The sequence below is a fragment of the Eptesicus fuscus genome, chromosome 3 (assembly GCF_027574615.1).
Source record: "Eptesicus fuscus isolate TK198812 chromosome 3, DD_ASM_mEF_20220401, whole genome shotgun sequence".
Taxonomy (NCBI): domain Eukaryota; kingdom Metazoa; phylum Chordata; class Mammalia; order Chiroptera; family Vespertilionidae; genus Eptesicus; species Eptesicus fuscus.
The window spans coordinates 65,694,071-65,816,677 of NC_072475.1; the positions used below are offsets into that span (position 1 = coordinate 65,694,071).

The 122,607-nt window shown below is 42.2% G+C and overlaps 4 protein-coding genes and 1 long non-coding RNA gene across 7 annotated transcripts; 2 read left to right on the plus strand and 3 right to left on the minus strand.

Annotated features, from left to right (window-relative positions):
• Positions 1-5,748: 5,748 nt before the first annotated feature.
• On the minus strand, positions 5,749-6,260 carry LOC103290696 (40S ribosomal protein S12-like). The gene has a single exon (XM_054711933.1). It carries the CDS (start codon positions 6,182-6,184, stop codon positions 5,786-5,788), a length of 399 nt encoding a protein of 132 aa, XP_054567908.1. The 5' UTR covers positions 6,185-6,260; the 3' UTR covers positions 5,749-5,785.
• Positions 6,261-7,722: 1,462 nt separating this feature from the next.
• On the minus strand, positions 7,723-16,824 carry ZDHHC23 (zinc finger DHHC-type palmitoyltransferase 23). 2 transcript variants are annotated; one of them, XM_054711942.1, is made up of 6 exons: positions 16,595-16,824; positions 15,828-16,015; positions 13,170-13,877; positions 11,309-11,476; positions 9,337-9,512; positions 7,723-8,633 (listed from the first exon to the last, which is right to left on the minus strand). In XM_054711942.1, exons 2-6 carry the CDS (start codon positions 15,989-15,991, stop codon positions 8,620-8,622), a joined length of 1,230 nt encoding a protein of 409 aa, XP_054567917.1. In that variant the 5' UTR covers positions 15,992-16,015; positions 16,595-16,824; the 3' UTR covers positions 7,723-8,619. The 2 variants fall into 2 exon arrangements, with proteins under 2 accessions (XP_054567917.1, XP_054567920.1); XM_054711945.1 differs by lacking the exon at positions 11,309-11,476 and having other exon boundaries at positions 7,723-9,512.
• A 177-nt stretch (positions 16,825-17,001) lies between these two features.
• On the plus strand, positions 17,002-18,998 carry LOC129148593 (uncharacterized). The gene is made up of 3 exons (XR_008555588.1): positions 17,002-17,170; positions 17,322-17,398; positions 18,209-18,998. It is a non-coding gene; the product is annotated as an uncharacterized LOC129148593 (long non-coding RNA).
• A 114-nt stretch (positions 18,999-19,112) lies between these two features.
• Positions 19,113-103,211, minus strand: GRAMD1C (GRAM domain containing 1C). 2 transcript variants are annotated; one of them, XM_008146609.3, is made up of 18 exons: positions 103,161-103,211; positions 100,731-100,880; positions 88,652-88,736; positions 82,936-83,039; positions 82,249-82,344; positions 80,399-80,479; positions 52,929-53,047; positions 50,153-50,285; positions 46,703-46,865; positions 40,138-40,275; positions 33,414-33,532; positions 31,449-31,591; positions 30,587-30,690; positions 29,051-29,227; positions 27,404-27,461; positions 25,158-25,268; positions 24,831-24,936; positions 19,113-19,196 (listed from the first exon to the last, which is right to left on the minus strand). In XM_008146609.3, the coding sequence occupies exons 1-18, from the start codon at positions 103,185-103,187 to the stop codon at positions 19,116-19,118; spliced, it is 1,995 nt and encodes a 664-aa protein (XP_008144831.2). In that variant the 5' UTR covers positions 103,188-103,211; the 3' UTR covers positions 19,113-19,115. The 2 variants fall into 2 exon arrangements, with proteins under 2 accessions (XP_008144831.2, XP_008144832.2); XM_008146610.3 differs by lacking the exons at positions 80,399-80,479; positions 82,249-82,344; positions 82,936-83,039; ... (1 more) ...; positions 100,731-100,880; positions 103,161-103,211 and adding an exon at positions 56,019-56,320.
• LOC129148592 (60S ribosomal protein L15) lies at positions 98,046-98,736 on the plus strand. The gene has a single exon (XM_054713961.1). It carries the CDS (start codon positions 98,075-98,077, stop codon positions 98,687-98,689), a length of 615 nt encoding a protein of 204 aa, XP_054569936.1. The 5' UTR covers positions 98,046-98,074; the 3' UTR covers positions 98,690-98,736.
• Positions 103,212-122,607: the final 19,396 nt, after the last annotated feature.

Below are 122,607 nucleotides of genomic sequence, written 5' to 3' on the forward strand. Positions count from 1 at the left end.
TCTAAAGAGACATAAGAAAAAAAAAAATTAGTAAATGACCTGTGTTTCTGGCTGGGCTATCTCTGTGTGTGTGTATGTAAAACCTAAAACCATGGGTATGTGCCCTGACTGGGAATTGAACCTATAGCCTTTGGTGTATGAGACAACGCTTCAACCAACTGAGCCACACCAGCCAGGCCTTGCTGGGCTCTTAAAGATATGATTTGAAATTTTACTGCTAACAAAATGCCCAATAAGCAGTATCCCTGGCCTACAAAACTGGAAGTAACCACCAGGAATATGATAGTTTTAGGTCCACAGGCTGGGGACATCATGTCACCAGAGAGACAGCCCAGCTACAATGCAGGCTTCTCTTCAAGCAAAGGAGTTCAGGAGGCACACCAAGAAACACCAACTAGTCTCCTTAAATAAAGCACTTTATTTTCCAGTTAAATAACTTGGTCACACACACAAAAATAACTTGGTCACAGTACATTATTTTACATAAATGGCAGTAATTTTTCAAATCTCCATTTGGAAGGCCTTGTGTCCGAGTCCAAGGTGATGGGATGAATACAAGTATAAAAACAATGTAAAATGTGTAGCCCACAGCTTCCAGAGCTGGCTTAAGAAATCCCCTTTAATGCTGCTGGGCGAGTTACATTAAATATTAAGTTTAATATTAAACAAACATACCTGGGTTTCCTTTAGTTGATAACATCAGACCCAGAAACCTAATCAACTGAAAAGGCTCAAAAGCCCTAACAACTGAAACCATCACATCACCCAAACCACAGGATCACAACGAGTTGAGCTCCACGCAAGTTCTATAGCCTGCATCTAGTCAGTGACACCACCTGAAGAAATGCGGGATTTTATTTGTATCAATAACTAGAATAGATCTGGTTTCCAAGCTGTGCCTTTAAAGCAGGGGTGGGGAACGTCTGGCCCGCGGGCCGCATAAGGCCTGAGAAATCATTTGGTCTGGCCCTGCCAAGGCAACCGCAGGCGGGACTCGAAATTCAATAAATCTAGGAGCTTTTTTCATAGCAACATAAACTTACATTGAGTGAATTCTATTAAGCGAATGATGTTATAAATATCCAAATGGCCCTTGGCAGAAAAAAGGTTCCCCACCCCTGCTTTAAAGCATGAATTTCCTAGAAGTGGAAGGTGCCATCAGGAAGGCTAGAGTAGTAATGAGTCCCAAGCCCAGCTCGGAAACAGCCACCACCTCTAGGAAATGTGTCTTCATTGAGCACTAGGTCTTTGGCCTGCTGCTGCTGCTACAGTGAGACACTTAGTGCCCACTGAAGTGGGATAATTGTCCATTAGCAACAGGATCACATTTAGCTGATTGTACAAAAAGTTGCTATTAGTCACAGCAAACATTTACAAGAGCACACTGGATTTTTCTCCAGTATTAAGCCAAGCACAGCTCTCTCCTCGCCCTGCGTCACCTCCGCAATATTTAATATAAAATGGCACGCTTGTCAAGCTGCTGATGTGAAAACCAGATTCCAAACAAGTGCCTGAAGCAAAAGTCTCTCTCATCCATTGCTTATTTGAGGAAATTCTCTTTTAAAATGCAGGGTACCAAAATACGGCTAAAATAAAGTCAAGTCATAAACCTGCTTGCCTAGGTTAAAGAGACCCTTAAAACTAATAAAACATTAATTTTTAAACATCCTAGTTAAAACTGTGCTCCTATGTCATATTTTTGCTTACATTAATTGAGTTTTATAATAAAAGTCTAGTTAGTGTCCTACCCAATGGAAATATACTCTATTAAGCAGATGGTCAGTATTACAAAGAACCTTGTATTTTCTGGCAGTGGAAGATTCTAGTATAGAAAATTTTCTCTTGCTAAAAATATTCAAAGTACCGAGAACTATTGCATAAGAGAAAGTTTGTAGCAGTCTTTCTGCTAGGCAGATGGTATAGTGGAAGACGACAATTACTTCATTCGCTGAAGGAAAACATCACTGGGATAGCACAGGTTTACCGTATGCTACACACAGACGGGGCTGAGGTGAGAAGCAGCACAGTGTCCCTGAAACACACTCATGGCTCAATGAGCAGCATCAGAGAAACCTACCCAAGAGGCGTTGTAACAGTCAGTTAACAACGTACTCTGGGGTGTCACAAGAAACATTTTACATATTGAAGGACTGCCCGACCAGCATGGCTCAGTGGTTGAGCATCGACCTATGAACCAAGAGTTCCTGACTCGATTCCCAGTCAGGGCACATGCCTGGGTTGCAGGTTCAATCCCCAGTAGGGGACATGAAAGAGGCAGCCAGTCAATGATTCTCTCTCATCATAGATGTTTCTATCTCTCTCTCCCTTCCTCTCTGAAATCAATAAAAATATTTTTTAAAGAAAAAAATATATTGAAGGATTTTTTTTCCTTTTATGCAATTCTGGCCCTTAAATCTTTCAAATGGGCCCATTTCTCTTCCCCAGGAATAGCACACCCAGCATGAAAATAATGCTGATTAGAATATAGATCATTTCCTAAGCTCCACATCCAGTGTGTTTATTAACAGAGGCTGAGGATGTGAGGGGGAGAGAAGGGGACCCACTTGTCTGGAATTACGTTGGGGGTGGCTTGCTCTATGGCCACAAGACTGCTGGTACATAGGTTTGCAGGCAGTATCCCATGGCCACCACCACCAAATGTTTCTCTGGGACTCATCTGTTCACAGAGGCTTTGTCCTTTAAAGGGCAAAATCCCTCCAATAGTTTCAGAGCATAAAAAGCATTAAAAATCCAGGAGTCCAGGCCAAGGATGTCCCAAAGCCCACAGAGCACTGCTCGTGGAGAGCCGTCGGTCTGCTCTCCTTCTGGCACAAATACTTCAGTAGACTTTCACCCCCACAGAACCACTGAGCTCTGCAAAGGTTTGGGCTTTCTTCTGTGAACTGCCACTCATGACGTTCTCAAGGAACTTAAAACAAGCCTTTTTTGTGTTTGTTAATCCTCTCCTTAGGATATTTTTTCCATTGATTTTTAGAGAGAGTGGAAGAGACAGAGAGAAACATCTATGTGAGAGAGAAACATCGATTGGTTGCCTCCTGCACAACCCTAACAGGATCGAGCCTGCAACCAGAGTGTGTGCCCTTGACAGGAATCAAACCTGGGACCCTTCAGTCTGTGGTCCAATGCTCTATCCACTGAGCCAAGCCAGCTAGGGAAAAACAAGCCTTTTAATTCCAATAAGCCAGAACAATACACAAGGAGTCCTTATCCTAGTGAGGGACACTGAGTTGCCCCATCCAGGTAACATGGGTATCTATACTAATAAAAGGGTAATATGCTAATTAGACCAGGAGACCTTACGGACGTCCTTCCAGACAAAGCCATGGTGGTGGGGCCGAGGCAGAGGCGGTTAAGGGCGATCAGGCCAGGAGGGGAGGGCAGTTGGGGGTAAGCAGGCCGGCATGGGGGGCAGCTGGGGCGAGCAGGCCGGCAGGCAGGTGAGCAGTTAGGAGCCAGCGGTCCTGGATTGGGAGAGGGATGTCCCCCAAGGGGTCCCAGATTGGAGAGGGTGCAGGCTGGGCTGAGGGACACACACCCCCGTGCACAAATTTCATGCACTGGGCCACTAGTGTGTGTATATATGTCTTACCTAATAATAGACAAACATGTAAATTGACCGTACCTCTGCTACGACACCAGCCAATCAAGAGTGATATACAAATTAACCCAACAAAGATGGTGGTTAATTTGCATACACAGGCACCGAGTGACGGGGGCAGGACACTTGCGTCGTTGCCATGGCCTCTGGGCCTCTGGGCAGTGTGGGAAGGCAGGGCCAGAGCAGAAAGAGGCAGCTCCGGGGCCTGAGTTGAAAGGGGCTGGGCCGGAGTAGAAAGGTGGTGCCGGCAGCCAGGGAAAGGAAAGCCCATTCTAGCATGAATCTTCGTGCATCGGGCTTCTAATCTATACTAATAAAAGCCTTGGGGGTGATCAGGCCAGCAGGGGAGAGTAGTTGGGGGCAATCAGGCTGGCAGAGGAGCAGTTAGGGGGAAATCAGGCAGGCAGGTGAGCGGTTAGAAGCCAGTGGTCCCGGATTGTGAGAGGGATGTCCGACTTCAGGTTTAGGCCCGATCCCACAGGGATCGGGCCTAAACCTGAAGTCGGACATCCCCTGAGGGGCCCCAGATTGGAGAGGGTGCAGGCTGGGCTGAGGGACACCCTCCCCAGTGCACGAATTTCATGCACCAGGCCTCTAGTATATATATAAAGGCCCAGCAACAGTTACACAGAATAACCGGTCACTATGACACACACTGACCACCAGGGGCAGACGCTCAATGCAGGGGCTGCCCCTGCTGGTCAGTGTGCTCCCACAGTGGGAGTGCCGCTCAGCCAGAAGCCAGGCTCACGGCTGGCGAGCACAGCGGTGGTGGCGGGAGCCTCTCCTGCTTCTGAGGCAGCACTAAGGAGCGAGCAGGCGGGCAGTACGGAGCAGCGAGCCAAGCAGTAAGGAGCGAGCAGGCAGGTGGTTAGGAGCAAGGGGTTCCAGATTGCAAGAGGATGCAGGCCAGGCCGAGGGATCCCTCCCCCATGCACAAATGTCGTGCACCGGGCCTCTAGTCTATATATGTAAAAGCCTAAGCAACCAAACGACCGAATGACTGGTCAACCAGTCGCAATGACGCGCACTGACCACCAGGGAGCAGACGCTCAACACAGGAGCTGCTCCCTGGTGGTCAGTGGGCTCCCACAGCAGGAGTGCCACTCAGTTGACTGCCAGGCACCAGATGCAGGGCTCACGGCTGGCGAGCTCCACTGTGATGGCACGAGCCTCTCCTGATCGGGACTGACTGGGCACAAGCCTGCGGCAGCAGCAGCAGGACCAGGATGAGCAGGAGCAGCAAGCAGGAACAACAGGAGGCGTTGGACTACCAGTTTTGGCCCGATCGCCACAGGACATGCCGAGGGACCACACTGGTGCACGAATCCATGCACCAGACCTCTAGTCTATATATATAAAAGCCTAAGTGACCATCTAACCATTGCCCGGTAGCTATGAAGCGCAATGACCACCAGGGGCCAGACATTCTGATCAGTAGAGAATGGAGCCCAATTCCTCATGAATCGGACGTGGGTTAGGTTGCTGCTGGGGCACTGTCGGCCTAGAATCTGCTTCACCTGCACCCTGGACCCAGAGAGGTCCCTCGGCCTGGCCAGAAATCGGCTCTCCAACATCCCTCGAGGGGTTCTGGATTGCAAGAGGGCGCAGGCCAGGCCAAGGGACCCCACTGATGCACAAATCCGTGCACCAAGCCCCTAGTCTTACCTAATAATAGACAAACATGTAAATTGACCGTACCTCCGCTTTGCCCACAGCCAATCAGAGTGAGTATGCAAATTAGAAGGCCAAAGATGGCAGCTGCCCAGCTGCTCCAGGCGCAGAGAAGCCAGGCAGGGCAGGACACCTGCTAGGAGAGGGAGGGCGGGGGGTGAAGGGATCTACAGGAGTGAAGTGCCACAGCGAAGACAAGACTGCAGACTTGAGTCTGCAGCAAAGATGGCAGACTCCAGTGGGAGTCTGCAGCAAAGACGAAAAAGGCAGACTCTGGCCGGAGCGAAGGCCTGGGTCCCGGGTGCCGGAGGAAGACTGGTGCTGGAAGCCAAGGGAAGGCCTATTGCACGAATTTCTTCGTGCAATGGGCCTCTAGTGTGGTTATAAAGATGGTGCTCATTCCTAATTCTCCCAAATGACTGGTCTTTTCGGTGGGACTCATCTTCATCATGTCATTTTTTTTTTTTTTAAACAAAAGCCAAGTTTATTTGTTCATTTCTTGCATTTGAAGTACTCCTCGATGACATCCTTTGCCTGAGACTCTTTGCCATAGTCCTTAACCACCACGCAACTGCAGCCAACCACTTTACGGGGTTTTTCCTCTCTGTCGATTTTACAGAGGCCTACCCATTCCCCTAGTTTCTTGTTGTCGTCAACCTTAATTAGGTTGATTTGGTGTTCAGCACAAAGAGCCTCCACCAACTTGACGTACATAGGCTCATCACAGTTGGATGCAAGTACACAAAGGTGGGCTTGGCGCTTGTCCAAGGCTTTGGCAGCTTCGCAAATTCCACGCGTGAGGCCATTGTGGATGAGGGCGGTCTTCAGCACCTCTTGTAAAGCAGTATTAATGTCCATTACACCTCCAGCATCAACGCCTTCCTCGGCCATGGTGGTGGGTTATGGGTAGAGCCGAATCTTGAACGCACCCAAGCCTCCACCTCCGCGCAACTCCGCGGCGGCAGGGAAAGAGGCATCATGTCATATTTTGATTGTTTTTAAAGATATGGCAAGAGGCTGAAGTTACTGACTATACTAACGTTTCTATGAATGTTATTATCAATTAGTGGCCCGGTGCACGAAATTCATGAACATTAAAAGGGAATTAATAAGAGGAAATACTTTAATATTGCTATTTGCCCTTTCTCTATAATAGAGGTGTCAGAGGTGAAAGAAAATTAGTAAAATGTATATGAAAATAATATATAACTTTATCGCCCATGGGGACACAGCGTCAAGTCCCGCCAGCACCGCGAGACCCAGAGTCAAGTCCTGGGTTTGGGTATCCGGCTTCCTCCTCCCTCCTGTCAGAGCCTGGGCTGGCACCCGCAGGGACAGCATCAAGTCCCACCGGCGCCACGAGACCCAGAGTCAAAACCCCACCCACCCGCGCGCGCCTCGCCGAGCACGCAGCCCCACCCACCTGCACACGTCTTGAAATCGTGCGAGACCCAGACCCGCCAGTGCCCGTGGGGTCTCAGCGTCAAGCCCCAGCTGGCGCCCACAAGGACACAGCATCAAGCCCCCGCCCACCCACACACACCTCACCGCACATGCAGCCCCGCCCACCCGCGTGCACCTGACGCGCACACAGCCTCCTGGTGATTGGTTGTTACAGCGTGAGGGCGTCACAACCCCAGGCTTTTTATAATACAGGATGGCTGGACAGTCAGAGTTGGCTATCCATCTGGCATTCAAGAGACTACAACTAGAGGTTTCTGACTACATGTGCTGTCCATGACATTATTACTGTCTCTCTTATCACAAATATACACCGAAGGAATTAGTTGTATCAGATCTAATGATAATTCCAAATGAATACTTGACTAGGCTGGGGAGAATGCATCACTGTAGAAACCACAGCCTCTGCTAACACCCCCGGATTTGCTGTTTGGCTCACCCCAGGGGAATATGGAGCCTATCATTTGTTAACCATCTCTGTGAAGAGCAACAACAAGCTGTCTTAGGGACAGCCTCGATCAATGGCGGGACCAGGGATGGTGCTAGCTGCAAAGGGTAGAGTTGCAGGAAGTTAGTCCCTTTTCCCCTTAACATTTATAAACCTCTTGTTACACAGCATGCACAAAAAGACTGAACAACCTGGCAATACCTTCCCTATATTAAGTTATAAATCAAGGTGAATTTAAGGACTAATGAATTACCTTTGAAAAAAATAAAACAACTTGACTTGGCTGGTGTGGCTCAGTAGTTGAGCATCGACCTATGAACCAGGAGTTCACTGTTCCATTCCCGGTCAGAGCACATACCTGGGTTTCAGACTATATCCCCAGTAGAGGGCAGGCAAGAGGCAGCCGATCAATGATTTCCCCTCATCATTGATGTTTCTATCCCTCTTTCTCTTTCCCTAACTCTCTGTGAAATCAATAAAAACATATTAAGGAAAAAAAACTTGACTTGGGGTAGTGAACACACAATATAATATACATTTGATGTATTATAGAATTGTGTAACCTGAAACCTATATAATTTTATTAACCAGTGTCACCCCAATAAATTCAATTTAAAAATTACAGGTACAAAACCAAATATTTTAAGATGATTTCTTCCCCATCTGAAACTGCCTCATCTTAATTCTGTGGCAGAATAGACCCATTATACATAAATATTTAATCCTTCATACATTTTCTGTTTTGAGATATGATTAAAGAAATAACTTGATATTTTAGGAAGAACTAGGGAACAACAGGAATCCATTAATTAGTGGAAACCACATATACCCTGTTTTATCTCTCCTGGTGAGATACTTTTATCTAGGGAAAGGTGAACGAGAATGTACAAGTTATGGGGGAAGATGTCAATCAACCCCTCACAGAGAGTCCATGCCAGGATAATGTGAATGCCGGAAGACGGATTATTGCAACGTACTGCTAGAGCTGACCGCATTCAAATCACCTACACAAACAAAACAAAAAAATCAAGCCCTTAATATTAACTGGCCACCGTACCCAGGAAAGGTAAAGTGTTCGCTGTAGGAAGGCCTGTTATCCTCTTCCAGCCATCGTCACAGTGTGGCTAGCACCTTACCACGTGAGACATGGAAAGAGGAAGAAACATTAATGCCTCGTGGAGTTATTTAGAGTAAATTTAAACAACAAATACCTAAGAAATAAGATGCATCACCCAAACTCAGGGCCGCTGTACATTACACCAGCAATAATTAGCTTCATAATTGGTATCAACTCTCCTTTTAAGACCAGGTAACTGTAAATCCATCCGGTCATCTGCTACCCTGAGTAGTCACTGTCTAATGCTTCCGAAAGAGAAACTCCCATAACGGTACAGCATAGTATTTGGGGATCGTTTTTTCACTCTGAAATGCCTAAAAAGAGATTAATAATAATGGCTTCAATATTCTGAACTACAAACATTTCTTTCAGTCTCGGATTTTCCTGATAATACTTCAGACCTCTCTGGTGCTTTATTTTCCAGTGCTTTTCACATATCTCATCCATCATGTGACCTCACAGCTGCTCTGGGGGGAAGCCAGGGCAGACGTCAGGACCCCACTTTACCAATGAACCTGAGATTCGGGGAAGTGACTCGAAGAAGGGTCACATGGCTATTAGGAATTAAAAGGAGTAGAAACTATCCTAATCCAAGACTCTTCCTCCCACACTGAGGGACGGAATTGCTTCGATCAATTTGTGCATCAGCAATCCACATCCTTTTCAGCTTCTGGTGACTGAGTTAGTTAACAAGGCGCCTGGAAAGGAACGGCTCTACTTTTACTGCTTCGATATAAAAATCTCTTAAGCTGTGAAGTCAGAAAGATTCGTTCCTCCAGTCCAGTCTCAACCTGAGCGTGACCCTATAATGCCTTTAAGAAACTAGGGATAAAGGCGAGCATCCCAAGTGCACACTGAAGTGTCGGATGGAGGGAAGCAGGGGGGTCCCTGCCCCCGCCCCGACCTGGAGCGCACAGAAGGCACGTCAGACAATGTCCTCGGCGGGGTGCTGGAACGGGGCAGTGCCCAGGGTGGAGAACTGGTGCCAGTTCCGCAGGAAGCCCCTGTTGTACTGGCCTGTGTCCACGATGAGCCCCCAGAGGAGCCGGCGCCCCGTCTTCTGTCGAAGGGCCTGCTGCACTTCCCTCTCGGTCACGTTGTAGCTGATGTTTATCAGCTGTATCAGGAAGATGTAGCCCATGCCCGCGGTGATGATCGCGGAGTACCACACGCAGGTGAAGGTCAGCGCCGAGCTGGGAAGGGGAATGGGCGGGTCAGGGCTGCCGATTTTTCACATTCAGAAAGCTGTCCCCGTCCTAACCCTTTATACATGTAATACTTCTTACCGAGGACTCTGGCACCTCCCCGAATCATCCCGCTGGCCAATAGTCTTCTATCCTCAAAATACCAATAACCTGCTTAAATTATGACCGTTAACGAACATGTTCTGTTTCAGTTTTTAGTTATTAGTGCCTCTTTTTCCAGTATTTTTTACTTAGAATAGCGGAGACTGTTTCCTGCACTTTGTGTCCCCCACACAACCAACACAGTGCCTGACGTGACAGGATTCAAAATCTGTTTGTTGAATGAATAATTCCCAACTTGTTCTTAACTCGGGAGAAAACGAAGGCACCACAAGATGGCTATAAACACCCTCAAGGAAGCTGTGGGTGGGAAGTTCCTTAATTTCCACGCTTTTTCCGTCCGAGGCTGCTGAATACAAATACAGAGACACCGCCCAACGCCAGAAGCCTCCACGTGTACGGTGTGTAGGAGCACCGCCATATTTCAAACTCTGCTTCCTACGGCCAAACACAGGGCAGGACAGCTCCTTTCCGCTCTGACACGACTGTGAGGAGAGGCTACTGATCAATGTCTGCCAACTGATTATTTTCATTCAAACATTTGCAAATGAATGAGTTACATGGAAATACATTCATTCAGAATCTAAGCCAAAAGGACCTGAGAAATGATTAAATCACTACAAAGGTGAGAAAAACCGAGGCCCAACTGGGAGATATGAATGGCTGTCCAGAGCAGGGAGGACCAATGGCAGGGCTATTTTGTTTAAGTGGCCCACAGAAAGCCTACAGAACTCATGCTTTGAAACAGAAATGATCTGTTTTAGGACATTTGTCACAACCCACTAAGAATAGTAGTTACTGAAGAATTTCACAACCTACAAAGACTCAACATGGAAAAAAGGAACTTATTATCCCTGAGGAGGAGGACCCATCTATTCTAATAAAGCCCATAAAAGTCTAGATCTGTAATGGCAATGGCGAGATCTGTCCAGGGACTAATACAAACAAACACCTGCACAGAGACACTATGCAGATAAAGCAGGGACTGACTGTTCTGGAAACAAAGAACAGGCTAGAGGGGCGAGCCTGTGGCTTTCAGGGGAGGGAGTGGCTCGGGCCATCGCTGAAAAATCCCAGCTTCTTCCAAAGCATGGAAATCTTTACAATCTAGAAATGTGCCCAAACGAACAAAGCTGAAGGAAATTTTGACCTAGATACCAGAGTAATCATGAGTGGTAATTCAAAAAAAAGTAGAACAGGAAAAAGCAATAGAGGTTAAATAGAAAAGGAAGGAAGGTCATACAGATTGTAAACACTTCACAAAAGGGTCAGAAGCAGTAAATTAATACGGGGCCAAAAAGCACCAGGAAATAGCAGTAAAGTGAGGAGTTCGCTGATTATGACAAAATGGCCCCCACACACCCTGGGGCTGCTAGTTTGTCTGTTCGAGTCTCACTGTCACTTGGTTGGGCATGTGAGTAGTCACCTGACCCTGGAAGTCCCTGATTGAGCTGGTTGGTCCTACTTCTGCAGTGCTAGTTCCTCCCTTTTGAAGGGTCAATGATCCTTTCAACTTCACCCTAGAAAACTGCACCTATCCACTACCCAATTTTGTTGGCAATTTCAGGGATACTCAAAAGCCCCATAACCTGTCCCTAACCTAGTAGCAAATCATAGCCCCTTACAGTGAATGGCAACACCCCCCCCTCCTCCAGGGCCTCTGTGCTGGGGTGTCCATATCTCACCTGTAATCTGCATAAACTCCAGGACAATAGAAGAGAGCTGTGAAGACACTTCTGTCTCTACAAATGGTGTCCAAGGTCAGTGTGATCCCATACACCGAGGTGAGCAAGAAGATCGAAAGGGCAAGTATAAACGCTTGATGATTGCATTCTCCAACACAGCCATTTATCCTCAAAACAGCACAGGGGGGAAAGCAAACGTGTTTTTAAAAGTTCTCTATATCACTCAGATAATAAACAAAGAAGTTTTAAAAGCAGGAATAGTGTGAATTCCAGTTATTAAAAAGCTATCTTACTTTTCAATTTTAGAGAATTAAAAACTTGTTCACTGAGAGATGCAGTCTTACAGTCTCTGCTCTTCACAAAGTGAAATCCTATCATTCGTGTTAAGTACAAGACCAAGTAAAAAGCAGAGCCTGGCTAATTAACCTTTCTAAATATTAGTAAGTGAAGTCTTTACCCAGCTATGAAGAGAGTTAATACTATAATTACCATGATAGGGAAAGGATGATAGCAAACTTTAAAAAGCTAAATCAGAAGTGTTACACAGGCCCCAGCGGGGTAGCTCCGTAGGTTGGAGCATCGTCCCTGATGTGCCAAGGTGGCGCGTTCCATCCCGTCAGGGCACATACAAGAGTCAGTCAATGAATGCAAGTGGAACAACAAATCAGTGTTTCTCTCTCTCCCTTCTTCTCTCTAAAAAAAAGTCAAGAAGTGTTACACAGCATCAGAAATTATATGTTAAAAATATATTAGTAAAAAGATCTGATTGGTGTGGGATGGAGAACTACTGGATGATATGCAGACTACTTGTCACATAAAAGAGAGTCCGGGTCACAGCCATCTGTAGGACACGTAGGACAGAATGTACAGGGACACCAGGATGCCCCAGTAGGTAGAAATCTTCTTTTGGGCGAGACTGTCAGGCCTTCTGCAAACCAGAACTCGTAAATGGGCCAGAGAGAGAGAGAGAAATGACAAAGAGAAGTGGAAAATCTAAAACTGAAAGTACCTATTTACGCCTAAAGACTATGCCCCAGGAAAGAGCTGTCCCTATACCTGAAGTCCACCCAAAGCCCTCTGACCTGCCTGCACCTCACCCTCTGGGACATGCCCTTCTGAAGGAGGTGTGCCAGGTAACCAGAATCCTAGTCCTAAAAGGGGTAATTCATTGACCTAGAATGCCTTAAGGGCAATAAAGTTGCAAACATGCTACTTATGGCAGTCACATCTGAATTAATTACACCCCCTTGGGGTTAAGATTTACTCAGTAGAGCTGCAACGCTAACTTTTAAGAGTTGCCCTTTGCATCTTATCTTATAGGCCTTATGTGTCCTCATTTGTCACTGGCCAGTGGGTAGGTACCCAAAAAGCCCATCTCCCCGCCAATAACCAAATAGGGAGTTATCTGGCAAGACCTCACCTCAATAATGTAGACCAGTAGCATCAGAATGATTAAGGATGTATGATGAGAGGAGAAAAAGGTCACCGGAAAATATGGGAACACTTGCTTGAACTCTGTGTTCAAGAGAAAATAAGCCTACACTGATTTTGATAAATTCCTTTTTAAAAAAATCATTCAACTGTAGATGCTTCTCTTTTAGAAAGAAGATAAATGAGGGGCAGCTCAAAAGAGAATGGCAAAAAAGAAAAAACACCTTCAGGAAATGACTGTGAAAGAACTAAATTTGTGAAACTAGGAAAAACTGATGACTAAGTGGGAACATCCTAACAGCCCACAAATACCTACAAGATGTAAAGCTGGGAAGGAGAGAGATTTTAGGATGATACAAAGGACGCTCAAACACCACTAGAGTCTCACGTGAATTTACACTCTGCAAGCCTCCAATTTTTCCCCACATACCAGACACAATGGTGATCCATTCTCCTCACACAGATGCCACATATCCGGCAATGCCACGCCCGGGCAGGTCGCACGAGCTGGCACTGGGCACACCAGTCTTCCTTCGCCTGCATGGGGCTTCCCGCCAACAACCTGGAAGAGCCCTTCTGGTCATCCCTCAGGGTGCGGCTGCTGAGGGTGCCCGGCACCTCCCCGCCAGGGAGCCCTTTGGTCCTCTGCCCTTTTCTGTGCAGGCACTCCGTGCGGTGGCTGCCCAGAGATGTGTCCTCGCTGGCGGGATTTCTGAGGTAGCCTGGGTTCTTCTTGGCTCTGTACAAGGCTAAGAGGATCAGAAACAGCCCGCAGGTAAGAAGAGCCAGCTGGGTGGGCCCCACGCGCCCTCTGGGGACCACCTCCTGGAGGAACACGTAGTACATGTAGCCCAGAGAGAACAGCCCGAGGCTCAGGAAGAACAGAGTGCGCTCTTTCCTTCGGTGAGTGAGGTAGTAGTACCACAGGGCCAGCACGGGCAGGGAGGTCAGAACCACCACCCCCAGGAGGAAATGCCAGGAGGCCACTCGGAGGAAGATGGGCAGGAGGATGAGAGGCGGGATGATGCTAATGTTAACTTTTTTGGCTCCTCGAAGCCAAGGAATTCGGAGGCGATCAGAGATTGTATCCATGATTCTTTCACAAGTCTCTGGCTGCACAGATTTACACGTAATCCATCTATTCAGAAAGAGCACAGAGAGAAGGCACTTCATATGTGTTTGTGGAATTAAAAACCAATGAACACTGTAGGTCAAGCAGCAGGATAAATGATAAAGGAGGCCAAAGGCCATGTATTCTACTGCCTGACTACTGCACATGCTATTTTCAAAATCGTGTATCATTTTTTAACATAAACCAGAATATAACGTTTAGATACTTAACAGTTAAAACGACTTCTCCCTGAAACAAATACATATAAATATGCACATTCCATACACATACTGTCTAGACTTGGGTGGGTGTAGAGACATAAAAGTCTCAAACAAATTCACAAGGTAGTTGTAAAGACAACATGGGAACTCAAGAATTATTAGGTAAGTGACAAAGCAGCAAAGTCACCCCGTGAACTATGATGGCCAAACATCAAAAGGAGTGCTCAAAGGAGAGTGAACACTTCTGAGTGGAGTCATTAGAGGGGTCTTTGTGGAAAAGGTGGGATCTGTGCTCCACCTTGACGGCTGGCTAGCATTTGTACACGGGAGGAGGAAGGGTGGGTGGGAGGCTTTCCAGTGTAAGGCACACAATCCGCCCTGGGCCCAGGGAGGGAACCTGTTCAGCAGGGGGAGAATGGAGATCAAACTAGTGTGAGTCAAATGACCCAAGCTTGGAGGACACATGGTATATAACTGACTCTTTTTTGCATACTTAAGCTAGTAAGGCAAGGAAGAGTTTAAGGAATGATCACACTGATTTTAGACCGTTAAAAAAAAGTAGGGCTAGAACTTGGAAGCAGGATAACTATATGGGAGGGAGTCATACAGAGCAGGGGGAGCCTATCTCCAGAGCAGTATATGGAGAGAGCAGAGAATTCAGGCACAGCCCAGTTCTCGAGGCTGGGAGGGAGAAGAGTTAGGTTAACAGAAGAGCTGCCATCTTCAATGATGGAGATTACGGAAGCAGCATGTCTCCATTCATTAGCACAAAGTGCTCCATTTTCTCATGGGTTTTTAGACTAAGTCTAAAGAAACTATAAGGACTGTAAAAAAAAAAAAAGGTAATAGACACTGTCTAGTAAGAAGTATGAGGTATTCAGGTGTCAAGGTTGGTACTAGACCACCGTGGCCCCAAAGGGTGCCTTTCATGCTAGGTTAACGCACAAAGTTTTAAATCGGCAATCTGCCACTGCAGTGACTTTCTAAGCAGAAGGAGTTATTATTAATAGGAAAAGCAAGTTTCCAACATTCTCATTCTTCCCACATTATGCTTTCCATATGGCAACAATGTTTAAATATATTACTTAGAAAAAGGAAAAAAAAAAGCCAAGTTATTAATGTTTGATACAAAATTCTTTCAGTGATGTTAAAGATTATTTTTCTGGGTAGTAATTTTCATCACTTGGATTAATGGTGAAAATAAAAGCCAAATACAATACAGTGGAACAACACAGCGCTGCCGCTCGTGTTGAAAATAGCCAGTGCAGGAGAGGGATGCGTTTCCTAGCTGGACCTCCTCCCCAATAACAAGGGGTGAGACCAGCTCCAACTGCAGGACAATGATCTGTCCACCCTCAAGGCCCTTTGCGCCAGGTCCCACCTAGTCAGTCTCCAATCACTGAGATCAACGAGAACGCAGGAACTTTCCGGTACCGTGCTCCTTCTTAAAATTACAGATTCTGCTGGGCTGCATTTTATTTTTTTACACCTTTAATTTGCCTTCTATCCCTTTAGCTGCCTGTCCTCTCCATCTTCTCCCTTTAAATGAAACTGAGCTGAACAGACAGTTGTGCACGACTGAGTAATTCATCTTTATAAAATCCTTACCCTTGACGTAGAAGACTACTCTCCATGTTAGATCCTTGGAGAGAGAATCAGAGCCAATTCCGGTGTTCTGGGTGGCTAAGCTGAAAGTATACATTGCAGTTCCCAAAAGGGTCGATGGGGTCGGCGACGAGAAACACCGTGCTCTTACCTCTCACACCCTTCATCCAGATCTTGGCAATCACACAAAAAGGCGGCCACGTGGTTCTTTTCCCCATTTCGATCTATGTACTCGCAGCAGCACAGGGGCTCCAATTCAGGTTCCTCCGCTTTGTTTTTCTTCTTCACTGACTTCAAACCGCCCTTCGGTGTCATGACGGCCACCTGTCACCATGAGCCCTCGGAAGGGAAAGGAGGAAAGAACACAACTCACGTCTTCTACACACACTCACGCCGCTCTCTGATCAAACGCCAACGCCCGGGAAATCAAACAGGGGAAGAGGGGGCGGAGGGTCCCATTTTCATCAGGCTTTGCTGACCCGGGCGGGCCAGGCAGAGAGCACGAAGGCTCCTGGAGCCGCTGTCACCGCCCCATCCCATCGCGGGGCAGGCTGCCGGGGACCAGCCGTTCCCATGGCGACAGCCGACCACGCCGCCCGGGACCGCCGGGACGCGGGAGGCTGGGCGCCCCTGCGGGTGCGGGCTGAGCGGGGCTGCCCGAACCTGGGCGCCGACGGGCACTCACCCTCGGGGCTGCGGGCAGGGACGCGGGGTGCATGCGCTGGGCCGGCAAACGCGCCCGGCGGCAGGGGCCGGCCACCCGGCTCCAGGAAAGCCCGCCGGCAGCTCGGGTAGCGCTCGGGCGGCCGCCCAGTCCCGCTCCTCCAGCGCCGCGCGGGGCTCGCCCCCGCCCCCACCCACGGGAGCCCGCGGGCGGGCCCGGGCGCCGCCGGCAGAATGACCTTGGGAGGAAGTTACCTGCGCTCCGGGCGGAGGTGCGGCTGCAGCCCAGGAAGCCGGGGCGGGGGGAGAGGGTCGGCGCCTCCAGGGCGCGGACGCGAGCCCGGTCTGAGCTCCGCGGGGCCCCCGGCGTGATCGCTGGGGTCCCCGGACTCCGGTTCCGCTCGCCGCCGCCGCCCACCTGTGACCACAGCCCGCCGCGCCCGGGGAAGCGCCCGCCGCCCCACGCCGTCTCGCCGCCCCGCGGCCGGCCGGGCTGGCGCGGCAAGTCCGCGCGCGCTTCCCGGTGTCCCGCCCCCGGCGCCGGGGATCCCCGCCCGCCCGCGCGCCGCCCGCCGCCCCGCGGAGCCGGCAGCGAGGCCCCGCCCTCAGCCCGGAGGACGGGAGGACCCGAGGGCCGGCTCCGGGGAGCGGTCCGGGCGGCGGGGAGCCCGACTGGCCCGCCCCTCCGCCCCGCCCCCGGCCCCGCGGAGACCCGGCCCGACCCCGCCGTGGCCTGCGGGCGGCGCGTGGGCGGGGCAGCCCCCCGAGCCCCGGCCCGGGGAGGGCCCGGACGGAAACGTGGGGAACCCGAGAACCCCAAGGATTTCCCAAGTACGTGAAACCCGGGGTCCGACGCCCGCAGCAGGCGTTGGGGGGCTCTCCGCCGCCGCGGGGGACCCAGGCGCCGCTCCACACGGGCCAGCCTTCCCTGAAAGCCGAACTGCCGGGTCTGTCCTGACCCAACTTGTTCTTTGTCCTCCAGTGCGCAGTCCGCGTCAGACCCGCAGGCCTACCTGGTGTTTCTGTTCCAGCAGGATGCATGTTTGAAATGAAACTGATGTAAGGAGTCCTCTTTGGTTTTTACACATTTTTTAAAGAGTGTAGGCCCATGCACGTGTTTTCACAACAGCAGACTCTACTTTTTGAGTTTTGTTTTGTGTGGGGTTTTTTTTTCAAACAGAAAAGGAAGAAAAATGACAACTCAGATTCTGGGTTTTATTGATATTCAATTTATATAACACTCAAATACAATTGATTGAATTTTGCATATATACGTGCTTAGTCGTAATTTATAAAGCAACTTCGGTCATTTTCTTTGAGGTATGTATTGAAGTACAAGTTTTACAGAAACATCTCAAAAATATTCAGCTTGTCACTGATTATTTTTGTGAATTTAAGAGAACAAGGTTTCTTCAAGTTTATAATCCAGTCACTCTTGCTCACAGCCAGACCCTTCATAAATCCTTATTTAAAAAACAAACAAACCCAGGTAGGTACACTGGTTCCCTAAAGTAGCTGAGTTGGGATTCACTCAAGGAAACCCATTTTCCCTCTAATGGAGTCAATACTTTGATTCTCTACAGGCATCTCAAAGACGACTTTAGCAATCCCATGTGGCTGTGGTGACTCTGGGAGGAAAAAAGAAATTTAAAGGCAATAGTTGTTGAAACGGTACAAATATATAACACATTATTCTGCACTATCTTGCTCTTGTTCTGGAGACATCACTTGTATTGAGACCTATATGCCTAAAACCTTTTTATGAAAGAGCCAAAGCTTGTGTCTGACTTACAACTTCAGTCAGTATACTTGTATTGGGAGATAATGAACCCAGAGTTTTATTAAAGAGCTAAAGTTTGTGTCTTACAGCTGACTAAAACAAGCCACTCACATGAAGGAATAAATGAAGCTATCCGTGGCTACTGAAAACGAATCCACAAATTAGACTGCTAAGCTGAAGCCAAGCTTAGTTCAAGTATTTATTTGATTACTAAATGCCCAGATTTTAACCTAATCTGGTTTTTAAAACTCAGAGCATGATTCTTCATTTTGAGTGTTGGAATCCTACATATTTCCTTTTCTGAAATTGACTCTTCGATTCATTTGATGTATAAAGAGGCAAGATAATCTCACCTCTGATAGCTACTTGAAGAAGAAAACTTTCTTTCATGAAGATACAGTATGACTGAAGAACTTTTCAGATAATTATCATCAATGTGCAGAATCAAAAAGTCTATTGAATTTGTGTGCTAAATAAATGAAGACATTGTAATATTTACAGTACGCAAATCTAGAAATGTATATGCCTGAAAACTGATCCTTCAAAATTCGTAAAGGCTTAGAGGTTTCTTCTTATATTGATTGTCTTATATAGCCTGTTGAATGTATATCAACTGTGAAAGCAGCCAATTGGACACCTACTGATTCTGTGCTAACAGATAAAGCATCAAACTTCAAACCTCCCTGTAAAAATGAGGCCAAAGTGTCCCATTTTCTTTTTGCATCACAGAAATTCAATTCCACAATGTAGTTCATGCTTCACTGGAGAAATTCACAGCTTAGAATAATGTATAAGAAGCGAACAGATAGAGTCTTAAGGCCATCGGAGACTAATTATGAAATAAATGTTATTTAAAAGAATGTTCATATTAGAAGTACCAATAATGAAAAAATATGGAAATGTTCGTATGACAATGAAAATCCTTCATCCTCTGGTTTTCTCCTAGATGTTTTCTTTTACTTCCAAGTGTCTGTCCAATTTCAGTCCTTAAGATCACTAGCTCTCCACAGCCATGCCGGTCTTGTTTTTATTTAGTAGATCAAAGGTTCTCTGAAGCATAATGAGTGAGCTCTTCAACTGCAAACAAAATAATTTTCAAAATAAATTGTTTACATTTTTCTGGTCATTTTTTATGCCAAAGTTCACATTTGCATTAGACATAATTTTGTTTATACTGATGTCCAAGTAAAAGACTGAATATGAAACACCTGACTCCTTAGGGTATCTATGTCAGTATGATTGCTACAGAGTCCTTCCCATTTGCTCTAGGATTGCACTTCTCCTACATACTGTGTATTCTATCTCCCATTAGGTCTACAATCAAATTATCCAAAGGGACAGGCTGGCTTGTTTCCTTAAAAGGGTTCTGAAATTGCAGTGGTCTCACTATCTCCTAAGCAACTCAGGTTTCACTTCCAGGCCTGTGCTTGCAATTGTCCTCATCCATCCAAAACGGACCCATCCCCACTGTCCATGTCGTTTTCCCTAATCATCCTGCCTCTAAACTCCCAACGCATTACTACTTACTTTGACATTTAATTTTGTACTTTTTTCATAGTCTTTAACAATACACACGGACCTTTGATTTCTCTAATAAAATTGTAGTCAACTTGAAAGAATTAAGTCTTATTTTTCTTTATATTCATTCATTCAAATATTTACTGTTTATCTATTACATGTGCTGTGCTAAGCACCGGGTATCAATGGTGAACCAAAGAGCCACTCTCGCCACTGTCTCTGCCTTCATGGAGCTTATAGATTAGTGAGCAATATAGAACTAAAACACATAATCACACACACAAAATATACTTACACATTGTATGAAGTTTTTTACTTACGCAACTAGGGGATGGTACTATAATTTTCTAAAATTAGGTCAATTAAAGGAGAAGTGGGTTTGGCTCAGGATGAAAACAGAATTCTGTTTTGGACATGATCAGTTTGGGATGCCTGTTATCATCCAGGTGAAGATGCCAAGTCAGCAAGTGACTGTCTGAGCCTGGAGCTCAGAGGAGACATCAGGTAAGAGATGGATTTAGGAGTCACTGGCACATGTGGTATTCCAAGCCAGGGGAGTGGATATGATCCCCTAAAGGGAAGCAGAGGAGAAGGGAAGAGAATCTAACACAGCGTGGAGCACTAGGCCAGAGAGAGGTCAGGTACAGGAGAAAGTTTTACAGCAAAAAGGAGTTTCCCGTTATGCTAAATGAAAGAAGCCAGTCACGAAAGATTCCATTTATAGGTTCTTTTTGGGGTGATGCAAATGCTCTAGAATTAGTGGTGATGGTTGCATAACCTTGTGAATATATTAAAAAGCCTTTGAAAGGGTGAATTTTATAACATGAATTATTTCACAATAAAGCTGGAGGTTTTTAGATACATTTCAAGAAAAGAGTGGTCAGTTCTCAAAATGTTGACACTGTAAATGGAAACTAAAAGAAAGGTACATTTATGTTAAAAGCTAGAGGTCACTTAGGGATCTCAGCTCAAGCAATATCGGTGGAAGATAGGGGAGAGGAAAACAAGGCAGGAGTGAGCTGAACAGCGAGGAAGTGGGTTAAATACATGCATCCAGTTTTGCTCCCTTCTGAAACCCCACTAGGGGATTTGCTTAATCCTCACTCAAGAATATGTTTTCTTTTTAATTATTACTGATTTTGGAGAGAGGAAGGGAGAGATAGAAAGAGAGAGACAGACAGAGATTGATGTGAGAAACATCAAGTGATTGCTCTCGTATGCGCCCCAACTGGGGATTGAACTTTCAGTCTTCTAGTGTACCAGAAGATGCTCCAACCAACTGAGCTACAAGGGCCAGCGCAGGATTTGTTGTTGCTTTTAAAAGACACAAACCAAGGGCTGGGAGAACAGAAAGAGTGAAAACAGCAACACAACTTGGGAACCTGGAAAGCAGGTGGATGACTTCACAGGCCTGAAAAGGCTGAATCCTAAGCTAACACTAGAGAAAGCTGAGACCAACCAAATTTACCCTGAAGAATCCTCAAAAGCCTCAGAAATTGATGGCCAGGAATCTCTAGAAGTGGGAATTAAGAGGAAGGGGCTAAAATAAGAATTGGATGAACCTTTGGGCATCTGACCTCTCTTACTACCTGGGCAAAAGTCTAAAATTTTATTTTCTGGACAGGATAAAACAGAGGTTCTCTGGCTATCTGGCTCAGGGGACACCAAGACATCGTTAAAGACAGTGTTACCATACCAAAAGCAGGGATTATAGGAAAAAAGTGTATACTGAATATTGAAACCATCTCTGCCTTGACCTCCCCATTCCTCTCTCACTCCGTTCCTAAAATGCTGGCAGCCAGCCCTCAAATCCTTCAGATAGGAGACTAGAAGAGTATTCTCTGTGGAAACTGACCAATCCACGAGGAAAAACCTAAAAATACTGAGATCAGGATTTCTCAACCAGCCAAATGTACAGAAAAGTTCAGAGTAGACCAATATGATGCACATGTTGAAAGCTTCTGATCCACACAAGCAGACAACCAAGGACTATCGACATCTAAAGAAATTCTCTAACACTAAGGATGGAAATCAAAACAGAAGGGAACGGATTATGATGGAAAGTGAGTATGTAAGAAGAATAAAAATTGTTTATTAGTAATATGGTCAGAGAGATAAAGATATAGCTATTTTAAAAAGATCACAATGCCATAAAAATTTCAGAGGAACAATAGCTCTTTGAAATTAAAAACTTGTTAGCAAAAATTGAAAAACTCAATAGAAGAATTTGAAGATTGAGTAAATCACGGAGGAAGCAGTATTTTTAAAAAGCAGAGATGGAAGCTGGAAGAAAAAAGGTTACAAAAATTAGACAACCTGTCCAATTAATTGAAAGTCAGCATCTGAGTTTTAGGAGCTGTAGAAAGTGGAATGAAGAAAATCATCAACTATCTAACTTAATACTTCCCAGAACTAAAGGGCAGGATTTTCCACATTAAAGGATTAGGAATGATAACATCCTCCAGAATTCTCAATAGTAACACTGGAAGCCAAAAGACAGTGGAGCAATGACTGAAACCTCCTGAGAAAACATTATTTCCAAGTTAGAATTCTACCCCCAGCCAAACTATAGTCAAAGGACAGAATAAAAAATTTTTCAGACAGGTGAAATCTTAAAATATTTACCTCCATACTCTTTCTTAGGCGGCATCTAAAGGATATGCTTCATTAAAAAGAGGACATAAATCAAGAAAGCAGAAAACATGGGCTATAAGAATAGAGATGGGCAACAGGAATCCCCTGGATGATAGCTGTGCACCCACACAGAGGGCCACCGGGCCTGACTGGAGCCAGTCAGAGGCTCCATTGATGGAATGCCTGAGGCGAAGGAAGATTATAACAGATGTATACGACGGGATGAAATATTCGTAAATAATATTGATAAACTAATCAACCATAATGAAATTCAGGGATAAGAAAAAGCACAGAAAATAAAAAGTAATCATGGTTTATTCTATGATGTAGCTCAGAATAGCAAAATTGGTCAAAACAAAGCAAACAGTAAATAAATATTGATTTAACCAAAATTATAACTTCATTTGGGAGAATGGGGTAATTAGAAATGGGGGCAAGATGAAGTGAAAGGAAAGAAGACAAAATCCCTGTTTTCTTTTTGACTTTCCTAATAGGAATGTCTAAAACTGAAAAATCAAGACTTATCAATACATGTTGTTTATAAATTTGGAGGTACACACCAACACTATAAACTAAAAGTTAAAGACTGTTGTCTTTAGGAAAGAAATAGGGATGAGGGTGCTGGGATTGCTATTTTCTCAACAAACCTTATAGAACAAGTTAACTCTTTACATATGTGAACTGGTTATTTGGGAGAAAATAAAAACTTTAAAAAGTGAATGAGTTATGAAGGATAAAGTAGTGACAGGCAGAGCAGACAACTCTAAAAGAGTTCAGCTGTGAAAGGGAGTAGAGAGATGATGAGTAGATAGGGAAGGATATGCATGGTGTAGGTTTTTTAATGTAGGAGATAACAGAGCACAGTCATGTGCTGATGGTAAAAACCCAACTGGGTGAGGGAGACTGAAAATGGGGAGGCTAGAAGGGAGATGCATGGAGTCTCCTGCTAAGGTGCTGGGACTTGCCTCCCATAGGCTGAGGAATGAATAGAATAGGAGGGGAGAAGATAGGGGTGCAGCTATAGGAGGGTCTCTAGACTGGGTTACAGAAGGAGAGGGAAAGTTTCTTTTTCCCTTAACGCATAGTCATCAGTTGAGAGTGAGGGGGATATGGGAGGAGATGAGGAGGAGAAAAGTGAGAATATGATCTACTCCCTGCTGAGAGTGGGAGGAGAAAGTTGCTAAGGAGCTATAGATGCCCTAACTGGTTTGGCTCAGTGGATAGAGTGTCAGCCTGCGGACTCAAAGGTCCCAGGTTCGATTCCGGTCAAGGGCATGCACCTTGGTTGCAGGCACATCCCCAGTGGGGAGGGTGCAGGATGCAGCTGATCAATGTTTCTCTCTCATCGTTGTTTCTAACTCTCTATCCCTCTCCCTTCTTCTCTGTAAAAAAATCAATAAAATATATTTAAAAAAAAAAAAAGATACTGTGCATCTGAAGAGTACATCATTGACGTTGTAACCTTCAGTGCCCTGAGTGATATCCTAAGAAATGCTCAATAGTTGAATCTCCTAAAAAACAAACTTACACATAGAAGAAAAAGATGAAAGGTAATAAAATGTTAAAAGTAATTATGTCTGAATGCTAGAACTTAGGTTTTCTTCTATTCTCTATTTTTCAATTTTGAAAAGTAAGCATATACGTATATTATAATGGAAATATTCATCTTTATTTTTCAAAGGGAATCCTAAATTTTGGTTCATGGAACTAAGTGGCATATATTAATAATACTGTGTTCAAGAGATAATGTTTATAGCAAAACATTGAAATATAGTAAATATTCATTCTTCAGTGGAAAACTGGTAAAAATAGGGCACATTTATATAGTTGAATTCTATGCAGCTGTTAAAAGTAGAGAAAGTGCTTTATATACTGATAAGGAAGTATCTCCAAGATATATGGTCAATAGATAAAAACAAAATAATGACAGTGTATACAGTATCTATTAACCAAGAGTTTTATTAAGCATAAAATTTCATATAGAAGGATTAATAAAAAGAATCAGGTCGGTGTATATATGATGATATGGAAACATCTTCAAAATATATTACCAATTAAAAAAAGAAAAAATGCAATGGTGTGTGTAGTATGCTCCCATTTTGTAAAAAAAAAAAAAAAATACAAGTGGCTATCTATATATATAAAATCCTAAGTGACCATTACGACCGAATGACCAGAACAACTGGAATGATGCGCACTGACCCAGACCTTGCTGCTGGGGCCCTGACAGGCCCGAACCTGGCTCACCCGCACCCCGGACCCTGGAGGGAGGAGGGAGCCTGATTCCTCACTGAATAGGCCTTGCCTTAGCTTACTGCCGGGGCCAACCTCTGTGGTCCCTCCCCACAGCCAGCCGGCCCCCCAATCGGCCCCGATCACTGGCCAGGCCGAGGGACTCCACCCATGCACGAATTCATGCACCAGGCCTCTAGTAGACGTAATATGCAAAATCCAGAAACTGGCAGGGGTAGTACCTGTAGGAGGAAGTTTCTTCAAATAATGACATAGGAAATATCCTCTTACAGCCAGAGACGTACAAGTGGGCACAGAGCTGCCTACCTCTTCCAGCATCACGATGGAGTCTCGGAGCACTCCTTTTAAACGATGGGCCTGATCGTAATGCTTTTGATTGTTTTCTGCTCTTGACACCATGTCAGAGGCTAAACTGAAAGAAAAATACCATTTAAAAATCAGGGGAATAGCTGCTAATCTTTTATTTCTAGAAATCACTAGTGCTCCATAAATTTACAAACAAAATAGGAAATTAAGGAACAAACACAGCGTGACTACAGAAGAGTTAGCAGGCCCAAATCTCTAAAACAGGAAATGTGTTTTACATTAAGGAATTATTGAAATAATAACAAGTTGGAGGGAGGAAAAACTTACTTTAAAGATTTCTCTTCTTGGAGGTGGAGACGGTAAACAGCCTGAGCAGCATATTCTATCCTTGACAGCTTCATAAACAGTGTCACATTCAACAAAACCAGGAACAGCAAGCTGGAGAGCAAAGCATGCCTGGTCAGTCCCCTCTTATCCAGACCTAGAGCACTGCTAATGCAGAGTAAACATGCCAAGCCTTCAAAGATGTATATTACCCAACCAATTACCAATTATTGTTGGTATTTAAATCAACTATCCCTATTATATAACATCATTACTTTTAAGTATTAAAGGGACACTGAGGAAAAAGTTAGAAAGTAACTGGAATGACAATAGTCCCTGACCTCTCCTCTCTGTGTTGAGGTGTGACCCCCAGCTTAGACCTCTACCAGGCAAGCTTTCAATATCGGTTTTTGGGTGCTTTTTGGCTTAAGCAGTTATAAGCCCATAATGTTATACTTCAAACAGAAAGTGAAGATCAATATGTACTAATCTTAGGTAGATCATGATGTACCTGTTATTCCCAGTGGAAACCAAAATAAATTTTTAAAAATAAACATTCAGCAAAAATTTCCACAAGTTCAACTTGGACAAAGAAAGTATCAAATCCGAAATATGTATTAATTGTATCAGATATAAAATGTTACATGCTACATGAACTTACTCTGTTGGTTCTCACAGCAACCTTTCAAGTAAATGGATATATTTCTTATTATACATATATGCAAATATATAGGTGGCATATATCATTTTTTTCTGTTAAAATATTGATTTGCCCTTAAAATATATAATATTCCCCTTTATACATCCAGAAGAGGATATTTTTAAGAATGAAAACTAATGTAGTAGCAAGAAAATCAAATTATGAAATTATTATGGCACTGAAATAATACATACATGAACATGTCAACATTTTGAGTATAAGCTTTCTGCAAAGTAATAATGTAAAAGACCACTGATAATATTTACTATTCAAAATTGTCATGGCAAACTGAACCAGAATATGAAAACCTTTTTATAAAACTCAAAGGCACAACAATTATTTCCTATGTTCTGAAATCTGTAATTAGAAAAAACAGCTGATATAAGAACTTCATTCCAAAAAAATTCCAGAGTATATCACCCCGTCAGAACCATTTAAATGGAATCTAAGGACTACCTCAAGATTCACATATGGCCATGTAGATGACAGTACTCTAAACATGACTGGTTAAATGGACTCCTATAGATCACTCTGAGATTCACACTAATTGCCCACTATTTCTCTTCATGTGACCCTCAGACCACTTTCATCAGAATAACCTGCAGTATTTTAAAATACTGATTCCTGATCCCTACTCAAGACCTACACACAATCTCTGAAACTGAGGCTGAGAAATCTACATTTTAGCAAGTGATTCTTATTCACAGTAAAGGACAAGGACTACTGGTCTAATAAAAAAGAGTAATATAGCATTACTGGGATTTCACCAGTCTGCATATATAAACTAGAGGCTTGGTGCAAGAAATTTTTCCCCAGTGGGGGGGGGGGGGGACAGGGAGGGGCACGGGTCCCCTCAGCCTGGCCTGCACCCTCTCGCAATCCAGGACCCCTCGGGGGATGTGCAACTTCCTGTTTAGGCCTGATCCCCATGGCAGTCGGACACCTCCTGAAGGATGTAGCAGTGCGCCAAGCAGCAGGCGGCCAGGGAGGAGCCCGAACTGGGGCTGGCGCCGTGCCGCTCACGCTCATCCCAGCCTGCTGTGCCTGCTGCCGCCACTCCCCACTCGCCAGCTGTGAGCCTGGCTTCTGGCTGAGTGGCGCTCCCCCTGTGGGAGCACACTTACCACCAGGGGGCAGCTCCTGCATTGAGCATCTGCCCCCTGGTGGTCAGTGCGCATCATAGCGACTGGTCGACCGGTCGTTCCGGTCATTCCATCGTAATGGTCACTTAGGCTTTTATATAGAGAGATAGTCTGTTTAAATTTATGGAACATCTCATAAAAACTTATGATACAAGAAATAAATTAGTTTAAAAAATAAAAACATTTACTGAATGTGTACATAGTAATCCCTCAAATTTAATAATTCTTCTGAAAATCATACATCAACAACTATGAAACAGAAGACTATAAAATTACTGTATCTGTAGGCCCAAACTGGTCAAATAGTGGCAAGTTCTACACAATAATATACAAATGCATCAATCCTTTTGTAAACTGTTAACAAAGTGAAGTCATAAGCTAAATAAGCATTCAAAATAAATACTTACAAAATACTCATCACCACAATAAGGGCGGTGTGATAGCTTTCCGTTTCTTTTTTCTTTCCTACAGATCACACACAAAGAAGGCTGCCTTAAAATCAGGATTGTGATTACAACCAATAAAATTTTAATTTCATTTGAAAATAACTAGAAAAGAGATTTTTAAAAATTATTTGTAAGGACAAAGTGACTTAGGGTGAATTCCCTGCACCGTTTTATGGTTTCTGATATCCTGAGTAATAGGAAACACATCTACAAAAAGAAAACTTACATGTGTGAGTCCTCCAAATTTGGCCTATACTACAAATTAATTTGCTCTAAAATTAAATATGCAATTCAACACATCATGTATGATCTCTAGCTGAGTTCTATCTCGGCAAACAGTCTTTGAGCTGGGTGTATAATACTTCCCTCCTTTAAAAAATCTTAAGTCATCTTCGCCTGTTCTCTATCGCCCAGACTTGGAAATTCCAAAATTGGACCATGGGCTTGAACAGAGTCACACTAAGAAATAAGAAGGCCAGGGGAGGGGGAAGCGGGAGTGGGTGGATGTGGGCAAAGGGGAGGAAAGGGGGACACCTGCAATGTCAACATTAAACATTTTTTATTTTTAAAAAGTGGGGGAAGCCGAAACCGGTTTGGCTCAGTGGATAGAGCGTCGGCCTGCGGACTCAAGGGTCCCAAGTTCGATTCCGGTCAAGGGCATGTACCTTGGTTGCGGGCACATCCCCAGTAGAAGGTGTGCAGGAGACAGCTGATTGATGTTTCTCTCTCATCGATGTTTCTAACTCTCTATCCCTCTCTCTCTTCCTCTCTGTAAAAAAAAAAAAGTGGGGGGAAATAGCCTTAGAAGAGCATTTTATAATGTAGAAGGACAAGAAGGTATTGCAGCTTTAGAGTTCTAAGAGGGAGGGAATAACGTTAGTACAGACAGGATGTCTTCAACACTGAGAGCAGCAAGGATAATAAAGTCAAATTCCACCCTAGCCCATTTTGCTCAGTGGATAGAGCGTCGGCCTGCGGACCCTTCGGTCCGGGGTTCGATCTCAGTCAAGGGTACATACCTTGATTGCAGGCTCCTCTCCAGCTTGGAGCCTGGTCAGGGTGTGTGCAGGAGGCAACCAATCAATGTGTTACTCTCACATCGATGTTTCTCTCTGTCTTTCCCTTTCTCTTCCACTCTCGCTAAAAATCAATAGAAAAATGTCCTCAGGTGAGGATTTAACTTCTTTAAAAAAAAAAGAAGTCAAGTTCCATCTTTGCAATTTTGCTGCACTGGCCCTGACAGTATATAAGGATTAAAAACATGTAATCACTGTAGTACATTCAAGGGTAGAACTCAAATGTCTGTAAGTGCTGAGCAGGAAATTAATGAGCGAAGTATCCAGCAGCTGGGACAAATGGTGGGGACTGGGGACAGGGGACATGGTCCAATGCAGCAGCTACTATTAAGTTCCAACTAACTGTTGCTATGAAAGGATTTGGTCCAGGGGTGTCAGGTCTGAGTTTTTATACAAAATGTCCATTTTTTTAAATGCCATGTGATCCAATAAGATACTCCTATTGGCCATACGCCTGCTATTTTGCAACTGCTCCAGAGACACCTTCTGCGTCATGTAAGTAAACTAAAGCCTTCCCCCAGATAATAGCTACCTGCAGCATCCCCTTTGTCATCCAAACCCCCATCTCCAGAAGAACGCTGAGGAGCAAGTTTAGGAGCCGTGTCTGCTGTTCGGTTGAATGTTCGCCTTCTCCTTCGTACGCCACTAAGTTTTCCAGGGTCTTCAATGGACTGACTCAACACAGATTCTTCCGTTAACAAATCTGACTCTAAGAAGGAAAAAAATCTTTAGGTATTGGAGTGAGCTTCTCAACTATAAGGTACAGTGGATATGGTGCTTGTTTTGTGTTCTGTTTGTTTTTTAAGCCTTAGAAACTTTCTTTAACAATTGCTTGGGTTCTTAACGGCCTACATTCAAACCTTACTCTTAATGAAAAGTTTTAGAGAGTACAGTGATCCCATAATAAGTCTTCATTATTTTAGGAAGAATGAACTATATTAATAAATAATGGGATCATCAGAGCAAATCTGCCATGTGCTATATTAAATATTAATGTAACGACTTCAGTTATAGAAACAACAGGCTACCCACTAATATTGGATCATTAGAAAGATTTCCAAGATAGATTATGGTACCTGATGGTCAATTTCAAAGGAAGGAGTAGCAAATAATAGTTCTAATTTACAATAAGGGTTTGCAAAAAAGGAAGCCCTAATAAAGCAAATCTGCAAACAACATAAAAACTCATTTTTGTCAATTGTTTCAACCTTTACCTTTACAAGATTTTTTCATTAGAAGCTCATTATCCAGTGGCCAAACTAATTTTTGATTTTCATTTTCTTTGCTCCTGATTAGGAGTTTAATAATGAAATTACCAGAGAGAGAAAAGCGAGGAAATAAAATAATCAATAATCTAGAGGATGAAAGACAAATTACCTGAGTTGACTGACCACCAGCTTTGCTTTAACTAAAATTAATTATGCTCATGTAGCTATATTTTTTTCTCGTGTTTTAAGGAATTTTAAGGAATATCCGAACAGAATTACTGTATTACTTCCCCCAGTCTAGTACCCACCTCCACAAAATTCACGCATGTACATTATACCATTGTGTAGTACGCCTGCACAAACCCAGGAAAGCTGCGTTGGTAAGGCAGATGTGGGTTGAGGACTGTCCATACGTTAACAAGCACAGGTGCACATGTATGATCCAGTATGTAGGCCCTTACTGCAGTCAGCTTCCTTGGCTCCCTGCAGAGTCAGGCAAGTGTGACATATCCTAACTGTGATCTTGGGCTAATCATTTAACCTCTTCCTCTGTGTTTCAATACTTCTTGTTTAGTAAAATGGAAAAAAATAATAATACCTACCTCATAGATTGTAATGAGTTTATATTTATAAAGCACATAGAGCAATATCTGGCTTACAGTAAGAATTATATAAGTGTTTGTTAGACCAATGAAAATTAAAAGTGTGAAATTACAAATGGGGTAGTCATAACCACACGTCAGTGGGAGTCATTCCAACATCATCTACCAGTTTCTGCTCTGAATCCAAATTAATAATTAGTCCATTTTGTTAATAAATGCTATCTTTACAAAAATAGATAAATCAAGAAATTTACAAACCAAGCTGTTTGAAATAGTCTTCCAATGAACTCCAGGAATTCTTCTCAATTACGGATTTGATAATGGCCCATGGCTGTTTTCTGTATTTCAAGTCTGTGGAAACTCTAACAGGATAAGAATAATATTTATTTAAAGGACAGAATTCAGTTATATTAACATTGCAATTAAATATAAGATTGTATTCAGTGGGGAACTGAAAGGATTTAGAGTCATTTATATTATAAAAGAAAATATGTTCACTGATAATGACTTCTCTCAAAAATTACTATGTATGATTAACAACGTCATCAAATTTTCCTTCTAAGTACTTGACATTTTATTTCTTTCCTTTCTCTCGTCCTGAAGTTCCTTTACTTAAATAGCAGAAAAGGCTCAAAATAAAGTCTAAATTTTCTAAACACCTTGTATAAAAAATCTTCAGTGCTCATAAATTAGTTGAAAATAACTACATTGGCTAAGACTAGGCCAAGCATCTGATGGCCCATCACTAATTTTAAAGCACCGACATTTCTTCTTTCCCACTGCGGCCACGTGCTCCTTAAGAACTCCCAGGGCCCTGGCCGTTAAACAGGGTCCCGTGCTTAGTTCTGGCCACTGAATTGTGAGCACAGTTCTTTCTGTAGCAGCTGAAATGACACCTACTCTTGGATTGTGTAGCTCCCGGCTGTCTAACCCTTCATGGGCTTGGACGTGGAGGGAGGAGCCCCATCTCTCTGCTGACCAATGGTGGATGTGTAATTTGAATGAAAAATAAAGCTTTGTTGTGTAAAGCTACCACTAAGATCTTAGGACTACTATTATGTTACCAGAGCATAATCTAATCTATCTCTCCTGACTGAAACATTCATCTGCAGTAGCTCACCTCAACCGGCATTTCTGCTCTGAAGATGGGAAGATGTGGTATCTGTTCACGGTATAGAAGTAGTCATGGTAGGGGACATCGTGCGTCACCACTTCTGAATCTACCAAATAAAATTGTGTTTCCCGACTTTCTTTATACAGTGTCTGCCAAAATACAATAAAATTCTTTTTTGCATGTGCATGTTTAATATATCAGATTCCTTGTCCATTCCGAACATATATATTAGAATTCTTTTTCAGAAATTACAAAAGACATGCCAAGCCTATGTACAAAGCCAGAAGAGCCTTCACGTTGGCTGTGCTGTCTATGAATTGAGAAGAAGGGACCTGCCAAAATGGTATTTCCTGCCTCTCTGCCATTTCATAGTGTAATTATTTTTCTCCCTTTTAGACATGAGGAGGAGAAAGCAACCATATAATCTCTTATGTATATTATTAGTTTATAAAGAATTTTAAATGTTCCTGTTAGGAAACAATTCAAAAATCGCTTGAACAAATTAAGGACCCCACCCCCAAATTCATCAAAGTATCATAAAACCACCCTTCATCAAAAAAGCAGGCCACCAATCAAAAAACTGCTTTTCCTAAACAGGTTGAAGTGGTTGCTGGCCAAACATTTCTTACTGTAATCATACCTTTTATACCTATTCTCTAAGGTTATCAAAGAATCTCATACCAAAATACCAAACTTTTCTTAATTGTCTGAAATTCTTTTGAAAAAAAATTTTAAGATGTTAACACTAATGGACAAAACTACAATAGCATAATTAGTTCAGATGTTAACAGATATTTTCAAACTATTTGCACAACAGATGCACTATACTTCAACACAAATTGGCCAAACACAAGCTCTGCTATAAAACAGTGCCATGCAGGCACAGAGCGGGGTATTAAATATCTTATCATCTCTTCCCCATATGTCACAGCAGCCATCGAGTTATTTGACCCTAACCCTTGGCATGATTCTGCAGATCAAATTCCAATAGCGTTCTATTATTATTATTTTAATCCTCACCTGAGGACATGCTGAGAGAGAGAGAGAGAGAGAGAGAGAGAGAGAGAGAGAGAGAGATCAGTTGCCTCCTATATGTACCCCATGGGAATGGAACCAGTGCACAGGACAACACTCAACCAACTGAGCCACCCAGCCCTGCCAATAGAGTTCTTTTTAAAACCCACTTATTTTTTTAAAAGGTTCAAACATACACAAGAGTAGAAATGAAGCATAATGAACCCTCATAAGCTCATCAACCAGCTTCAACATTAACTCTACCTAGTCCTGTTTCATCTATACCCCAGTCCCACAATACCTCTCACACACACCCACCATCTTCTGCCTACTTTTAAAAGATATCCCAGACATCAACAGAATTTCATCCATCCTATCTAATAAAAGGGTAATATGCAAATTGTCCCCTTGACCAGGAGTTCAACCGGAGTTCGACCAGGGGGTGGGGCTGGCCTGCCAGGGCCCCTCCCTCCAGCAGCCCTGCCACCAATCAGTGCCCCCACCCCAATCGGGGGGCGGGGCCAACCTGCAAGTCCCCTTCTCCGGGCTGGCCCGGCTGGGCCCTGATCAGGGCAGGCTGGCCAAACCCCACCCGGGCATGAATTCGTGCACCAGACCTCTAGTAAACACATAAATATGTATATCTCTTTATAAATTTTTCAGTATGTCTCTTTAAAAGATAAATATTCTTTTCTTTAAAATATAACTATAATACCATTACAGACAAAAAAGTTAACAATTTCTTAAATCTCATGAGTACCTTTTTTTACAGTTGGCTTGTTTGAATTAGGATTAGGTTGAAATGTCTCTTAAGTCTCTTTTAACTGATAACAGTTTCTGCTCCCTTTTCTTCTTGCCATTTATTTGTTGACATTGTTTTATGAACAGTGACTGGGAAAGGTATTTTCTCTCTTCCCACATGTGTGATTCCTCTGGAATACTGATGAGGGGACATACCTGCTTTTCTGTGGCAGCGGTGCACTTCCCAGTGAGCGGATTATTAAGAATTATGGTGTAGGTCATGGTTCTCAGTTGATTGCCTCCAGGTTCCACATTCCAAGGGGTAGATACTACATCTAATCACAGCAAGCATAAGATGAGTTAGTTCTAGAAATCTGAGGGGTATGACTTGAAATGAATGAAAGAAGTAGTTTTTGAATTATTTAAATTTTATTTTTGACCAGTCCAAAAGTAAAAGTAATTGTTAGGCACTCTTCTTATATGTGACACATAAGATCTATTTACTTCTATCAGGTGTGGGAAACCTTTTTTCTGCCAAGGGCCATTTGATATTTATAACATCATTCAGAGGCCAAACAAAATTGTCAACTTAAAAATCAGCCTGCTAAGAGATTGGGGAGGAACCAAGATGGCGGCACAGTTAAACAACTAATCTGCTGCCTCACACAACAATTTCAAAAACTCAACTAAAAGACAAAAACGTCTACCACCCAGAACCACGGGAAAGCTGGCTGAGTGGAAGATTTACAGCTAAGAAGAGAAAGAAGCACAATCGCTGAAAAGCTGAGGTACGGAGGCGCGCGAATCGGCCGGCGGCGGCGGGCGGCTGGGTGCGCGGCTTTTCTTCAACCCGCAGGGAGACAAGCTCCCGATCGCTCTGAAATCCAGTTTCTGGGGACACTCGGGGGACCCAGACACCTACGGGGAGAAGCTGGACTCTCGGCCATCGGGTCGGAAAGTGAGAGTGACTTTTTTGCAGAGGTGCGCCCAGCAATCAGTGTTTACTGCGCTGGAGCGCGGGGCGCAGGGACTTGGAAACAGGAAAGGCAGAGACAGCTGATGGCAGCCATCGCCGTGGGCCACGCCCCAGCCTAGTGACGCCCTGAGACCCCGCCCCGCCCTGAGGCCCCGCCCCGCACATTCTACAAACCCGCCCAGGCTCCGCACAGCGGCTTTTGCATATAAATGGCCTGTTCTGTGGCAGCTTAACCAACTACAGCTCCAGACTGCTCCAAAACCGCCCAAGCAAAGGAGGAGAAAACTAGCCCTTGCTGTAGCTCCTGCTGGGGGACACACAGTACACAAGGGTACACCAAGAGTGTCCACCTCAAGTAACTGGGAGGCTGACCCGTTGAACCAATAGGACACCTAGTAGACAAAACTACCCTACCAACTTAGGGGAGCAGAGAATATGAGAAGGCAAGGAAACAGATCACAAACCAAAGAAATGGAGGAGAACAGGCGACTGGACATAGAGTTCAAAACCACGGTTATAAGGTTTTTCAAGAATTTCATGGAAAAGGCCGATAAATTCAATGAGACCCTTGAGGATATGAAAAAGGACCAACTAGAAATTAAACATACACTGACTGAGATAAAAAATATTATACAGAGACCCAAAAGCAGACTAGAGGATTGCAAGAATCAACTCAAAGATTTGGAATACAAAGAGGCCAAGGACACTCCTCCAGAGAAGCATGAAGAGAAGAGAATTCAGAAAGTTGAAGATAGTGTAAGAAGCCTCTGGGACAACTTCAAGCGAACCAACATCAGAATTATGGGGGTACCAGAAGAAGAGAGAGAGCAAGATGCTGAAAACCTATTTGAAGAAATAATGAACGAAAACTTCCCCCACCTGATGAAAGAAATAGACTTACGAGTCCAGGAAGCGTATAGAACCCCAAACAAAAGGAATCCAAAGAGGACCACACCAAGACACATCATAATTAAAATGCCAAGAGCAAAAGACAAAGAGAAAATCCTACAAGCAGCAAGAGAAAAACAATTCGTTACCTACAAGGGAGCTCCCATACGATTATCAGCTAATTTCTCAACAGAAACCATGCAGGCCAGACGGGAGTGGCAAGAAATATTCCAAGTGATGAATAGCAGGAACCTACAACCAAGACTACTCTACCCAGCAAAGTTATCATTCAGAATTGAAGGGCAGATAAAGAGCTTCACAGATTAGAAAAAGCTAAAGGAGTTCATCACCACCAAACCAACATTATATGAAATGCTGAAAGGTATTCTTTAAAAAGAGGAAAAAGAAGAAAGATAAAAATTATGAACAACAAATACATATCTATCAACAAGTGAATCTAAAAGTCAAGTGAATTAAAAATCTGAGGAACAGAATAAACTGGTGAACTTAATAGAATCAGAGGCATAGAATGGGAGTAGATTGATAATTCTTAGGGGGAAAGGGGTGTCTGTGTGGGGAGTATGGGAAGAGACTGGACAAAAATCATACACCTATGGATAAGGACAGCGGGGGGGGGGGAGGTAAAGGCAGAGGGGGGGGTGTGAACTGGGTGGTGGGGAGATATGTGGGGAAAAAGGAGAAACAATTGTAATCTGAACAATAAAGATTCATTAAAATTTAAAAAAAAAAAAATCAGCCTGCTATATTTGGTCAAACATTTAATTAACTCACCGCTAATGCCATGGCAGGGCCAGACCATATGATTTCACGGGCCTTATACGGCCCATGGGCCAGAGGTTCCTCTGTAAGTGTTGTCTCTTAATACGTTTTTTACTTTTCTTTCTAAGATAAAAGTAAAAGTTGGCTCATCTGTAGGCTTCGTTTTAAAGTCCCCAGTTACTGCCCTTGCCAGTGTGGCTCAGTGATTAAGTGTCATCCATGCACAGAGAAGTCGCTGATTCCATTCACTGTCAGGGCACATGCTCAGGTTTGTGGGCTCGATCCCCAGTAGGGGGTGTGCAGGGGGTGTGTTTCTCTTTCTCCTCAATGTTTCTCTCTCTCTCTCTCTCTCTCTCTCTCTCTCTCTCTCTCTCTCTCTCTCTCTCTCCCCTCTCCCTCCCTTTCTCTTTCTCTCTCTCAAATCAATAAAAACATTTAAAAATAAATAACTCCCCCAGAATCTACAAAGAGAAGTGATAGCACCAGCCTTATCAAACAGAGACCAAAAACACTCAGCATTCCCATCATTTAAGACAAAGCCTTGTGTCATTATTCAAGAATGTGGCCTGGATCCCAACTTGTGGAGAAATCATGTCAATGAGAGGTCATGTAATGTTAATGGCTTAGCTGCTGAAATCTTTAAATAAGGAGGGGGTGGTGGAATACAAATAACTATGTAGCCTATATAGCACATGCTACAGGATAATCTCTCTATATTTATAGCAAGACCTTCGTCAAAACTCTCTTTTATTTGCTTAGCAACAACACAGTGAGTAAAAACACACTTTGAACAGAAATATATCTTTAGACTATAGCACTATATAGCAAAGGTCATCTTACAAGCCAAAGACTAGGAAAGTAGAGGTAACAGCATCATGAACTCTATTCAAAGATATGACTAAATCATCTAATGCTGTTAGCACAAATGGACTTGGGCAATTCATACGTCTGGCTGCTATTCATCAGCATCCTAAAATATAGGAGCCTTTAGTTAACCCATTACCTATCATCAAAGGAATGAAGCCAGGCATTATGATCTACCCAATTTTACTCAATTTCTTTCATACAGCTAGGTCTAGGGATTTAATGAGGGACCCTGAAGCTGCCTTTTGAGTATATGGAAAAATCTTACAACCAAATTAAAAAAGCAATATCACAAACCATGGAATGTATCACCCAGAATTTGCTATACAAATTATTTATTTACATGAAAGCTATAAAATTCTAAAATGCTATTCAAAGGTTACTTTGGTCATATGCCAGCCGGTTTCAGAAAAAAATATACAAATAATCCATTGTGAATCAGCAATAGAATTGAAAGATATTGTTGAATTCTGCTGTTAAAACTATTCAACAAAGCAGCCATCAACAAGGACAACAAAAAGTGTCTTCTACCTGTATTCCCACCAGTGTTACCAACAAAGCTACTGAATCTCATGTGCCATGACATCATCTAACTAACAACATCTTGGAAAAGTCAAGTTCCCCAATACCTGAGTAAAGCTCATCAAGGTATAAAAAAATTGGGCATGAAATTTTAAGAAAAATGGCAACAGCATACAAAAAAAAAGGCAAGAGAGCCATTTTAATTTATTGAGTTGAAATAATGAAAATCAGGAATTTCAGAACAAATACTTTAAGAATCCTTTGATGTAATAAGATTTAAAATTGGTGAATCTTCACAACTATTAAGATGGCTATTATCACACAAAAAAAAGAAAATAACATTTTGGTGAGGATGTAGAGAAACTGCAATCTTTATGGGAATGTAAAATGATGTCGCCACTATGGAAAACAGTCAAAAAATTAAACACAGAATTACCTTATGATTCAGAAATTCCACTTTTAGGTATGTAGCCAAAAGAATTGAAAGCACGGGCTCAAACAGATATCTGTACATCAGTGTTCACAGCAGCATTATCCACAATAACCAGAAAGTGGAAACAGTCCTAGCCAGTGTGGTCACCAAGGGATCACGGTTTGATTCCCAGTCAAGGGCACTTACTTGGGTTGTGGTTCGCTCCCCGCCTCTAGTACAGGACGCATTCGGGAGGCAACTAGTCAATGTGTCTCTCTCCTCTCTCACCTCTCTCACCTCTCTCTCTCTCTCTCTCTCTCTCTCTCTCCTCTCTCTCCCTTCTCCCTCCCCCTCTCTCCCCTCCATTTCTCTCCCCACTCTCTCCCTCCCTTGCATTCTCTCTGAAAAAGCAATGGAAAAATGTCCTCAAGTGAGGATTAACACACACAAAAAAGGTGGAAACAGTTCAGAACTCCATCACTATATGAATGGATAAACTAAATGTGGTATATACATACAATGGAATATTATTCAGCCTTTAAAAGGAATGAAATTATGACACATGATAAAACGTGGATAAACCTTAAATACATTATGGTAAGTGAAATAAGCCAGTTACAAAGAGACAAATATAGTATGATTCCATCTATAGGCAGTACCTAGCATAGTCAAATTAAAAGAGAAAGTAGAATGGTGATCATCAGGAGTTGGGAGGAGGGGGTAATGGATAATTATTGTTTAATGGATACAGAGTTTCAGTTTGGGAAAATGAAAAAGTTCTGGAGCTGGGTGGTGGTGATGGCTGCACAACAATATGAATGTATTTAATACCACTAAATTGTATACTTTAAAACGTATCTTACCTTCATACATTTATCACAATAAAAAAATTGGTGAATCTAGGTGATAGGTATGTGTATTTTATCAGACTATTCATGAAACTTTTCTGAAGATTTACATTTTTTTCAAAGTTAAAAAGTTGCATAAAAGGACAAAACTAAGCTTTGAAATAAAATAAGTAGTCATATAACTATAAACAAAGGCTTAAAAGAATACCGATTTAAAAGCTCCCTAATTAAAAAAAATTATAATTAGATCCAGTTGTAGCAATTTTAGTGCTGATTAGATTAAATCTACAAATTGACTATGAAAATATTTTCATTATATTCATAATATTTTAAAACATACATTTCTATTGATTTTGGAGAGGGGAAGGGAGACGGAGAGAGAGAGAGAGAAACAGCTATCGGTTGCCTCCCATATGCCCCCCAACCTGGGATCAAGCCCACAAGCTGGGCATGTGCCCTGACCGGGATTCAAACAGGCAGACCTCTTGGTGCACAGGACAGTGTTCCAACCAACTGAGCCACACCAGCCAGGGCCACAATACTTTTTAAAAGAAGCCTTTGAAACCCATTATCAAGAAATATAACTGATTACCAGGTAACAAGTTCAGAAAACATCATAATGGTGTGCAATCATAAGCACATTCTCTCTTTTGGAGAAAACCTTCTGAGTAATTCTAGGTCTAAATAACAATGTGCCTATAACTGTTTAGATTTAGAACTAGCCGGAAGCCTTTGCTTCCCAAGCCACTTACAACACCAGATAGCACATATATTCATCCACACTGAAGCCAGAAGTGATGCCGGACACTAAACACAGTTATGATTCAAATAACAAACTTCTTTTGAGAGTAACATGCTAGCTTCTCATGGACCTTTTCAGCCATAAAACAGCAGTACAGTATCAACAGGCTTCATCTTAAAAAATTAAGAGAAATAATGTATCCAACTCTTCTGAAATGTCAAGTTCAACAGGCAAACATGAATAGCAAGAAAATACAAAATAGATTCAGAAGATATAATAAAAGACTTTTTTAAACTATGAAATTCTTTATATAATCACAAGACTCTAATAACTATTAGTTAGAAAGTGCTTTGCTACTCTACCATGAATAATAAACAATTATTTTTTGTGCCTAGAACTGGTGGATATTTGGGCTTTTTTGAGTTTTGGGGCATTCTAAATAATGTTGCTATGAATAATAGTACATGTCATTCAGAGTACACATGTATCCATTTCTGAAGGATATATGCCTAGTAGTAGAATTGCTGAGTCAGAGAGAATATATAGGATCAGCTCTAGTAGATTCTGCTAAACCATATTGCAAAGTGACTGTATCAATTTACACTCTACTAGCATCCAGCTGTTCCACAACCACCCCTTTAAAATAGGTTCAACCCAACTGAACTGCTACATTAATAAATAAATAGAGCTTTATTTTTCAAAGGCTCTGAATGGATCTGACTAACTGGACAACTATTGATTACATATGAATTTAACCGAAATACTTAAACACTAGTTTACATATCACCAAAGTAAAGTCAGACCTGTCTGATTTTCTCCCTGACAATGTAAATCAATTTATATAGGCTCAACCTTCTAGAGAGAATAAAATCTTCCTAAATTTTTCAGATAAGAACACAAAAACCAACCTATTATATTTCTAGAATTGGCAAATCTCTGCATAAATCGTGAACTGGTGAAGAGCAATTCAAACATTTTATCAGCACTGATGTGAAAAACACGGTCGATATAAAGTCTTCCATGAAGGTCTTTCTCAGGAATATTTTCTGTGGAGGGAAAAAAAAACAGAACCATAAGAGAAGAAACCAAGGAAAGGTAATTTTAGGGTTTGGTTTTGTTTGCTTGTTTTTGATACAAAATAGTTTTTAAATGTGATTACAGTGATCAGCACATTCAGGGCACTATAAAAACTCTAAATTGGTGTATATATGTATGTATGATATATAACTATACATAAGAGTATATAGTTAATTAAACTATAATGATCAATATTTCATTTGTCAATACCCAAAAGATAGAGAAATATTTAACTTTGAATGATATCAAACTCCCATAATGTATCATTCAAAAGAATATTTCAAAGGTTTCAAGAGCAAAACTAGATGCATGGCGCAGCATATACCACCGCACTTAGCAGGACGCATTTCTGAGTGCTCATGCAGTCAGAAAACATAAAGTATGAATGGCTCTATACCTGCTGCACTCACTCATTTACTAGCCTGAATACGTTTTCAAAGCTGACTCCCCAAGCCAGGTAACACTGTATACACACCCTATTCTTAATGCCACACATTAAAAGAAGAAATCCTTCTGAAAAGTATGCTTCAAAGTTAAATAATGTCCAATAAAATATTACATATTTTCTGGGAACCTAATAATGATAATGAGGTTGAAAACTACTGGCCACAAATGAAGAAGCAGTATCTGCTCACCTCTCCTCATAGTCCTCGGGAACATTGTACAAAATAGCCCATGCTCTGTGGCACTTACTATATGCCATACATTGTGCTAAGCACCTTACAAATATTCACTCATCCTCACAGCAATCCTGGGAGATACGTGGAATCATCATTATTTCCATTGCACAGATGAGCAAACTGAGGCACGGAGTGATCACCAAAGCTCCACAGTTAGGGAGAGACTGAATTGGAACTGGAATTCACTACAGCTCCAAAACATGCAAACTTAACCTCTATTTTATATTTCCAGGAGTTTAACTTAGAATAATCAGAAAGAAAAGACAGCTAGGAATAGGAGCCTGGTGAAGTAAGGGAAATAGAATCAAGCAAAGCAACATGTAATTTTAATGATTTCAGGACTGGGGTTATTTATTATTTCAAGGATTATGCAATACAAAATGGAAACTGTGCCCAAAACTCCCCATATTTCAGAAATCAAGCTCTAAGAATTGTCTGTGTAGAGCATCCACCAACATTGCACCACAGGAAGCAGTCTGGGAAAGTAAAAGACTGGTCTAAGAATCAGAAAACCTTTTCTAGCTCTGTCTTCATCTCAACTATTGCTTTTTCTCCACCATTAAATGATTTGTGTCTCTCTACTTTGCTATAGATGCACAGGACTTAGAGATATCAAGTAAATATTGACTTACTCTTGTAGGCAAAAGCTCTTCACTGCAATTTCAAATAATGGCTCCTTCGGCATAGAAATGAATCACTGAAACTAGGCAATTTGCTAAGATTTTGTGAGTCAGCTTCCCAATTAGGCTTGATAAATAGCCTTTCTGACACAGAAGTAATATATGTTCATTGTAAAAATAATTCAGATATTCACAAAGAATACAAATAAGTACAGGTGATTCTCTTGACCCAGCTCATTTCTTCACAGAACTTTTCCCAACTCTTTAATTATATTTTTGTCGGCTTATTAACTTGCCTATTGTCTCTCTCCTGCATTGAACTCTAAGTTCCACGTGAGTAGGAACCATGTTGACTTTAAACACCAATGTATATTATGTGCTTGACACATAATGAGTATAAAATACTTTTGATTGAACAAATTTAGAATTTGTGGTATCACTAAAGGAAATTAACAATAACACCTCTGGTATGTAAATCTGTTTAGTGGCTATTGAAATCACTAAAAATATCTTAGGGTCTATTTTTATTTATAGAACTCTGAATTTGCAACCATACTTTTAAACATTTTATTTTTGAGTAATTGTAGATGTACAATTAACTAAACTAGGCTTTAATACTCCTTCCCCGCCCCCGCAGCCAATAATGTCCTTTTCTGAACTAAGAGCCAATCCAAAATACCATGTTGCATTTACTTGTTGTATCTCATTAATCTCCTCCAATCTATGACAGTCCCTCCTCCTGCTTTCCTTTTTTTTTTTTTTTTTTTTAATGGCCTTAACACATTTGAAGAGCACTGTGAGATGTTTTATAGCATGTCACTCACTCTGGGCTCATGAGGGTTCTTCATGATTAGACCAGGGCTGTGGATTTGCGGGAAGAACACCACAAAGGTGACGTGCCCTCCACATCGCACTGGGGACGGGGGCAGACATGTCAACATGATTTGTGATGATGCTAACCTTGATCGCTTGTTTAAGGTGGTGTCTGGCAGGTTCCTCCATTGCCAAGTCACCATATTCCCCCTCCAATTTGTTAGGGATGAGTCACTTCAAGGAGAGAATTACCCTCCACCTCCTGGAAGGGGGAGTATCTACATACATTATCTGGAACTTCGTGAGCAAGATTTGTGTTTCCTCCTCCGTTGTGTATGTATTCAATCATTTATGTCAGTATGAACTTACTTTATTCTCTAGTCCATGAGAATTATTTATTTTGTTGCTCAAACTTTTTTATTTGGCCATGAGGAGCTCTTTCAGGTGGACTCCTGTGCCCTTGGCCACGCCTCCCTTTTGTTTTAGGCACTTTATTTCTGGTACTACAAGCACTCTAGGCTCATTGTGTATAGTCCCCATCCCAGCCCAGAAGCAGCCATTTCTCTGAGGAGCCCTGGAGCTATAATTTTTCAAAAGTAAAGTTCTTGTTCACATTTAAGAAGGAAACAAATCCCACTCAGATAGGCATTTCGACATTATATTTTCATATTTCATTTAAGCTCCCTTATGAGATAAACTGCTCTGTATCGTAAATGATAAAAACAGAACTTGTGGTATCACTAAGGAAAGTAACAGTAATACCTCTGGTATGTAAATTCGTGTGAAGAAGTAAGGACGTGAAATAAACTATTTCCACCTGGGACTAATTATGTATGAAACGCACGGTATTTCAGAGCCTCCTATCCAAGGAGCATCGCTTTTAGCATTGCTGTGACCTCCCGAGCTGGCAGCTGGGATTTACGTGGGGAAAGGAGCACTGCTCAGCGTCGCAGCAGGTCACCATTTCCAGTGAAGAAGAGGTATTACTTCAACAAACCAGTTTGAAAGTGGCCTGTGGAAATGGTGGGGAGATTGGGACAGAGAGATCGGAAAAGGCCATGGACATGGATAACACTGGAGCATGCTGACAGTGTACTGAAGGAGCATGAAGGATGTACTAGGTAGGCATGCAAGAAAAGCAGGTGAGTCGGAGCTTCACTGAGGGACTGAGGACACAGTTTGTTATATCTTCTTCCATTTTCTAAAGACTGGTGACCTGCCGTCTTCTTGACTCAGTTTGAGGGCTTTCTTTACACCCGAAAAGCCACGTTTGATAGTGTTGTTCAAAAACCTGACTCGGGTAACAGTGTCAGGGTTACCCCGTTTAGCTGCTCGCCTGACATGCTAGACTATGTCACGGCTTTTTCTTTGGCTTTCCCCAGAGGTATACTTGTCCTCACCTTTACTAATTAATAAGCATCACTCGATAAGCTGATTCCTGTTTCTCTTTGCAGGGCTTGGCCTCTAACTCATCTTGTTCTGTCAGCTGTAGACCATGGATTCCAACTTTGCTATTTTTATGCACCCCTCCCCCCACTTAATCTTTGCCTTAGTTTCCATTCTCGGCATAAGTCACTTTGGTTAGGGAAGCCTCCGCTATACAAAACTAAATTTAACTTCTATCACATGACACAGCGCAGGTGTCTCAGGCCATGAGCTGGTTTGTCTGCTTCCACTCGAGGCTCCACCTCCTGGGCAGACTACCCCTGGCATGACAGAGGCGGGCATGGGGAAGAAGCAAATCCTGAAAGCAACGTAAATATTAGATCCTTGAAAACACAGCCATAACCTCCTGGTACTTGTGGATGTGGATACATTACATGGTGTCCACGCACCTTCATTTGCCAGGAAACTCCCAGCATCTTCTCTGATGGTTTGAACTCCTCCCCAAAAGTGCGCAAAGAGTGAGCTAGGGAAGTCTATCAGCAACAACCCTCTAAAGAAACAAAGTTCTGTGGCTTTGTCTGTGAATTATTATATATCAAAGTTTTAATGTACTAATATGGTTTAACAGATTAAAACACAACGCCTAGCCTTTTGTTCAGCAGCTGAAAGGCCAGAACCGACTTCCGGATGTGCGGAAATATCCCTAAAAAGGGAACCTTCACTCTTGGTGGGGCCTAAATTTCCTAGTGCAGAGTAAGAGCTTTGAAAAAGGAGCCAGTTGCAGCAGATTCCAGGCTCTCCCTAGTGGGGCTCCAGGGAACTCCACAGCAAGGGGACTGTGCTGGGAGTACTTCAGGCCCCTCGTGAGGTAGTTTATGATGCTCTGCTTTGTTGATTCCTCTCAAGTTTACATGGGCCTCGAAGGAGTCTCTATATCAGCACAGTCCAGCGCCTCCTTCCCAAGGAGTACAGGATACATGTGGTAGAAAAGAAATCCTCTCATTTTCTCACTCAACCTGCTCGTAATAGTAGATTAAAAAAAACTATCATTTTAAATAAAGTGAGGCTTGGTCTAATCTGCCATCTCCCTAGCTCCCTCTAAATCCCCACACGTTTCCAAATTTCTTGGGATGGCTTACTCCTTTTGACCTTTCCCATTGTCTCCCCAGTTCATGGACTTCAAGAGTCTTCATAACCTCACACTTTTCTCAAACAAACAAACAAACAAAAATAGATTCATTATAAAACCCACATAATACATTTGATAAGCCCAAGATTTTGAAACCTGCTTAGGGAAAGCAATAGCAGTACTTGATTTGTTGTCAAATGATAATTTAACTAAAGCACCTTAAAGAAAACCTGCACAGAGGCCGAATGTTGCATGGAAGGTCTTACTGCTGAGGAGCCCAATGGTATCTTTAAATGGTATCTTCACAAGTTGCAAAATGTGATCAGGGTTCACATGCAATACAGCAACCATACCACTGTTATTCTTTATTTATTTCTAGATATGAATGCAGTGTATATGAGTTTTAATGGTATCCTTTATGTAACCTATCATTAATCTTAATTTTATAGGAACTCAATAAGGAAACTACTTTTGAAGCACTGTTGTTATAAAGAGCAGGTGAAAAAGGAAAAAGAATCCTTGTTTTGCTGTCACTTACCCATCTGGCCACTGGGTGCCAGAGTAGATCTTCCTAAAGTCAGAGGTTCAGCCAGGCAGGGGATGACTAATTCATACCCGCTGTCTACCAAAGCATGAAAGGTAAGAACACCAGGGATTAGGGGCTCGATGCCTTTAAAATACTCTCTCTTAACCATCTTTTCAAAAAGAACTCAACAACTGTCTTCTTAATGCAGCCTGCACTTCCTAGGAAATAGTGGATTTTTACCTGTTTTTAAGAGCATGGGTTTAGTTTTATTAAAGATACTTCAGGGTTCCCAAACCAAGGTCGAACCTGATTTGTATTGGGTTTTCATTGACTTGGTTTGGTTGAATTTAGATCTGATGTTAGATTTGGATTTAATTTGGATTGGATTAGACTTGACTGGGATTTAGTGTGGATTTTCATGGATTTGGTTTTCATGATAGTAAAAGACTTCAGGGGTTCTCAAACCAGGTCTCACCCAAACAGCAGCTAGACTAGCACATTCATATGTCCTACAGATCCAAACCACGGCAATGTCCTCGGTACTATCCCGAGCACTGCTAGCAGGAAAGCAGGTCTGGAAAAAACCCAGACATTGTTCCCATTCCTCAACTTGAAACCAATCACTACCCGGAACCTTCCCCAATGCTTTCCTACTCCACTGGCTTCAATGTCAATAATCTTACAATGTTTTGTTTTGTTTTGTTTTAAATCCTTAAAATGCCCACTTAATAAGTATGACAAGCCCAAGTTATTGATACTAACTTAGAGAAAGCAGAGAGAACATGATTTGCTATCGTTCCTTTAAGCAACTGCTTTTTATTTTTATTCTCTCCTTCCACCTCTCTCTCCCTCTCCCTTTCCTTCTCCTTCTCACTCTCTTTCTCCCCTCTCCCCTCTCCCCTCTCATTTTTGGTGGTTAAAAGAAAGTATAATTATAATGTAACAGATTTTTATTGAGATTTGCTTTCCACTGCTGCTCCATCTCCATTGACTGAAGGCTTGGGATTTAAAAAAGCTAAATGTGATGGAGATTTTCAAATTCTGGCTTCTGGAAAGTGAAGATGAGTTAGGTTTAGCAGCCTCTTCACCCTATATTCTGTTAACTTCCTTCTTTTTTTGGTTCTTTGTAGAGTGAGACTGTACCTAATGCAACTAAATTCTCAATCTGCACACACCTAATACAAAGATTAACATTAAAAGATATAATTGAAATGATATTAAAATTTATAAGAAATTCTTTACCTTCATCAACAGAATCTGAAGTGCTGCTTTTGTCCAGAGAAAGATACTCATTTTTATTCAAATCCAGTGATTTTGATGGTACTCTACTTAACCTCTTTTCTGAAGTTAGTGAAGGACTCTTTTTTATCTGTTTCTCACTTTGGGCTTCCTCTTTCCATAACTCCTAAAAGGCAAACAATCCAGTTTAAAATATATGTATACTATAAGCTTAGATTTCACAGAGAAATCTGTAATAATAAGGACACTTTGAAAAATGTGTGTGTTATGTTTGCATCACATTTCCAATTCAGTCTATAAAACACTGGCAAGTAATATATATCATTGTAAAGTCATCTTCTTAAGCAGTAACAAACAATAAACTTAAGAACATCATATAAATAACTCGCAGAGAGGTAACATCATGTGAATCACTTACACAGAAGGGTAAGGGGGCAGAGGACAAAATAATAGAATGTTGGTTCTATGGGGAGGGCAAAGGAGAGGAGTAAAACCCAGCTAGCGTCCCCCGGCAGTACCTGCCCCATCATCTCAAAGAAGAAAACTCACCCATCTCTCAAGACCAGTAACTAAAGGGGAAAGAGAAAGAAAACAGAGAGATAAACATCACATAAGAGTACAGTAGGGGAGAGAGGCTTAAAAGGGAAGATTAATTTCACTGCAAACTCATAACTCAGTTGTCTCTGCTGTTAAGGGACTAAGGGAGTGGGCATTAAAATACATTCAATATATGATGCTATCTATATTTTCAGGGAGTGGTTTAATAAAGATATACCATTTCTATAAAAATTAAATATTAGGCATTACAGTATGAATGCTATTGCTAAGCTGGTATTCGAGTAGAATAATGTTATAATTAGGCTTAATGAAACAGTGTAAAAAATATAAGTAGACAGCAAAGTACTTCCTTGCATTGTCTGTGTGTAAGCAGATGAAAGAAAGCAAAACACACAGATACAAGCCTTACACTTGCTGCCCATGAGACACAGGCTCCATTGGCAACTCAGAAAGCAGAATAACTACTGGGACTCAAGACACAACTTAATAAAGGATTAGACTATCCTAGTCAGAGGACTGATTCTTCAAGCATAGGCTACTGCTAAAATGAAGACTTAGTTTACTCCAAAGTTCCACATTGCAAAACAATATGCTTATTCAGCTGACCCAGAGTGTCTGTAACAGATGCTAAGTAGAGTAAGTTTCCACACATATTTATTCTGTTGTCACTAATTAAGATACAGCTCCTATCCTATATAATAAAGACGTGATATGCAAATTGACCGTCACACCCTCGCACAAGATGGCTGCCCCCATGTGGTCACAAGATGGCCACCACAAGATGGCTGGCAAGGGAGGGCAGTTGTAAGCGATCAAGCCAGCAGGGGAGGGCAGTTAGGGGCAACCAGGCCGGCAGGGGAGGGCAACTGGGGGCAACTGGGCCTGCAGGGGAGGGAGTGCAGTTGGGGAGGATTGGCCTGCAGAGGAGGGCAGTTGGGGCCGACCAGGCTGGCAGGGGAGGGCAGTTGGGGGCAACCTGGCCTGCAGGGGAGGGAGGGAAGTTGGGGGGGACCAGGCCTGCAGGGGAGGGCAGTTGGGGGCAACCGGGCCTGCAGGGGAGGGCAGTTTGGGGTGACCAGGCCAACAGGGAGGGCAGTTGTGGGGGGACCAGGCCTGCAGGGGAGGCCAGTTGGGGGTGACCAGGCTGGCAGTGGAGGGCAGTTAGGGGCGATCAGGCTGGCAGGAGAGGGCAGTTAGAGGTGACTCCAGTTGGATCAGTTTTGCAAGAAACCCTCAACAAAAAATCAGACCAAGAGAGATGCATGATAGGTGCCTGAAACTAACTGACACCTTGGTGGGCTTTCACATAAAGACAGTCTGTTTCCATGTTTTCCTAACATTTATTCACAGGAGATGCTGGGAGCTCCATGGGAGAAGGTAGAAAAGGTCCATTGCTGGCCACACACAGATTTGCCTTCAATTATCCCACCTTATGGTTGCTGAACACTTAATGTGTGCTAGGGACTGCTCAAAGCACTTTCCCATATATTAACTCATTCAATCCCTACAAATAGCCCCATGGGATATTATTGTCCTCATCTTTAAGGAGTTGAGAAAACAAAAGCAGAGAAAGGTTAAATAATTAAATTAACTTATTTAAAGTCATACAGCAATCGGCAGAGGTAGGATTTGCAGCCAATGCTCTGGTCCAAACTAAGAAATTCTGCTTTAGGCCCGAACTTGCAGTTCCAATCAGAATAAAAGCTCCTGGGCAGGCACAATCTTAACGCTCAGAATGTGGTCTCTAAACACCATTCTTCACTAAGAACAGCATAGTTTAGTGAAAATGGTTAATATTAAGTCTGGGACAAAATTATACAAAATGTGCCTGGGACGTGTTCTTGTACCAGAAGGAAAGGAAGCCATCAGAAATCATCCATCAGTTTAACAGGACAAAGGAGCCAATCGGAAGGGACTCAGAAGGGACAAACTGAGTATTAAAAGTAATAATGAAAAAAAAAAAAAAAAGTAATAATGAGCCGAAACCGGTTTGGCTCAATGGATAGAGCGTCAGCCTGCGGACTCAAAGGTCCCGGGTTCGATTCCGGTCAGGGGCATGTACCTTGGTTGCGGGCACATCCCCAGTGGGGGGTGTGCAAGAGGCGGCTGATTGATGTTTCTCTCTCATCGATGTTTCTAACTCTCTATCCCTCTCCCTTCCTCTCTGTAAAAAGTCAATAAAATATATTTTTTTAAAAAGTAATAATGACTCCAAGTGATAGAAGCTCATGGAAAAATCAATGGGCTTATAACGATGCTTTAAAAAAATAAAGGAAGGAAGGAACTAACTCTGACAGCCGGTGGTTAACTGGCTGTGCCTGCTTTAGCAGGCAGCTTAAGAAGCGTCTCCCATTGCGCAAGCATGCCGCTCAGGGCTCTCATCCCCCTGCAGAACAGACTGTCACACACACTACCTGCTCTGGGGAATTCTGCCGTGACCTTCTCTGCCTTATTATATTTTTAAAGTATATTTCTACTGATTTCAGAGAGGGAGGGAGAGAGAGAAACATCAATGATGACAGCGAATCATTGATTGGCTGCCTCCTACACACCCTCCATTGGAGATCAAGCCTGCAATCTGGGCAAGTGCCCTGCCTGGGAATCAAATAATGACCTCCTGGTTCATGGGTCAACACTCAACCACTGGCCGGGCCATTTATTATATGTTTAGTGATGTCTACCCCCTCTTAGACTGGTGCTCTGTCTGATAGCTCTGAACAGAACCACATATGTATACAACCTCTGCTCCTTACACACTTAACACTCCTAAAATAAAGGGGCAGCCTGGCATCTTAAGCTTTAAATATTTTGTATACTGTATTTTCATTTGATCTTATGTCATGATTAACACATGGCAGCATCAAATATACTTTTAAAGGGGGATCACACACTAACCGCTTTTGATAGATTTCCATCGATTGACTCTGTTTCTGAAGCCCGATTCATTGATTCAGGGAAAAAACTGATTGACTTGGATAATTTTTCATCTCTCTCCCCACAGTCATCCAAGTTGCTTCTTTCAGGGCTTCTGTAAGAAACACATACATCATTATGGAAATATAAACAAGGTCACTGCCACACAGATATGTGATTTTGTCTCCTCTCTGAGGGCCTTTTCTATTATAAAGCACTTTGAAAACAAATGTTTTTTTGTAATGTAACAAATAAGCCTCTATTTATAACATAGCTATCTTCTTAAATCACATGCAAATTGGCTTTATATCTGAAAATAGGATAATGCTCATGTGAGATTTTATAAATTTCAGAAACCACTAAAAAATTAACCAAGTACAGGTGGCCGTAACAGCAACTAATAAAATAATTATTGCTTGTTTGCATGTCAGTTGTGGACAACCACAAAGCTCCACAAGATACACGGCGGATATTTGAGTTGGATGCCAGTCAGCACCAGAGGCAGTTTGATATCCTTCCTTCTGATTCAGTCCCTGAGATGGTGGGTCCTCCCCAGCAGTGGAAGCTCCTTAGGTCTCAGCCCAGAGCCCATTAATCAACCCATATCCCCTTCTTGCTTGTCTCATTCCTAAGAACAAGGTTTAAGGAGCAGCTTTCGAACAGTCACCGGGACAAGACTTCACTAAATGTCCTGGGACCTGCTTTTCCTCTCTCAGGGAGCCAAGAGAAAGGGAAGTCTATTAAATACAAAAGGCACACAACGGATCTAATCTCCAGCCCTCAACCTTACTTCCATGTAATCATTGTATAGACTTAAAGCTCTTCTATAATAAACAGCCTGACATGTGAAGCCATACTATCCTGAGGAAGGAACAGAAACGCCAAAGGGCCTTTAAACTCTATTCTCCTCCATCCAAATAACACTTGGGTCTGCTACCAGGTCACTTTAGGCCCCGCAGAATGGCCAGGCTCTGAGGGAACCGAGCAAGAAAAATGGCTCCTGGAGACTAGCCCACCACCTGAGTGTCTGAACCTCAGGATTTTAAGAAGGGAGTTGAGTTGTGAAATATAGAAAAAAGGAGAACGGAGAGTAAAGGAGAGATTGAAAATGAAGAGAAAGAAGATGAAAAAGCTGAGGAAATAAATGTCTGAGACAGATATGCTTCTTTCAGAGACTGGAAGAATGGGAAAAGGAGCAGAAAAGGGAATGAGGATCCTGCCACATCTTTCTTAGAAAGCACTCAATCACCAAGAAAACAGCAGCTTTTCTGCTGACTTCAAGAACTTGCACCTTAGAGCGTATAAAGCAGCTGGTCAAAAACTATTCTTTCTTTCTTCAAACACCAGAAACGTTTTGAGTTGTCAGGGGCCTTGGAGATCATATAGTTTAACTGCCTCATTTCACAGATGAGAAAACTGAGGATCAGAAAAGCTAAGTAGTTGCTCAGCTACTTGGTGGCAGAGTCCAGACTAGGATCCAGATCTTCTTTACCACTATCCAAGGCTCTCTGCATTGTTATCCATTGCTTTTCTACCCAACTCCAGTACTTGAAAGAAGCGAATAAACTAGACAAGGACAGCAGTACAATAGAAAAATTTAACGTTACAGAAAACTAATAAAATATGCATGTGTAACCATGTAAAAAAAACACTGTAAAAGATTGATGCCTAACTGCAACACTATAAATAGGATCAGCATGACTAGAACACTAGATGGAGTGAAAATCAAGGCTTTTGAAAGATTTCCATTTTAAGATTTATTTGCTATAGAATTTTTTAAATAATAGTTTTATTGTTGTAATTCACTTACCATAAAATGTACCATATTTAAAATACACAATACAGTGGTTTACAGGGTTGTGCAACCATCTCTACTATCTAATTTTAGAGCATTTTCATCACCCCAAAAAGAAACCCTGTACCCATTAGAGTCACTCCCATTTTCCCTTCCTCCCAGCCCCTGGCAACTACTAATCTGCTTTCTGTCTCTATGGATTTAATTATTCTAGGCTCAATTTCATATAAATGTAATCATACAGTATGGTCATTTGTGACTGGCTTCATTCACTTAGCATAATGTTTGCTTTAGAAGTTTAATGTATTATACTCAGTTATTTTTATTGCTATGACCTCAATTATCATTACACAAAATGCATTTTTACTTCTACAGGTTAATAAAAATGTCCACTCTTCCAAATGAATTCCCATCAGTCAAAAATAATCTCTCTCTACTCTGAATTTCTTTATCACATTATCTATTGCTCCTCTTGGCCCTTATCATTTTCAATTATTTGCAGTCCCCATAGTACTGTAAGCTTCCCTACTTAATGCATCCTATATTTGTTGAGTGTCAACTACATCTCAAGCACTATGCTAGGGTATCCTTGAGGAAAAGTTGTGGTATCTCTGTATCCCTCAAAATACCTACCAGCTAATTTAGCTTATACCTATCAGTATAAGCACAGAGATTTTACTAAGTACTTCTCCAGATCCTTAATAAAAAAAGTTTACTAAAATCACACTTTAAGCGAATCCTAGGTGACACAGTTACAAAGACATATTTCCTTGTACGTTTTGTATTTGCTTACCAATTTAGTAAACTATTCACTGTCCTCACCACTCACTCCATTCCACTACAGAGGACGAAGGCAAATTTCACCCAGGGTGAGTAAATAGAAATTCTGAATTAGTAAAGTTTAAAATAATTCTGCTTTGATTAATGATTAAGAAATCTTGACATTTCAAAACATTGCTGTACCTTGGCTGCACATTATCCTCAATCGACACGGACAAGTTTTCCATCTCTTCAGCATTTAAGCCTAGCTCAGCGCCATAGTTCTGCTGGAGCAGCTGCCAGAATTCCTGTCTGGTCAAGCTCTAAAAGGACAGAAAAATTACACTGCGTGTTGGAAAATGTAAGATAGTGTAATGTAGTGATTCAAACATGAATTCTGAAGTCAAAATGACCTGATGTGCAGCTAGCTACTAGATGTATGACTTTGGTAGTTTTTTACCTTTATAGATGTCAGTTTTCTGTTTCTATAAAAAATATGGGTTAACAGAATTTATCTGGCAGAGTCGATACTGGGAATAAATAAAGTAACAATTTTAAAGTATGTAATACAATAACTACTGTAAATGGAAAGATGTTTGAAGTTTTCTTTTTATAAAACAAAGTGTTCATGGTTTCTGGCAATTACTAATCTGCAGTTTAAATTCTGCAATCCAACCAGTCTTCCATGACTCTGGATCTCCATTCAGAGTTCTGTTCTCCAAACAGAACCCATCCTCTTAACCCATAATATATCCGAATATTTCAACCATTTTAAAAACCTTACATAGCCCAAACCGGTTTGGCTCAGTGGATAGAGCATCGGTCTGCGGACTGGAGGGTCCCAGGTTCAATTCCGGTCAAGGGCATGTACATTGGTTGCGGGCACATCCCCCGGTGGGGGGTGTGCAGGAGGCAGCTGGTCGATGTCTCTCTCTCATTGATGTTTCTGGCACTCTATCCCTCTCCCTTCCTCTCTGTGAAAAATCAATAAAATATATTTAAAAACAAAACAAAAAAAACCTTACATAGCAGTAGACTTTAAATTATATTTTCCTAAAACATAAAATGCAAGAGGTTGGAATTAAGAATATTTTATTTGATTTATTTATAATAAAGCCCAGCTCATTCTTTCTTTGTAGGTATCATATCAGTGTTAAAATCATGTAACACAAAAAATTCACATTACATAGTAAAACAAAAACAATAATAGTGTGATAACCAATGGTCTCATTTTTAGAAACATTACTGATGGTAATCACATGATTAAGCAAGGGAGAAGGAGGCAGCATAATACTTGAAGCAACTGTTGGCAAGATTCTTTCTCTCATCCATTCAACAGATGATTACTTAGAAGTTATCAAATGTGTACCCCTGCACTAGATACTAAGGAGGATAAAATGCTCTCAAACAACTTACAGTATAGTTGAAGAAACACAGGAGACTTTTAAGTAAGTTAAATATGACAAACCCTCTATAATAATAAAAGTGTAATATGCTAATTAGACCGGACATTCTTCAGGACAAAGCCGGGGCAGCGAGGGCAGCCCGGGTCCTGGGTGCCTGCCTGTGGCTGGAGGGAAGCCCGGGTCCTGGGTGCTAGAGGGAAGCCCAGTCCCAGGTGCCAGAGGGAAGCCAGTGCCGGCAGCCAGGGGAAGGAAGGCCTACTCTTGCACAAATTTCGTGCATTGGGCCTCTAGTGTTATTAATATGTACTTAACACTGTAGTAAATACTACATGGGTTTGGGTGCTCAGACAGGAGAAAGGTCTTCAGCTGAGCTGAGAGAAGAACATGAAGAGGGAAAATGGAGAAATGAGAAAATTCTTGGCAAGGAAAACCAACATACAAATATATAACTAATACATGAAGAACCAAAGTAATATTTGTTTTGAAGTCAGTTAATAGTTTATCAGCCTAAGTGGAGTAAAAATTTTAAGTTGGGAAATAGTAGGAATAAATATATACTTAATGGGGCCAAAACATACAGATGCCTTGAATTCCTCCCAGATATTCCCTATGACAAATACCACTTCCTTTTTTTTTTTTTTTTTCTTTCTCCTTGTTTCTTCTCTCTGTCTAGAAGCTATGGTATCTTTGTTTGTTAGCTTACACTTGATAACCTTCATTACATTTCGTGAAACCTCAAGAGATTAAGAACAAAATTTCTGCACTTTAGACCAATAGTTCCCAATTTGCCAGGCTCAGACTACTAGGATTCCACAAGAGTAGTTGATGAAAATTCAGATAATATTCTCAATATTTCAAAAGTCAGAAATATCCAAATGGTTACCTACAATAAAATTATTCAAGCTAAGTAAAATGTCAGGCATCTTTGTTTGGGGCTGAATTATATTAGCCTAAAGTGGTTATGTCAGACATAATAAACTCTCATTGGAAATAATATATGACTAATAAACAATAATGTTCTAACACTTTATTATTTAATATACACCATTTATTTGGTGGACAAAAACTCTTTTGAAGTATAGTGTCCATAGAAAAAAATTAAAAGGATCACTGGTGGTAGTGAAAGTTAAGGAACCACTGTCCTTGATCCTAAAAGTACCCCACACATTTTTTTTACTTCCACTCCAAAAGAGCCATTTTTTACTTTTTTTTTCTTCACAACAGCAGTTAGTTCATATTAAAAATTAGCTCACTCCTCTAAAGACATTATCTTTGAAATACTTTTAGTGTCATAAATAGACGGTTAACATTATAAAGAGAAACAAGCAATATTTCAATATAGTACTTATGGAATAGTAACCTCTTATAAAAACTCTTCTGAAATAATAGATATTAAACGACACCAAAAGAGACTAAAGCAAGTAGATAAACAAATGATAAATATTCAGACAGCTTCCTAAGAGAGAAAGTAATAAAACTTATAAGTAAAATATTAACAACAAAAATTAAATTTTATTTGACTACATAAATAAATGATTTAAATATATTATCAAATACTATCAGGAAGTTAATAGCAGGGTAATTTGTAATTTCAATATATTTTTAATCTATTAGTTTTTAAAATATGTATATATAAAAGGTTAATGGAAAACAAAATAGAACGCACAACTCACCAGCTTATAGACTTGCTAATTTGTTAAAAATGACATTTTCTTCAAAGTTGGCCAGAAGTCACAAAAATATGGTGATTGAAAGCCACGCTGAACATTCAAACATTCAAACATAACATCCTACTGCGATTCATTGTTATTTCAATAATCAGCAGCACAATCAAGGTTGAGGAACCTTAAAACACAACCTAAATTTTAAACAAAGGCTAACCACCTACCTGCAAACAATGGAGAGTCTCCCCGGGTCAGCCTGCAGAGTACTTTAACCAAATAACATGAACCAAGCAGTAACCAGATAGGGCTCAAAAGTCAGGAGATCAATTTCTGGACCAGAAAGCTTTGTATTCTAAGTATGCTGCAAAGTCTTTATCCCACAGCAGAGTTCCAAATATTTAATGACAACCAGGTAAAATCACTGCCTCAGTCTTCTAGTTTTGTTATGAGAAGCTTTTCCTTACAAAAGACAAGTTGTATTGTAGTTTAAAGCACATTATTTGTCACTTCCTGGTTTGTAGTATGAGCATTCTTTCCAAGTGGCAGGTCAGAATGCAGAATTGGAAGTTATACCTCACTCTACAGGTTCCTAAGCCACGCCTACTAGAAGAGATAGGTAAACAGGGTTTCATTAAAGGGACAGATCCCTATTTCTTCAGATTAGAAACAATACAATGCAAATGAAGCTACCTTACTTATTACTCAATTATGTAAAATGCCTGTTGCAATGTTATCTTAATCTCATTTTAAAAATTAAATATATTAAGGGTTAACTTTTCTTCTCCATGCTAACGCTTTTATTTAGTTCTAGCAATGTCATTACTTCATATACCACTTCTTCAGTACTGATGTGGTGGCCCCATCAGACTCCTGCATTAACCCTTCACAATTATCAAAGATTGAGTCTCCTGAGCACCAGAAATGGAATGTCAGGAAACAGCAGGAAGAGTGAGCTATCACATGGAGCAATTCTAATGAGCACACAGCACATCTTTCATCACTGGAAAGTTTATATCTTGATCACTCGACAATTCTTTCCTTTAAAAATATTTTTTTACTTTATTCAAAATAATTACCTGTCAAAGGACCTGGACTATAATAAACACTATAGAGAGTCTCATCTAATAATTCCAATTTATTTCCCAAAAGAGAATTTTTCTTCTAAATGAAAAATCAAAGCTTGCCCTAATTTCTACCTAGTTGCTCCATTTAATTTAGTAAGGTGTATACACATGACAAATGCTACTCGGTGAACTGAAAAGATCTACTTTTCTATGGGGGTGTGTGCTAAAACCTGATCATTTTATACAGTAGCAGAACGAGGGACTGGAGAGACAGTGGAGAATAGCACTCGGTCAAACTAAAGAAAGCACACGGGGCAGCCCCACGTGCTTTCTTTAGTTTGATCGAGTGCTACTCTCCACTATGGTAACCAAACAGCTATGAGAAAATGTATATTAAATATACTGTAAATGATCTGTGTGTATTTTTGCTAAATATAAAAATTCTTATAGTAAACCACTGGTATCTAGAGCAGAACTAAATATAAAGTAACCGTGAGGGAACATAGAGCCTAAGACGGAGCCTCAAGAAAGCCTGGCAAGCAAAGGCTGAGTGAAAGAGGAGTGGCCAGCAAAAAAAGAATGAAATACCAGAAAGGTTAGAGGAAGTCCCAGAAGGAATGTCTGGGAAATCAAGGAAAGAAGGTGTGCAAAATAGAGGGAATGTGCAGTGGTGTGAGATGCTACTAAAAGATCGAGGCAGATAAGCACATGACTAGCAATGCAGAGGAGTGGAGCAGCCTGGCAAGCCAGTTCACCATGACTAACCCTGATGATGGGGAAAGAGGGGAAAAAGAAGAGAAGCGTGGGTGGGAAAGGGGGAAGCAGCCACCTCGTGAAGCGTCTCATACGCCATGCTAAAGAATATGGGGTTTACACTGTCAAAAAGCCACTTACTCATTTCCCATAGAAAAGTAACACGTTCAGAATTGCATTTTTAAAAGATACACTTTTTATAGATATTTATCCAAAGAACATAAAAACACTAATTCAAAAGATATATGTACACCTGTATTCATTGAAGTAACCTGTGTTCAGCAACAGATGAACAGATAAAGATGTGATATAGATAGATAGATAGATAGATGATAGATAGATAGATAGATAGATAGATAGATAGATAGATAGATATGATGCAATACTACCCAGCCATAAAAAAGATGAAATATATTTCCAAGTCAGGAAGTATGACATGCCAACTTTGTTCTTTTTTCTTAGAATTGCTTTGGCTATTTGGGGTCTTTTGTGGTTCCATACAAATCTGATTTTTTGTTTTATTTCTTTAAAAAACAGTCTGTTTCCATTTGAAGGGGATTGCATAAAATCTCTATATTGCTTTGGGTGATATGGCCATTTTAACTATGTTGATTCTTCCAATCCATGAACATGGAGTATCTTTCCATTTCTTTGTGTCTTCTTCAACTTCTTTTAACCCTTTGCACTCGCTTGCTTTTTCTCGATTCCTGCTACCGATGCTAACCGTGTCGAGTCCCACTCGACATCTGAGTGCAAAAGGTTAATAATGTCCTGTAGGTTTCAGTGTACAGGTCCTTCACATCCTTTGTTAATTTTATTCCTAGGTATTTTATTCCTTTTGTTGCAATTACATTTAGAATTGTTTTCTTCATTTTTTTTCCCCTGAAATTTCACTGTTAATACTAGGGGCCCAGTGCACAAATTCATGCACCATGAAAGGAACTGTGGGCCACGAGGCTGAGGTGGGCACAGGGGCGGGTCTTGGCCCATCCTCCACGCCCCTGCCCGGCCCCTCCCACCGCAGCCCCCGGTCCCCTGTCTGCCCGCAGCCCCGCTCCTGTTGCCGCCGCTCTCATGCGCTGATGGCGCTGGCCCCACTTGCACCTGCTGACAGCACGGAGTGATTGGGACCAGTGCCAGCAGCGGATGCAAGTGGGGCCATCAACAGCAGCGGGTTCAAGAGGCAGCTGCCCACCCCAATTGTCCCTCAGGAGCAGGGGGAGGTGGAGAAGCCCTCAGGGGCGATCAGGGCCAGCAGCCACCACCGCTTGCACCCACTGACAGTGCCAAGCAATTGGGGCTGGCACCAGGCACCGGCAGCAGGTGCAAGCAGTGGCTCTGGCACAGGCAGCAGGTGCGAGTGGGGATGGCACCAGCAGCAGATGCAAACGCTGGATGGGACCACGGCGCACGGGAGCAAAGAATTTTCAATAACCACCAGAGGCTCACCCCATGACAGTAACCGGTGCCCCGCCTTGGTCTGGTGCCCCCACTCACCTGCTCCACCAACCCGCCACGACCAATGCCCGCCATGTTCCACGTGCACCCCCTGGTGGTTAGCACATGTCATAGCAACCGGTTGTTCGGTTGTTCAGTTCCACCATTTGGTCTATTTGCATATTAGGGTTTTATATATAGTTATAGAAACACAGTGGATTTTTACAAATTAATTTTGTATCCTGTAACTTTACTGTATTTGTTTATTGTTACTAATACTTTTTATAGTTTTTGAGTGGAATCTTTTGGGTTTTCTATCTAAAGAATCAGTTGCAACAACATGGATGAATCTTGAGGATATCGTATTAAGTGAAATAAATCAGGTGGAAAGAGACAAAAACGACATGATTTCACTCATATGTGGGATATAAAACGAAAAAAGAAGCAAACTAATGAAACAAAAAACTCATAGATACAGACAACAGAATGATGGTTATTAGAGGGAAAGTGGGGTGGGAGGAGGGCAAATGGGTAAAGGGGATAAAAATATATGGTAATGGGAGGAAACTAGACCTTTGGAAGTGAGTACACAATAGAGTATCCTATATAATAAAAAACTAATATGCAAATAGAACGGCGAAACAACCAGAAAAACTAAACCACCAGTCGCTAGGACATGCGCTGACCACCAGGGGTCGTGCATGGAACAGAGCAGGCATCAGCTGCGGTAGGATGGTGGAGCAGGTGAGCGGGGGCGCCAGAGCAAGGTGGGGCACTGGTCACTGTCATCGGGGTGAGCCTCTGGTGGTTACTGAAAATTCTTTGCACCTGCTGCTGGTGCCGGCTCCACTCGCACCCGCTGCCAGCAACTGGCACCGGCCCCGATCATTTGGCACCATCAACGGGTGCAAGTGGCAGCTGCCAGCCCCAATCGCCCCTGAGGGCTTCTCCACCTCCCCCGGCTCGTGAGGGAAGAGCGAGGTCAGCAGCTGCCTCTCACACCCACTGCCAGTGATGGCCCTGCTTGCACCTGCTGCCAGTGCCAAAGCCATCACTTGCACCCACAGCCAGCGCTGGAGCCACTCGCACCCGCTGCTGGTGCCCGGTGCTGGTCCCAATCATTTGGTGCCATCAGCAGGTGTGAGCCGCAGCTGCCAGCTCTAATCGCCCCTGAGGGCTTCTCCACCTCTCCCTGCTCCAGAGGGGCAATCGGGGCAGCAGCTGCTGCTCACATGTGCTGATGGCACTGGTCCCGCTCGCACCCACTGCTTGCACCGGCCCCAATCACTCTGCACCGTCAGCAAGTGGGAGCAGCCGCCGGCGGCGGCGGGCGGGAGCGGGGCTGCTGGCAGACAGGCGACTGGGGGCCGTGGTGGGAGGGGCCAGGTGGGGGCGCAGAGGATGGGCCAAGACCCGCCCCTGTGCCTACTGCAGCCTCACGGCCCATAGTTCCTCTCAAGGTGCACCATTTGTGCACTGGGACCCTAGTACAGATATAAAATTATAATGTTGTTCACCTGAAATTTATGTAATGTTACAAAGCAATGTTACCGCAATAAAATAAATTAATTAAATATACACTTTTAAAGCTACTACTACTTTGGTAACAACTTAAAAGGACAGATTAGTGTGTTAAAAAGTGGTAGAAAACTATTTTAATGGTTTAAACTAAAAAAGATGAGGGCTTTGGTGACCAATATGACATGGTTGGCAAAGAAGAGGTAAGAAACAAGGATACATCCAGGTTCCCGGCTTGGGTGAGCAGGTAGGAGACATACTTCATCCACAAAGGGAAAGTAGGTGGAGTTCTGCAATCCAAGAAAGTGCAAAAGAGGGAACAATACAAGAATACAAATATTTCTACACTGCCAGGTTATTGTATGGAAAATGAGGCTAAAATAGCAATTTAACATTTATTTTCCCAGGTAGGTTTGAATGTTGCACTTCTAGATTTCCAAGTAACTTCCAAAGAAGTGATCATTGGAAAGAGGCATAAGAAAGAATAAAGGGGTTTGATAAGGCTGAGGAGGCTGAGGAGACAGCTGGATGGCACTCTTCCCAATGGTCTCCAAAGGTGACATTAACTTCATCGACTGACCACTATTTGGAGAATGGCCTCAGCACTGTCAATGTCCTAGAATTGCACTCAGAGTAGCTTCCTTAATTAAGCCACACTCACAAACTGCATAAGCTCACTCAGTGGTAAATACACTAACGCACAGTAGAGGAACAATCCTTCCTAGTCGTGAAAAATCTTTCATTCCACGTCCTTCACCCAGGGCGCCTGAATATCTTGGAAGTCAGAGATTAGCAATCAGAACTTTGCACGATAAGCAGGAAACCAGAGTAAAGGTAGACAGTTTTAAGGGACAATTACTTTCACGTTGGTGGCGCCCAATGATTCATCTCTGTACATTACTCCAGTGATCAAAGTCTGCCTCTGTGACTATACTTTTCTGTCCTAAATCCTAAATTCTTGGCCTAAGTCTGGCCAAGCCTCCTCAGACATATTTTTTCTTTATACTAATAAAATCAATCAACTGTTTAAATTCTTTTTTTTTTTTTCCAACACACCTGAGGAATGCTAGCAATTCCCAAAATAGAAGCTGGAGTGACATGTATCAGAATTTGAAAAGGTGGGTCTGTGTACATTAAAAAGGCTTCCCTCATCCCTAATTCTGACACATGCCCCCTCTGTCCTTAGGGAGTGACTCTGAAAGCCACTCTCTCCCTTTAAGCCTTAGAATTAAAAATGAGTGCATATTTCTGCTCTATGAGACCCTAAATTTAAATATTTACTCTCAAAACGTACTCTCAAATTTCCAGGAAGAGCTAGTATCCCAGTAGCCCCCATGTACTGGCAAGAGACACCACTATTATCTGAGAGAGAGAAAAAATAGTGCAAAAAGAACATTTTGATTTTCTACACATCCTGCCTATATTATTAGTATCAGTAAATCCTAAATCCAATAATAATACCACTAGGAACATGAATGGAGTCATACTAAGGATTGAGCTTTAACCAAAAAAAAAACACAAAAAACACTTTTATGTTTTAAGTCTTGTTAAAACTAATAACTTTATATTGTATATACATCCTATTTTCTTGTAATTCAAGTATGCAGAAAATAAGATTTCTTTGGCAACAGGATAGTTTAGTGTTTCATGATAATCATTTGTTCTCATGGCACATACAGGTTTAAGAAATTGAGTTAAATGAACAATAAACTTAGGGTATACCCTCAATGTTGTTTCTGCAACTAAATTCCTGTCTGTTTTCTCCCCATCTTTTGCCTTTTACTTGAGCAGAGAATTGAAAATGTCTTAAGTGATTATCTGGAATCTAAGTCATTGAGATTTCACTCAACTGAGTCACTTAAAAAACTATTTATTGAGCATTTGTTATGTGTAATGTAACCCTATAACTTATTGTCCAAACTGGCACACTTCTGAGAATAAAGGAGCACTACTGACATTTACATGGACAGAGGCTTAAACCCAGACAGTCCCAAACTGTACTGGGTAAAGCAAGCTGCGTGCCAAACCACCTATGCAGTCAACACTGAACTTGTCACTGGACATACACAGATCTGGTCCTTACCCTCAAGTCCTTACCCTCAAGGTTATTTGTCATGAAGCAAAAAGAAAAAAAACTGAACAAAGTATTATAATTGTAATGAGTGTTATAAAGGAGAAGTCCAAGATGATATAGGAAGGTAAAAGAATGGACCTGACTTCAGCTTTACTAATGAGTTTCAGTTAGAAGTCAGGGTGGGAAAGAACCAGGCAGAAAGATTATGTTTGAAGACCTAGTACGGATGGGGGGGGGGGGGGCGGTGCGGGGGGGCAGGGAAGGTGCATTGAGATGAGGGTGGAGTGGTGGGCTGATCCCTATACAAATTTTTAGATTTTTATTCCAAGGGAAATGGGTATTAAGCACAAAGCTAATATTAGCAGGTATACATTTTTTAAAATGTACTTTTATTGATTTCAGGGAGGAAGGAAGAGGGAGAGAGAGATAGAAACATCAATGATATGAGAGAATCATTGATCGGCTGCCTCCTGCATGCCCCACACTGGGGATCGAGCCCACAACCCGGGCATGTGCCCTTAACAAGAATTGAACCGTGACCTCCTGGTTCTTTTTTTTTTTTCCAATTTTTTTTATTAAGGTATTATACGTGTACATATCTTACCATTGCCACCCCCCACCCCACTCCCATATATGCCCTCACCCCCCAGAGTTTTGCATCCATTGGTTATGCTTATATGCATGCATACAAGTCCTTTGATTGATCTCTTATCTCCCCCACCTCTCCCTAACTTTCCCCCTGTAATTTGACAGTCTGTTTGATGCTTTACTGTCTCTGTATCTGTCTTTTTGTTCAAGTTTATAATGTTCTTTATTATCCATAAATGAGTGAGATCATGTGATGTTTTTCTTTCATTGACTGGCTTATTTCACTTAACATAATGTTCTCCAATTCCATCCAGGTTGCTGCAAATGATGAGAATTCCTTCTTTTTTATGGCAGCATAGTATTCCATTGTGTAGATGTACCACAGTTTTCTGATCCAGTCATCTGCTGACGGGCACCTAGGCTGTTTCCAAATCTTAGCTATGGTGAATTGTGCTGCTATGAACATAGGGGTGCATATATCCTTTCTGATTGGTGTTTCTAGTTTCTTCGGATATATTCCCAGGAGTGGGATTACTGGGTCAAATGGGAGTTCCATTTTCAGTTTTTTGAGGAAGCTCCATACTGTTCTCCACAGTGGCTGCACCAGTCTGCATTCCCACCAGCAGTGCACAAGGGTTCCTTTTTCTCCGCATCCTCGCCAACACTTGTCCTTTGTTGATTTGTTGATGATAGCCATTCTGACAGGTGTGAGATGGTACCGCATTGTTGTTTTGATTTGCATCTCTTGGATAATTAGTGACGTTGAGCATGTTTTCATGTGTCTCTTGGCCTTCCTTCTGTCTTCTTTTGAAAAGATTCTATTTAGGTCCGTTGCCCATATTTTTATTGGATCATTTATCTTCCTTTTATTAAGTTGTATAAGCTGCCTGTAGATGTTGGAGATTAAACCTTTATCAGTGATACCATTTGCAAATATGTTCTCCCATGCAGTAGGCCTTCTTGTTGTTTTGTTGATGGTTTCTTTTGCTGTGAAAAAGCTTTTTATTTTGATGTAGTCCCATTTGTTAATTTTCTCTTTAGCTTCCATTGCCCTAGGGGCAGTGTCAGTGAAGAATTTCTTTTGGCATATGTCTGAGATTTTGCTGCCTGTGGATTGCTCTAGTATTTTTATGGTTTCCCGTCTTATGTTTAAGTCCTGTATCCATTTTGAGTTTATTTTTGTGTATGGCGTAAGTTGGTGATCAAGCTTCATTTTTTTGCATGTATCTGTCCAATTTTCCCAACACCATTTATTGAAGAGACTGTCTTGACTCCATTGTATGTTCATGCCTCCTTTGTCAAATATTAATTGAGCATAGTGGTTTGGGTTGATATCTGGATTCTCTATTCTGTTCCATTGATCTATATCTCTGTTCTTGTGCCAGTACCAGGCTGTTTTGAGAACAGTGGCTTTGTAATACAGCTTGAAATCTGGTATTGAGATCCCGCCTACTTTATTCTTCTTTCTCAGGATTGCTGTGGCTATTCGGGGTCTTTTTTTATTCCAGATGAATTTTTGGAGAGTTCTTTCAAGGTCTGTGAAATATGCCATTGGTATTTTAATGGGGAGTGCATTGAATCTATAGATTGCTTTGGGTAGTATGGACATTTTAATGATGTTGATTCTTTTAATGATGTTGATTCTACCAATCCATGAACATGGTATGTTCTTCCATCTGTTTACGTCTTCCTCTATCTCTTTTTTCAGTGTCCTGTAGTTTTCTGCATATAGGTCTTTTACCTCCTTAGTTAAGTTTATTCCTAGGTATCTTAATTTTTTTGGTGCAATGGTAAATGGGATTGCCTTTTTAGTCTCTCTGTCTGTAAGTTCACTATTGGTGTATAGAAAGGCCATAGATTTCTTGGCGTTAATTTTGTATCCTGCTACATTGCCGAATTCATTTATTAAGTCTATTAGTTTTTTGACGGAGTCTTTCAGATTTTTTATGTACAATATCATGTCGTCTGCAAATAAAGACAGCTTTACTTGTTCTTTTCCAATTTGGATGCCTTTTATTTCTTCTTCTTGTCTAATTGCAATGGCTAATACTTCCAGTACTATGTCAAACAGGAGTGGTGAGAGTGGGCATCGCTGTCTTGTTCCTGTTCTTAGGGGAAATGTTTTTAGTTTTTGTCCATTGAGTATGATGTTTGCTGTGGGTTTATCATATATAGCTTTTATTATGTTGAGGTATGAGCCTTCTATTCCCACCTTGTTGAGAGTTTTTATCAAGAAAGGGTGTTGGATTTTGTCAAATGCTTTTTCTGCATCAATTGATATGACTATGTGATTTTTATCTCGCAATTTGTTTATGTGATGTATCACGTTTATTGATTTGCGGATATTGTACCATCCTTGCATTCCTGGGATAAATCCTACTTGGTCATGGTGTATGATCTTTCTGATGTACTGCTGGAGCCGATTTGCTAGAATTTTGTTGAGGATTTTGGCATCTATGTTCATGAGGGATATTGGTCTGTAATTCTCTTTCATTGTGTTGTCTTTATCTGGTTTTGGTATTATAGTGATGCTGGTTTCATAGAAGGAGCTTGGAAGTGTTCCTTCTTCTTGAATTTTTTGGAATAGTCTGAGGAGGATAGGTTTTAGTTCTTCCTTGAATGTTTGGTAAAACTCTCCTGTGAAGCCATCAGGCCCTGGGCTTTTGTTTGCCGGAAGCTTTTTGATGACTGCTTCAATTTCGTCCATAGTTATTGGCCTATTGAGCTCTTTAGATTCTTCTTGATTGATTTTTGGAAGGTTATATTTTTCTAGGAATATGTCCATTTCCTCCAGGTTGTCCAGTTTGTTGGAATAGAGTTGTTCGTAGTATTTTGTAACAATCCTTTGTATCTCAGCGGGGTCTGTTGTTATTTCACCTCTTTCATTTCTGATTTTGTTTATTTGGGTCCTCTCTCTTTGCTTCTTGGTGAGCCTGGCTAGAGGTCCATCAATCTTGTTTATCCTTTCAAAGAACCAGCTCTTGGTTTTGTTGATCTTTTGTATTGTTTCTTTGGTCTCTATGTCATTTATCTCCGCTCTGATCTTTGTTATTTCCTTCCTTCTGGTTACAGTGGGCTTTTCTTGCTGCTCTTTTTCTAGCTCTTTGAGTTGTAGGGTTAAGTAATTTATTACCATTGCTTCTTGTTTTTTGCAATAGGCTTGTAGAGCTATGAACTTCCCTCTCAAGACTGCTTTCGCTGTGTCCCATAGATTTTGGATTGTTGTGTTTTCATTGTCATTTGTTGCCATGATGTTTTTTATTTCTTCCGTGATCTCTCTGGTGACCCAGTCCTGGTTTAATAGCATGCTGTTTAGTCTCCATGTGTTTGATTTCTTTGGATTGTATTTATTGTAGTTGATTTCCAGTTTTATGCCACTGTGATCTGAGAAGACGCTTGATATAATTTCTATCTTTTTGAATTTGAAGAGACTTTGCCTGTGACCCAGCATATGGTCTATCTTTGAAAATGACCCATGTGCACTTGAGAAGAATGTATATTCTGTGGCTTTGGGGTGAAATGTTCTGAAGATGTCAATTAATTCCATCTGGTCTAGTGATTCATTCAGGATTGCTGTTTCTTTGCTGATTTTTTGTTTAGAGGATTTGTCCAGTGGTGATAGTGGGGTATTAAAATCTCCTACTATGATTGTATTGCTATTAATCTCTCCCTTGAAATCCTCCAGGAGTTTTTTTATGTATTTGGGTGCTCCTATATTGGGAGCGTATATGTTTACCAGAATTATTTCTTCTTGTTGGATTTCTCCCTTTAGTATTATGAAGTGGCCTTCTTTATCTCTTGTTATGGCATTTACTTTGAGGTCTATTTTGTCAGATATAAGTATTGCTACCCCAGCTTTTTTTTCATTTCCATTTGCCTGAAAGATATTTTTCCATCCCTTCACTTTCAATCTGTGTGAGTCTCTTGTTCTGAGGTGGGTCTCTTGTAGACAGCATATATATGGGTCGTGTTTTTTTATCCATTCAGCTACTCGATATCTTTTGATTGGAGCATTTAGTCCGCTTACATTTAAAGTTATTACTGAAAGGTATTTGTTTGTAGTCATACCTATTTTTGTGTCTGTATTCCTTCTTACCTGTTTATTATATCTTTTTACAGTATTCCCTTTAGCAATTCTTGCATTGCTGGTTTGGTGGTGATAAACTCCTTAAGCCTTTTTTTGTCGGCAAAGCTCCTGATTTCCCCTTCAATTTTGATTGATAGTCTTGCTGGATATAGTATTCTTGGATTCAGTCCTTTGCTTTGCAACACTTTGTATACCTCCTTCCATTCACTTCTAGCTTGTTGTGTTTCTGTTGAGTAATCATTTGACAATCTGATGGGTGTTCCTTTGTAGGTAACTCTCTGTCTCTCTCTTGACGCCTTTAAGATTCTCTCTTTATCATTCATATTTGCCATTGAAATTATGACATGTCTTGGTGTGGGTCTTTTGGGGTTGATCCTGCTTGGGACTCTCTGTACTTGCGTAACTTTTATCTTTCCCATATCCGGGAAGTTTTCTGTCATTATTTCTTCAAATAGATTTTCTAATCGCTGCTGCTCTTCTTGTCCTTCTGGCAGCCCTATTACACGTATGTTACTTCGTTTCATGTTGTCCCGAAGCTCCCTTAGGCTTTCCTCCTGCTTTTTAATTCTTTTCTCCAATTGCTGTTCAGATTGAGCTTGTTTCTGCACCTGATCTTCTAATTCACTAATTCGGTCCTCTGCTTCTTGTAGTCTACTGTTGAAACTTTCCATGGTGTTTTTGATTGTAGCTATATCACTTTTCATTTCTTCCTGATTCTTGCATAAGTTGTTGATTTTCTCATCCATCCGATGTATAAATTCCACGACCATTACTCTAAACTCCTTTTCGGTCATGTTGCAAGCTTCAGTTTCACTGATTTCCTTTCTTGGCGACTCCACATTTTCTTTCCTCTGTGAGTTATTTCGTTTCCCCATTCTGGCTATCACCAGAAAGCTCAAGCTTCCGTTTGCGTGGACCTGGGCCGTGTGCTGTGGTGACTTCACTCCACCCGAGTTTCACTGAAGTGCTCTGACACTAGGACGTGTGGCTGCCTTTGGTTGGTGGGAACCAGACTTGCCCAGGGTCAGTGTCCCCAGTGTTCCGTGTGGTCTCGTGTGCACACTTAGAATCAGGGGCCCTGTCTGCACCACACTGTTGGTATGTGCCGAAAATGAGATCCTTAGCATGTGTCAGGAGTCAGAGTTTCCCTGTTTCTGCACCAAGACTCGAGTGTCAGAGTCTCTGTTGCCTTGTGCGGTTTCTCATTGAGAATCAGGGTCCCTGTGTGTGCATGCACCAACAATTGGGATCGCTGGCTCTTAGTGTGAACGTGCTGTGAGTCAGGGATCCCAGGCAGCTGTGTCCGGCGTGCCAAATTCCCTGAAGTGGAGCTGCGTCCTGTGTGTGCTCTCTCTACTGAGCCAAACCGGGTAGGGCGCACACTCTTAATTTCCTGAAGGTGAGCTGGCTCCGTGCACTCTCCCGGAGTCCCGGAAGGGGGGCGGAGTCTGTCCTGAGCGCCAAATTCCCCAAAGGGGAAGCCCCTCTGTGCAAGCACCAAGATTCCCCGAAGGGGGAGCTGCATCCCGCAAGCCAAATTCCCCCAAATTCTCCGAAGGGGAGCCCTCTGTGCACACTGACAGATTTCCCCAACAGGGAGCTGCTTCTGTCTCCCCCGCGCGCCAAATTCCCTGAGGGGGAGCGAGTCCCTGCGCAAAGTTCTGAGGCTTGGGCGAGGGGCGGGTCTTTCAGTTAAAATGGCGCTGACTGCGCGCCTGCGGGGAGGGGGATAGGCTCTTTGACTCACGGAAATCTGCTGCCGGGAAGTCTGGATTCTTGTTGTCTGTTGGTCTGAAGCTGTGATAGCAGTTCTCTGTCCCCAGTGGCTGCAGGGTCCTGGTTTGTGTCAGAAGCCAGGATCCGAGTCTCAGGCAGCTCTGTTTCTCAAGATGGCGTGGTCTCCGCGTCCGCACCAGGCGCGGAGATGTGTCCGCTTTGTGCGCGGGGCTCTGCCGTCTAGGACTGCCCAGTTAGGCAGCCCCTTGGAAGACCTGCAGAATCTAACTGACCCTAGCTCACACACACACACACACACCACACGTCTACACTCTCCTCTATGGGTTCCTCACTCACACTCTCTCTCTCCCTACCTTCCTGCCGGTCGCCATCTTTCTAGTATTAGTTTTGATCCACCTCCTGGTTCTTAGGTCAACGTTCAACCACTGAGCCATGCTGGCCAGGCCAGTATACATAGAAAAATGTATGGTCAAAAACCTGTTTCTGTAAAAAAGCCCAGCTGGCATGGATCAATGATTGTCTCTCATCCTTGATGTTTCTCCCTCTCACTCTCTCTCTCTCTCTCTCTCTCCTCTCCGTTCCTCTCTGAAATCAATAAAAATATACATATTTTTAAAATCCTATATAATAAAAGGCTAATATGCAAATAGACCGAATGGTAGAACAACTGAACAACCAGTTGCTATGACGTGCACTGACCACCAGGGGGCATGTGCGGAACATGGCGGAGGTGGGGGGGTGCTGACCACCAGGGGGCATGTGCAGAACATGGCGGGGCGTTGGCCGCAACGGGATGGTAGAGCAGGTGAGCAGGGATGCCAGACCAAGGTGGGGCACCAGTCGCTATCATCGGGGTGAGTCTCTGATAACTGAAAATTCTTTGCTCCTGCACACCGCAGTCCCGCCTGGCACTCACACCTGCTGCTGGAGCCGGCCCCACTTGCACCTGCTGCCAGCGCCAGCCCTGCTCACACCCACTGCCGGTGCCTGGTGCCATTCAGATCACTCAGTGCCATCAGCAGGTGCGAGTGGCGGCTGATGGTCCGATCACCCAAGGGCTTCTCCACTTCCCCTTGCTCCTGAGGGGAGATTGGGGCAGCAGCTGCCGCTCTCAACCACTGACTGCGACGGACCCACTCGCACCCACTGCTTTCCCCGGCCCCAATCGCTCCATGCAGTCAGCAGGTGTGAGTGGGGGCTGCCAACAGACAAGGGCCCAGGGCCGTGGTGGGAGGGGCCAAGTGGGGGCATGGAGGATGGGCCAAGGCCCGCCCCTGTGCCCACTGCAGCCTCGTGACCCACAGTTCCTTTCAAGGTGCACGAATTCGTGCACTGGGCCCCTAGTAAAAAAATAAAAGGCCTTATAGTAAATATTTTTAGTTCTGTGGGCTATTGGGTCTCTGTTGAAACCCCTCAGCTCTGCTGTTGTAGTGTGAAAGCAGCCACAGACAATACACAAATGAATGAGAGTGGCTGTGTTCTAATAAATTTTATTATTAGACATTGAAATTTGAATCTTATATAGTTATGTCATAAAATAGTATCCTTCTTTTGATTAAAAAACACACATTTAAAATGTAAAATCAGCCCTAGCTGGTTTGGCTCAGTGGATAGAGTGTCGGCCTAAGTACTGAAGGGTCCTGGGTTCGATTCCAGTCAAGGGCACATGCCCAGGTTGCTGGCTCCATCCCCAGTGTGGGGTGTGCAGGAGGCAGCTGATCAAGGATTCTCTCTCATCACTGATGTTTCTATCTCTCTCTCCCTCTCCCTTCCTCTCTGAAATCAATAAAAATGTATATTTTTAAAAATGTAAAACCATCCATACTTTGCAAACCATACAAAGACAGGTGGCAAGACACTGGCTCTGGTACAGAACATAGAGGTGGGACGTGGTTTACACTAAACAAAATAGCTGAGGCGGGGTGGAGAAGGGTCTAGAGACTTCTCTTAAACTATGGTTGCACAGTTCTTTATAAAAGATACAAAATATCAATTGTTTGTATCAAAGAATGGAGCAGCCACTATTCTCTGGCCTCCGGGTCTAGTAAAAGTGTGCTAAATGTAAAGGCTGTGAACTGAGCTTAAGTGCTATAAATTACTGCTTGAAAGATCACAGTGACAGTTTAAACACATCTACTCTTTGAGGACTGATGTTAAGCTAATTCAGATATCTGAAATAAACTATCCTTTCTGAAGCAATGTATCAGAGGAATCTTACAAATGAAAAAGGGTATCTTTAAAAGCATTCTTTCTCAAATGCACCATATTTGCCTCCAGCTTTTTCCCCCTATTGTGGATATATTTTATTGGAGAAACACATACACACACTCTCACAATTTTAAAATCCCTTTGTTGTATTTAACTTAATTAAGTAATCTTTTTCTAGATTAATTTGCTTTGTTTTTAAGGCTTTCTCATGTAAGAAGTAAGCAAAGTAAGGCATATTTACTTGTACTCTCAGATTCCCTAATATAAGTAAACATGAATATAATATTCTGAACTTAAGCTCTCTAAAAATATTTTGACTATATGTAAAATGTATTATTCAAATTACTTATTTTATATAGTTGTGTAGTTATGCTGTGCACTTTACAGATTTTGCTCTTTTCTTTCTTGTTTAAATAATAGATCAAGAAGTCTAACTCAATGTTGCTTTATCACTTTAAAAACTAGAAGACAACTGCAACTTGGAAAATTACAGACAATATCAAACTATGCCAAGCACCTAAAACTGTGCCTGGCACCTAATAGTTAATAAGTGGGCATTGCTATTATTGTTATAAATATTAGTGTTAAAAAATTGATCAAGGACCCCTAGGAGAATATAGGAAGGGTAGTTTTGTTTTTGTTTCCTAGTTCTTTTTCTGGGTGAATTCTACAGTTTTAAAACTGAGATCTCACCTTCAGTTTTCATTCAGATCTGTATATATTTAACATATTCATTTTTGTTAGTATAGAGCAGAAATGGTCACCATTCTGTTTATTATAACGAGAGTATAGTGTCCCATAAAAATAGTTGCATCTTTAATGTTAAAGATAACCAAAGTACTCAAAGATTTGGAAGGTATAACTGCAGTACAAATGGCGATACTCCCCAGGTACACATCAAGAACACAGCTGCGGTCAGGATCTTTTCCCAAGAGGGTTCTATTTGCCTCCGAGCTGGTGGGTGCAGGATTGCTCAGCTGTGGTGCCCTCAGAAGTAGCCTGGAATTCCCTTTCTCCCACTTCAAGAACTTACCTCTCTTTACATTCAAGTTCAGATCGCACTTTCTACGGTGGCTCATCTGTAAACCTGACCTTTATGCCTTCCCTGCAGGTATTTGTTTTCATAAGGATATGTCCCAACTAACTCTCATGCGATTAGCCCAAATCTGACTTTGGGAGGACACAGAACTTGCAGAACCAACTGTAGGTCGCGGTGCTGGGTTCCTTATTAGGATAAGGGATGCACCTGGGGGCTCCCAAGCACTCTGAAAACGCGGCCTTTGGGGATGGGGAAGCCAGGACCCAGGGCAGCACCGGTTTCCAGCGGACACAGTAATTGTGACAATGCACCTGAACGTGGCGGGGCTGCCTGGGTGGGTAGAAGGCTTCCCGCAACACTACCAGGAGGTGCGGCCGCACGTCCATGCAGGGGCCCCAGGCTCTCGCAGGTGACAGCCACGCACGGCTGGTCCCCGCACGCGCGAGCCCGCAGCCCCCAGCATCGCCCAAAAGCCGGAAGCTGCGCTTGGGCCTCCGGGGAGCTGGGCGGTGGGGAGTTTGGATTTGGGGGTTCCCTGCCAGCCTCGTCTATTCCCTCCGGGAGGGAAGACGGGCAGGGTTCGGCAAGCTCCCCCATCTCCACCCGCTTCTCGCCCCTCCATCTCGGCACTTGCAGGCCCACTCTCTGCGCTCCCCGCTCTCCCGGAAAGTGAAAGCAAGGAAGACCCGGTCCCCAGACGCCGCCAGAAAGTTAGAACTCATTCAACCCAAGAGCCGGAAAGACAAATCGGTCCACAGGCGGAGGGGCTGGACTGGGAGGGGGGAGGGAGGAGGGAAAGTGCAGGCCTCTCAGGTTAAGCTCCCGCTGCAAAGAAGGAGCCTTTCATATCAGCTGGAAATCTCCACTCCCCCCACCCCCACCCAAGCCATTTTTTAATGGAACAGTTCTACTGAGCTGTAATTCACCTACCATAAAATTCATAAGCTTTTAGCATATCCAGAGTTTAGCATATACAGCTATCACTACTAATTTTAGGACATTTTCATCAACCCAAAGATACCCAAATCCATTAGCAGTCACTCCTCATTCCTCCTTCCCCCTGGCAACAATTTTTTTTTCAATTTCTATGAATTTACCTATTCTGGACATTTCATTAAACTAGAATCATATAACGTTTTCTTTGGGGCTGGCTTTGTTCACATAGCATAATGTTTCACGGTTCACCTCCATTATAACATGTATCAGTACTTCACTCCTTTTTATAACTGAATGGTATTTCGTTGGATGAATATACATTTTGTTTATTCATCAGTTGAAGGACATTTTGGATGTTTCCACTTTTTGGCTATTATGAATATGAACATTTGAGTGCAAGTTTCTGACAAACATATGTTTTCAATTCTCTTGCACATAAACCTAGAAGTGGAATTGTGGAGTCATATAGTAACTCCTGTGTTTAACATTGTGAAAAATTGCCAAACTATTTTTCATGGTTTTCAGAATTTTACAACCCCACCAGCAATGAGGGCTCCAGTTTCTCCACATCCTCAACAACATTTCTTAGCGTCTGTCTTTTTATTTTAGCCATCCCAGTGATTGGGAAGTGGTATCTCAATGTGGTTGTGATTTGTTTCCCTAATGCCTAATGACACTGAGCATCTTTGCATGAGCTTACTGACCATTTCTTCTTTGCAGAAGTCACTATTCAAATCCTTTGCCCATTTTTTAATGGGTTACTTGTCTTTTTCTTGTTGAGTTGTAAGAATTCTTTATATATTCTGAATACAAATACCTTATCAAATATATAGCTTGTAAATATTTTCTCCCAATCCATGAGTTGTCTTTTCATTTTCTTGATGGACTCCTTCATGCACAAAAGTTTTTATTATTTTGATTAAGTCCAATTTATTTTTTCTTTTGTCACTTGAGCTTTTGCTGTCATATCCCAAAAACTACTGTCTAATCCAAACATTATGAGGATTTACACCTACAGTTTCTTCTGAGTTTCTTCAAGATCTTACATTTAAGTCTATGATCCAATTTGAGTGATATTTTGTATATCATGTGAAGTAGGGGTCAAGATTCACTCTTTTGAATGTGGATATCTAATTGTTCCAGGACCAGTTGGTGAAAAGATTATTCTTTTCTCTTTGAATTGTTTTGGCATCTTTTTCGATAAGTATAAGATTGTATTTCTGGACTTTCAATTCTATTCCATTAATCTATGTCTAGACTTACACCAGTATATCTATGCCCTGGCTACTGCACTTTGTAGTAAACAGGATTGGAATCAAGAAATGCAAGTCCTCCAATGTAATGGACTGAATTGTGTGTCTCCCCCGCCCCAAATTCCTATGTTGAAGCCCTAACTCCCAATGTGATGGTATCTGGAGATGGGGCCTTTGGGAGATGATCAGGTTTAGATGAGGTGAAGAGGGAGGGCTTCATGATGGGATTAGCGCTGTATTTAAAAAGAGACCACCGAATTTGTTCTCTCCCTCTCTCTCTCTTTCCCCATGTCAAGTGACAGGGAGAAGGGGGCCATGTGTAAGTCAGAAAGCGTTCTCACCAAAACCCAGCCATACAGGCATCCTGACCTCAGGCTTCCAGACTCCAGAATTATGAGAATATGAATTTCTGATGTTTAAGCCATCCAGCCTATGGCATTTTGTTATGGCAGCCTGAGCTGACTAAGGCAGAGGTCATAAGTGTGAGGCCCAAGTGTCATAGGTCTGGCATTGATATAAAAAGAGGAAGAAACACTGAGAGTGTCCCTGGACAGAGAAAAAGCCATGTGAGGACACAGTGAGAAGGCTGCAAGCCAATGAGAGCGGTCACATCAGAAATTCACCCTGCTGGCACCATAGTCTTGGACTTCCAGCCTCCAGAACTGTGAAAAGATAAACTTCTGTTGTTTAAAGCACTCAGTCAAGTCTGTGGTATTTTGTTGTGGCAACCCTAATAGACAAGTCATCCAACTTTATTCTTCTTTTGCAAAATGGTTTTTGGCTATTTTGGATACCTCACATTTCCATATGAATTTTAGGCTCCACTTGTCAATTTCTACAAAAATGCCAGTAAGGATTTTGATAGGGATTACATTGAATCTGCACATCAAGTGGGGGCTCGGGAGTACTGCTATCTTAATAATATTAAGTCTCTTATCCAAGAGAGTCTTTTCATTTACTTGTCTTCTTTAATTTCTTTCAACAGTGTTTATTAGCTTTCAGTATCCATGTCTTATAGTTCTTTTCTTAAAGTTATTCCCAAGTATTTTATTCTTTTTTGATATTATCCTATTTAATAAAATAGTAATATGCAAATTGACCGTACCTCCACTACACCCACAAGCCATGCCCACCAGCCAATCAGGAGTGAGTATGAAAATTAACTCAACCAAGATGGCTGCGGCCACGGAGCAAGCAGGAGGCTTGGGTTTCCCCGGTAATGGAGGAAGCCAAGCTTTCCGCACACCCTGGCTGGCCCAGGCCTATACTCAAGGCTACAAAGTTTCAATTATAGAAGATAAATAAATCCCAACAAAAATGGCAGCAGCCACGGAGCTGGAGAGAGCAGGAGGCTTGGCTCCGTTTAAGGCTACAAAGTTTCAATTATAGAAGATAAATAAATCCCAGATACCAGGGCCTCCGCTTGAGTCGCCAGGGGGCGTGGCTGGCCTGCAAACCACCATAGGCCCCTCGCCCAGGCCGCCCCATGCCCCAAGGGAACCCCCACCCTGATCCAGGACACCCCTCAGGGCAAACCAGCTGGCCCCCACCCGTGCTCCAGGCCTCTATCCTATCTAATAAAAGAGTACTATGCAAATTGACCGTCACTCCAACACACAAGATGGCTGCCCCCATGTGGACACAAGATGGCCACCACAGATGGCCAGCAGGGGAGGGCAGTTGGGAGGGACCAGGCCTGCAAGGGAGGGCAGTTGTGGGTGATCAAGCCTGCAGGGGAGGGCAGTTAGAGGTCACTAGGCCAGCAGAGGAGGGAAGTTGGGAGGGACCAGGCCTGCAAGGAAGGGCAGTTGGGGGTGATCAAGCCTGCAGGGAAGGGCAGTTAGAGGTCACTAGGCCAGCAGAGGAGGGAAGTTGGGGGCGACTGGGCCTGCAGGGAAGGGCAGTTAGGGGTGACCAGGCCTGCAGGGGAGGGCAGTTAGGGGTGACCAGGCCTGTAGGGGAGGGCAGTTAGGGGTGACCAGGCCTGCAGGGGAGGGCAGTTAGGGGCAAACAGGCTGGCAGGGGAGTGGTTAGGGGGTGATCAGGCTGGCAGGAAGAAGCGGTTAGGGGCAATCAGGAAGGCAGTTAGGCAAGCAGTTGGGAGCCAGCAGTCCTGGATTGTGAGAGGGATGTCCGAATGCCCGTTTAGGCCCGATCCTACTGGGATCAGGCCCGTTTATGCAGTAGGATCGGGCCTAAATGGGCAGTCAGGTATCCCTCGAGGGGTCCCAGATTGGAGAGGGTGCAGGCTGGGCTGAGGGACACACTCCCTCGTGCACGAATTTCATGCACCGGGCCTCTAGTTGTAAATAAACTGGGGTTGGTTGTTGTTGTTTTTTTGATTGTCCATGTGAGCATACAGAAATATAATTGATTTTTGTGTTTTGATAATGTATTCTGCAACCTTGCTGAATTTATTAGTTCTAATAGGTATTTATTGGCTTCCTTAGAAATATATATATGTCATCTGACAATGGAGGTAGTTTTATTTCTTCACTTTTTAATCTGGATGTGTCCTACCTTTATTTTTCTTCCCTAATTTCCCTAGCTAGAACCTTCAATACAATGTTGGCTAGAAAGGACATCCTTGTCTTATTCCTGACCTAAGGAAGAAAGCGTTAGCCTTTCACCATTAAATATATCAGCTGTTATCTACTGGTATTTTAGGTCAAAGAAATTCCCTGCTAATCCTAGTTTGTTTTGTTTTTTATCAGGAAAGAAAGTTGTCAAATACTTTTTCTGTATTTATTGAGATGATTTTTGTTTTTTTGTTTTTTTGGTTTTTTAAATATTTTTATTGATGTCAGAGAGGAAGGGTGAGAGAGAGAGAGATGGAAACATCAATGAGAGAGAACCATTGATCAGCTGCCTCCTGCAGGCCCCACTCTGGGGATCAAGCCCACAATTCAGGCATGTGCCCTGACTGGGAATCGAACCAAGACCTCCTGGTTCCTAGGTCAATGCTCAACCACTGAGCCATACTGGCCAGGCATGGCCTCTATTCTCCTAATATAGTGTATTACATTGATTGACTTTCATATGTTGAATATACCTTGTACAAATCTCAGTTCTAGAATATAATCTTTACTGATGTTGCTGGATTTGGTTTGCTAACATTTTGTTGAGGATTTTTGTTTCTATATTCATGGACATCCTGTATAATAAAAACCTAATATGCTAAGTGTCCGGCCGTCCAATTGGCCGTTCAACCAATCAAAGCATAATATGCTAATGATATGCTAAGGCTCCTCAACTGCTCACTATGACATGTACTGACCACCAGGGGGCAGACAGTCAACTGGTCAGCCAGTTGCTATGACGTGCACTGACCACCACAGGGCAGATGCTCTGACCAGTAGGTTAGCTTGCTGCTGGGGTCCGACCTATCAGGACTTAGCAAGACGGACTGGACATACCCTGGAGCCCTCCCGCAGTCCCTCCCAGGCTGGCCAACCTCCCACATCCCTCCCCCGCCCCAATCATGCACAGGTGGGTTCCCTCGGCCTGGCCTGCACCCTCTCACAATCTGGGACCCCTCGGGGGATGTTGGAGAGCCAGTTGCGGCCCGACGGCAGAACAACCGGTCGATATGACATACACTGACCACCAGGGAGCAAATGCTCAACACAGGAGCTGCCCTCTGGTGGTCAGTGTGCTGCCACAGGGGGAGCGCCGCTCAGCCAGAAGCCGGGCTCACAGCTGGCGAGCAAAGCAGGAGCCTATTCCACCTCCGCAGCAGCGCTAAAGATATCCCCGGCTCCCAGACTGCAAGAGGGCGCAGGCCAGGCTGAGGGCCTCCCCCACCGAGTGCACAAATTTCATACACCGGGCCTCTAGTAATGAACATAAACACTGTAGTTTTCTTGTGATATTGTTGGTATGATTTTGATATTCATACTGGACTCAGAGTGGGTTGGTAAATGTTCCCTCCTCTTATATTTTTGGAATACTTTGTGAAGGATTGGTGTCTATTCTACTGTAAACATTTGCAGAATTCACCAATGAAGCTATCTGGCTCTGCGTTTTTCTTTATGGGTAGATTTTTTATTATTAATTCAGTCTCTTTCCTGCTATCAGTCTATTCAGATTTTCTATTTCTACTTGAATCAGTTTCAATAGTTTGTGATTTTCTAGGTTTTTTGTCCATTTCATTTAATTAATTTGTTGGTCAATTTAGCTAAAGTTTTGTCCATTTTGTTGATCTTTTCAAAAAAAAACTTTTGGTTCTGTTGATTCTATTTTTCTATTCTTCATTTCACTTATTGTTCTATTCTCAATTTCATTCATTTCTGTTCCAATCTTTGTCATTTATTTGCTTCTATTTTGAGAGAGAGAGAGAGAGAGAGATATTGAGAAACATAATTTGCTGCCTCACACACACACCCTGACCAAGGGTGGAACCCGCCACCTTTTGGCCTACCTGACAAGTGCTCTAAGTAACTGAGCCATACCAGCCAGGGCTCCTTTTTCTTTCTTAAGGTGGAAAGTTAGGCTATTAATTTGAGATCATTCTTCTTTTTAAATATATGGGGGTTTACATTTTTAAAATTGATTTTAGAGAGAGAGGAAGGGAAGAAAGAGAGACAGCGATTCATTGCTCCACCTATCCATGAATTCATTGGTTGCTTTCTTTAATGTGCCCTGATCAGGGATCAAGCTCAAAACCTTGGCATACTGGGAAGATGCTCTAACCAAAGGAGCTACCCAGCCAGGACTTAATATAGGTGTTTACAGTTATAAATCCCCATCTAAGCACTGCTTTAGCTGTACCTCATAAATTTTGGTATTTGTATTTTTGTTTTTATTTAATTCAAAGTATTTTCTAATTTTCCCTTTATTTCCCCATTGGTTATTTAGGAGCGTTCTGTTTAATATCTACTATTTGTGAATTCCCCAAATTTTCTTCTGTTACTGATTTCTAATTTCATTCCTTTGTGGTCAGAGAGCATGTTTTATATTATTTTAATCCTTTTGAATATATTAAAGCTTGCTTTATGATCTAGCATATGGTCTGTTCTGGAGAATGTTCCATGTATACTTGAGAAGGATGTGTATTCTATTTTGAGTGGAGTGTCCCATAGATATCTTTTTATTAGTTCTAGTTAGCTTACAATTTTGTGCGAATCTTCTATTTCCTTTTTGATTTTCTGTCTGGTTGTGTTATCCACCACTGAAAGTGAGGTATTGAAAGCTCCAACTATTATTGCTGAATAATCTATTTCTCCATTCAACTCTGACAGTGTTTGTTTCATGTATTTTAGGGCTCTGTTATTGGGTGCATATAAGTCTATAATTACTATAAATTTCAGACAGGTTATCCTTTTATTTTTATAAAACATTCTTCCTTGTCGCTATTAATTTTTGTCTGACATTACTATAGTAATAGCTCTCTTTTGGTTATTATCTGTATGGTATATATTTTTCCATGCTTTTATGTTTCATCTGTTTCTGCCTTTAAATCTAATGTGTCTCTTATATACAGCATATAGGTGCATATTTTTTTCTATCTCTATCTTATATTGAAGTTTTTAATCCATTTAACAATTTAATGTAATATCTGCAATTTTGCTATTTTTCCTATGTCATGTCTTTTTTGCCCTTCTATTCCTCCATTATTGCCTTCTTATGTGTTAAATAGATAGTGCTAGTATACCACTTAAAGGCATTTAAAGTTTCTTTTATTTATTCCTAAATTTATTTTCTTGGTGGTTACCCTGAGGATTACAATTACTATCTTAACTCGTAACTACGGATTTTGTTTTGCCTCAAGTATCTTTTTGGAATTTAAATAGTCTAGTCAACATTAAGTCCAGAAAAATGAAAAGGAGCTTTTCAACTCACAAACACTGTTAGGTAAACACTGGGAGGTTGCTATGATAACAAGTACCTGCCTCTGGTATGAATACTTACCTTGTCTAACAGTGCATTCTGCCACAATCTAAAGATACTGAGGTAACTTCTATCCCTGGCACCAAAAGATGTAAAGAAAAACTGAAAATAAAAAGAGTAGAATAAGTTTAGTGACATTTTAAAAAGGGGGAAAGTATCTGTCATGAAGCTCTGTTGGCATTTGCTATGGTCAAAGCAAATGAGTAAGTCACCACCGCCTACTTTATATATTCTTTTTAACTTTTTGTTACAATAGATGAAAAACAGGTAATTGGTGCATGGACAAGGATCTTCCACATTGTATCTTACAGCAAATACAATTTTATCAATATTTTCTAGGGAAATGAGCTTGAAATATGTAGCTATTTATGTTCATCGTAGTTTAACTATGAAAATCAATCTAAATAAATTTATGAAAAAATTAAAATTTTATTTATTTTAAACTTTGCAAAGAGATGTGATTTGGTAGCCATTTGAGACAAGTATAAACAAAGAATATGAAAAAATACAGTGGACTTCAGAGATAAATTAATTTTTAAGGATCTTAATTTTAAATTATATCATCTTTTGCCTGGCTGGCATGACTCAGTGGTTGAATGTTGACCTATGAACCAGGAGGCCACGATTTGATTCCTGGTCAGGGCACATGCCCAGGCTGTGGGCTCATCCCAGTGTGGGGTGTGTAGGAGGCAGCCAATCAATGATTCTCTCTCATCACTGATGTTTCTATCTCTCTCTCCCTCTCCCTTCCTCTCTGAAATCAATAAAAATATATTTTTTTAAAAAAAATTATATCATCTTTCATAGTTTCAAATATCTAGAAATATCTAATCTCTGCTAATTATACATAAAACACCCATATTAACAATAAACTTTGCTTTGAATTTTGTAGAAGAGAAATAGCATGTTTCAATCTATAAGTCTATGTTTGCATGTAGCCCTATTTTTTCCTGTGCACTTAAGTGGATTTTTGTGGTCACATTTTAATATAGGCTCTTATGAAAAAATCTGACAAGTGGCAGCACTAAATATAGTTTCTCAGTGTATAATCTCTTCCCTTCCCCTAGTTTGTGAGTTTTTATGATTAAGTGTTTACTTCCAGGAATGAGAAAGCTCAGTCCTATGTTTGATTTATTAAATAAAATATCAAATTAATAATATTTCATGTGTTTACATTTTTCACACAAAGATGTTAAAATATAATTTTCTAATTAATAAATTGAAACCTTGCTATATAATAATCTCCATAAAGCAAACTTTTTATAACACGAACATAGCTAGGAACTTTTCCAAATAGGGTTATATACATAACATGTGACCTAATGTCACACACAGAGTCCTAATCAATTTTCCAGATGGGTATAGAAAGATTCTTCATATATCTCCACTAAGAAATGGCAGATATTATAGGTGGATAATATAAATGATGGCAGTTAAAGATAATTGCCATCCTAAAACATTATTTAAATGATTATGTTTACTAGTATGCTACCCAAACCTCTGTTCATCAGAATCATTTGTCTGTATTAGTTGCTATTATGCATAAAAAACAATTATAGAATTATTAATGTATTAGAAATAATAAGGATGTTTTGCTAATGCTTAATCTATCTACTTCTTATAATGAAGAAATGATAAACATGGAATAAAGTTCTCTTTAAATTATAAAGTACAAAAAAATGTTAGCAGTCATTTAACCATCAATAAGTATTTAAGTATACAGAAATCTAGCATGAAATTCAGTGTATCTTGATTACTAGTAGATATCCATAATTCTAAGAAGAAGTGCTTATATTCCTCACACTGATGGTTAGTATGAGCCAGATGTCCTCCACATTATGTAATAAGGCAAAGGCAGAAAAGTTTCTCACCTTTTCATTGTCGGTAGCAATCTGGATAGCATTGGGGATGAGTCGAGCAGTTTTCTCCTTGGTGATGAAGGTTATATTCTTTAAAGCAATAGAAATCTAAACACACAAAAGAAAAAAAATTGCAAAATGGATTTTTTTCATAATACATATAACACAAAACACCATGTATTACATCAATCTAATCCAGACTAGAAAAACCTAAAGGAGTTCATATTAATTACATGTTTGTTTTCTCTGAGAAAAACAGGGTCAGCAGTCAGACATTCTTCCTTTCAGTAATTTCCCGCATCAACTCCTATCTCTAACATTAGGATAAAGCGTGAAAAGACATGTGGGTGTTCATGTTCTACACACACACACACACACACACACACACACACACACACACACACTTCAGACTGTGATAAGACATAACTTTGGCAGTCAAAAGGATGTATATTCAAGCTTTTTCCAGTCGGAAATCTTTCTCCGACTGTATTACATATTTACACATGGAGCTCAAAGTATTAAGAAAAATATATTGCATGCTTCTACAACACATATTGTGTTTACGTATATACAATATAGATATGCAAATACATAAAATTTTACTTTAGAATTTAAAGTACATTACTTTTAGGAGAACTGTATACAGTTCCTATCTATGCAATTATTTGTATCAACAAATCAAATCAAAATGTGTCTTACTGTGGTTTCCCATTTGAAGATGTTGCTATGGAAACATAGCCAGTTTTCTGAAAGGTATAGTCGTCCCTGAAGCAAAATGTCTTTCTGAAGAGCACAAGCATAATCTACACAAATAAGGAACAACTTAGTCACAAAAACATGGCAACTTAACAAATCTTATACTACTTTAGTACACAGAAAATCATCACTCTTCATTCATTAGTTCATGCATTCATTCATTCATTCATTTACTCGTTCGTATTCTTTGTGCACCATACACTAGGGTTACCAGAAAAGGACCTTGCCCTCATGGAATACAGTCTAGAAGGGAAGGCATGCAATAAACAAATAAATTTTTAAGTATAATGACCAAAGTGTAAAGGAAGCTATGAGAGAATATAACAAGGCATACATAGGTATGGGGAGTGGGGCAGGTAGAAAGTTAATCAGGAAAAGTTTTCCAGAAAAAGTAATCTTTAACCTGAGACCTAAAGATCAATGAAGGGTCAGCTAGACCATGAGGGAACAAACAGTATTTACAAAGGCCCCATGCTAGAAAGAAGCACAGCACATCTAAGCTACTATATACAGAGATCTCAGGCCTAGAGAAGGTAGGCAAGGGAAGGTGTCTCAGGCCCTGGTGAGCTGTGGACTTGATAAGAAGCCATTGATAAGTTTTAAGTGGAAGAGGCATGATCAATTGTATCTTATTAAAAACCACTTTATTCACACTGTGAGAATGGATTCAGATAAATCAGATGGAAATCCAAGGGAAAACTGATTGTGGCCCAGACCAAAAGATGACAGTATTAGAGAAAGAAGCAGTTCGATTCAAAAATATTAAGAGGTAGTACTGATGGAAATTGGTGATTAATTAGATGTTGGACAAAGGTGAGGGAGGGAACAATGATAACCCCAAAAAGTGTGTGTGTGTGTGTGTGTGTGTGTGTGTGTGTGTGTGTTTTGTGTTTGTGTTTTAAAGTTGATCCTCTCCAACCAGCATTAAAATCCAGCAAAATCAAGAGTACTGGTAAATGCACTGCCTATAACAAGTTAATACCATGCTTCTAAGATTAAGATCTGACTCTTTGGCTAACGTAAATAGTATTGCTGAATTACCAATTATACAAGATATAAAAGGCTGCTATGAGGAGATTTAGTTAAACTGATACATTTTAAAACTATATATACAGTGATTAGCAATTTTAGGAAAACTTGTGGAGGTTATAAACACCAAAATATTTAAGTTTAATCATTAAAATTCTAAGCAAATACTGAAAATTGACCAAAGTAATGCACTTTTTCAAAATGCTTCCTTCAGCAAAACAAATTTGAGATGCCACCAAACAAAAAATCCTAGCAAATAATTAAACAGATTAAGTTACTCATTTACTAGTATGCATTTCTAAAACAGAGATTACGCTAAAGATCACCTTGAGGTGTCCTGAAGTTTTTATCTAAACCACAGACACATTTTATTAGTTTAATGCTTCTCAAATTTCACATCAGAAATATCTGGCAGACTTATTCAAACACAGCTTGCTGGGCCCCTCCCCCAGAGTTTCTGATTAAATGTCTGGGCTGGGATGAAGAGATTGCATGTGAAACAAGCTCCCAGGTGATGCCTCACTCTGAGGACCTCTGCATTTCTTTACATTAAATATGTACAAAGCTATAGTAAGCAACTGGATTATTTTAACTGAAGATTATTTAATACTAGTGGCCCTGCGCACAAATCCGCGCGAGAGTAGCTCACTGCCACTTGCCTCAGCTGGCCGCCCCACCCACCGCTGCTCGTAGCTCTCCAGCCACAGGTAGCTCGCTGCCCTGCCTTCCTGTAGCTCTCCACCCGCTGCCCCACCCTCCTGTAACTCTCCACCACAGGTAGCTCGCTGCCCCACCTCCTGCTGATTGGTCGTTACACGACAGTGTCCCGACCAATTTGCATATTACCCTATTATAAGTATAGACTAGAGGACTGGTGCACAAAATTCGTGCACTAGGGGCCTGGGGGGGAGTCCCCTCAGCCCGGATTGCGAGAGGGCACAGGCCAAGCCAAGGGACCCCACCGGTGCACGATCGGGGCTGGGAAGGGACATGGGAGGTTGGCCAGCTGGAGAGGGACAGCGGGAGGGCTCCAGGGCATGTCCAGCCCATCTGGCTCAGTCCTGATCAGCCAGACCCCAGCAGCAAGCTAACCTACCAGTTGGAGTGTCTGCTCCTGGTGGTCAATGCACATGATAGCGAGCAGTTGTGTGGCATTAGCATATCATTAGCATATTACGCTTCGATTGGTTGAGTGGCCGACCAGACGACTGGACACTTAGTATATTAGGCTTTTATTATATAGAAAAGGTTGACAGGCTTTTTACAATGGTTTTAAAAATTATTTCCCAAAAACAGGTATATTTTATTTTAATAAATTTGTACCTCAATAAAATTTAGTTTTTATATAATAGCTTTCTAGCAATATATTCCATGTGAGAAATTACCAAAATATTTTAAAAGCAAAGAGATTTTACTTTTTTTGCTCCCAATTTTCCTACTGATAAACAAGTACATAATTATCAGCATTTCAGAAAGCAATAGTCTACCTGATTTGAGTCATGTTAACAATCTGATTCATATATAATAGAATAAAAAAGTAATGTTTATTAAAAATCATGTTATGGCCCGGCCAGTGTTGCTCAGTGGTTGAGCATCGACCTGTGAACCAGGAGGTCATGGTTCAATTCCTAACCAGAGCATATGCCCAGGTTTCAGGCTCGATCCCCAGTGGGGGGACATGCAGGAGGCAGCTGATCAATGATTCCCTCTCATCATTGATGTATCTATCCTTCTCCCTTTCCCTTCCTCTCTGAAATCAATTAAAACATTTTTTCAAAAAATCATGTTATGGCCCTGGTCAGTGTGCTAAATGGTTAGAGCATTGGCTCTTCAACCAAAGGGTCAAGGGTTCAACTCCGGATCAAGGGCACACACCTGGGTTGCAGGTTAGATTTCCCAACTCCTGCAGGAGGCAACCAATCAATGTCAATTTCTCTCTTTCTATCTCTCTCTCTCCCTTCTTCTTTCTCTCTCTCTTTTCCTTCCTTTCTTTATCCCTCCCTTCCACTCTCTAAAAATCAATGGAAAAAATATCCTCAGGTGAGAATTAACAAAAATAAAATCATTTTATGGGTTTTCATTACTTTACTAGAGGCCCGGTGCACAAAATTTGTGCATAGGAGGGGTGTGTCCCTCAGCCCAGCCTGCACCCTCTCCAACCTGGGACCCCTTGAGGGATGTCTGACTGCCCGTTTAGGCCCGATCCTACATCCCTCTGACAATCCAGAACTGCTGGCTCCCAACTGCTCGCCTGCATGCCTTCCTGATTGCCCCTAACTGCTTCTGCCTGCCAGCGTAATCACCCCCTAACCACTCCCCTGCCAGCCTGATTGATGCCTAACTGCTCCCCTGCCAGCCTGATTGCCCCTAACTGCCCTCCCCTGCAGACCTGGTCACCCCTAACTGCCCTCCCCTGCAGGCCTGGGTCCCCCCAACTGCCCTTCCCTGCAGGTCCAGTCGCCCCCAACTTCCCTCCTTTGCTGACCTGGTAACCCCTAACTTCCCTCCCCTGCAGGCTTAATCACCCCCAACTGCCCTCCCCTGCTGGCCATCTTGTGGCGGCCATCTTGTGTCCACATGGGGGCAGCCATCTTTGACCACATGGGGGCAACCATCTTATGTGTTGCAGTGATGGTCAATTTGCATATTACTCTTTTATTAGATAGGATAGAGGCCTGGTGCACGGGTGAGGGCCAGCTGGTTTGCCCTGGAGGGTGTCCCAGATCAGGGTGGGGGTTTCCTTGGGGCATGGGGCGGCCTGAGCGAGGGGCCTGTGGTGGTTTGCAGGCCTGCCACGCCCCCCAGCTACCCAAGCGGAGGCCCTGGTATCTGGGATTTATTTATCTTCTATAATTGAAACTTTGTAGCCTTGAGCGGAGACCAAGGCAGGCCAAGGCTGGGGAAGCTTGGCTTCCTCCATCGCCGGGGGCAACTCAAGCCTCCTGCTCTCTACAGCTCCGTGGCTACCGCCATTTTTGTTGGGATTTATTTATCTTCTATAATTGAAACTTTGTAGCCTTGAGTGGAGGCCTGGGCCCGCCAGGGTGTGCGGAAAGCTTGGCTTCCTCCATTGCCGGGGAAACCCAAGCCTCCTGCTCACTCCGTGGCCGTAGCCATCTTGGTTGGGTTAATTTGCATGCTCACTCCTGATTGGCTGTTGGGCGTGGCTTGTGGGTGTAGTGGGGTATGGTCAATTTGCATATTACTCTTTTATTAGATAGGACTAGTGGCCCTGTACATAATCCGTGCACAAGTAGCTCGCTGCCGCTTTCCTCAGCTGCTGCCCCACCCACCGCAGCTTGTAGCTCTCCGCCACACATAGCTCTCCACCGCTGTCCTGCCCTTCTGTAGCTTTCCTCCACTTGTAGCTCACTGCCCTGCCCTCCTGCTGTTCAGTCATTACGTGACGGTGTCCCAACCAATTTGTATATTACCCTATTATAAGTATAGATAATTGGTTACTAGATAGTTAGAAAATTAAGTAAATTCAATAAGCAACATAAGTCATTTTGATATGTGGTACATCAACTTACTATTATATGATCAATTTTGGCAAAATTGAATGACTCCAACTCAAAGCTTCTTTTAATAACTATAATGTAACAATAGATATAGTGGAAATATGTAGTGTTATAGGAATACAAATGGAGTGAACCATATATTTCTAGAATAAGCTTGCATTATAAGTAGTATGCACATATTTAAATAAACAAGATGTACTATTTAATTTTACCAAAGAATTTAAGCATATCTATCCATAAGGGAGATGACAATGAATTAAAAGAATGTGTTTAGCACATTGAACTTCTAATTCAAAGGTTCTAACTTTGAGTCCTGGCAGAATAACAGTCTTTGAATTGTGCACCTGAAACCTGTATAATTTTGTTAACCGTTGTCACCCCAATTTAAAAAAGGAAAAAAAAGAATGTGTTTTTTTAAATAATCATTCAGGAAATGCACATGCAAAAGTATTCTTTTCTAGCAGCAATCATTTTTGGGAGCCCAATAATACAAACATTTCTTTAAAAAGACCTTGGAACAACATTTTTAGGATTGTTCTCAGATTTCGTATTTAAATTACAAAAGATAACCATTCTCATGTTTCATACTTTACATTTTTTCATGTTATTTATTTATTTATTTTTTTTACCTCAGACAAATACAAATTGAAAAAGATAAAAAGTGATTTTCTCTGGTGCAAAAAGGGAAAAAGGACTCCCATTCCCTTTTCTCAAAGCATTCTCTTTAGAAAACTTGTAAATATTTATAAAATTTCTCTACAACCTGTTAAGGAGTTATCTTTTATTTGGGGAAAGATAATATATATTTAACATCAAATTTAAATTTTTCTTACAAAACCATTTGAAAGAAGCACCAGTAGAAATTGTGACAAATCATTTCCCTTTAGTTCTATTTTCTTAGCCATTAATTAATAATTTTATAAGTCAAAGATCACCTCAAATTACGATTTAGTTTTATATTGTGTAATTATGAATAACATGCTGCTTATATTGAAAAACATTTTCTGTCTAGCACAAAAGCTGGAATTTTCTAGAGTATTGTCACTCATCAGTTCTATTTTGATAATGAGGTAGTAAAGTGGTTTTTTGCAAATTCCTGTCTTTCTTACCTGCTATCAACTTCTCTGTATCAGGTAGTTGTGTGAACTGTCTTCTGTATTCCTCATTCCTGTCTTTATAGGTGGAACTTGAAATCTGTAACAATGAAAAGATTAAATTTTTGTTTAATTATACTCATTAAAGGAACTAAAATGTAGCATCTTAGAAATAAATTTTAAATGGACTTTAAAATAATATGCTTTTGATGCAACATTTTGTATGTCTTTATATGAAAAACCACATAAATAAACATTTCAAAAACACCAAAAGGAAGTAAAGGAAGTTACCAGTATGATGGAATGAAACATTTGGCAAATCCTCTCTGCAAAAGCAAATTGATAGCTGGGAAAAATATTGTCAAAAAACAATCACCTCAGTCCTGGCAGTGTGACTCGGTTGGAGCATCGCCCGTTGCACCAAAGGGTTGAGGGTTCAGTTTCCTGGACACACAACCAGGTTGTGTGTTCAATCCCTAATCAGGCATGCAGGAGGCAACCAACTGATATTTCTTTTACGTTGATCTCTCTCTCTCTCTCTCTCTCTCTCTCTCTCTCTCTCTCTCTCTCTTTCTCTCTCTCTCTCTCTCTAAAAATCAGTGGAAACATATCCCCCAGTGATGATTAAAAAATCAAAACAATCACCTCAAATTATTGCAGGTTGACCAAATGCATACAATAAGCTGAAAAATATTTGTTCATGAAAATCTACTGAACTTGGAAATACTAGTAGTAGAGGTCTGGGGCACTGTTTCCTTAGCCAGCTCCCATTACTCTTCCTACCCGATCAGTTAAGTCAGTGTGGTAATTCTCTGAGGGTAGAACAGGTCATGAAAACTAGCAGCTTTGCTGAGAGAGTGGACTGAGTTGATTCTGGGTGAAAAGCAGAAAACCTAGGCCCAAAAGTGCAAAGGAAAACTCTGAAGCTATCAAAGTGAATGTAGATTGTAGATCCAGATCCCAAACTATCTACACATTCCTGGCTAGAGTCATAATAAGCCTCAGGGGAACATAAAAAATTAGGCACACTTGAAAATGGTCTGAACTTGGAATGCTTTCCCCAATCTACATATAAATCTGTCAGCAGGAAAAAAAAAAAAAAACCTATTACTGGCTCTATGTATTTGAGCACAATTTTTGACCAATCATTGACTGGCATAAAGGGTGACTCCTGGGAAGTCATCTTTAAATAAAAACAACAATAATAAACAGGGCAGAGACATTTGTTGCCACATGCCACAGGACAAACTGATTTCACAGATATATTCTAGGTAAGTTATTAAATAAAAATCAGCAATGACAAGCTTAGGAGCAGAAAGGATGCAATCAAAATCCAGAGTTGCTACAATATATTATCTAAACTGTATAATTACTAAAAATAGTATAAAACATACAAAAGAAAACAGAAAAATGTGATTCATAATAAGGAAAGAAAAAAGCAAGCAATTGGCTCTTTTAGGGTCCCCATATACTAGATTTAGCAGACAAAGACATCAAAGCAGTTATTATAAATACTAGAGGCCCAGTGCATGATTGAATCATGCACGTGTAGGGTCCCCTACACGCTTTCGCTTTTCACGGTGGAGCTGGGTGCCTGTCCGCTGGTGCACCAGGCCTTTCAGAAGCCTCCGGCTCAGCGGAAGCTTCTGAAAGGTCTGGTGCCGGAGCAGACAGGCACCCAGCTCCCCCACTTTTGATGGTCCGCGGCCGCTGAGGGGGGCCATAAGAGAACGTAAGTGATTATATTACTATCCGCTGAAATAGACTTTAAGACAAAAATTAATAGACACTAAGATATTTCCTTAATAATTAAAAGATCAATATATGAGAAAGATACAATTTTAAATGTATACATAACAAACAGCAAAGCCCCCCAAAATAGGAAGCAAAAACTGACAACACAATTGGAAAACAGACCATTCAACATAAGTTACATATACTATTAAGCCATTCTCAATAACTGATAGAATGACTATACAGAAAGCCAGCACGGATATAAAAGACTTTAACAACAGTATCTAGCCATTTACAACAGCTACGTTGAAGGCGTTATGCTAAGTGAAATAAGCCACACAAAGAAAGACAAACACTAGGTAGTATCACTTTACTATGTAACTTAAATAAAAAGAGAAACCCATAGAAACAAAATAGAAAGTGGTTGTCAGGGGCTTGGGAGTAAAGATAATGAGAAATTGGTAAAGGGGTACAAAAGTTCATCATGAATAAGGTCTGAGGAACTAATGTAGGATATGATGACTATAGTTGATCACACTGTACTGTGTAACTGAAGTTGACATTTGCTAGGAAAGAACTTAAGAATGTCCCAAACAAAATTAATATGTAAGGTGATGCATGTGTTAATTAACTAAGTGGGAGGCATTCTTTCACAATGTGTGTGCATATCAAATCCTCACAACATACACTTTAAATAGTTTACAAGTTTGTCAATTATATTATCTATACTAATAAAAGGGTAATATGCTAATTGGACTGGGAGACCTTCCGAACGTCCTTCGGGACAAAGCCACGGTGGCGGTCCAAGGCAGAGTCGGTTAGGGGTGATCAGACCAGCAGGGGAGGGCAGTGGAGGCAATCAGGACGGCAGGGGGCAGCAGCTGGGGGCGAGCAGTTGGGGTTGAGCAGGCCGGCGGGGGGGGGGGCAGTTGGGGCGATCATACTGGCAGGGGGAGAGTTGGGGGCAATCACGCTGGCAGGGGGGGCAGTTGGGGGCGATCAGGACAGCAGGGGGGCCAGTTGGGAGCGAGAAGGCCGGCAGAGGGGGCAGTTGGGTGTGAGCAGGCCAGCGGGGGTGGGGGGCAGTTGGGGGCAAGCAGGGCAGCAGGGGGTGGTCAGTTGGGGGTGAGCAGACCGACAGGGAGGGCAGTTGGGGGCAAGCAGGCCAACGGGGGGGGCAGTTGGGGGCAAGCAGGCTGGCAGGGGGTGGCAGTTGGGGGTGAGCAGGCCAGTGGGGGGCAGTTGGGGGCAATCAGGCCGGCAGGGGGGGTAATTGGGGGCTATCAGGACAGCAGGGGGACTGTTGGGGGTGATCAGGTCAGCAGGGGGGGCAGTTAGGGGTGATCAGGCAAGCAGGCAGGTGATTGGTTAGGAGACAGCAGTCCTGGATTATGAGAGGGATGTCCCAGATTAGTGAGGGTGCAGGCCAGGCTGAGGGACACCCCCACCCCATGCACGAATTTCGTGCACCAGGCCACTACTCTCTATATATAAAAGACTAATATGCAAAGTGTCCCCTCAGGAGTTTAACTGTGAGACTGGGAGTTCGATCACTTACACTGAACACCAGGGGGAGGCACAGAACATGGCGACCAGCGGCGATGGCAGCGGGGCTCTGAGGGAGTGAGGGAAGGAAGAAGTGGGGAAGCAGGGAGACAGGGAGGCAAGGAACCTGAATGGCCCTGATCACCGGCCAGGCCTAGGGACCCTACCCATGCACAAATTTCATGCACCGGGCCTTTAATATGTCAATAAAACTGAGAGGAGGGGAAGAAACATTATCTACCAACTATACCTGCTACTTATAAAACACTTCACTCAACCACTGTGAAATCTGCACTTTTTTCAAGTACACACAGAACATTCTCCAAAATATACAATATGCTAGGTCACAAAACAAGTTTCAATTAATTTAAAAGGATTGAAAGCATACAAAGTATGTTTTCTATCAAAATAGCCTGGTAATATCACTAGAATAGGCATAGAGAACAATGGAGCAAAACAGAGACCCCAGAAATTGACTCACACCATTATGGTCAATTAATATTTGACAAAGGAGGCAAGAACATACAATAGAGTAAATACAATCTCTTCAAGAAATGATTTTGGGCTGAAACCAGTTTGGCTCAGTGGATAGAGCATCGGCCTGCGGACTGGAAGGTCCCAGGTTCGATTCCGGTCAAGGGCATATACCTTGGTTGTGGGCACATCCCCAGTAGGGGGTGTGCAGGAGGCAGCTGGTCGATGTTTCTCTCTCATCGACGTTTCTATCTCTCTATCCCTCTCCCTTCCTCCCTGTAAAAATCAATAAAATATATTTTTTTAAAAATTAAAAAAAAAAGAAATGGTTTTGGAAAAATTGGATACATGCTAAAAAAATGAAACTAGACCACCAACTTACACCATACACAAGAATAAATTCAAAATGGATAAAGGACTTAAATGCAAGCCATGAAACCATAAAAATCCTAGAAGAAACATAGGCAGTAAAATCTCAGACATCTCACAGATACATCCCCTCTAGGGCAAGGGAAACAAAGGAAAAAATAAACAAATGGGAGTACATCAAACCGAAAAGCTTCTGCACCGCAAAAGAAACCATCAACAAAATGAAAAGGAAACCCCTACATGGGAGAACATATTCGCCAGTGATATATATGATAAGCAGTTAATTTCCAAAATACATAAAGAACTTATACAACTCAACACCAGGAAGACAAACAATCCAATTAAAAAACAGGCAAAGAACCTGAACAGACACTTCTCCAAAGAGGACATACAGATGGCCAATAGACATATGAAAAAATGCTCAGCATCACTAGTCCATCAGAGAGATGCAAATTAAAATGTCAATGAGATATTACCTCACACCTGCTAGAATGGCTACTATCAGTAAGTCAACAAACAAGTGCTGGCGAGGATGTGGCGGAAAAGGAACCCTAGTACATTGCTGTTGGGAATGCAGCCTGGTGCAGCCACTGTGAAAAATAGTATGGAGTTCCTTCAAAAAATTAATAATGGAACTTCCTTTTGACCCAGTGATCCCACTTCTGGATATACACCCTAAGATTCCCAAAACACCAATCAGAAACAATACATGCACCCCTATGTTCATACCAGTAGCTGCGTTATTTACAACAGCCAAGATCTGGAAACATTTCAAGTGCCTATGAGTAGATGAGTGGATAAAAAACTGTGGTACATTTACACAATGGAATACTATGCAGCTATAAAAAATAAGAATATCTTACCCTTTGCAACAGCATGGATGGACCTGGAAATTATAATGCTAAGCAAAATAAGCCAGTCAGAGAAAGATAAATACCATATGATCTCACTTACATGGGGAATCTAATGAACAAAATAAACTGACAAACAAAACAGAAACAGAGGTATGGATACATGGAACAGACTGACAGCTGTTAGTGGGGGTGCAGGGGAATGACTGGATGAAAGAAGGTGAAGGGATTAGCCAAAGAACATATATGCATAATGCACAGACACAGACAACAGTGTGGTGATGGCCAGAGGGAAGGGGGTGCAGGGCAGGCAAAAGGGGGAGGAAATGGGGACATATGTAATAGTATAACAATAAAAATAAAGTTATTCCACCAAATCCAGACACAAAAGAAGAGATGGTAGAAAAAGAATTTCTGGAAGGGGTGATAAACTCTTGAGCACCTTCCATTAAGTTTAAGTGTAAATATAATCATTTAAAACAAACATTACTCTGAGTTGTATAATTTCTTTTATATATATATATGTAACAAAACACATTTCAGGTTGTATTGAATTTAAATATTTTTTAAATAAGAGCAAATGTCTTAATGTGGCCTGGATCATGTTTAAATAGTTTGGTTCATATTGATTATGGTGCCTAAGATTATATGTATATAGTTTTTTTAAAAAGAAAAGAAAAAGGTATACTTTCCTTTGCCACTTTTATTACAATGTCTCTGCTCATACATTCTTTTAATTAATCCTGTGATTCACTGTACTTCCTTATTCTAAAGTCTTTTATCAAAAATAGAAAATTTTTGTATATATTTCATATATATCCTCTTTGAATATTGCCTCTTGCTCATTCTCTATGTTCACCTCTGAAATTCCTATTAGATTCATAATGAACTTCTCTACTTTTGTTCTTGTATCTAAAACCATTCTCTTTCAAATATTCCATCTTTATCTCTCAGGGTACAATATCAATCATTTCTTCATATATATCTTTCAATTTACTGATTTTCTCTTTAGCTGCTTTTTCCCATGTCCACTGTATTTTTAAATTATTATTTCAACACCATATTATTCCTTTCTAGAAGTTGTATTAGTTTGTTTTCCAAATCTGCCTAGTATTTTTGAGAATATCTTACCCATGCATCATATTTTAATGCCTTCTATTAAGTCTTTAATAATATCAACTGATTGTTTTATGTCTTTATCTCATAGTTTATCTGAAGTTTTGGAGGGTCTAATGTGCTATTTATTTAATCTCCTTCTGCTTCCTCATAAAGTGTTAATTACAAGTCCCAAAACTTCATGAGAGATGAACTACAGGTTATGTGCTCTGAGGAAAATTTCCCACCACCCACCACCCTAAACCCAAGTTTAACAGATAAGCTTCCTTGTCTTCAACCTGCATGTGTAGGAGGGTTTTTTTCCTAGTCTACCTTTCCCAGAGCGTATAATTCTTCACAAGTCGTGGCTTTATAAACAGTTCTCAGTTCCAACTCATACAAGTCCCAGGCACCATCTCCTATCCCAGTGTGGCCATTAAAGCTGGGTTACTGAGGCTAATACACTCCTCAGGGCTGCTTCAGCATTGAGTTTATGGGCTAGCATCTCTGGAAATCAGTTCCTTCTTTTCTTTTAGCCCTTAGGTGTTTCTCTTGCTATTTTATGAGCCCAGACATGCATTTCAAGATGTTTATAACATTTCATCCAGCATTTCTAAGGATTTAGGAGCAGAAGAGCTTTTAAGTTAAAAAGTCCTGTCTTCATATTCTAAAAATGTTAGTTGCTATTCCCTCCTAATTATTTCTTAAAGTATTAAAAGATATCTGGGCTTTCAAACAATATTTACTTACTAGAGGCCCGATGCATGAAGATTCATGCAAGAATGGGCCTTCCTTCCCCTGGCTGCTGGCACCTCCTTCGCTCTGGCTGGAGCCGCCTTTCTGCCTTCCCACGCTACCCAGAGGCCCAGGGCAGATGGTGTGAAACACCTGCATCATCGCCATGGCGACAACGCACGCATCCTACCCCACCCCCGGCCACTTGGCGCCTGCATATGCAAATCAACCCGCCATCTTTGTTGGGTTAATTTGCATACTCACTCCTGATTGGCTGGTGTATGTCACGAAGGTATGGTCAATTAGCATATTACTCTTTTATTAATGTAGATATTAAAAATTTTAATTGGATAAAATGTTTTCTTTTTAATTCAACAGACATTAGAAAATGAGTTTATTCTTTTTTTTTTTTTTATCAGTTACCAAAGTGAAAATCTGAAATATCCTTTTTAGGTTGAATAAATTCAAGATATGTTGTGGAGGACAACAAATGATTCATGAAAGCGTCTTCTCCAAAGTTGCCAAAGTATGTTACAAACATACTAATTAATCCTCTTGGGAAATTTTTTAATTTAACAGTGCAACATGAATTAACCTTTTGCACTCGGATGTCGAGTGTGACTCGACATGGTTAGCATCGGTAGCAGCTCATATGTCGAATTGTATTGAATGTATCAATAATTTGAAATATAAAAAAATCCAAATAAATAAGTTTGTATAAAAAGAAACTCCAGTTTTTTATTCTACTGCCGTGCTTTGTAAAATCTGGGGTATTTAAAAAATTAAATCCCGAGTAGAATAAAGGAATCGAGAAAAAAGAAAGCGATTGCAAAGGGTTAATCCTCATGATGTACCTCTAAATCAGGTTTGTGGCAGGTTTTATCCCCACTTCTATAATAATAAAAGCATAATATGCAAATCGACCGAACAGCAGAACGACCATCGGGACGACATTCCAGACGACCACGCTATGACATGCACTGGCGCCAGGCCAGCCAAGGCAGGTGCTATGTGATTGGTCGGGGAGTGCCTACCATCGCCCCACGATTGCCCCAAAGAGGGAGAGGCCCAGACCACCCTCTGCGCAGCCCCAAGATCAATCACCTCAAAGAGGGAGGCCCAGGCCACCCGGCTGGCAGCAATCCAGGACCCCTCCGGTAGGGTCCCTAGGCCTGGCTGGTGATCAGGGCCTATCAATATAACTGAATGTTTAATATAAGTACCTGACCCAAAGCACTTTACTTTTGTGAAATATATAGATAAGTATGTCATCTTTTAAACATACACAACAGAAAATCTCAAAGGCTTTTTCTCTTCCCAACAGTTGCTAGAGAAGTTACACTTAAACAAATGTGTCTGCCACAGATCTCTGCAAGCTTTTCCTCTGGGACCTTAATCCACCAGGAATATACCATTATTTTAATTGGGAAAACAAAAGTTTGGCTTGGAGTTGTTGTTGTTTTTTTCTTTTGCCATGTATTTTTACTAACAGTTAAAGGGCAAAAGCATGAATAGTTATTTGCCATGAACTTCATTTTAAATGTCACTTCTTCATTTCAAAAAGTTTTTATTGTGACATTAGGATTTAAAAATTCATAATGAAACTCATTTCCCACACACTAGGATTCAACATTTTCACTTTTAAATAAAAAAGAAAACAAATATAACAATTAATATTCCTATCTTTATATTATAGGATTGAAATAGAAAATCTGCAGCTGTGAGTCTCACTATCAATTGCTATGGAAAGTTAATCATATTCCTTTAAATGAAAGTCCTACTGTCAGAAAGACAAGATGGAGACACTTGTGCTCCATCAATCTGTTAAGTAGCACAAAGTTAAATGGACAGAGTCTAAAAGATATCAACCTCTGCAAAAAAAAAAAACAGAACTTTAATAAACTTTGGTTCACTTTCTTATATCCTCTTTAGTTTTCACAATTTTTTAATTATGAGGAATCATGAAAACACATTTTCCAATATTACAAATAAAAGTGTTCTTATTCAGCACTTTTCAACCTTTTCATCACTGGACAGTCTTAAGGAAAGATGTTGCCATGTAACATCTTCCTGTTGAGTGTGCTCAGAAGTTTTTATTGTAAAGTCAGTGGTAGATGGATTTAAAATGATAGAGAAAAGAGAGAAATAAGAAAATAAAGTGGCAGAGAAGTGCATTATTTTGCAGACTTCTTAACCATCATTTTTAGCAGTTACAGTTGTGCTATATTAGAGCCACTTGTCTACACAGACCTCTGTCCTCCACATTAAGAGGCTAAGGCTGCTACAGCTTTTGAGCTTCTGCTGTCATTTCTTGCTAGTGTCTATGTATTATCCCAAAGTAATTCCCTTATTTCCAACATTCTATTCAACTAAAAAAAGGGACCAACTTATTTATTAGGTGTATAAAAATATGTCAAAAATACATTAAAGAAATTCCAAATGAAGACTTGAGGAATTCTCCTCTTGCAATATATACCAGCATGAGCTTGGATTTAGCTGTTCAGGTTTTTGTTTTTGTTTTTGTTTGCTTCTGAGTTCTGATAGTTCCGGTTTCTGTGTAAGTGGCCTCTGGAAAAGTCAGTAAAAGTTCTGAGATGCTTTTTTCCGTCTGGCCGCAGCCATCAGGTAAACCAAGATGGGCGCTTACAAGTACATCCAGGAGCTATGGAGGAAGAAGCAGTCCGATGTAATGCGCTTCCTCCTCCGGGTGCGCTGCTGGCAGTACCGCCAGCTCTCTGCGCTCCACAGGGCCCCCCGCCCCACCCGGCCCGATAAAGCGCGCAGGCTGGGCTACAAGGCCAAGCAAGGTTATGTCATCTATCGGATTCGTGTTCGCCGTGGTGGCCGCAAACGCCCTGTTCCTAAGGGTGCGACCTACGGCAAGCCTGTCCATCACGGCGTTAACCAACTGAAGTTTGCTCGAAGTCTTCAGTCTGTTGCCGAAGAGCGAGCTGGACGCCACTGTGGGGCTCTGAGAGTCCTGAATTCTTACTGGGTTGGTGAAGATTCCACGTACAAATTCTTTGAGGTTATCCTCATTGATCCATTCCATAAAGCTATCAGAAGAAATCCTGACACTCAATGGATCACCAAACCAGTCCACAAGCACAGGGAGATGCGAGGGCTGACATCTGCGGGCCACAAGAGCCGTGGCCTTGGGAAGGGCCACAAATTCCACCACACTATTGGTGGTTCTCGCCGTGCAGCTTGGAGAAGGCGCAATACTCTCCAGCTCCACCGTTACCGCTAATATAAGTAATGTTTGTAAAATTCTTACCTAATAAACAATTTAGGACAGTCAAAAAAAAAAAAAAAAAGTTCTGAGATGTTGTATTTGTCTTTAAGTCTATTTCATGTGAATCCATATAAAAATTCCTCGAGCCTGGCTGGTGTGGCTCAGTGTCTGAGCAATAACCTATGAACCAGGAGGTCAAGGTTCAATTCCAGGTCAGGGCACATGCCCATGTTGCAGGCTTGATCCCCACTAGGGGATGTGCAGGAGACAGTTGATCAATGATTCTCTCTCATCATTAATGTTTCTATCTCTCTCCCCCTCTCCCTTCCTCTCTAAAAATCAATAAAAATATATATTTCTTTTTTTTTTTATTGATTTCAGAGAGGAAGGGAGAGGGATAGAGAGATAGAAACATCAATGATGAGAGAGAACCATTGATCGGCTGCCTCCTGCATGCCCCCCACTGCGGGGATTGAGCCCGCAACCCCAGCATGTGCCCTTGGCCGGAATAGAACCCGGGACCCCCAGTCCACAGGCCGACGCTCTATCCACTGAGCCAAACCAGCTAGGGCAAAAATATATATTTCTTAAAAATTGCTCAAAACAAAGTGCTTGCCATCATCAAAGAAAACTAAAACTGAGCCAAATAAACGTTCAACGTTCTAAACCAGTGCTTCTCCAACTTGAATGTGCATACAAATCCCTTGGAAATCTTGTGAAAATGAAGATTCTGACTCAGCAGGTCTGAGGTTGGGCCCAGGATTCTGCATTTTTAATCAACTGACATGTGATGCCAAATCTTCTAGCTCCACACTACATACCTCTTTTCCCCCCCCCCTCCTTCTATCTCTAAATCCTTATTCCTATGCCTTTTCATTTTCTTACTTTATCCTTTTTCTTGCATCAAATCTGCCAAGAGTAACCACAGTAATTCTTTAGCCCTATACATAGCCCTTGGAACTATAAAGGTTCCCAATCTGTAACAAATATAAAAAGCAGAGTGCAGAAGGGTCAAAACACAACAGTCATAAACTTTCTCAAAATGTGTCCAAAAATAATATAATCAAATGTAGATGATATAATTTTTAGGGTATGTAGTTATTTTGATATATTTCTTAGCAATAAAGTATTTTCCTTCTTAATAGGAAGTAAGAACCTGTTATTAATCTGAAGATTTGATAACATTCAATAACTGAGCTGCTAATTATGAACAGAATGATGGTACTTGTACTAATCCTTATAACCTGTTAATAATATGTCTTTTTTTTTTTTTTTTGGTCTACTCTAAAATTATTAGAAATTCTGCTACCACATACATATACCTAATCCTCAAGAGATCAGCTTTCTAATAAATTAATATTGGAACTATATATGCCTTATGCTCTTATGTAAAATTCACTTATTGCTGCATTATTCTACCAAATGACTCATAATTCTCACAGGAATTGTTAGATTCAGAATGAGCCCTTTAATATAATACATGTAAGCATTCATATGGTACAGAAATGTTCTTACCACAAGACTCTGTGCACCTGAGCAAGGAGCCGTAGTCTCACTTTACAGTGGGGAAACCTGAAGCATATCCAGGTGATGCAATCAAGCGATCACAGTGCAAACAGACTATGAAACTTTAAAGCCAATCTCAAGATCATTATTCACTACAGGTCACACATAGTTCCATTTCCTTTTAGGTACAGGAACTAATTATTTAAATAAAAATGAAGTAAAATAGCTGGCTTCTCGGTAACATTTAGAAATACGATTTCTGTATAATGTTAGACTCTTGCCAATACAGTGAGCGGGATCCAATTCTGTGGTGTAGTTTTCTCCCAAGAAAACTGAAGCAGATAATTCCACTCCATCAAACCAGACGACAGTGCATTCTAGTGGCCAAAGGAGGGCATACTCGGAATTGGTTTTGGGACTCAAAGGCTAAGGACAAATATCTAAAATCTAGAAGCGAATAAAAAAATATTACAAATAATATATGAATTGCTGTAAACGTACAAAATTTTGCATTTAAGATTAAAATGAAGATATAAGAAAAAAATATTACCCAAAAGCTCCAGTCACCACTCCAGTTATGTCCATGTGGCCCCTGTTTTTTAGCTGACACTGTATTATTCTCATCTACAACTGGACTAGGATTTTCCTCTAATTCTTCCGGGGACTCGGTGGCAATGCTTGACTCTCCTTCGTTTATTACCTGGAAATAAGTATCAGCCAATTTTAATTATTTATTGAGACATGTCCATTTTAAAAAGAAAAGAGTTAATGTTCAAAATATGTCAATTAACTTGAAAAGGATAATATTTAAGCTCTTAAAAAACAGCAAGTAATATGTTTTTTTGCTTCCATAGTTCATACATTTACATGTACAACAAATATTTTCCAACTTCTACTATTCGCTAGGTAGTTTAGTTGGCACTAGGGATTCAAAAGTGAATAAAACAAAGTCCTTCGTCTCCAGCACTTCAGTCAACTAGAGGAAGAGTTAAACAGTAGAAGAAGAAAAAAGTAATGGGAATGACAATTGGTCCAACCTCTTGGGAGAATAATGTTCAATGCCTAGTAGAGACTAAGATGGGTATATACTAACAACCCAGCAACGTAATGTGCGCATGGAGTCAACCATGTTTGTAACACTAAAAAAGTGCAAATGACTTACTGTCCACTGATAAGGAAATTGGTAAATGAGTTCTGGTTTATTCAAACGATGGAGTTAAAATAAATGGATCAGATGTCTCCACCAGGCATTGGCCCCCGATCTATAAAGCACTCAGGGGAAAGGTTATACCCTATGCAAGATATGGGCCTATCGGGTGGGTCACTCATGAAAGAGCAGTCATTGCGGAGAAGAGAGAAAGAGGAGGTGTGGAGGGGGAGGGGGAGCAGCCGTTATAAGAGCACACAGCTCTTAAATACCTCTGCTGCTGCTGCCACCCATGTCTCTGTTTAACAAAAACCCTCAGGGTTCCAGGGGAAAGCTCCCCATGGCACCTGAGTGGCCCAGCAAAGGGTTAAATCAGGCTCAACTTAATCTTGGGCTCCTTAAACTCTACAAAGTGACCATAATGTCCACAAGTTGTCCTCAGGCTTCTGATGCAAGAAACTATCCCCATACGATAGGCCATTCGAGCAGCAATTACTGCCAGCATACTGGACCCTCTGCCAAATAGAACCTGTGACTGTCCATCCCCAAGCTGCCAGTTATGCCTTGGGTCCTAGAAGAAACACCTTGCAAGCTCAGCACAGCCGCCAAGACTTCCTTTCTGTAGAAGAGAACCAAATCTGGGCCCTCTGGCACAGCACGCCCGCAGGAGGACCTGGCCTCCCCAGCCCTCGCTCTTTTGTCAGATGTCATGGTTTCGGAAGAGGTCACCTCTCTTCGAAGCCCTTTGAATACCTGGGTAGCAACTTGGGTCCGACTGAGTGAACAGCAATAGGAGTTTGGGTTCTTCAAACTCCCGTTGGAAGTTTGATGGACAAACTAGCTGTTAGGTGGACGGCGTCACCACCACTGCACATGCTGAGGCTCCCTGGAGACCGACCGCTTTGTACCCCTTACCCAAGGTGTCCCTGACAAAGGAAAGGACCCTACGATCAGAACTGGCTGAACTTCCCACAAGTCGTCTTAACAGTGAATGCTCCGGTCAGCGATTGGAGCCGTCTGCACGTGTTTACCTCCGCCTGGGCCCCTGCCTAAGAGTTGTGCCCTTTGGGGTAAAGAACTCTGACACTCTCTTGCTTCCCAGATACTCAAAATATAAATTAAGGTCACACATGTCTCAACATATACTAAAGCCATAATAATAGCCCTTGCCAAGACACTCCTTATTCCCACCAGGGTTCCAAACATCACTCATAGTGACCAAGGCGCTCATTTTATTTCTCGAAACACACTTCATTGGGGTCTTGAACAAGGTATTCAACAAGAACCTTCATCTTCCTTCCCAGAGAGAGGATAGTGTTCAGAAATACAGGTACTCCTGCAACAAAAGTGGGCTTTCACTCTTAAAATTAATCAGCAGGTTCTTCCATTTACCAAAGAAGGTTCTAAACAAAACTAGTTGAAACCAAAGAAAAAAAAAAAGTGATTTAAACTCTCCAGTCTGAGCCCCTAAATCTGGAGCTGGCAGTTAAGGGAAGGGGGTGAGGCTGGTCACCGTGACAGCGGGTCAGAATCCTGACCATGGGGCCGGAGCCCACGGGCCTGGGCCGGACATCTGGAATGGGACGGTTCAGGGCCAAATCCCTGCACTCCCGCCCACAGAGAAGCAGACCTGCCACCGTGACCGGAGGGGCCCGGCTCGCAGGAAGCACAGGAAACCCTCTCCTTGGAAACAACTTTCCACTCTTCTCTAAAAAGCACCAAGAAGGGGGAGGCAGGAACTAAGGATCTTAATGTGAGCGGGTTCAAACAACCACCGCGAAGAAAGCTGGTAAGCCGCCTTCTGGGAGCCCGACCCCGCGAGGAGCCACTTACCGGGCGGACAGCCGGAGGAGCCTCCATCGCGGCTCCCTCTGCCGCCGGCCGCGGAACCGCGCACGCGCCCCGCGCGTGGAGGGGGCGCCAACCGTGCGCCCCGCGCCCACCCCGCGCCCCGCCCGCCACCCCGGCCCCCGCTTGCGCTGCGCGCCCTCTGGCGGCAGCAGAGGAGCCCTGCCTCTGGCCCGCTCCTAACGATGGAAGGTTGATTTGTTAGCCTGGGAGTCGGTCTTGACCAGGGATCCGGATCCGGATGAGCCTGGTCCTACCTGCCTGCCAACCTCAAACGCCTGTGCCCCCCCTGAAATGGCTTCCAGGAACCAAGTCACCACAGAGCCCTCCTCCGCTCCAAGGCATACCCCGCTCCGACGTGCACTAAAGTGAATTGCAGGGCCAAGACTTGGTCCTTCAAGGAAGGGATCGGAGTTACTGACTTGAGTATTGCGAATCCTGGTTTCCAGAAATGAAGCTATAAAAAACATTCTAGAACAATTTAGGAAGATTGAACATGAAATGTATGTTAGAGTTGGTTTGATGGAATAATTAATGATTTGTGGATACATTTATTGATATTCATTTGTGAATCATTAATACTTTGCGGTTATGTTGGAAAATATTTTTATTATTAGAAAGTTTGTGCTCAAGTATTTAGGAATGAAGTGTTATGATGTCTGCAACTTGATTTCAAATGCTTCAACAAAGATAGATGCCATAAACTGAATGTGCTTGCCCACGCGCACGGGCATGCACACACACGGAAATTTATATGTTGACACCCTTTCTCCCTGTGAGGAAATACGGATGCATTCTACCAATACCACGTGGCCTCTCAGCAGACACCGAATCTGCTGGTGTCTTAATCTCAGACCTCCAGACTCCAGAATCCTGAGAAATAAATGTTTGACGTTTACACCACCCAGTCTATGGTATTTTTGGTATAGCAGCCTGAATAGACTAAGATAGATAGATAGATAGATAGATAGATAGATAGATAGATAGATAACAAAATATTAACAATTATTGCATTTATATGGAGGGTATACCACTGTTCAATGATTCTTTTTCTACTTTTTTGTTTGAAAATAATCATAATGTAAAGATGGGGAGGGAGAAAGTCAAATCCAGTTCCACAGAAAATTGGATATGGAGTATATTTTTATAATGTATATTACATGCTAAAGGACAAATTACCCAATAAGATATTCAAGAAAAGATAGGGTCTTGTCCTGCAAAACTTAGCATAAGCTGCGTTTTTCTTCATTATCATGTACAAGAATATCCTGAAGAAAAAATAACTACCTATTCTTTGAATTGGAAGCCACACCAAGAATTCTACTTTGGGTTGAAGGAGTTTAATATTGCCAGTATCTTTTCAATGCTTCAAGATGAATGTGGTCATTATGTAAAGTATTTTTAACATATTTCAAAAGAATATTTTAAAATTTGAATCAAATTCAAACTTACAGAAAAGTTGCAAATATGTTACAACAATCTTTTCCCTGAACCATTTGAAAGCCAACTATCAACATCGTCCCCTATCAATTCTGAATACCTTAGTGAATATTTCCTACATACATAGACATTCTCCTAATATATAAATCAATTAAAACATATTTAAAACCATATGACCAACAAAACTGGGAAATTAACATCGTATCACTGCCTTCTAGTTATCACACCCCTTTAAAGTTCCACCGATTGTCCCAATAATATCCTTTATAGAAGAGAATCTAGCCCCAAATCACAGTATAATAAGTTGCCCTGTCTTCTTCAGTGTGCAGTGTTAAACTCTGCCCCCTGCACAGACTCCCTCCTCATCCACCCCACCTTAACACCCTTGCCCAGACATCGCAGTCCCTGCATTCTACACCCTCTTCACTCTGCTCAGGTTCTAAAACCTTTCCGAGTGCCACCCATACTGGGATAAGGAGGTTGTAGACAGAGGGGTGTCCTTTCCCCTTACAGACAGTACAAGGGTGTTTGACCTAACATCCAGATAAGAAAGATCCTGCCTTGAACTATTTTTGAGGGCTCTATTCTGGGCCTCCTCTGGCCACAACCTCCCTTTCAAGATCACACTCCAAATAGTGAGAACCCTGGAATTCCTTGCCCAACCTGTCCCAAATCCACTTCCAGGAACTTCAAAGTCCTCCTCCACGGGTTTGTTCTTCCAAGAGTGGATAACATCACTGGTGTGCACATGCTCAGGCTGTGGAGTTTCCAACAGATGGCTGTTTGTAAGGGTGAGGATGAAGCTTGGACATGTGGACTGGGGTGTCCATATACGTGAACACAGCGCTCCTTGCAGTGGGAAGTGGAACCAGAGCTGGGAATAGAAGAAGAGCAGGTTGCAGGCTAGTGGTCAGGAAAGTTATCTCTACATCACTTACTTCCTGTCATAGAACACTGCGAAGCCCAAGAATTCTAAATTTATACTGGTCTCTCAGGTCTTTGTAGAGGTATATTTGCCAAGATAGGAAAGTAGCAGATATTTAAATTTGTTATTTATAATTTTTTAAAATGTATGCAAACATGGGCATCCATTTGTATTCTTGGCCCACGCTCCACAAATGCTAGAAGCAGGGCTTATGAAGTGGAAATAATAAAATCAAAGAGACCAATTCAAAGCCTACTGCAATAACTCATAGACGGGGTGATGATTTGGACTGGTGTGGTAGTAATAATGGTGAGAAGTGGTCAGATTCTGCATGTATTTTGAAAGAAGAATAAAAATGATTTCCTGGTGGATTGGTTGTGCAGTATGAGAGAGTAGAGTTAAGGACAACTCTAAAGCTATTGGCCTGGACAACTGAAAGGATAGAACAGCTATTTACTGTGATAAGAAAGCTTCAGAGAAGAATAATTAGGAGAACTATGAGTTTTAAATATGTTAAGTTTGAAATTCCAATTAGACATTGAAGTGGAAATGTGGAGTGGGAAGTTGTATATATAAGCCTGAAAATCAGAGGTTGTAAATTTGGGAATTATCATAATAACAATGGTTTTTAAAGCTATGAAAATGGGTGAGGTCACCAGGTGACTAAAGGTAGGTAGTAAAAACATCCGATGAGCCCTAACCGGTTTTGCTCAGTGGATAGAGCATCGGCCTGCAGACTCAAGGGTTCCAGGTTCGATTCCGGTCAAGGGCATGTACAGTTGTTGCGGGCACATCCCCAGTAGGAGGTGTGCAGGAGGCAGCTGATTGATGTTTCTTTCTCATCAATGTTTCTAACTCTCTATCCTTCTCCCTTCCTCTCTGTAAAAAATCAATAAAATATATTTTAAAAAAAAAATCTGATGACTTGTCCCAGGGACACTCCAAGGTATAGAAGTTGAGGGGATGAAAAGGAAACAGCAAAGACTCTGAGAAGGAATGGTCAATGAGATAGAGGACTTTACCCTAAAGCCAAAGAAAATATTTGAAGGAGGCTGGAAAATCAAAGTTAATTAAGATGCTAATCCTATATAATAAAGAGGTAATATGCAAATTGACCATCACTCCAACCACAAGATGGCCGCCTCCATGTGATCAAAGATGGCCACCCCCATGTAGACACAAGATGGCCACCACAAGATGGCCAGCAGGGGAGGGCAGTTGTGGGTGATCAGGCCAGCAGGGGAGGGCAGTTGTGAGGGACCAGGCCTGCAAGGGAGGGCAGTTGGGGGCGACCAAGCCTTCAGGGGAGGACAGTTGGGGGGGACCCAGGCCTGCAGAGGAGGGCAATTGGGGGGGACCAGGCCTGCAGGGAAGGGCAGTTGTGAGGGACTAGGCCTGCAAGGGAGGACAGTTGGGAGCGACCAGGCCAGCAGGGGAGGGCAGTTAGGGGTGACCAGACCAACATGGGAGGGCAGTTAGGGACAACCAAGTCGGCAGGGGAGGGCAGTTAGGCGTTGATCAGGCTGGCAGGTGAGTGGTTAGGGGGTGATCAGGCTGGCAGGCAGAAGTGGTTAGGAGCAATCAGGCAGAGGCAGCAGAGTGGTTGGGAGCCAGCAGTCCTGGATTGTGAGAGGGATGTCCGACCACCTGTTTAGGCCCGATCCCGGTGGTCTGACATCCCTCAAGGGGTCCCAGATTGGAGAGGGTGCAAGCTGGGCTGAGGGACACCCCCCCCCCATGCACAAATTTCATGCACCAGGCCTCTAGTAGATCAAGTAAGGTAAGAACTGAGAATAGTTCTGTGTTGCTCTGCATTTAGCAATCTGGATGTCATTAATGACCTGGACATAACAATTTCAATAGAGAGTAGATTCAAGAGAAAGGAAAAGGACTATAAGGCAGCATGTAGAAACAATTAAGTTTTGCTCTAAATGAGGAAGTGAAATAGACTAGAGGGAGAAGTAAAATCAAAACAGGATTTGTTGTTTTGCTTTGTTGTTGTTTTTGCTGTTGTTATTTTATAAGAGAAAGTTTATTTACAAAGTCACAGAGGTATAAGTGAGCCGTAGAGAGAATGGGCTCAGGAAACGAGTTACAGAGGCAAAAGGGCCCTTGGAACTTAGTAGAGAGGAAGGTAAAGGTAATGTGGGGGCGGGGGGTAGAAAAGAAAGACGATTAAGATGCAGGCTGAGTCCTTTGTCCTCTGTTTCGCTTTGTTTCAAAATCTTTGTGTGTTTTTTAAGATGGGAACAATAATAGCATGTTTGAATACACATGGGAGTACTCATGAGAGGTAAAATTACTGATATAGGAGAGAGAGGACTGAAGAGCTTGAGTAGGAAAAGGGGTAGGATGTCATATGCAATTGGATAGGCTGGCCTCGGAAAGGAACATGAATTGTTCATCCTTAGTATCAAGAAACAAAATATGGGCACTAGTGCATGTACTTGAATGGATGTGGTGAGGTGAGGTGAGTCTGTGGAAGTTCTCTTCTGGTTGCTTCAAAGCAGACCTTGACAGCCAAGAGATGCCTGGCACTCACAGCCAGACCATGGTGTTCTGTCACACATACAAAATTTCACACAACACCAATGTTAAAACGGAAAAAAAAAAAAAACACTCTGTAACCATGATAGAGCAAGACAAAAACCAAGGCTACTCCATAATCATGTCTACTAGTAAACAGAGACAAAAATGTGGATATAGTTCAAAGCGTGCAAGTGACCACATATCTCCCACACACACACACACACTCTGCTGGCTAATATGCGTGACTTCTCTTCTTCCCCAGTCACAACGTTAGCATCACTTTGTCCCTCCCACCCTTTAAATAAGATTAATTTATTAACACACCCAATCATAGAATTACTGCAACTTTTTGACAACATATAATCCAGAAGAAAGCCCCACTTCTTGAATCCTCCCCCAAATTAGCTAACACAAACCCAAATCCTACAGTAAATCCTTTTTAAAGCCCTTTAACTGAGGTGTCTGCGTGATTCTCTGTGGTGTGCTTTCACCCTCATTGCAGTGACTCAACAAACCCAATGTTGTTTAGCTACAGATGTGTTGCGGGTGGTCTTGGCTGAAGGGCATTGATATTTCTTAGAGAAATATAATAGAGCCTGAAAGTGAATATGTAGGATAAGTGGCTGGAAGTTTGAGGAGAAACGAGAAATTATGAAGTACTTACTTGGGACCATAGGAAAAATGAAAGGATGAATGTATCAGGGAAACAGTGGGGTTGCTGGGCAACAGCAATTCCTGAGATTCATGACGGTGTATCTAAAGTGAGATCACACTAATACATAAAGAACTCCTGGAAATTGCTATGGAAAAACTACAATCAAGTAAAAAAAATTGGTAAAGTATGTGTCAGAAAGTTCACAGAAAATGAAATACAAATGTCTCTTAGAAAAACATAAAAAGATGCTCAGTTTTACAATGAATATAATAGAAATTGAAACTAGTCTGCACAGATGTGTGTTTTTCTGCAGTTGCACAAGTGCAAGCACAGAGTGGACAATGTTGGAAAGAGGAAGAGGTCTAAGATAAAGCAGTAACATTTCTTGGGAGAACAGGATGAGATCCAGTGGCTAGAATAACTGTAGACTCATCAAAGCTAAGGATACATGTGAAGCAGGAGCTGGTGATGGGGTAAAAAGAGAGAGGCGCAAGCTGAGAGAGTCCCCATGTCATTTGCTAAAGGTATTGTGTTTCTAGATTTCATTTCATTAAACTGTGAATTATTTAAATTCACCCTGAGCCAATTTCTGAAATGGAATGCCTTATATTATCTAATGCAGCACTATAACCTATGGTGTTAAATAAATAAACATACCCAAATTTGACCCCTCTCCACCCCTTTGCTTTAATGATATCTATTAACCTCAGAATTTGAGCATTGCTATTTTAAGTAGAAATGCTTTGTTTTTACAAAGATATAAGCCAATGTTTTCTAATAGACTGTTGATAGTGTAATTAAATTCAGAGATCATTGAACATGTTGAGACAATGTTTTTCTTTATGTAATACTCTTTCTGGAAATTAGACTTATTTAGAAATGACTTATCTATTTTATTGAATCTAACAGGCCACAAGAGTATTTTTTTTTTAAATCTCTAGTGAGGTCATTTACAATTTAGCCATTATAATTCATGGGTAAGTGCTTTAATTCTGCCTTCTAAGAATAGAAATTGTGCTCAATGTGAGTAGAACTCAATGCTAAATATGTATAAATTGTAAAATCTGTAGTATTTTTTATGTAGCTATGTTTGTTGGAAACAGAGAAGAAAATACTACTCTCGGTGAGTATCTTGCGCTGGACCGCCCAACAGTGCATTTTTAAAAAGTACACCCCCTGGAGAAGAGCATCTACATCTGATTCGGATCCTAGAACAGAAGAAAGGCATAGAAGAAAACATGTGGACTTGAATTTTCAATTCTCTCAAGATGCAGGCTACAATTTTTGAAGACCTTCTTTTAGTGAAAACTTCTCAGTACAAGATGCTTGTCTGACCCTATTCAACATGGCTGGAAAAATCAAGAGTAGTTCTTTCTACTCAGTGAGGGTTTCTGTGGAAGAGAAAATGGTACAGAGGGAGGAAGTGGAAGGTAATGTATTCAGTTCCCTCTAAGGTCAGCCTGAGAAAGAGATTCCCGTGCAAGTGACTTACTGGGGGAGCATGTTCAGGTGAAACTTATAAGGGAGTGAGGGAAGAAGGAGAGCAGTAGATGCTGATGTGAAGGCAGCTGAAGTCTGTCCTCAGCCTGATTCCACCGGGAGCTCAGCATGAATGTCATCACAGACTGTCTCATCCGGAGGCAAGAGGATTGGTCATGGAAACTCTCAGAATGTCCTGTGACCACTGCCCGGTGTGGGGGCAGACACAGCGCTTAACCTTCCAGGCATTGCCGGGGGTGGCACCTCCTGTCGGTTTAGGTCAAGTTTCAGTGTGAATGTGCTGCTCTGAGCTCTTATCCAACACTCACCTGGAGGCTGGATGAGCCGGACAGGCTAGGGACTACAGGCAGTTCACCAACAGGGTCAAACACAGGTAATATTTTTCTTTGTGGTCTCTTTTACTTTATCCTAACACCTCATCATTTACTTCAATTGCATATTTTTGTATTGAATTTATTGGGGGTAATACTGGTTAATTTCATATTTTAACTCCAGGACATTTTTGGTAGTAGCCATTAAAAAATAAAACTGGCCCTGACTGGTTTGGCTCAGTGGATAGAGCATTGGCCTGCAGACTCAAGGGTCCCAGGTTCGATTCGGGTCAAGGGCATGTACCTTGGTTGTGGGCACATCCCCAGTAGAAGGTGTGCAGGAGGCAGCTGATCGATGTTTCTCTCTCATCAATGTTTCCAACTCTCTCTCCCTATCCCTTCCTCTCTGTAAAAAATCAATAAAATATATTTTAAAATAAAATAAAAATTATTCACGAGAAAATATTTACTAGTTTGGCCTCCTCTCCAAGCAAGTCCATGAAATCTTGGATTTCACATACTAAATCTTGCTTCTATACATTAAAATGTTTACTATTGAGAAACTAAGATGGCGACATAGGTAAACACCTGAACTTGCTGCCTCGCACAACCACTTCAAAACTACAACTAAAAGATAAAGTGGACATCATCCAGAACCACAGGAAGGCTGGCTGAGTGGAAATTCTACAACTAGAAGGAAAGAGAAAAGCACACTGAGACTCAGAGGAACTGTGGAAGGCAGAGTTACCGAGGCACGCACAGAGAGGGCGGGCAACTGAGTACGCGGCTGGCTTTCTCAATCAGGAGGGAGACAAAAGCTCTCGACTGCTCTGAACTCCAGTTCCGGGTGAGACTCTGGGGACCCAGACTCATACGGGGAGAAACTGGACTATCTAGCAGTGGGTGGAACTCGAGGGCGGGTCCATCAGCCCAGTTTGCACCCTCTAGCAGTCCGGGAGCCCTCGGGGGATGTTCGACTGCCGCTGAGGCAGGAGAGGCTCCCACTACTGCTGCTGCGCTTGCCAGCCATGAGCCCAGCTCAGGGCTTCTGACTGAGCAGCACTCCCCCTGTGGGAGCACACTGACCACCAGGGGCAATGCCTGTGTTGAGCGTCTGCCGCTTGGTGGTCAGTACGCATAATAGTGACTGGTGTTCCACAGTTCGGTCAATTTGCATAGTTGCCTTTTATTATATAGGATTGTGCAAAAATTAGTTAATGTTCAGAGAATGCTTATTTAAATTTACACTGAGTGGCCAGATTATTATGATCTCTGAACGCATAATAATCTGGCCACTCAGTGTATTTGTATCTCAAATGGGTACCAAAAGTATTCTAGACTTTTGCTGGAGATCAACCACCTATTTGCCCTTAGCTTTCTATCAGCCAGTGCAAACGGGAAAACTGATCAGGTGCACAATTTATAGTATCTTTGATATCAAATAAATGAGGTACTCAAGAGAAGTACACTGAGTGGCCAGATTATTATGCGTTCAGAGATCATAATAATCTGGCTACTCAGTGTGTATCTCCTGTGTTACCTTTCATTATCTAAGCATTCAGTAAAAATACTTGTTTCTCCAAACTTGCCCATAGTAAGAATTACCTGGGCTGTTTGTTAAATTGACTCCTATATCCTTCCTCCAGAATAGATGCCAATTCAGTTTGGTTTGGTGCACGCCTGAGAACCTGTATAATTCATATAGTCCCCATATGTTCTTAGATTCAGAAAAATTTGAGGAACAGCTAATTAAGACATGTATAATTATTTAAAACATCAAACCTTCTTTTGACAGTTGTCCATTGCTGCTTTGAGGACTGTGGTATGTGACACCTGACTCCATGTTTGTATGCAACTGGCTACAGCATAGCTAATGAGCCAAGGCAGTCTATGACTGTGTGGTTCAGCTAGCTTTGCTCTGTTTCAAGAACAGACTATTTCCCAAATCCTGATCACCTGCCTGACAAGGTGAATTATTGGTTGCAAAGAGAACTTAGAGTTCCTGAACTGAAAAATTCAAATAGAAGGGGATCCAAGATGGTGACGAAGTAGGTAGAAGTTATACTCACCTCCTCCCAGGAGCAATCTAGAAGTACAACTAAGATATAGAACAATCAACCTGAATAACCAACTGAAGACAAGCTGAACAGAAGTCCTATAACCAAGGATATATAGAAGAGGCGACATCAAGACTGGTAGGAAGGATGGAGATGTGAAAAGGGCTGGCCCTGCACGTGCTGCAGCTGAGAATCCAAAGGGTTATTCCAGCTACAAAGGGCCCCCCTCAGGACCTCAATAGACACTTCTTGAAGAGGACATACAGAAGGCCAAGAGACATATGAAAACATGATGCAAATAAAAACGACAATGAGGTGCCATCTCACACCTGTCAGAATGATTATCATCAACAAATCAACAAATGACAAGTGCTGGCGAGGATGTGGAGAAAAAGAAACCCTTGTGCACTGCTGGTGGGAATGCAGACTGGTGCAGCCACTGTGGAAGACAGTATGGAGTTTCCTCAAAAAACTAAAAATGGAATTCCCATTTGACCCAGTGATCCCACTTCTAGGAATATATCCCAAGGAATCAGAAACACCAATCAAAAAGGATATATGCACCCCTATTTCATAGCAGTATAATTTACAATAGCTAAGATTTGGAAACAGCCTAAGTGCCCATCAGCAAATGAGTGGATTAAAAAATGGTGGTACAACTATCTACACAACGGAATACTATGTTACTATAAAAAAGAAGGAATTCTTACCATTTGCAATAGCATGGATGGACCTGGAGAGCATTATGCTAAGCGAAATAAGCCAGTGGAAGAAAGATAAATATCACATGATCTCACTCATTTGTGGAATATAATGAACAACATAAACTGATGAACAAAAATAGATCCAGAGACATAGAAGCATCGAAGAGACTGTCCAACCTCAGAGGGAAGGCGGGGGAGGGGGGTTGGGGGATGGGAGTGAGAGCAACCAAAGGACTTGTATACATGCATATAAGCATAACCCATGGACACAAACAGTAGGGGGGTGAGGGCATGTGCTGGGGGGGTGGAAATGGCCAGTGAGAGGTCAATGGGGGGGAGGGGAGGAGACACATGTAATACTTTAAACAATAAAGAATTTTTAAAAATGAGGATAATTGACGAGACGTTTGGGACAACATGAAGTGTAATAACATCCACATCATAGGGATATCAGAAGAAGAGAGAGAGAGAGCAGGAGATTGAGAACCTATTTGAAGAAATGATTGAAAACCTCCTTAACCTGGTGAAAGCAAAGTACACACAAGTGCAAACAAGATGAACTCAAAGGGAATCCATGCCAAGACATCATAATTAAAATGGCAAAGGTTAAAACAAAGAATATTAAAAGCAGCAAAAGAAAGTTACATACAAATGAAACTTCCATAAGATTATCAGTTGACTTCTCAACAAAAAAATTCCAGGCCAGAAGGAAATGGCACAAAATATTCAGTGATGAAAAGCAAGGACCTACAACCAAGACTACTCTACCCAGCAAGGCCATTATTTAAAACTGACGGAGATTGCAATTGCAAAATGAATTGTTTTTGGGTTTTTTTTTCCCCATTTCTTGCCTATGTTCATTGCAGCATTATTCACAGTTGCCAAATATTGTTGCAAAGAGAACTGAGAGTGCCTGAACTGAAAAATTCAAATAGAAGGGGATCCAAGATGGTGAAGTGTCCTTTGATAGATGATTAGAAAAAGAAGATGTGGTACATATATACAACAGAATACTACTCAGCCAGAAGAAAAGATGAAATATTGGCATTTGCAACAACATGGATGGATCTGGAGAAGATCATGCTATGCAAAATAAGTCAGACATAGAAAGTTAAGAACCATATGATTTCACTCACATGTAGGATATAAAACTAAAATCAACAAATGAACAAACAAGAAATACAAACAAATAAAAACTCATAGACACAGACAACAGAATGGTGGTAACCAGAGAGGGAAAGGAGGTGGGGGAATAAATGGTAAAGGGGGTCAAATATATGGTGACAGGTTTGATTCTGGGTGGTGGACACACAATGCAATATATGATCCTATATAATAAAGAGGAAATATGCAAATTGACCCTCACACCCTTGCATCACAAGATGGCTGCCCCACATTGTCACAAGATGGCTGGCAGGGGAGGGCAGTTGGGGGTGACCAGGCCAACAGGGGAGGGCAGTTGGGGGGACCAGGCCTTCAGGGGAGGGCAGTTGGGGGTGACCAGGCCTATAGGGGAGGGCAGTTGTGAGCGACCATGCCTGTAGGGGAGGACAGTTAGGGGTGATTGGGCAGGCAGGGGAGCAGTTAGGTGTCAATCATGCCAGCAGGGGAGTGGTTAGGTGTCAATCAGGCAGGCAGGGGAGCAGTTAGGGGGCTATCAGGCTGGCAGGCAGAGTGGTTAGGAACCAGCAGTCCTGGATTGTGAGAAGGATGTCCGACTGCCGGTTTAAGCCCAATCCCTGTGTGATCGGGCCTAAACCGGCAGTCGGAGATCCCCCGAGGGGTCCCAGATTGGAGAGGGTGGAGGCTGGGCTGAGGGACACTCCCCCCCCACACACACACACACACAGTGCACAAATTTCGTGCACCAGGCCTCTAGTGATATTTAATAGAACTAGAAGCCCAGTGCACAAAATTCGTGCATGGGTGGGGGTCCCTCAGCCCAACCTGCACCCTCTCACAATCCGGGACTGCTGGCTCCTAACTGTTGGCCTGCCTGCCTGATCACCCCTAACAAATCTGCCTGCCTGCCTGATCACCCTTAACCCCTCTGCCTTCCTGCCTGATTGCCCCTAACCACTCGCCTGCCTGCCTGATCATCCCTAACCACTCTGCCTACCTGCCTGATCACCCCTAACCACTCTGCATGCCTTCCTCATCACCCCTAACTACTCACCTGCCTGCCTGATCGCCCCTAACCGCCTCTGCCTCAGCCCCCGCTGCCACAGCTTCGCCCGCAAGGATGTCCAGAATGACGTACAAAAAGTGTTCAGCTGTCTGGTTTAATTAGCATATTACTCTTTTATTATTATAGATTGTTCATCTGAAATCTATATAATTTTCTTAACAAACTAGAGGCTCAGTGCATGGATTCGTGCACTGGTGGGGTCCCTCAGCATGGCCTGCAGGGATCAGGCCGAAATTGGCAGTCCAATGCCACTTGCCACTCCTGCCTGATGCTCCCACTCATCCCAGCCCCACTGTGCCTGCCACGGGCTCGCGCCCAGTCAGTTTGGATCTGGAGAAGTTCGCCAGCTGTGAGCTCTGCATCTGGCGCCCGTCGGTCAGCTGAGAGCTGTGGGAGCGTACTGACCACCGGGGGCAGTTCCTGTGGTGAGCGTATGCCCTCTGGTGTTCAGTGCATGTCATAGCGACTGGTCATTCGGTTGCTTAGGCTTTTATATATATAGACTAGTAGCCCGGTGCACGAAATTCGTGCACATTGAAAGGGAATTAATTAGATGAAATATTTTAATATTGCTATTTGCCCTTTCTCTATAATAAAAGTGTGAGAGATAAAAGGAAATGAGTACAATGTATATGAAAATAATACATAAATTTATTAATAAGTAAACAATAACAAACTGATATAACAATAACAAACTGATATAACAATAACAAACTCGTAATATAAAAACAACATTGATGCAAATAATGATTGATAAAGTGATTAAACTTATTCTAATATCTCCCTGTATACCACATTAAGAGTAAAAACACTTTCAGAGTGCTTGACTAATTTCCCTTGAGATAAAGTATTTACAGCTTTAACTTTAACGTAACATGCTCTTTGAACTCAAGAGAAAGCAACAGCCGTAACTGGTTTGGCTCAGTGGATAGAGCATCGCCCTGTGGACTGAAAGATTCCAGATTCGATTCCGGTCAAGAGCATGTACCTTAGTTGCGGGCACATCCCCCGTAGGAGGTGTGCAGGAGGCAGCTGATCGATATTTCTCTCTCATCGATGTCCCTAACTATATATCCCTCTCCCTTCTTCTCTGTAAAAAAAATCAATAAAATATTTTTAAAAAATACTTTTAGAAAAAGCGAGAGAGAAAGCAACATATAACTGACCATGTCCAAAAATGGGTTCAGGTAGGAATATTCCTACTCTGTCTAGAGTTTGTCCTTGTGATTTATTAATAGTCATCACAAATGCTGGCATAACAGGAAAATATCTTCGAATTAATTTAAATGGGTGGCCAGTGTCAGATGGGGACAAATCAATTCTTGGAATCAGAACAATCTCTCCCTCTGCAGATCCTGTTAATATTTCAGCTTTGATAATGTTAGGTTGCAATCTTTTGATAATAAATCTGGTACCATTACAAAGACCCCATTTACTATTAAGATTTCTCAATAGCATGATGATTGCACCCACTTTCAATTTTAATTTATGACACGGCATTCCAGAAGGAGTAATACTATTAAGAAATTCAATAGGAAAATTTTCCTTTTCAGCATCTGTTGAGTCAATGGAATCATCACTCAAATAGGCATGAAAATCTCCATCAAGTATATCCAAAATTTCTTCATTTAATTTTTGAACGTGCTCATTTTTTGAACAAAGAATTGCATGTTTAGATATATTTCCAAAGATGGCTTAAATAATAGATCCATTAAAAATCATTTCATGGGGAATTTCAATAATATCCATTCCTAAATGAAAACTGCTATCAAGTTTGCCATCTCCAAGTTTTACTAACCATTCACTATAAGCAGAATCCTCTGATCTCATATTTGTTTTAAGAGACAACTGTCTGAAACATCCCCAAACACTACAATACTTTAAAACTTATTTGTACTATGGCCAATCGTATAGCATGGCAACACAAAAATTCCCTCTGAAAAGAACTTTCCCACCAAATGCAACATTCAAATTAGCGCCAGCGAGAGCTTTATATGTATGGCACATGTGCGAGTCAAAGCTTATTTTTATATTTCCAGTGCGTCATATGTACCAGTTGGTCAGACGGATGGACAAATGTCGGTCACTTAGCCTTTTATCTATACAGATTATAAGTCATGATTTTAACTTTTTAAAAAATTATCCTTTAATACCTCCAAAGCACAATGAGTAAGAATCTGAAGGTTTATGTGGCTTCTATTTGGTTTCTAGGACAAAGTTCTTTCCTTTACCCACCACTCACTTCTCTCCTTTTACTCTTGAATGTTAATTCCAACATAATTTTTGTAACGCCTCTTGAAAAGAATCCCACCAAGTTTTTGATAGTCCACATGATAAAACTTACAGAAAAATACAGCATGAGACTTTCATTCTCTCACTAAGTTCTTCATATAACTGTAATTCCTCAGCCTCTAAAGAATGAAAAAGGAAAATAAAAGTGCCTTCTCTCATTCCAAGGCCTTTCTCAGTCAGGCAACCACAAAAAGAAAGAATGAGCCTACAATTCATGCCACGTAATCTCTATCAGGCATAATTCAAATCAAATCCCATCAGGCAAAGTCTGGGATAATTAAAATGTGTAAGAGAACAGTGGTGACCTGGGGGAGAACTTATGAAACCTTGTCTCCTGCTTTTGCTGACTATTCTTTTCGTTATGCTAGACTCCAAGTCCCTATAGGGGACCTGTCAGATGGCTGTGGGTGCTAACCCATGCCGTCTGCCCTGGTCCGTGATCCGTGATCGTGGACCTGGTCAGATGGCTGTGGGTGGTAACCCACGCCACCTGGATCTGTGATCGGGGACCTGGGCAGCCTGCTGCAGGCCTTAACCCACGCCGCCTGCCCTGGTCCATGATCCCTGATAGGGGCTTCGAGTCAGCCTCTGTCAGCAGCAGCTGAATGGAAGCCCTTATCCAGGACCTGGTCAGGCGGAAGCAGGCACTAACCCATGCCAACTGCCCTGGTCCGAGATCGGTGATGGCGGACCTGGGCAGGCAGCTGCCCTTTCGGCCCCGGTGGGCAGGTGGCTGCGGGCCCCCACGCCGCCTGCCCAGGTCCGCGATCGGTGATGGCGGACCTGGGCAGGCGGCTGCCCTTTCGGCCCCGGTCCGTCGGTGATGGCGGACCTGGGCAGGCCGCTGCGGGCGTTAACCCGCGCCGCCTGCCCAGGTCCGCGATCGGTGATCGTGGACCTGGGCAGGCGGCTGCCCTTTCGGCCCCGGTCCGCGATCGGTGATCATGGACCTGGGCAGGTGGCTGCGGGCGTTAACCCGCGCCGCCTGCCCCGGTCCGCGATCGGTGATGGCGGACCTGGGCAGGCGGCTGCCCTTTCGGCCCCGGTCCGCCATCGGTGATCGTGGACCTGGGCAGATCGGTGATTGGTGATCGTTGACCTGGGCAGATCCGTGATTGTGGACCAGGGCAGCCGGCTGCGGGGTTAACCGCCTGCCCCAGTCCACCATCATGGCTTGGATCTCACAGGAATAGGTGCTGCCCTCTCCCCCCGCCATCTTTGCTGGTTTAACGTGTATATTTGCTTCTGATTGGCTGGTGGGCGTGGCTTATGGGTGTAGCGGAGGTGCGGTCAATTTGCATACTACTGTTTTATTAGGTAAGATGTTACCCCAATAGGGTTAATATTAAAAAATTGTAAGAGAAATAAAGAGCTTTCCAGACAAGAAAAAGCTATAGTTTATTATGAACAAACCAGTATTATAAGAAATGTTAAGGGATCTTTTCTAAAAAGAAGAAAAATAAAGAGCAACATAGTTACAAATAATAAAATGTCAACAAATATGTACCTATCAATAATCACTTTAGGCCCAGCTGGTGTGGGCTCAGTGGTTGAGCATTGACCTATGAACCAGGAGGTCATGATTCGATTTCCTGTCAGGGCTTATGACTGGGTTGTGGGCTCGATCCCCAGTGTGGGGCATGCAGGAGGCCACCAGTCAATGATTCTCTCTCATCATTAATGTTTCTCTCTCTCTCTCCCTCCCCCTCTTCCTTCCTCTCTGAAATCAATAATAAATAAATAAATAAATAAATAAATCACTTAAGCCCCACCTGGGTGGTTCAGTTAGTTGGAGTGTTGCCCTGTATACCAAAAAGGTTGTGGGTTCGATTCTGGGTCAGTGCACATACCTAGGTTGTAGGTTCCATACTGGGTTGGGATATATATAGGAGGCAATTGGTGCATGTATAGGAGGCAACCAATTGATGCTTCTCTCTTACATGGATGTTTTTTTCTTTCTTCTCTCTCTAAGAATCAATCAAAAAAATTTTAACCCTCTTTAAAGAGATTCTCTTTAAAAAATAAGCAAACTTCTTTTCAGAGTATCCTGATCCTTTTAGAGAGTGCTTCCTAATTTTGCAGAACAATGGCTTTTCTTTTTTAAAAAATACAGTATACTTTTTATTGGTTTCGGAGAGGAAGGGAATGGGAGAGAATCTTCAATGATGAGACAGAACCATTGATCATCTGACCCCTGTATATTCCCTACTGGGGATGGAACCCACAACCTGGGCATGTGCCCTGATCGGGAATCAAACCATGGCCTCCTAGTTCACAGATTGATGCTCAACCCCTGAGCCACACTAGCCAGGCAACAATGGCTTTTCAGTTACTTAAGCCATCTTGCTTAAGGAACCTGAAGCAGTTGCTAGTAGTGCCCTATATAAATCTCTTTGACTGTCACTACCATTTCAGTGCACACCAATTTGCACCTGTTTACAGAGGGCTTTCTGTGGCCACCAGTGTCTGATCTTCCTATATGCCTGTGCTGGGCATTGACTCTCCTTGTCTTTATGGGAACAGCCTTCCATGAATGATTGACAGGAGCTGGCTGTCAATAACTGATTAAAGTACTCGGGCCCCCATGCACCCCAGGTGGGAAAATTGAGGTTCACATTCTTCACTTGCTCCTAGAACTCCATGGAATTGTTCTCAATAGTCTAAAGTATTGACTAGCTTGATAATGAACACTTTTATTGGCTTCCTTCAATTATTTCAATTCTCTACTAGTCTAATAGTGTTTCCTATGGTCACCTTCCAAGTAAACTGCCTGCAGTCAAATACTAAGTGTCTGAGTCAACTTCTGGGAAACTCAAACTATAAGAAGCCCTTAGAACAACTTCAGGGGAATTTTATCACACCCCACTTGGGGAAGTTGGTTCCCTTCTTTGTGCTTATACTGTAGCAATACATTAAAACTAAGAAGATATTGGGATATTACCAATTAGACTAAAAATTGTCCAAACAGCCCTATCCAGTTTGGCTCAGTGGATAGAGGGCCAGCACATGGATTGAAGGGTCCCGGGTTCGATTCCAGTCAAGGGCACGTACCTGGTGGGGGCGCAGGTGGGAGGCAATCAATGTGTCTCTCTCACATCAATGCTTTTCTTTCTCTCTGTATCTCCCCCTCCCTTCCACTGTCTCTAAAAAAATGAGTGGAAAAATATCCTTTGGTGAGGATTAACAACAAAAAAATTACTCAAACATCTTATCTAATAATCTTATTAATAAAGAGGGAATATGCAAATTGACCATCACTCCATAATGGACAAGTTGGCTGCACCCACAGCGGAGGCTGAGTTCCCATAACTAGCCTTAATGAGCAATCAGCAGGGACCTGAGGCTGCGTGGCGCTGGGCTGAGGCAGGGGACCTGAGGCTGCACCCCCTGCCTGGTGGGGCTTGACAGGGGACCTCAGGCCATGCCCCCTGCCCGGCAGGACTTGATGGGGGACCTCAGGCCGTGTCCCCTGCCTAGCAGAGCTTGATGCCTGGGCCACGGGACCTCAAGCTGTGCCCCCCGCCCAGTGGGTCTTGACGGGGGACCTCAGGGTGCACTCCCCACCCCGGCGCCGGGCCGGAGGACCTGAGGCCGCGCCCCCACCCTGGCACCAGGCCGGGGGACCTCAGGCCATGCCCCATGGGGCTTGACGGGGAACCTCAAGGCATGCCCCCCGCACCGGCCCAGGCCAGGGGAACTCAGGCCACGTCCCTCCTCCCCCAGTGAGTCTTGACGGGGACGAGGCGTACTCCCTGCCCCAGCCTAAGGGACCTCAGACCGTGCACCCCACTCCGGGCCGGGGGACCTGAGGTTGTGCCCCCTGCCTTGCAGGGCTTAACGAGGGACCTCAGGCCGCACCCCTCCATCCCGGTGCTGGGCCAGGCGACCTGAGGCCATGCACCCCACCTGGTGGGGTTTGACAGGGTGGGGCTGGCTGGGCTGGATCTAGCCCAATGGGGATGGGGCCAGCCAGGTCTAGGTCTTGCACGATTTTGAGGCGCACGTGGGTGGGCAGAGACTTGACACTGGTTCCCATGGCACAACCCAGACTCTGACAGGAGGAAGATTTTCATATTCATTTTACTAATTTTTTTCATCTCTGGCACTTCTATTATAGAGAAAGGACAAATAGCAATATTAAAATATTTCCTCTAATTCCCCTTTTTTTTTTTTTTTTTTTTTAAATATTTTATTGATTTTTTACAGAGAGGAAGGGAGAGGGATAGAGAGCCAGAAACATCGATGAGAGAGAAACATCGATCAGCTGCCTCCTGCACACCCCCTACTGGGGATGTGCCCGCAACCAAGGTACATGCCCTTGACCGGAATCGAACCCGGGACCCTTGAGTTCACAGGCCGATGCTCTATCCACTGAGCCAAACCAGCCAGGGCATCCTCTAATTCCCTTTTAATGTGCACCAGGTCACTAGTTCTAGTATAAGCTTTCTCAAGAATTTTTAAATATTTCTCTTTACATAACCTTGGCATTCAATAGTAATAGAATTGTTCACTTCACACTGCTTTTTTACTTCCTTGAGAATTGTTAAAAATATATGTAAGGAGTCCGGCCAGTGTGGTTGAGCTGTTGACTCAGGAACCCAGAAGTCAAAGTTCGATTCCCAGTCAGGGCACATGCCTGGGTTGTGGGCTTGATCCCCAGTAAAGGGCATGCAGGAGATAGCCAATCAATGATTCTCTCTCATCATTGATGTTTCTGTCTCTCTTTCCCTCTCCTTTCCTCTCTCTGAAATTAACAAAAACATATTTTTTAAAAATACATGTAAGGAAATAAAATATGTACCAAGTAACATGTTTCTAGACTGAATCTTAA

Coding starts and splice junctions, on each gene's coding strand:
- LOC103290696 (XM_054711933.1), bottom strand. CDS start 6,184: ATGGCCGAGGAAGGCGTTGATGCTGGAGGTGTAATGGACATTAATACT.
- LOC129148592 (XM_054713961.1), top strand. CDS start 98,075: ATGGGCGCTTACAAGTACATCCAGGAGCTATGGAGGAAGAAGCAGTCC.
- ZDHHC23 (XM_054711942.1), bottom strand. CDS start 15,991: ATGACACCGAAGGGCGGTTTGAAGTCAGTGAAGAAGAAAAACAAAGCG. Junction 13,878..15,827: donor CTGGATGAAGGGTGTGAGAG/GTAAGAGCACGG, acceptor CTTTCTGAATAG/ATGGATTACGTGTAAATCTG. Junction 11,477..13,169: donor ATGGATCACCATTGTGTCTG/GTATGTGGGGAA, acceptor TGCTGTTTTGAG/GATAAATGGCTGTGTTGGAG.
- GRAMD1C (XM_008146609.3), bottom strand. CDS start 103,187: ATGGAGGCTCCTCCGGCTGTCCGCCCG. Junction 80,480..82,248: donor TTGCTACCGACAATGAAAAG/GTGAGAAACTTT, acceptor TTTTATTTTCAG/TTTTTCTTTACATCTTTTGG. Junction 29,228..30,586: donor AGACTATTTCAAACAGCTTG/GTTTGTAAATTT, acceptor TTTCCTTCTTAG/AGTCAGATTTGTTAACGGAA.